At 45.8% G+C, this 144,179-nt stretch overlaps 1 protein-coding gene across 1 annotated transcript; it reads right to left on the minus strand.

Moving 5' to 3' along the window:
- Positions 1-17,242: 17,242 nt before the first annotated feature.
- LOC126234911 (basic proline-rich protein-like) lies at positions 17,243-88,891 on the minus strand. Its single transcript, XM_049943651.1, has 7 exons — positions 88,760-88,891; positions 73,498-73,785; positions 56,990-57,056; positions 53,901-54,210; positions 35,458-35,868; positions 28,285-28,554; positions 17,243-17,354 (listed from the first exon to the last, which is right to left on the minus strand). Exons 1-7 carry the CDS (start codon positions 88,889-88,891, stop codon positions 17,243-17,245), a joined length of 1,590 nt encoding a protein of 529 aa, XP_049799608.1.
- Between the last annotated feature and the right edge of the window lie 55,288 nt (positions 88,892-144,179).

Raw genomic sequence — 144,179 nt, forward strand, 5'->3', positions numbered from 1 at the left:
GAAGAATGTGATAAAGTTTTTTGTACTCACATTACGCATGTGATCACTTCAGTGTAATTAAATATGTGAATAAATAATCTATCTAGGAAAGATCTGAGAGTACTAAAAACGTGTAGTGTCTGGGAAAACAAAACCTAGCAATAGGGACAGCCAAGGGTTTTTACACTCAGTTTTACCTGATAAACATTTAGCCCTCTTATCTGTTGACATTTGTGGCCCTTTGTCTAGGGCAAGAGGTGGATGGAAACATAGGTTTTCTGGAAATGCCCACAAAATATGTTAATTTACATCCAGACAAATCTGTCCCAAGCAAATCCATTATTAACCAAATGATGATCATATTCCACATGTGGGTAAGACAGGCAATATTAGCTGGTAATGCACCCAGATTTACATGCTACAGCTGGAGAAATGCTTTGAACAAAGCCAGTATTAGATATCGTTCTCACACTATCATCCAGAAGAAAAGCCAACTAAATGCATTTTTTGTATATTGTATCATTTCAAAAAGTCTTACGGCTCCAATAAACAAACTCTGGCGATTAACTATTTAGGCGAATTTGAGCAAACAGTTGATAACTTGCCCCACACTTCAACTGACTTCAAACCAGTGGAACTTGTATTCAAGAAAACGGAAAGAAGAAAGAAATGAATGATTGGAAAGGCTACCAAACACCACAAATGATGAGATACAGTGGGAAAGAGGAAGAGTAATGACAAGAACAGGAAGAGAATACAGAATATACAAATTGGAGAAATGGTGCTATTGTGTACACACCCATGATCATCATTACATACAAAGAACAATTGGCAGCAGTTGTACATCGGTCCCTTTGAAATTCTACAAATACAGCATCTGGAGTCATATTTTGTGGGGTATCCTGCAACACACAGGGTGAGAGGGTTGCACCCTCACCAGGATATCAAGTAGTATTATTCTTAATGTTCAGACAATTGTGTATCAGCCTGTGCTGAGAGTGAGAGTGAGAGAGAGAGAGAGAGAGAGAATTCGTAAGGGACCAAACTGTTGAGGTCATCGGTCCCTAGACTTACACACTACTTAAACTAAGTTAACGCTAACGACAGTACTCACATCCATGCCTGAGGGAGGAATCGAACCTCTGGCGTGAGGGAGCACACGATTAGTGACATGGCGCCTCTAACCGCGCGGCCACACTGTGCGGCTCTTATTGGAAATATGTGGCTTGTCTTAAGCTTTCAATTTACTCTTCGTGAAAATATGAATGTTAGATATAATCAAACAATGTAAAATCCATGATGGAATGTAACAATATTATGAAAAACTACTCACCATATAGGGGAGATGCTGAGTCGCAGATAGGCACAAAAAAAAAGACAGTCTCAAATAAAGCTTTTGGCCATTAAGGCCTTTTGTCAACAAGGTGGCGGACAGTGAAAGGCTGCAGGTTAGACGGAGGGCAAGGGAGAGGTGTGGGGGGGGGGGGGGGGAATTGTAAAAGGAGAGAAGTAAAACGACTGGGTGTGATGCTGGAATGACAGCTGTGTAGTGCTGGAATGGGAACACGGAAGGGGCTGGATGGGTGAGCATAGTGACTAACGAAGGTTGAGGCGAGAATGGTTATGGGAATGTAGAATGTATTGCAGGGAAAGTTCCCACTTGTACAGTTCAGGAAAGCTGGTCTCGGTGGGAAGGATGCATATGGCAAAGGCTGTGAATCAGTCATTGAAGTGAAGGATGTCATTCTTGGCAGGGTGTTCAGCAACTGGGTGGTCCACTTGTTTCTTGGCCACAGTTTGTCAGTGGCGATTCATGCAGACAGACTGCTTGTTGGTTACCATACCTACATAGAATGCAGCACAGTGGTCGCAGCACAGTGGTCGCAGCACAGTGGTCGCAGCTCACCTTGTAGATCACATGATTGGTTTCACAGGTAGCCCTGCCTTTGATGGGATAGGTGATGTTTGTGACTGTACTGGAGTGGGTGGTGGTGGGAGGATGTATGGGACAGGTCTTGCATTTAAGTCTATTACAAGGGTAGAGCCATGAGGTAAGAGGTTGTCAAACATGGCTAAATCAGTACCTCCATCCATATCAAACCTACTAACCTCCAGCAATACTTCCACTTCGACAGCTGTTGCCTGTTATATACCAAGAAGTCCCTTCCGTGCAGCCTAGCCACCCATGTTCGTCGTATGTGCCGTGACGAGTGGTCCCTCTCGAAATATACTGAAAAACAAATCTCCCATGCCACATCTTTCCAGTCTCCCACCACCTCTGCGAGTCCCTCCATCCGGCCACAGAGAAGCATTCCCCTCTTAACTCAGTACCACGCAGGACTAGAGCAACTGAATTACGTTCTCCGACAGTTTCTACTACCTCTTGTCGTGCTCTGAGGTGAGAAATGTCCTGTGGACTATCCTTCCCACTCCTCCCACAGTGGTATGCTGCCATCCACCGAACTTACACAATATACTAGTCCATCCTTACACAACCCCTGCTCCCAACCACTTACCTCATGGCTCATACCGCGAAATAGACTTAGATGCAAGACCTGTCCCATACATCCTCCCACCACCACCTACTCCAGTCCAGTCACAAACATCACCTATCCCATCAAAGGCAGGGCTACCTGTGAAACCAGTCATGTGACCTACAAGCTGAGCTGAAACCAGTCCCATATATCGCCACTGAAACAGTGGCCAAGAAACAAGTGGATCACCCGGCTGCTGAACACGCTGTCAAACATGACATCCTCCACTTCAATAACTGCTTCACAGCCTGTGCCATATGGATCCTTCCCACCAAGACCAACTTTTCTGAACAGCGCAGGTGGGAACATTCCCTGCAATACATACTACGTTCTCGTAAATCTGGTCTCAACCTTCGTTAGTCACTGTCCTCACCCATCCAGCCCCTTCCATGTTCCCATTCCAGCACTACACAGCTGTCATTCCAGCATGACACCCAGTGTTTGTACTTTTTCTGTTTTTCCGTTACTCCCCCCCCCCCCCCCACCCACCTTCCCACCGTCCACCATCTAACCTGCAGCATTTGACTGTCTGCCACTGCTCCCCACCCTAGTCTCGTCCATTCATCCACTCAGAAGCCACTCCCATCATGCATTGGTGCGAGTGCGTGCGTGCGTGCGTGCGTGCGTGCGTGAGCGCTTTGTTATTTATACTGTTAATGAGAAATATATCCATTCTAAAGGTGTTTGTGGTTTCTTCTTATAAATGTGCTACTACTTTTTCTTACACAGTTTATATTCAGTTGATTTATGTCTATGTGCTGATTCGTTGAAATAATGATTTTCAGTTATCTAGTGTCATACAGAAATATTTCATACTAATGTATCTACAAAGCTATTATTTGTATCTATTATACGGTGTAATATTAAGCAGTTTCACAGTAAAAGGTTTTTTTACACGACAATCACCGTTGAACTGAAATGAGTTACTAATTCTCAATTGAGACTACTCTATGTATGATATGCAGTATCTGACTAATATGCAGTTGATGACAGCATTTAGCATATTCTCATCTGGACTGTATTTTGCGCTATATATATATATATATATATATATATATATATATATATATATATATATACCATACGTTTACCGGAAGCTGTAAAACACTGGTACTGGCACTGCGTTCTGGTATCATCTTGTTTTCTGTACAAGAAATTTATGTTCTCAGGGTAGCTGTCCCATCAACTATGTGTAATGACAAACGCAACTTCTGTCCATGAATCTGTGATAACGTTATGTTATGTGTGTTTAATACTATGGTGAATTTCATTATCCATGAACAAGTTATTCGTTCTTAAAGAGAGATCACACAACTATCAGCCTATTCATTTATAAATATTCACACTCGGTGGTTAAGAAGGGTGTGTCATGTTTCCAGTGACAACTAAAGACAGGTTATCTACAGTTCACAGTGATGAATAACTAGAATGTTAGTGTTCAATAGTTACCCAAGTTGAATTCAGAAATATGGATATTTGTAACTACTGCTTCTGAATCTTTAAATTCAGACCAGATACAGGTTCGACAACATGATGTGCTAACCCTATTCTTCTGCAGGAAAATTGCCAGTAAACCGTAGTTATAAATCTGTGCTTTCTTTCATGTTCACAAATCCTTGATGCAATCCTATCTCAGGATCAGCCCCATTCCTCTCCTACCCCTCCATCCACACCTGTGTGACCGATCTGGTTACAAAAAAATATTTGTGTAAACCATGTATGAAATTGTATTATGAAGTGAAAAAATTTTTCATATCTATGTGTGTTAATGAAATGACGATCTGATGTTCTGTTCAATATGTCTCATTGAAATAGTACTGTTTTGGGTAAACATGGATGTCATCTGTTTAAATATCCGCATCAAGGCCTTTATAAATTACTTAATGGAAAACATGGTTGAAAGGTTTTGATCTGGGTTTTCGTGTTTTCTTAGAGCCTTCGCGCATGTTGGAAAGCTACGAGTATATGCGATTATTAGACCATTGCAGTGTTAGTCTCTTTAAAGCTATTTGTAACCATTGTTTCCAACACTGCTCACAAGTGCTGGCCACTCTAACTACCCATTAGGCTGCAGTTATCTTAATCAGCGCACTACAGTCCTACTCAGTAAACAAAACACTTTTGAGCACAACAGTCTTCCAAAATTACCATACGTTAAAAGAAAAGGTGAATCACATTTTCAATTGTTTAAAGGACTTTTTCAAAGGTATTATGAAAAGTTTTCACTGAACGCCTCACCAAGCTAGAGGCTGTGGCTGTATCACTTCACATTGGAAAGTGACTTAAGATTATGCAACTACTGTAACTTTACTTTGATTGGAACACAACTAGTACCGACTCTTGTACTTGACAACAGTTTTGTTAAATAAGTGTTCTATTCTTTGCTGCCATTACTGCTTCATTAATTAAAGGTCATATATACTACCCAACTGACGTCTGTTATTTCAGTTTCTTCTATGTGTACTACTGTCTTGAGTGTATCTGTATTTCAAGGTATAAAACATTTTGTATCCAAAGTCTCTATGTTGAGTACTGCCAAAGAATTCTTGGACATTCAGTTCTGGTCGTTTCCCAGCAAATCTGCCATCATAGTCAATTTATCAGTATAAATATTAACCCATTCTTGTCTACATTAAAATCAAGGTATCCAGCAAGGACATCCGTCGTCCACTGATTACAGGAATTCCACTTGTACAGGCTGAGGATTCTACGTGCGAAAATAAACCAAGATCATGTTTCCAGCTGACCAAAGGGAACTTCAGTTACCAGTTCACTGACTTAGTAATTCTCTAGAATATTTTGAGCGAATAATACATACATCTAATTAAGGCATTTTAATAATGCTTTCATCAGTTAAAATAAAATCGCATGCCACTTATATACTTTAAGCTATTTCTTCATACCACCATAGCACAGGGTTCTGGAAGCGGTCACCTAAAGAATGGGTCATCATTCCTTCTGCAGTTCGAATAAAAACTGTCAACAGCGTATCTTGTCCAATTCCTTCGAAGTGCTCTTGACTGGCTTCAAGAGGAAAAGCATTGGAGGTGGACTTTTTTTCTTCAAAGCTATCATGTGGTGCCTTGGTTGGTGGTTGACGGTCTGACAAAGTTATATCGACGTGGTCGCCCTGGACACACACACACACTGGATGAAAGGCGAGATACTTGCGCTGCAGGCTGTAGTGCCTATGGTTGAGTGTGTTCAATGGGTTGTACTAAAATTAATTGCTGTATTACCTGACCCCTGCTAGATGTATTTTTGCTGCCGCCCAAAAGATGGTGGACACTGAAGTCCCCCAGTATGAGGCAGGGTGGACGCAGCTGTTCCATCAGCAATACCAACTCTTTATAGATTACAGACCTGTGCGTGTAAGTAGTACATACTGTTACTGTAACTGATAAATGTGCACGAACAGACAAAGCTAAGAGCATATTAGCATGCAGAGACTTACAAATTCTCCATGTCTGATAACGCCATTTTGAGTGTAGATGGTTCGGTTTCTGAGATTTTTCACTTCTCAAGTGGCACGCCAACTGAAGAGAAATTAGCCATTGACAAAGTCTGGCTAATTAGCAATTGTAGCCTTCACAGTTCAATCGTCATCGCAGGTGGGGGCTGCAAGGTAAACTGGAGCAGCAGGATTCGGTTACACCTTCAGTTTATCCTTATCCTTGTGGGGTGTTTCATGTATGGACATCCTCCACAGAATAGAAGCGTTGCTAGAGAAGGACAAGGCAATACATCGATGGGGTGTTTACAACTAGTTCTATGGTATTGGGGGTCGAGAGAGTTGGTGTCCTGTCCCTGACTGAAAAATTGTAATTGACATTTGGCCAACGCCAGGACTGGCTGAGACCTTGATATCGTGCTAGATGTGGGCTTTGTGCTCTTCGTAAATTGAATCATACTTCCTCATAACACCTTGATATAACAATGTCAAGTGTTTAATGAGCCTGTATATTCTTTTCCCGCTTGAAAAATGAACATATCAGGGAACGAGGGAGGTAGTGTTCTCAGCAGTTTACACGTGCAGAGGGTTGTTCGCAAATCCATACTCGTGCATCATCCTTCTGTACATCACACAAGTAGCCTCGTTACTACAGCAGGATGTATCCAAAGTCACTGGAAGGCGAGACTGAACCCTGTTCATTTTATTATGGGAACTAATATCAGCTAGCTTTTCACAGGCTTTTAGGCTTGTTTATTAACATTTAAAGCTTTGATCAATAGGTCTATCTCTTGTTCTCAATTGCAGCAACTTCTGCGAACCTATCCTCAATACTTTCAAAAATAGAGATTTCATTTTTGCTAAAGCTTCTCCATCAGCTCTGCAGCATACCAAAAAGTGGGCAGGCCATGTCCTTGCCCGACCCATCCCATGACAAGACATAAGATGGGAAGTGATTTAAGTTTTCTGCATACAAATGTTTTGTAACTACTGAGGCGCCCATGTTGGCATGACCACCAGTGTGATTGACAATTTTAAGTGAGGTGCACTCAACATCATGGTCACCACCACCCTGACGAAAAGTCAGCATACCAATCTCACAGATGGGGACGAAGGTAGTCACCCCATGTACTTCAGTTTATAATGCATTAAAGTCTGCCTCCTCGCCTATTTAGGGATGAGGCCTGACTGTTCACAAAATGTCACCACTCTTAACACTGGAATCAGAGGATGGTGGGCAGATCTCCATCGAGACAGAGCCACCCTGATTTCAGAATGAAAGACACCTTTCTGTGCTGAAAGCGGCATACCATAAACCTCACAGTGTGGTGGATCTCCATGAGAAAAAGAAGCCATGTGTTAAAGGGCTGTATCCGATGCACAGCCAGGCAAGCAGAACCTCAGGCTGCTTTGAGGCTGACATTAAGTTCGTCATGCCTGTGTGGTCATCTGTTAGAAAATGAGATGACAATGTGCAACGGGATGGGACATTGACAGACAACACCATCACAACATGCTCCCTTGGCAACTTTATCAGCCATGTTTCCCTGTATCCTGATGTGGCCAGGTACCCAGCAAAAAGATCATGTCCTTGCCATGGCGTTGGAGCCGTTGTAAGGAGTCACTGATAAGCTAAATCCACTGGTCTGCTGGATACATTTGATGAAGTGCTTGTAGTGCACTAAATGGGTCGGTACAGACAAGAAACCTTGTACAGTAATGTCTGAATCATCCAGTGCCATCAGGGAAAACAGCGTAATAACTCAGGACATTCTCTTGCTGGGGTCCATTTATATGACCAATGTTGCAAACATGGCACTTAAAGAAGAAAAAGTTGTAAAAATGCCACCTGGAGTACAAGTTCTCATACTGCGTCCAGCTAAAAGTCACTGTGTCTCTGAAGACACCAAGGTGTCAACGGATTCCATTCCTGACTGTATTCAGAGGTCTGTTAGATCCAGATTCTTGAGACATTCAGCATCACATATTCCAAATGGCTTGGTTGAGTGGAGCCAATTCCTGAACAGCCATTCAAAGTTGTGTTAGTCCACTGTACCAAATGCCAAGAACTGAGGTGCCAGTGAGGTTTTCAGTGGCTGTCGAGCCAAGAGATTATGTCGCTGAACCTAGAGTGGTGGTTCACCAGCCTCTGCACACAGACCCTGAACTGGGCTGGTCCGAAAGGCTCCAGTCGATATCTGAATGCCCTCATGGCGGACAGCATCCAACATCTTGAGGTAGGACCTAGGGGCCGATGCACAGACCACGCTGCCATACTCTAAATATGAGCAAACAAATGTCCTATTAAATTGCAGGAGGCAAGACCTGCCAGCTTCCCACACTTTTTTACTAAGGCATTTCAAAATATTCAATGACTGGAAGCCCTTTGTTCATAGGAATTTCAGGTGTGGGAGCCAAGTTAATTTCGAGTCAAATAAACCCAAAAGCCCAGTTCACCGAAAATGTAAAATATTCACCCCCCCCATTGTTAGACTTGTTGGTTAAAACTTCGATTAGCGCAATTAAAACTGACATGTAGTCTTCTCTGGTGACCACCAAAAACCAGTTATCCTGGCCCAGGTTTCCAGCCACCTACAGGCCAATTGTAGCTGCCTTGTCATTGCAAGATTGGAGGAAGAGTAAGATTGCAGAGACATTCACAAAGAGAGAGTATTTGTCAGGGCTCCTGACTGATGATGAAATGCCTTGACAACAATGCCAGCCAATGGGACACTGAGTACACTGCCTTCGAGGACCCATTTTCTCGAAAACATAGCTGTCAGACAAAGCATTACCAATGCAGTATCGAAAGTGCAAGTCCTCGAGGAAGGATTAGATTGGATAAGAAGTGGCAGATGTCCACGTAGACCGCATGCATGAAGCTGGCGAAGGATGATCTACCTCCAAGGAGTGTTACGGTTTTTTGGAGGTCAAAAATCAAAACCAAATGGTTTTTGGTGTAAGGACTCCCATATCGCTGACTCCAGTATAATTAAGCTGTGAAGGGTGTACCAGTAGCGCCTGAAACCTCACTGGGAGCGGCTCAGGTAACCTTGGGATTTTAGCAGCCATACAAAGTAACAGTTGACCATGAGTTCAAGATTCTTATAAAACTGGTAGGGCCTACACTCTACAGGGGTGCTACGGTCTTCCCTTGGTTTCCATAAAGGAATTATTGCCTCCTTCCAAGATGATGGGTAATGTCCATCAAACGATACCTGATTGAAACAAGAGGAACTGTCTTTAGCTTCAGGGCGCAGATGGAGCATGGCATAATGAATCTCAACAGGTCCTGGAGCAGTGTCTTTGGCTGCGGACAGAGGTGATCCCCGTTCCCACATGACGAATGGAAGGTTGCAGGCTTCCTCATTACGCAAGAAGAAATGGAGCTTCCTCATGTCTGCAACCTTTCAGAGCACCCTAAAACGCAGGACTTGTCTGGATGACGCAGTGACTAAAGTGTTCAGCTAAAACCTGACCCATGTCTTTAGGTGCGTCCACACAAACTCCATTTCTCGTCAAGGCTGTATGTAAGGGGATGTGTACTGCCCTTGCCTGAAATGCACGTTATTGATTCGCAAACTTCTACATTGGAAGTGGACTGATCAATGAAAGTTTTTAATTCCTTCCAGGAATCACTCTTCCTTTCTTTTATCACTCACATCACACGTGCTCTTACAGATCTAAAGACATGAAGGTTTTCTGTAGTTGGATAGTATTTGAAGTTCCGCAGAGCTGGTCATCTGGCCATGATTGCCAATCGACAGTAGTCATTCCACCAAGGTACAGGCCATCGTCTGAGTTAATTGCTGGACTGGGGGAGGGGGGTGGGAGGGGTTGGACTGAGGCAGCCTGTTCGATCTCACAATGATCTGGTGCACCGTCTCCTGCGCAGAATCCTTTTGTTAAAAAAATAGACTCGACTCTACTGCAACCAATTTGCCCTTTCAACCATCCATCTTCGTGGTCTGTCAGCCACCGTCCTAGTCAGCAGACTAATCTACACTGGGAAGGACTCCCTAGAATGTAAATTTGTATAGTCATTTCCCATTGAACGAGTCTGCAGTAGCAGGGGAGCAAAAACAAAGGTCAATGGCTGAAAAGGGGCCTGCAGCTGTGGAAAAGTGTGTCTTATGACCTACATTCAGAAAGCTCGATCATCCAACACCTGGAGCAAGTGGTAGACGAGCCTCACAGCTCATTGTGTGCACTGAAGTTCCCCACGAGGAGGAATGGGCGTGCTCGCAAGAGTTCTTTTAGTCCATCTGCATACAGAGGATCATGAGGTGGAAGATACAAAAGATTAAAGGGACCAAACTGCAAAGGTCATCGGTCCCTTGTTTCATAAAAACAGAGCATATTGAAACTATCCACCAGTCAGGCGAAGCACTAAAATAAAAATTCCGGGGGAAGAAAAGCCCCAAGGCCAATGGTAAGACAACATGGAAAACCGAGCACAGCAACAAAAACAACATATAAAAAGAAAGGCAGAAGGAATTTTAACTGTACAGCAGAGGACTGTGGCTGGCTGAACACGAAAATAATAGGATGAGCCAGCCACTCTGCAACACGTTAAAACCTCCAGCCTAAAATATTAGGGTGGAGTCGAATTACAACACAAAACTAAGTAAAATATACAACACAAAACTAAGTAAAATATACAGCACAAAACAGGGTGACGCAATAAAATTAGAGGGACCTATAAAAGCCGCTTGCTCGAATAAAACTTAAAACACGATCTGCCATAGAGACACTGTCACCTAAAAGATGATAAATCACCCAGGAGATTAAAAGTTCGCCTGAGGGCGGTTAAAAGAGGACATTCCAACAATATATGGGCCACCGTCATGTTTGCACCACAGCAACAATGAGGGGGTCCTCTCGACGCAGCAGATGACCATGCGTCAGCCAAGAGTGACCAATGCGGAGCCTACACAGAACAACAGAATCCCTACGAGAGGCCCGCATGGAGGAACCCCGCATGGAGTGAGCCCTAGAAACTTAGTTGTTTCCACGAATGGGAGAACAACGGGACCGAGATGTAAGGATGGTGGAAGGGATGCTTTATATCGCCAAAAGTTGATACAAACCGTCTTCTCTTCAGAGACCCAGAAGCCATTTGCCACGCTCCATGAGTATGGGCTGTCTAGACAACACTGAAGGCAGCGCTCCAGGAGGCATGTTCTCTGGGCACTGCAGTAGATCGCAAAGTCATCGACAAAGAGCCTGAGACATTAGGGGGAATGCAATCCATAATTGGATTGATCGCGATGGCAAAAAGGGCTACGCTCAAGACTGAGCCCTGAGGCACTCCGTTCTCCTGGAGGAAGACTGACAATACGGAACCCACACGTACCCTAAACTTTCGATCTGTTAAAAGGAATCAATAAAAAGGGGAAGGCGACCGCGTAGACCCCACCTGTGCATAGTGCGGAGGATACCTCCTCTCCAACAGGTATCATAAGCCTTCTCCAAATCTAAGAACACGGCTACCGTTTGGCGCTTTCGCAAAAAGTTTTTCATGATGAATGTCGACAAGGTCACAAGGTGGTCAACAGCGGAGCGGCGGCGACGAAAGCCGCATTGAACATTGGTAAGTAGCTGTCGAGATTCAAGAATCCAGACTAACCGAGCGTTAACCATGCGCTCCATCACCTTACAGACACAGCTTTTAAGAGAAATGGGGCGGTAACTAGAAGGAAGGTGTCTATCCTTCCCAGGTTTGGGTATAGGAACAACGACTGCGTCACGCCAACGCATGGGCACCTGACCTTCGGTCCAGACGCGATTGTAGGTACGAAGAAGGAAGCTTTTGCCCGCCGGAGTAAGGTGTGCCAGCATCTGAACGTGAATGGCATCTGGCCCCGGAGCAGAGGACCGGGACAATGCAAGCGCACGTTCGAGTTCCCGCATAGTAAAGGGGGCATTATAAGTTTCCAGATTCAGCGAGTGGAAGGAAGGTCGCCGAGCCCCTTCTGCCTCTTTCCTGGGAATGAAGGCAGGGTGGTAATGGGCGGAGCTTGAAACCTCCGCGAACAAGCGGCCGAAGGCGTTGGAGACAGCCACAGGATCAACAAGGACCTCATTACCTGAGGTCAGGCCAGGTACCGAGGAGTGGGCCTTAATGCCAGACAGCCGGCGCAGGCCACCCCAAACGACAGAAGAGGGAGTAAAACTGTTAAAGGAGCTGGTGAAAGACGCCCAACAAGCTTTTTTGCTGTCTTTGATGACTCTACAGCATTGCGCTCGGAGTCGTTTGTATCCAATACAATTCGCCAACGTAGGATGGCGGCGAAAGGTGCGTAAGGCACGTCGTCGAGCACGGATAGCGACTCTACAAGCCTCATTCCACCAGGGGACGGAAACGCAACGTTAAGAAGAGGTAGTACGAGGAATGGAACATTCGGTAGCACTGATAACAGCCGTGAGGTATTCGACCTGACTGTCACAACTGAGAAAATCGTGGTCCGGAAAGGTCGCCAGGGAGGAGTAAGTATGTTCCAGCTCGAAGGACGTGGGGATGGAGTGTGGTGCAAGAGACGAACGACACGGGAAGTGGTCGCTCGAATAGGTGTCAGAAAGGACATACCACTCGAACCGACAGGCAAGAGTGGTAGAACAGATCGAAAGGTCCAAGTGGGAGTAGGTATGAGTAGAGTCCGAGAGGAAATTCGGGGCGCCAGTATTGAGGCAGACAAGATTGAGATGGTTGAAGACATCCGCCAAGAGGGAGCCTCTTTGACAGGATGCAGGAGAGCCCCAAAGGGGATGACAGGCATTGAAGTCGCCGAATAATAAAAACGGCGGAGGAAGCTGAACAATCAGGTGCATCATGTCAGCCCGACTAACTGCGGATGATGATGGAGTGTAGACGGTACAAACTGAAAAGGTAAAGGCAGAAAGAGTAATACGGGCAGCTATTGCTTGGAGTGGGGTGGTCGATGGGATGGGATGGTAATAGACATCGTCCCGAACGAGCAACATGACCCCACCATGAGCTGGAATACCGTCCACAGGGGTGAGGTCATACCACTCCGAGGTATAGTGGGTAAAGGCAATACCGTCAGTTGGGCGCAAGTTGGTTTCCTGGAGACCAAGGACGAGCGGACAGTGCAGGCGGAGGAGCAGTTGTAATGCCTCCCAATTAGATCGCATACCTCTTATGTTCCAATGTAACAAGGGCATCACTAGTCAGAAAAAAGGGGGTAACGAGACGGGGGAAGAGCTGGCCACCTCGACGGCCGCGGAGGGCCAGGTTTCGAGGGAACAACGCTACAACCGGCGGGAGGCGGATCCTGTTCCATCGAGTCATCGCCAGCTGCGGCCGCTGTCCCAGGTTGCGTAGAGGGGCAGCATCATTTGCCGACGAGGGGCCAGCTGACCGCCTGGCAGCACAGCGTCCCGGTGAAACTGAGGACGGCCGGGAGCAGCGACTCACGGATGGAGCGTCAGACGAAACGCGCTGGGGTGGGGAGGGGGATAGAGACTACTTCTTGAAGGCCTTCTTGGAAGTCCGAGGAGGCACAGGGATGGTGGGCTGGACCTGAAGGAGGTCCTCACGCGTGGGGTCCGTTTTGGAACGCCGGATCTCGGAAGCCGGGGTCCGGAACGTTTCCCCGATGGACGCCTGAGAAGAGGATCGCTTCTCAGGTGGCGGGGGGCTAGGAGAAAGAAGGGTGGCCCCTGGGACAGAGTGGGCGGGGGCTGTGGGGGAGGAGGATTTGGAAGGGAGGGATTTGGGAGGCAGAGGCATAGACCCCGGATGGGGGGAGGAGGTGGAGGGAGGACTGGATAGGGGTGAGGATACCGCGGAAGGAGTGGACACGACTGAGGCAAAGTTGTCAACATCACAGAATGGAGGCGGTCATACTTCTTCCTGGCCTCAGAATAAGAGAGGCGATCCCAAGTTTTTAATTCTTGAATCTTCTTCTCCATGTGATACATGGGGCAGTCTAAAGATCTAGGCGAGTGGATGCCAGGACAATTGACGCACTGAGTTGGTGGGGTGCATGTATGTTCCTCACGAAGAGGACGTCCACAATCGCCACGAAGGAGCTCAGCCTCACACCGTGACGACATGTGCCCAAAGCGCAAACACCGAAAGCAGCGCATAGGAGGTGGGACGTAAGGCCGCACATCGCACCGGTAGCACATCACCTTTACCTTCTCCGGGAGAACGTCTCCCTCGAAGGCGAGGATAAAGGCCCCGGTGTCGATGCGACGGTCTTTGGGACCGCGCTGGACTCTCCAGACGAAATGCACGCCTCGGCGCTCCAGGTTCGCCCTGAGCTCCTCATCAGATTGCAGCAGGAGGTCCCGATGAAAAATAACCCCCTGCGTCCTATTCAGTGCCAGATGCGGGACAATGGACACTGGGATGTCCCCTAGTCGGTCGCATGCCTGGAGCGCCGCCGACTGTGTGGCGGATGTGGTCTTTATAAGAACGGACCCCGAACGCATTTTACTGAGAGCCTCCATTTCCCCGAAGATGTCCTCAATGTGCTGAACAAAGAACATGGGATTGGAGGTGGCGAACGTCCCCCCATCAGTCCGAGAACAGACCAAATAGCAGGGGAAGTACTTGGCCCCAAGCCGGCGGGTCTGTCCTTCCTCCCAGGGAGTGGCCAAGGGCAGGAGAACCAGAACCAGAGACAGTACCTTTCTTTTTAAAAGACTCGGCCGCAGAGCGACCTGATACATATTGACGTTTCATCTGCGAAACGTCCGCCCCGATACCACCCACTCTGACCAGGGGCTCTCCCCACGGGCGCCACCCAGCCTCAGGAAGGGCCACCTGGCAGGATGACCGTTGCCGGGAGTCCTGATGCCCCAAGGAGACGGGCATCTACTCCTTGGCCGACGTGGGGAGGGTGCAGCTCAGGTATCGGCAGTACGATCCCTGTGTTAGGGGGCTACTATCTAGAGGGTACATGACGACCCCACCACAACGGGCTGGCTACCGTGCTGGATTTCGGGTGCCATGGAAAGTTCACCATGATCGTAGGTGCAGATGGGGACGCACTATGCGCGTAACTTATACAACCCATCAGGCGTTTAGGCCCAATTTGAGGAATAGTGGGTATGGTTACAACGCCGTTACAATGCTGAGTGCCAAGGTCTTAGTGCACGGAGGACCAGTGATACACCACGTAAGGCGTCTTCCCCAAAAGGCTCTTACTTCTGTAGAATTTTGAAAACTGGAGGTCAAATCCCAAGGGGGACCATCACATGAAAGGCCGAAACGGTTGAAACTCCGTTTAGTCGCCTCTTACGACAGGCAGGAATACCTCAGGCCTATTCGTACCCCGGACCCGCAGGGGGATCGGCAAGTTCGTTTCCCGCTATCCCAACGTCTCTCGGGGTCCATATGAACACCACCGAACGATCACGCTGTTCAAGAGCGTGAATGGACCCCTGGATGGCACTAACAATGGGATGGCGTGGGTAGCACTGGTCAAGAGCCTGCAGTCTACTGAGCGAGTCACTGCAAATGACGAAGGAAGATACAAGCAACGCATTGATGTGAAACGGCGCTAGAACTCTTACAGCAGCTGCTTGCATGGTCGTGGTAAGAGGGATAGGAGAGGAATGGTATCTATCTATCATGAAAACAGCCACTCTGCCATTACCTCTGTCTCCAGTAATATGGTCCTTCCCGTAGGGGTGGTAACCCCTTAATGCAGATGTGTCAGCGACTAAGATGCGTTTCTTGCAAGCAAATGTGGAATGGTTTCTCCTGGACCAGGAACTAATTCTGCCAAATATGATCGATATTCATTTAACCCTACAACATTGAAGTCCCTATGGGAACCATTGATTAGTGATGGTTAGTCTTTTCTTTCTCCCTTGGGGGCGTTGAATTAAACAGGTGGACAGAGGGAACGTTAGCATATGCCCAGCTCTCTGGTTCCTCCAATTGGAAATCCATATCGTGAAGTACACATGGGGGGGGGAGGGGGGAGGGGGGAGGCGGGGACGGGGGGAGGCGGGGACGGGGGGAGGCGGGAGGCGGGGGGAGGCGGGAGGCGGGGACGGGGGGAGGCGGGAGGCGGGGACGGGGGGAGGCGGGAGGCGGGGACGGGGGGAGGGGGGAGGCGGGGACGGGGGAGGGGGAGGGGGGAGGCGGGGACGGGGGAGGGGGAGGGGGGAGGCGGGGACGGGGGAGGGGGAGGGGGGAGGCGGGGACGGGGGAGGGGGAGGGGGGAGGCGGGACGGGGGAGGGGGAGGGGGGAGGCGGGGACGGGGGAGGGGGAGGGGGGAGGCGGGGACGGGGGAGGGGGAGGGGGGAGGCGGGGACGGGGGAGGGGGAGGGGGGAGGCGGGGACGGGGGAGGGGGAGGGGGGAGGCGGGGACGGGGGAGGGGGAGGGGGGAGGCGGGGACGGGGGAGGGGGAGGGGGGAGGCGGGGACGGGGGAGGGGGAGGGGGGAGGCGGGGACGGGGGAGGGGGAGGGGGGAGGCGGGGACGGGGGAGGGGGAGGGGGGAGGCGGGGACGGGGGAGGGGGAGGGGGGAGGCGGGGACGGGGGAGGGGGAGGGGGGAGGCGGGGACGGGGGAGGGGGAGGGGGGAGGCGGGGACGGGGGAGGGGGAGGGGGGAGGCGGGGACGGGGGAGGGGGAGGGGGAGGCGGGGACGGGGGAGGGGGAGGGGGGAGGCGGGGACGGGGGAGGGGGAGGGGGGAGGCGGGGACGGGGGAGGGGGAGGGGGGAGGCGGGGACGGGGGAGGGGGAGGGGGGAGGCGGGGACGGGGGAGGGGGAGGGGGGAGGCGGGGACGGGGGAGGGGGAGGGGGGAGGCGGGGACGGGGGGAGGGGGGGACGGGGGGAGGCGGGGACGGGGGGAGGGGGGAGGCGGGGACGGGGGGAGGGGGGAGGCGGGGACGGGGGGAGGGGGGAGGCGGGGACGGGGGGAGGGGGGAGGCGGGGACGGGGGGAGGGGGGAGGCGGGGACGGGGGGAGGGGGGAGGCGGGGACGGGGGGAGGGGGGAGGCGGGGACGGGGACGGGGGGAGGGGGGAGGCGGGGACGGGGGGAGGGGGGAGGCGGGGACGGGGGGAGGGGGGAGGCGGGGACGGGGGGAGGGGGGAGGCGGGGACGGGGGGAGGGGGGGAGGGGGGAGGCGGGGAGGGGGGAGGCGGGGAGGGGGGAGGCGGGGAGGGGGGAGGCGGGGAGGGGGGAGGCGGGGAGGGGGGAGGCGGGGGGGGGAGGCGGGGAGGCTCGCCACTCTGAAGGTTTAACTGCCACTTTCTTCTACTTTGAACTACATTTTCAAGGACGTTTTCCTTACTTGTGGAGAGGAGCTGGTTGCTTGGGTTTTGAGGATGGCTTAGCAGGCTTCTGATGGTGGGCAGTGATATCTGACCGAGCCCAATCGCCGATCGCTTCCAATTCATATCTGATTCAAGTGAAGAGTTTTCTTCACATGTACACAAACAAGTGCATGTGCTCTCATTTGGATCTGTGGTCTGAGTTCTGAGTTTGTATGGAGGCATCTCACTTTGCGATTGGCTTCTTAAGAGCCTATGCAAAAGTATCAACTACTGGAGGTTGCATGACAAGCTTTTTCAGCTTCACCATAGTTTGTCTCTTGACTTACGACTTCTCAATTTTTTTCTTTCATCGTTTAAACCTCACTTTCTGCTCCATACTGTGCGATCCCTGGGGCGGTGTATCCATTTCGAATGAAGTCTAAAAGAATTTGCTAAGTAGTGAGCTGAACTTCCACAATTTCCACACAGCATATTACACTACTGGCCATTAAATGGCTACACCACGAAGATGACGTGCTACAGACGCGAAATTTAACAGACAGGAAGAAGATGCTGTGATATGCAAATGATTAGCTTTTCAGAGCATTCACACGAGGTTGGTGACTGGAGACACCTACAACGTGCTGACATGAGGAAAGTTTCCAACCGATTTCTCATACACAAACAGCAGTTGACCGGCGTTGCCTGGTGAAACGTTGTTGTGATGCCTCGTGCAAGGAGGAGAAATGCGTACCATCACGTTTCAGACTTTGATAGAGGTCGGATTGTAGCCTATCGTGATTGCGGTTTATCGTATCGCGACATTGCTGCTCGCGTTGGTCGAGATCCAATGACTTAGCAGAATATGGAATCGGTGGGTTCAGGAGGGTAATACGGAACGCCGTTCTGGATCCCAACGGCCTCTTATCACTAGCAGTCGAGATGGAAGGCATCTTATCCGCATGGCTGTAACTGACCGTGTAGCCACGTCTCGATCCCTGAGGTAACAGATGGGGACGTTTGCAAGACAACAACCATCTGCTCGAACAGTTCGACGTCGTTTGCATCAGCATGGACTATCAGCTTGGAGGCCATGACCGCGGTTACCATTGACCCTGCATCACAGACAGGAGCGCTTGCGATGGTGTACTCAACGACGAACCTGGGTGCACGAATGGCAAAACGTCATTTTTTCGGTTGAATCCAGGTTCTGTTTACAGCATCATGGTCGCATACGTGTTTGGCGACATCGCTGTGAACGCACATTGGAAGCGTGTATTCGTCATCGCTATACTGGCGTATCACCCGGCCTGATGGTATTGGGTGCCATTGGTTATACGTCTGTCACCTCTTGTTCGCGTTGACGGCACTTTGAACAGTGGACGTTACATTTCTGATGTGTTACGACCTGTGGCTCTACCCTACATCTACATCCATACTCTACAATCCACCATACTGTGCGTGGCGGAAGGTACCTCGTACCACAACTAGCATCTCTCCCTGTTCCACTCCCAAACAGATCGAGAGGAAAATGACTGCCTATATGCCTCTGTACGAGCCCTAATCTCTTATCTTTGTGGTCTTTCCGCGAAATGTAAGTTGGTGGCAGTAAAAATTGTACTGCATTCAGCCTCAAATGCTGGTTCTCTAAATTTCCTCAGTAGCAATTCACGAAAAGAACGCCTTTCCTCTAGAGAATCCCACCAGAGTTCCTGAAGCATTTCCATAACACTCACGTTATGATCAAACCTACCACTAACAAATCTAGCAGCCCGCCTCTGAATTGCTTCTATGTCCTCCCGCAATCCCACCTGATAGGGATCCCAAACGCTCGAGCAGTACTCAAGAATAGGTCGTATTAGTGTTTTATAAGCGGTCTCCTTTACAGATGAACCACATCTTCCCAAAATGCTACCAATGAACCGAAGACGACTATCCGCCTTCCCCACAACTGCAATTACATGCTTGTCCCACCTCCAATCGCTCTGCAATGTTACGCACAAATATTTAATCGACGTGACTGTGTCAAGCGCTGCACTACTAACAGAGTATTCAAACATTACAGGATTCTTTTTCCTATTCATCTGCATTAATTTACATTGATCTATATTTAGCGCTAGCTGCCATTCTTTACACCAATCACAAATCCTGTCCAAATCATATTGTATCCTCCTACAGTCACTCAACGACTACACCTTCCCGTACACCACAGCATCATCAGCAAACAGCCGCACATTGCTATCCATCGTATCCAGAAGATCATTTATGTAGATAGAAAACAACAGCGGACTTCTCTGGGGCACTCCAGTTGATACCCTCACCTCCGATGAACATTCACCATCGAGAACAACGTACTGGGTTCTATTACTTATGAAAACTTAGAGCCACTAACATACTTGGGAACCAACCCCGTATGCTCGTACCTTAGTTTGGAGTCTGCCGTGGGGCACCGAGTCAAACGCTTTCCGGAAGTCAAGAAATATGGCATCCGTCTGATACCTTTCATCCATGGTTCGCAAGATATCATGTGAAAAAAGGGGCGAGTTGCGTTTCGCAGGAGCGATGCTTTCTAAGGGCGTGCTGATGCATGGACAGCAACTTCTCTGTCTCAAGGAAATTCATTATATTCGAACTAAGAATATGTTAGAGAATCCTGCAGCAAGCCGATGTTAAGGTTATTGGTCTGTAATTTTGACAATCCGTCCTACCCTTCATATGTACAGGCGTCACCTGCGATTTTTTCCCTGTCACTTGGGACTTTACGTTGGGAAAGAGATTCGCGATAAATGCAAGCTAAGTAAGGAGCCAATGCAGTAGAGTATACTCTGTAAAACCGAATTGGAATCCTATCAGGACCTGGCGATTTATTTAGTTTTAACCCATTCAGCTGCTTCACAACCCCCAGGGATGTCTATCACTATATCCTCCATACGGGAATCTGTACGAGACTCAAACGGCGGTATGTTTGTACGATCCTCCTGATTGGAAGATTTCTCAAATGCTAAATTTAAAATTTCAGCTTTCGTTTTGCTGTCTTCCGTTGCCAGGCCAGACTGATCAGTGAGTGAGTGAATGGAAGCCTTCAACCCGCTTGCCGATTTTATGTAAGACCAGAATTTCCTTGAGTTTTCAGCAACATCTTTTGCTAAGGTATGACGGTGGTAGTGGTTGAATGCTTCGCGCATCGCTCTTTTTACAGCAGCACGAATCTCTAACTTTTGACTGTACTCTCTCCCGATATTTCTTGTACCGCGAGTGCAACTGCCTTTGCTTCCTGAGCATTCTCCGAATTGGGCTGTTAAACCACGGTGGGCCTTTTCCTTCATTTCTTTTCCTTTATTCGATCCCTGCGAAACCCTACATTTCACCAGGATAACGCACGACCGCATGTTGAAGGTCCTGTATGGGTCTTCATGGATAAAGAAAATGTTAGACTGCTGCCCTGGCCAGCACATTTTCCAGATCTCTCACCAACTGAAAACGTCTGGTCAATGGTGGCCAAGCAACTAGCTCGTCACAATACGCCAGTCACTACTCTTGATGAACCGTGGTATCGTGTTGAAGCTGCGTGGGCAGCTGTACGTGTACACGCCATCCAAGCTCTGACTCAATGCCCAGACGTTATCACGGCCGTTATTACGGCCAGATGTTGTTCTGGGTACCAATTTCCTATGGATCTATGCACCCAACTGCGTGAAAATTTAACTATGTCAATTCTAATATTATATTTGTCCAATTAATAGCCGTTTATCGTCTGCATTTCTTCTTGGTGTAGCAAGTGGTATGGCCAAATCTGACATTTAGATCATCTCATTAGGTTAGGAACGAATGGGTGAACCTTGATATGGACATAGCCTGAAAGGATTTGTTCAGGTAGTTCCGGAGTACTAAGCATTAGAACGAATGTTGCATATTTTTCCAATGTGCCATTGACTACTATTGGACACTGAAGAGCCAAAGAACCTCGTACACCCGCCTAGTATTCTGTAGGACACCTGCGAGCATGCAGAAGTGCCGCAACACGACGTGGTATGGACTACTGTCTGAAGTAGTGCTGGAGGTAACTGACACTTTGAATCCTGCAGGGCTCTCCATAAACCCGTAACAGTACGAGAGGCTGGAGATCTCTTCGTACCAGCACGTTGGAAGCCATCCCAAATATGCTCAATAATTTTCACATCTGGCGAGTTTGGTGGCCAGCGGAAGTTTTTAAACATCAAGTGTTCCTGGAGCCACTTTGTAGCATTTCTGGACGCGTGGGTTATCACGAATAAAGCCAGTCCATCGGAATGCACAATGGACACGAATGGATGTAGGTGATCGGAAAGGATACTTACATGTCACCTGACACTCTTATTGTACATATCAGGGGGTCCCATATCCAGCTGCACAGTCTCCACACTGTTATAGAGCCTTCACCAGCTTGAACAGTCCCCTGCTGACATGCAGGGTCTATGGTTTTCTCCATACCCACACATGTCCATCTGCTCGATACAATTTAAAACGAGGCTCATCCAATCAGGCAACTTGTTTCCAGTCAACACCAGTCCAATGTGTGTTGACAGGCCCAGGCGAGGCATATAGCTGTCTTCCACCGGATGGGAGGACATAAAAATCTAGACTTTGCGAAAGGCACAACGTAATTAAATCTGAAGACAACGCGGCGATTAGTGTTACATAGGCATCAAATCAGTAAACATGACGCATCACAATAAATCGGGGAAATTTGACCGGGAGTTTTGTGTATCGCTTTTTCAATTTGAAGGAGTTAATCCCAATGGAGGAGCAAAGATACGATCTTTTAAAATAGTGTAACAAATTTTTATGGAGGAAGATTATTGGATCAAGGCTGTCGTTGTCCCGACGGTCGTCAGTCGTCTGCTAATCTGGTTTGGACAGTTTTTGACTCCATTTGAGTGACAGGTGTACTAATGTCATTTATTCAACCTAGGTAGTTATGACCCAACTTCAGCTACAGTTCATGAAGGTGAAGGAATATACAGAGTTTAAACGGGAAGCAGGGTGAGTATCATCAAAACTGCTATCTGAAGTACCTTTACTTCTCAGGTCATTCTACTGGGATAACTTACAAGGAATACGATTACGGATATTACCACTGAGTTTAGTGAAGAAAAATTTGTAGCGTTTATTCACCACAGACAAGTTGTCAATTACACTTTAAGTACAAAAATTGGTTATTTTTAAACAGCTCTGCAAAGGATTAAAGCACTAAAAATTATCGATTTAGTTTTATCTCCCTTCGTGCTCTTGGTACAGACTTATTGAAAACAACATTTCTGCAATTTTATAGAATGTGACAAATGGGCTCAACATTAATTTACTTTCATCTGTGGTAATGATCGTCAATAATATTTGCCAAAAGCTTCGTTACCTTACTGAAAAATTTAGAGTAAAGTTTAATGAGATTTTAAAAATTGATGGTTTGCATCTAATAACTAGTGTGCAGCGTTCACTTGCGGCCCCTCTTCGACATCTGTCCATAGTTGCCGGCTGTGCTCTTCCGCTTGGAAGCCCGCCTCTGCTGCGGCCCTGGCGAGTCCTGCCCCAGTGGCCCCGTTCCTCTGCCCCTGCCCCTGCCCCTGCCCCCGGCTCCTGCTCCACGCTGTCCTCCGTCAGCGCTGCCCCGCCCTGTGCTGTCTGCTGCCCTACCAGCTGCGCACTCTCTCCTCCAGCTTTCTGCTGCTGCTGTGGCTTCTGCTGCTGCTGTGGCTTCTGCTGCAGCCCGCCGAACGCCGAGGAGGCCACCGCGGTTAGAGGCCCGAGTGTCCAAGCAGGGGGGCCCCACCTCTTGACCCCGGCCCTGTCCTGTACCCTCACCTGGCTCTTCACACACTGGATGCTCTGACACTTTCTGCTGCTCTTCAGGTGGCTCTTCTGGGATGCTGTACAAAGAGCAACGATACGAATCAGTATTTGGAACACTTCGTTACTTTGGACATGTAGCTACTGGTGAGATTTTCGCTCCTGTATGAAACCGATCTGAATTTAGTACCTTATGTTACAGAAACTGTCTGCTGAGGTGGTTTTGGCTTAATGACATTTTAATATTTTTGTGGGATCTGAAATTTAAAAACCTCTCACACCGGCCTGATTTAGCTTTACTGATCAGGATAGTAAAACATGCGTGTATTAAGGGAATTTTCATTCACAAAGCAGGCTTAACTCATTCACACAGTTCAATACTGTTCTGTCCTGATTAAATTGAGCCTAACTTGAATTCCATAAGGCAGTGAAGCAATTTCGAAGTCTCGGTGCGACGAAAATCGTCAGTCGATCTCCAGAAAATATTTGTAATAGTTATTAACTTTCGGTGACCGCATGGGGAAGACGGGAGATCTGCTGGTAAGACCGTGTTAGCCCATTTATTGAAAGTAATAAACTGGATATCTTGAGCGTACAAAACGGCAGTTTCGTCCAGTGTGAATCAGAAGTTCCCACTGATCCCGTGCAACACAGCGTAGTAAGCAGACACTGTCAATAATAATCAGTTAAATAATACGCCAACACTTTAGATTGGTTCATGTATTAAATTCCTTCTCATACAGAATCTCATCAAGATGGCGACTAGCTCAGCAGTACATATACATCTTCGTTCTTTCACGGCTAATCGGCAAGATCTGAATCATTCTTTTCATAAGCGAAAACAGAAGCTATTCCATGGAGTAAATGCACGCTCCAAGGAATAATAGGGCTTGAAACTACTTTGCATTGATAATCGTATATTAAAGTTTAGGTATCGGTAAGATAAGAAGAGAGATTTCGAGATATGTACTGAGTTATATAATTTATAAAATTTCTGAAAATATCGGGGAGAGACCACTGCAAGAGACATTACAACATCCGGCCTACTACCAAGAGAGACACAGCTTTCTAGACAATGACAACGTTTAACATTTCTGGCTCAACCTTTACTTGGAGGGGTGTCCACAGGCAAGGTAGGTGTGGCATGAGTAGAGGGTTGGTCTGGGTACAGAAAATTTGCCCCAGTGAACTCACTCCTGTTGAGAACTAGCTGTAAGAGCTGGATCCAAATTTAGTTGTTTGGAAATTTGGAAAATGACCTGAAGAAACTGAGGTAGAAAGTATGCAGAGTATTTGAGAAGAGTTCTAAAAGAAATTGTAGTGGAAAAACTTTGTAGGTCGGAATTTAAACTACAAAAATGATGAACATTTTAAAATCTTTGTTTCTTTAATGCACCTCTTTGAAAACTTACTAGAATTGTACAGTCACAGCAGTTTATGACATACGATATAGAAGTTTTCTGAAGTGAGTGAACGTTTTATGTCATCTCTTAGATCATTCAAAATTTTTCTGTAACAACTGGAGCACGCATTGACACCTTCCTATAGTTTCAAAAATGAGTAAAAATGGACGTACAGATATGTATATTTCGCAAATGGATTTCCGTTTGGCACAACGTCTATACAGAACAGTATTTCTCTATTTCAAGAGGGAAATTCTTCGTGTTTCGATATGCTCCTTCCAGACCATTTCGTTATGTAGTGCTGACAGCTATTTCAAAGCTAGTAGTTACAATAAACGTGTTGACCTATTTTTAAGCTCTAGTTCTTTTTTCTTATATTTTTAACTGTTCCTGTGGCTTTATTTACAATGTTAACTCCGTATTTGCTAGCTACAATTGTATACATCTATTTTTACTGTCTTACATGGAACAAATGCTTTTCCTCAACAAAAACAGTATGTAGAAGTTCATAATGCGTAACTTTTTCATAGTCAAGAGCGCTGCCATTGTTATCCATCTGACATGCGAAATGTGCAGCAGTTTGTCTCAACACACGGAAGCGTAGTTAGTTATATTCCTCCGTGATGGAACAGAATACGCTAAGCACTAGACATGCGGTGCAACGGAATTATGTTTAAAATTAGCTGGCCTGATAAACGAGGTTTTTCTGCAGAGCGTCGGCCATGGAAGGAAGACCATGAGAAACACTGAAAAGGACAGGCTGATATAACATGTGCTAATACATCAGATAACGTTCAGGGTACCAGAAAATGGCCGTACATGGCGAAAGCTTGAGAGGAAGGCAGTGATTCGAAAACATGCAGCACGTAACTGAGAATGTAGGATGCATGTGCTATACCGAGAAGTGGCTGGCGGGACAGGAATTTGGAGCAAGCTGCATCGAAATGGTCAGAAGACGGGTGACTTAGTGGAATGTTATTTCACGTGGTATTTGATACTTTTATTACAATGAATGTTTCAAAATTGCTGTAGTCTATAAAAAGGAACCATTCGAACGAAGTTTAATTTGCGAACAGGTACAAATCTGTATAAAATTTGCATACATGTTGAAAATGTCTTCCTCTAGAAAGTACCAACGACTGACACTGTTTAATACCACCTCATTCTTTGAAATATGCCATTGAGGACAGTGCTTACGTACAGCAACACCTAGCGGCCGTACACTCAGATCTCAGGCCGAGAGTATCAAAGTTTTATGACGACGAAACAAGCTAAAAGTTTTTCTTAAGAGAGGTTAAGCGACAGATGGGGAGTACGAAAAACATTATGGTGTTAACTTCGAAGTGGAACAGAACATTCTTCAGTGCTGGCAGCCTACCCCGAGTGGCTGCGATTTCAAACCCCCTGAGACCACACGCGGACGAGTGCTCACGTCTACCTTCGTCTGCATCTAAATGGTTACTCTGCAGTTCATACTGAAGTGCCTGGCATAGGGTTCATCGAACCCTTTTCATGCTACTACCCTACCATTCCACCCTCGAATGGCGCGTGCGAAAAAAGAACACAATCTTTCCGTTCGCGCTCTCATTTCTCAAGTTTATTATGATCATATCTCCCTACGTAGGTGGGTGTATTTTCGCATTCATAGGAAAACGTTGGTGATTGGAATGTCGTAAATAGGTCTCGCCGCGAAGTGAACCGCCTTTGTTTCAGTGACTGCTACCCAAACTCATTTCGTATCACAGACACACTCGCCCCTATTGCGCGATAACACTAAACAAGCTGCCCTACTTTGCACTTTTTCGATGTCCTCCGTCAATCCTACCTGGTAAGGATCCCATACCGCGCAGAAATATTCCAGCAGAGGAAGTGTAATGTAGGCTGTCTCTTTAGTGGGTTTGTCGCATCTGCCAAGTGTTCTGTCAACAATGCGCAGTCTGTTTCGCCTTAGCCACAATATTATCCATGTTGTCTTTCCAATGTAAGTTAAGTGATTTTAAACATACTCCTGCTGCACCACATCTCCAATGCTGATTCTACCTCCAGTCCGCGTTGTCAGGCGTGATATTTGCCTAAGTGTGGTGTCGCTAAATAGCACGTTAGGCCCAAGCCGAGTTTGTCTAGCGTACCAGGACGGTTGGAAGCACGAGTCAGATAGATGCTTCTCTAACTTCTGAGTTTACGACCGACTCATCGTTGTCTAACAGTTTATAAGCAAACTTAGTTTCACCTTACGTAACATTTCTGCAGTACAATTTAATGAAAGCAACTTTTGTCCCGTCAGGTCGAGCAGTTCTTGGCCCAAAACAGTGTCATCTTCCATCCTGTGTTTGTACCTTTTCTTGTGCTCCACGAGCAATGTATCGTTTACATTTACACTGAAGAGCCAAGGACACTAACACCTGCCTAATACCGGGTACGGCCCTCGAGAGCACGCAGAAGTGCCGCAGCACGACGTAGCAATGACTACTAATGCCAGTAGTAGTTCTGGATGGAACTGACACCATGAATCCCGCAGGGCTGTCCGTAAATACGTGATAGTACAAGGAGGTGGTGATCTGTTGTGAACAGCAGGTTCGAAGGCATCCCTGATATGCACAATGTATGTCTGGGGAGTGTTGGCCAGAGGAAATGTTCAGACTCTGGACTGTGTTCCTCGAGCCGCTCTTCATCGATTTTAGACTTGTGGGGTGTCGCAGTGACCTACTGGAATTGCTCAAGTGCGTCAAAATGCACAATGGACATGAATGGATGCAGAGGATCACACAGGATGCTTACATACAGGTCACCCGTCAGTCGTATCTAGGCGTATCAGGGGTCCCGTATCTAACTGCCGAGGCCCCACACTATTACACAGCCTCAACCAGCGTGAACAGTCCCCTGCTAACATGCACGGTCCACGCAGTGATGAGGTTCTGTCTATCCCCTTATACATCCATCTGCTCGATACAATTTGAAACGAGACTACTCCGACTAGGCAGCATGTTTCCAGTCAACAACCCCATGTCGGCATTGTCGGGCCCAGGCGAGGCGTAAAGCTTCGTGTCGTGCAGTCTCCAAGGGTACACGAGTGGGCCTTCCGCTCCGACAGTCCATAACGATGTTTCGTTTAATGGCTAGCACGCTGACACTTTATGGCCCAGCATTTAAATCTGCAGCAGTTTGCGGAATGGTTACACTTCCGACACTAATAATTTTCTTCAGTCGTTGTTGGTCCCGTTATTCCAGGATCTTTTCCCGGCCGCAGCGATGTCCGGATCTGATGTTTTACCGGATTCCTGATATTCACGGTACAGTCGTGAAACCGTAGTACGGGAAAATCCACACTTCATTGGTACCTCAGATCCTTTGTCCCATAGTTCGTGAGCCGACTAACACCACGCTCGAGCTCTATAAAATGTTGATAACCTGCAATTTTAGCATCAGTAGCATATGTAAAAACTGTGCCTGACACTAGTTGTCTCATTTAAGTGCTACCGACCGCAGCACCGTAATCTGCCTGTTTACATATCTATTTGAATACGCATTCCTATACCAGTTTCTTTGGCACTTCAGCGTAGTACGTTCTTTTAAGATGTTCAGACACCCATGTCCCTTTGAGAAGTAAATAACGAACAACTTAGGGCTTTGTGTGTAACAGGGATTCTATACGATCTAATGCATTCTGGAAATCTAGCTTCCTCGTAGGTATCAGAAACAGACCCCTTTCGAAATGTACTCGTGCAAGACGACTCATGTGTGAAATTCTTGTTCAGTATAAAAGGTGTCCTGAATGGTCCCATGTGATTAAATAGCTGCAAAGCCGTTAGTACATTTGAGTAGAATTATCAGGAAAACTCTGCTCACTTACCCTCTGAATGCCGATGCCTCGCCGACGGATGACCGGAAGACGCCTGTCGCGGAGCACGTGAACAGGCCCTCAAGGTCAGGCCCCGGGAACAGGCCGGCTTCCTTCTCCGCCTCCTCCTCCAGCACGCTTCTCCCCTCATTGGCCTCTTGAGGGACCACAGGTTCTGGTGGCACGTCCTGCAAACTCCGGCCCTCAGCTCTGGAGGGGCTGGAGGCGGCGCTGGAGGATGGCCTGGAACCAGGCACGCTGCCCTCCCGAGAGCAGGGGGCGCTGTGCAGGAAGGACTAGGCTGTACTGACTGCTGACCACTTTGCTGTTACTATATCCTACCATCTCTTACCAAGTCATCCCCAACACCTGCTTACTATCTTCGTATCTAATCGACAGTGAAAGTTTTAGATTTCCCTTACCCGACGTAGTCATTAGAGGCATTTAAGTCATTTCCGACAAGATCATTCTAGCTGGTAACTGAAATTTATGGGATGCCGAAGTTCAGATACTATAGCACGGCTGTAATACAGGGATTACCTCGTAGTTGCCAGCTACATATCTGTTTAATGGGATCAATTACTGGAGAGCAATTCCAACTAATGTACACACAGTGGACAGATCCTACTGCTTTGGCAGATGGCGGCTCAATTTCAGTCAAACAAGAAATTGAGAGGGACCTTTGGAACGAGTCCGATACAATCACTGAACCATTTAGCAATACAGACTCGCTGCCAGCAGTTCACAGAGCTGTGCACAAACTCACGTGGGTAATATTGTGAGGTACTCGGGGTGACAGGAATACTTCCACTGTACGCCCTGTATTGTGCAGTATGAAACAACCTTACGTCTCTTCATCTAGTTAGCATTTCTGCGGGAAAACTCTTGCGGTTTATTATTCACATTTATCAGAAGAATAGTTCGGCTGAGACTGGTAATATACTGTGCCAACGATCTGACCGTTTTCACAACTCCAGTGCAGTGTCATAAATACACTGCCTTTACTTCTGTAAGCTTCAGTTTTGCTGCTTTACACATCTCTGCCTAGCTGTTGCAACGATTTTATCACATTCGTTTCCGACACCAGTCCTAACTTGCCCAATGCAGCTAAAACATATGCCAAATATTAAGGCCCATGGAACAGGCCCAGGTGTCACCATACGGAGTCTTCCACTATTGGTGGCGGTTCTGCATCCTAAGGGTATTGTGGCCTCCCGCGGTACAGCCACTACTGCAAGGTTGCCTGCATGGTAGGCGTAAACAGTATGACAACGCAGATCCGGTGAGGCTCACGGAAAGCGCCAAAACCAGGGGATGCCGCAAGACCACATGTCAATGTGACTGCACTATTTTACAGCAGCAGGCACATGCTGTGGAGTGTGACAGTACCACCCCACCCGCTGGGTTCTTGGGGGGGGGGGGGGGGGCTACAACGCAACAGTGTCCAGTGTCAAGTTATCTACGAGCTGCACGCGTTACTGGGCGCTCTACTGTGGTCTACAACTGCTGGGTACCTGATGGATGCTTAGAATATGGGACGACCATAATTCGTTTAGGACTTTATAACTAATTATTTGCCAACTTTGATGTTTTGCACTTTTATTTACTATACTGTTAATAAATTTGATGAATCAGTTGTTCCACTTCACAGTTTTTATACCCTGCGTCAGACAAACTTTGGTGTAATGTAACACGGCGACGCCCGTCAGAGCAGGTTCCCGCTCCATGCCAACCACACGTGTACCTCTAACACTTCGCATGTAACTGTCACACAGCACATTTCACATTGTGTATCACCACAACTCAGGCAATCCACACATGCACAGGGTGACAGGACATTTGCAAAAGAGCACATGTAATGAATTCATCTATAGCTCCATCTACATGAGCTTTCTGCAGTTCATACTTGAATGCTTGGCCGTAGGCCTCCAAGTTATTTCTCTACGGTTCCACTCATGAACAGCGCCTGGCAGAAACTAACATCTTTCCACGCGAGCTATGATTTATTTTATTACGATGGTCATTTCTCCCAATGTAGGGAGCGTAAATAAAAGGCTTTCGGATTCAAAGGCGAAGATTTGTAATTAATATAGAGAAAATTCCTCACTGTAACAACGCTTTTGTTTTAATGGTTGTCACCCTAAATCGCATAAATGACACCATCCTCTTTCGCGCTAGTAGGAATCCAGCTGCCCGTGTAAGAACTTTTTCGGTAGCCTCCGTCAATCTATTTGGCTAGTATCCCATAACGCACAGCAGTAACCTCGTAGAATGGAGACAAGCGTAGTGGAGGCAGTCTTAGTACAATCGCTTCTAAGCGTTCTGCCAGTAAAACTCAGTCTTTTGATAACTTCCCCAGGACATTTCTATGTTTTCATTCTAAATTACGTTATCTGTAATTTAAGTTCCAGCGTATTCGAGTTCACACCCTTTCAATTTGTTTCGTTTCTCTCGTGACCGAAATCTGATGGATTCCTGTTATTACTTCGGATAACCTCAATTATTTACATTCAACTGCCATTTACAGTACTATACATTTTTGCAATTTTTTCAATTGCATCGTAATTAATAGATGGTAAATGACAGCACCTATGACACTAATAGGGCTGTTAAACTTCCTCGTTTATCCTTTCTATAAATTACAGCGGCCGGCCCGTAACACTTTTCTGGGCAACACCAGATGTCACTTCTGTTCTACTCGTTGAATTTATCGATTGCTACGGACTGACCTACCTCATAGGGTATCACTTATTCAGTCGCAGAAATGAGGTTTTACTCTGAAGACGAACTACATAATTAGAAACCTCTTGCGACGAAAGGTGTCCAAGGTCTTCCGGAGATCTGGAAAACCTATTTGACATCTTTGTCGATAGCATGCATTACTTTGTGAGAATGCATATCTAGTTGGTTTCTCACGAACGCTATTTTCTGAATCCCTGCTGACTGTCAGTACATCTTTCTCTTCAAAGTAATTGATTATATTTGAACACCGTGTCTGTTCCTAAACCATACTGCCAATCGACGTTAGTGATGTGCGGGTGGAATTCAGCGCATTACTCCCGTTTCCTTTCTTTAGTACTGGTGTGACCTGTGACATTTTTCGTCAAGCGAGCATACTCTGGTATGCTATCAGGTCTGGTCGACTCGCCTTTGTCGAATGATCGAAGTTGCTTCGCTACACTGGTAGTATTTAATTCACTCATGCTTGCTTTTCTTGATTCGAATTATGAAGTATTTACTTTATCGACTTCGGTGAAGTAGTTTCTAAAAATTATGTTTAGTCTCTCCGCCTTCGTAGCAATGTCGTCGCTATGACAATTCCTGCCGCACAGTTTTTATTGTATTTACCGCTGGTATACTTTACACACGACCCAAAGTTTGTGCATTCTTTTAAATCTGGCATGCTTTTTGTATCATGGATGATCAGTTCTCTTAAGTTATCTGGTTGAATTTGAGCTAGATCTGGTCGACGTTACGTTAATATCGCCAGCTTGTAAAGAGGAGACTTACGAAGGCGTCAAGGAACCATTCTTTAAAGAAGCATATATTTTGAATTTCTTCTTGATGAATGTGTCGCTCCCACAACCATGTGGTCGCTAATCGCAGTTTTTGTCATGATGCCCTATTTCGTCAGGGTTCTTTGTTACCAAGAGCTGCTGTATGTTTTAACATTTTACAACATCGAGTGGGCTCGGGAACTAATAGATGGTTGGCTGGTGGTTGCGGTTAAAGGGATCAAACTGGCCATCTATGGACAAGGAGAAAATTTGCACCTTGCTCTCTAAGTTGGAGGATAGCTCATCGTCAGACTAAGGAGGAGGTCTCGATGGGAAGTACTTGGAACCATATTTAGACGATTATGGGAAGTGAGTCACCAGATCATCCAGTTTATGACAAGCAAGCAACGCCCATGACTGGGTGGGGGGGATGCTGTTTTAATTTGAAGTGAGCCAGTCGTTTTGAAGCTGTCAACATTTCCCCAACTTGTCCTTCATCCTCTACAAAGAGTCAAGGCTCTATGGCCAAAAAACATTCTTCCTCTGTCCTTTAATACAGGAATTGGGACGTACGCCGGTACTTGTTTGTTACCATTATGTTCCTGACACGATGAAGTCAGGGAAGGAAACATTTTGAGGTTGTACCTCTGCAGTGAACTACTTTCCTTCTGAAGAAACTATTGAAGCCATACGACCACCAGCAGGAGTGAGCTTCGTATGCAAGCCATGTGGCAGGGAAATTGCTCCGAACAAAAGGGCTCAGACGAGTACTATGTTGGCATCATGCTAGAGTTTATAAACAGTACACTGAGTATAGCGTAAGAAGTGTCACTGGAGGTTTCTCTTATACCACGATCTCTGTCATTTATTGATAACCACAACATGTTGCCAAAATTTTACTTATTTGTTCTGAAGACTGCATTCCAGATCCTTCAATTTTTTCTCTTTAGACTGGACACTGGTAATCTTAGGTTACATGTGCCTTGTATGACATGGTAGTTACCAATATTTACATAGCCGCTCTGATTTATCACATTGGCTGATTTACATTTTACATACTACTGTGTGACGTTTTATTTGCTAATTAGTAATGTGTGAATAGTATGCATTGTTGATTCATCTGATGTACTGTTTTTTTTTTAAGTTTTTTGTTATGGTTTTAGGACGCAAAACTGCTACGGTCATTAGCGCTCGGTCTGTGACTTAGGAAAAGCTAAAAAACGAAAATGGAACCCAAAATTGGGGAAACCAAAACCAGAAGGAAAGCTTAAAAAACCACTATAGAAGGGGTTGTTTGTCCCTAAAAAGCTTCAAATGACTGACGTCATCTCACTGGCACTAATGAACCCGAGAACGCGATCGGCTGTTCGCGTGTCATCTGCTAAAATGGAAGATGTATCAGGCGACAGCTGTAGACGGGCGCGTAACAGTAAAATAGGGGCACTCAAAAGGTGTCTCACCGCCCACGGTTGAGAGCAGTGGGGACAGAGTGGGGGAGGACCGCCGCTTAAAAGATGTCCATGGCTAAAAAGACAGTGCCCTATCCGGATTCTAGTTAAAATTACCTCCTCCCGACGACTAGTTCGGGAGGAAGAGGTCTAAGCACAGGGAAGAGCTTTCATGTCCCGCAATTTATTGCGAAGTGTCGACCAATGCGCGTGCCATAAAAGAGCAACACGACGACATAACACACTCCGTAGATCGGCGAAGGGAATCGTGCGAATAGCTGCCCGTAGAAGAGAGACTGCAGCCTTGGCCGCTATATCGACCGCCTCATTTCCACAGATACCAACGTGTCCTGGGATCCAGAGGAACGACACAGACGCCCCCCAAGTGGACGAAGTGGAGGCAGTCCTGAATCCGGTGGACCAGAGGGTGGACAGGGTAGAGAGCTTTGAGCCTGAGGAGATAGCTGAGAGAATCTGAACAGATAACATACTGTATCCGCTGATGGCGACGGATGTATTGGACAGCCTGGAGAACAGCGTAAAGCTCCGCAGTATAAACCGAACACTGGTCGGGAAGCCGAAATAGATTTGGGGTGTCGCCAACAATATAGGCACTCCCAACACCTAACGATGTTTTTGAGCCGTCCGTGTAAATGTGGCATCCTTAATTTGTGCGCAGAGAGCAGCAAATGCCCGACGATAAACAAGTGAAGGGGTACCATCGTTGGGAAACTGACGAAGGTCACGGAGCAGACAGGTCCGGGGCCAGAGCCAAGGCGGTGCTGTACCCCAAGTTCAAGTTGTCAATGTTTTTTTTAGTACTGACTGGTTTTCAAGTACACAAGCGGAGTTATATTTCATTATTTTCGTCTGTGTTTACTACAAATCTTTTGGGTTCTTGTGTCTTAGTCTCCCAGAGATCTGTGTAAAAATGGAAAATGGTAAGGAATGAAACTGACAAGGTAACCTCTCCATCGCACCCCCCTCAGATTTAGTTGTAAGTTGGCACAGTGGATAGGCTTGAAAAACTGAACACATATCAATCGAGAAAACAGGAAGAAGTTTTGTTGAACTATGAAAAAATTAAGCAAAATACACAAAGTGAGTAATCCATGTGAAAGATAGGCAACATCAAGGACTATGAGCTTCGGAGAGCCGTGGTCCCGTGGTTAGCGTGAGCAGCTGCGGAACGAGAGGTCCTTGTTTCAAGTCTTCCCTCGAATGTAAAGTTTAGTTTATTTTCAGACAATTATCCAAGTTCATGCACTCTCACACAATCAACTTGGCTCTCCAAAATTCCAGGCCATGTTAATGTTTGCTTGGACATATGCAGGATTTGACTGTCTACACACGGAAATATCTGAAAACGTAAAAAACTTATGTTTTGACAGAGCACAAGGAAAACTGTGCTACTGTTAAACTGTTGCATTCGTTTGTTGCAGTTTATGTGACAATCTCTTACGTTTTCAACACTTTCTTGGGAGTGATTATCACATCCACAAGAAAACCTAAATCGGACAAGGTAGAAGAATCTTTTTACCCATTCGCCAAGTGTACAAGTTAGGTAGGTCGACAACATATTCATGTCATGTGACGCACATGCCGTCACCAGTGGCGTATAGACTATATCAGACGTGTTCTGTGGAGGAATCGGTTGACCGATGACCTTGCGATCAAATGTTTTCGGTTCCCATTGGAGAGGCACGTCCTTTCGTCCATTAATCGCACGGTTTTGCGGTGCGGTCACAAAACAGACACTAAACTTATTACAATGAACAAAGACGTCAATGAACGAACGGGCAGATAACTTTGCGAAAATAAAGAAAGTAAACTTTTCCCTCGAGGGAAGGCTTGAACCAAGGACGTCTCGTACCGAAGCTGCTCACGCTAAGCACGGGACCACGGCGCTCCTGAGCTCACATAAACCTTGATGTTGCTTATCTTTAGCATGGATTACTCAGTTTGTATATTTTGCTTATTTTTTTCATAGTTCCACCCAACTACTTCCTGTTTTCTCGATTGACCTGTTCAGTTTTTTAAGGCCTATCCACTATGCCAACTTATAACTAAATCTGAGGTGGGTGCGATGGGGAGGTTCCCTTGTGAGTATGTACAGCCGATGGCTGCAACTGTTCCTTCCATCAGGTATTTGACAGCGATTGCGCCGCTGTCTCCCCCTCCCCGTGCCCGTGCTCGGGCTCGCCGGCCGCTAGTCAGACCGTGTCGCCCCCTGGACCCACCTGGCTGACCAGATCTCGTCGCTGGTGCCGGGAGAGAATATCTCGCGCATCACGTCGCTCAATGTTGGCGACGGCGGCTGCGACGTCGGCTTCACGGGCGACGTCGGCGGCTGCGCTGGCGACTTCGGTGGTGAAGGCGGAGGCGACGTCTGCAGCGGTGCTTGCGACGTCTGCGGTTCTTGCGACGTCTGCGGCTTGGGCACAGCGAGCTTGAGCTGCTTTAAGCGCCCCCTGACGTCGCGCGTGTCTCCCGAGGACTCCTCGTGCAGAGACAGGTCGCGCGAGCTGCCGTCGTCTGAGCCCTCCTGGCCCTCGCTGGCCGGGCTGGAGGAGCTCTCCGGGGTGGACAGCTGCCGCCGCAGCAGACGCTTCTTCACTGCGTCCTGCAAGCGGCTCTCCAGGGTGAACGCCCTGTGAAACAGACCAGCCTCCTCACTGACTAATTGTATGTATGACCAGGAAACACAGGATGGTCAGATTCTGTCTGAGAAGCAAGTGTGTTGCAGGGTAGGTCGTGCTGAGAGCTGAAGAAAGAATTTCCATACGTTGCGTCATTTTGAAGTTAACTAGCATGTAGGTTACCCAGTGAGGCAACTGCGTGCACTAATTGAAGTGCCCTGCCTATGAAATTAGTGTCAGCTCTCATAGCAACGATTATGGCTTAAACTGTTCAGTCTTTGGCTTGGGTTTTCTCGTTACTGCCCCATATCCAGTTCTTCCGTCACTTTTTCCGATTCGGGGAACGGAATAACGAACACGTTTCAGTACACCAGCTGTGACGTGCCCCTCTAATTTGCGCGCACATTGGCCTCAGCGCCAAATTTCACTGCTAGTTAACTGGAATGGTAGAACAAATTTGTCTTTATGTCTGAGCACCCGAAAGGATCTTACGAACGTTTTGAACTGTTTCTGACCATCCTCCACATGACTAACGTTGTGGTAAGGTCTTTAATATTTTTCTCGGAAACTATAAAATAAAAATTAAAACTATAAATTTCTAGTTTTAATGAAAGCTGTCACAGTTCTGTATGTGTAAACTGGCTTATCCTGAATGTGTTTATTAGTCTAACAGTTTTGACAATGTAACTGGGAAGTTTAACGTTTACTACAAATGCTTGCTAGAAGCTAACTCCATCTAAACATTTCCTTGTAATTCAAAGCTACACATATTTTACGCCTTATTCGTTGCAGCAAGCGTTACCGAAATGATATCTTGAATTGCTAACAACTTTTCGTTTTTAAGCACAAACACGTGAAACATCTCTTATTCCACTTTATACAAATCCGTTTCCAGTAGTCGTGGACGGCTGAATTTCAACTGACCAGAAATATACTTTGTCTATCTGAACATCTTCACACTTTACACCTTATAGCCGGCCGCGGTGGCCGTGCGGTTCTGGCGCTGCAGTCCGGAACCGCGGGACTGCTACGGTCGCAGGTTCGAATCCTGCCTCGGGCATGGATGTCTGTGATGTCCTTAGGTTAGTTAGGTTTAAGTAGTTCTAAGTTCTAGGGGACTTATGACCTAAGATGAGTCCCATAGTGCTCAGAGCCATTTGAACCATTTTTTTACACCTTATAGCTTAAAGTGTTCACTGTCATATGCTGCGTTCATTATAGCTGATGGACACAACTTTACTCCAACCCAACTCCATTGAAATTTTCGAAGAGTTGTGCGTGACGGTCTTTTAAATGTCAAATTATCTTTCTTTCAAACTCTGCCTTAAATATAAGCAGGGTCCTATTAAATGTCTAGGCAGAGTTTTCAGTGAGATGAATTTCATACCCTGCCTGATTTTTGGCATTCGACACATTGTTTACACTTCCCGTAAAATGTCCGGTTTCGGTTTCTCGGTAACAGAGTGGAACACAAAATGATTAAAGAAAAATATTTTGTGCGTAGCACACCACAAAAATTGTTCTCAATGTTTGTTATGTCAAATCTCGATGTAGCTTTCTTACATAAAGTCCAAAAATTTTCTGGGCGTCTGAGAACCCCAACTACCTCTGTCATTGTGGCACACTAACTACAGAAGCAGCATGAACCTTCAGTTTGCACACTGAATGTAATTTTTGAAGTTAATGCTGCCTTTTTAATGGGAAACTGCGGACTTTACGGGAAGTCCTGAATATGTTCTCTCTGTTACACTGCTGACAATGAACCTTCCATAAAACATGCTCTGACGTCGGTGGAAATCCTTGCACACACCTGCAGGTGGTGTGTACGTGCGTTATTACAGCTGCAATTCTGTGACAGGCAGGGCTCCCACCACAATGCACTGTTTACTCGTGTTTACCAGCTGAGGTATGGTGTACACAAGGAAAAGAATACCTGCAGATGCTGACTAATCACTGTAAGAGTGAGACCTGCTCCTTTTTCATGGGGGAAAGGGGGCGGGTATCCATTTGGCCAGTTGCTCGAATCTTGCAATACCCAGATCTGGAGCATGCAGATGACCCTGGTCCAGTGTTTTACTGCATGCGAATGTGACGGCAGGCGCGCACTTAGTCAAGGTTCCAGTCCACCCCATCTGACTACCAAGATAGTATCATCCTATTGTGCAGCACAAACCCTGCCATGGACTACTGAGTAATTTAGCACTTTCTTGTTTTGGTATTTTGGGCGCAAAACTGCTACGGTCATTAGCGCCCGGTCTGTGACTTAGGAAAAGGTAAAAAACGAAAATGGAAACCAGCAGCAATGGGAACGAAACAAAAAATTGGAAAAACTAAAAGCAGATGGAAAGCTTAAAAAACCACTACAGAAAGGGGTTGGTTGTCCCCAAAAAGAGCTTCAAATGACTGACATCTCACTGGCACAAACTCAAGAACGCGATCGGCTGAGCGCGTGTCATCTGCTGAAATGGACGATATTTCAGGCGACAGCTGTAGACGGGCGCATAACAGAGTAAAATAGGGGCACTCAAGTAAAAGGTGTCTTACCGTCCACAGCTGAGAGCAGTGGGGACAAAGTGGGGGAGGATCGCCGCTTAAAAGATGTCCATGGCTAAAAAGACAGTGCCCTATCCGGAGTCTAGTTAAAATTACCTCCTCCCGACGACTAGTTCGGGAGGAAGAGTTCTAAGCACAGGGAATAGCTTTCACGTCCCGAAATTTATTATGGGAAAGTGTCGACCAATGTGCGTGCCATAAAAGAACAACACGACGACAAAACACTCCGTAGATCGGCAAAGGGAATCGTGCGAATAGCTGCCCGTAAAAGACTGCAGCCTTGGCTGCTATATCGGCCGCCTCATTTCCACAGATACCAACGTGTCCTGGGATCCAGAGGAACGTCACCGAGACGACCCCCCAAGTGGACAAAGTGGAGGCAGTCCTGAATCCGATGGACCAGGGTAGAGAGCTTAGAGACTGAGGAGAGTGCTGAGAGATCTAAACAGATAACATACTGTATCCGCTGATGGCGACGGATGTATTGGACAGCCTGGAGAACAGCGTAAAGCTCCGCAGTATAAACCGAACACTGGTCGGGAAGCCGAAATAGATTTGGGTGTGGCCAACAATATAGGCACTCCCTACACCTAACGATGTTTTTGAGCCGTCAGTGTAAATAAATGTGGCTTCCTTCATGTGTGCACAAAGCAGGAAATGCCCGACGATAGACAAGTGAAGAGGTACCATCCTTGGGAAACTGACAAGGGTGACGGAGCAGACAGGTCCGGGGACGGAGCCAAGACGGTGCTGTACCCCAAGTTGTCAAGAAAGGTTTAGGAAAGCGGAGGGAAAGAGAATGGAGCAGTTGACGGATGCGGACTCCCGGTGGTAGTAGGGAGGAAGGGCGGCCTGCATACCCTAAATCCAAGAAGGCGTCGAAAAAAATGTCATGGGCCGGATTACCAGGCATGGAAGACAGATGGCTAGCGTAACGACTTAGGACAGCTCGCCGAATGGACAGCGGAGGTTCAGCAGTCTCAGCATAAAGGCTTTCCACAGGGCTGGTGTAAAAAGCTCTGGACACTAAACGTAATCCACGGTGGTGGACAGAGTCGAGACGCCGAAGAATAGACGGCCGAGCAGAGGAGTAAACTATGCTTCCATAGTCCAATTTCGAGCGCACTACGGCGCGATAGAGGCGTAGAAGGACCACTAGGTCCGCTCCCCAGGAGGTACCATTCAGGACACGCAGGGTGTTGAGGGATCGCAGACAGCGAGCCGAAAGATAGGAAACGTGGGAGGACCAGCACAGTTTTCTGTCAAACATAAGACCCAAGATTTTAGCGACGTCCGAAAACGGAAGGTTGACAGGTCCTAGATGTAAGGAAGGTGGAAGAAACTCTTTACGTCGCCAAAAATTAACACAGACGGTCTTACTGGGAGAAAAACGGAAGCCGGTTTCGATGCTCCAAGAGTGGAGGCGATCGAGACAGCCTTGAAGACGTTCAAGAAGGCTGGTCCATTGAGAGCTGTAGTAGACCGCAAAATCGTCCACAAAGAGGGAGCCCGAGACATCAGGAAGGACACAATCCATAATTGGATTTATGGCAATGGCAAGCAGTACAACACTTAGCACGGAGCCCTGGGGTACCCCGTTTTCTTGGGAGAAAGTACGGGAGAATAGTGTTCACCCGTACTCTAAATGTGCGCTCTGCCATAAATTCGCGAAGAAAAAGGGGCAGCCGACCTCGAAAGCCCCAAGAGAACAGTGTACGGGGGATGCCTGTCCTCAAACAGGTATCGTATGCTCTCTCCAGATCAAAAAATATTGCTACTGTTTGGCGTTTCCGGAGAAAATTGTTCATGATATAAGTGGAGAGAGCAACAAGATGGTCAACTGCAGAACGATGCTTTCGGAAACCGCATTGGGCAGATGTTAGACTGCGGGACTCTAGCCACCAAGCTAAACAGCAATTCACCATACGCTCCAAAACCTTACGTACTCTTGAGAGAAATGGGGCGATAGCTAGAGGGGAGATGTTTGTCCTTTCCAGGTTTCGGAACAGGAACGACGATAGCTTCCCGCCATCGTCTGGGAAAAGTACTGTCGGTCCAAATTCGATTATAAAAGCGGAGGAGGTAACGCAGACTATGGGTTGCTAAATGCAGCAACATTTGGACGTGGATACCATCCGGTCCTGGTGCAGAGGAGCGAGAAGAAGAGAGTGCATGTTGGAGTTCCCGCATGGAGAAAACAGTATTGTAGCTTTCGTGGTTTTGAGTGGAGAAAGCAGGAGGTCGCACTTCCGCTGCACGTTTCTTCGGGAGAAACGCTGGCGGGTAATTTGAAGAGCTCGAAATCTCAGCAAAGTGTTGACCCAATGAGTTAGAAATTGCGACGGGGTCCACTAATGTATCATGCGCGACAGTGAGCCCAGAGACCGGGGAGAAACTAGGCGCGCCTGAGAACCGTCGAAGCCGACTCCAAACTTCCGAGGAGGGAGTGAAGGTGTTAAATAAGCTAGTAAAGAAGTCCCAGCTTGCCTTCTTGCTATCGCGGATGATGCGACGGCATCGCGCACTGAACTGCTTATAGCGGATACAGTTGGCCAAAGTAGGATGGTGGCGGAAAACGCGAAGAGCACGTCGCCGCTCACGTATTGCGTCACGGCATGCCTCGTTCCACCAAGGAACTGGGGGTCGCCTGGGAAATTCGGCGGTGCGAGGTATTTAACGTTCTGCAGCTATAAGAATAACGTCTGTAATATGAGTGACCTCATCGTCGATGCTAGGAAAGTGACGGTCATCGAATGTCGCTAGAGACGAAAAAAGTGTCCAATCGGCTTGGGCAAACTTCCAGCGTCTCAGGCGCATATATGGCAGTTGTTGCTGCAAGCGAAGGACACATGGAAAGTGATCACTCGAGTGTGTGTCAGCAAGGGCGAACCATTCGAAGCGCCGAGCTAGCTGAACAGTACCGACCGAAAGGTCCAAATGAGAAATTTGTCGTGGAGGCAGACAAAAATGTAGGGTCCCCAGTGTTGAGACAAACAAGATCCGCTTGGTGGAAGACTTCTAGCAATAGTGAGCCACGCAGACAAGCTGTGGAGATCCCCAAAGTGGGTGGTGGGCATTGAAGTCCCCAACCAGCAAATAGGGGGGTGGAAGCTGACCAAGAAGATGAAGGAGATCAGCTCGTGCCATTGGTGTGGACAATGGAATGTATTCAGTACGAAGAGAGTATCTAGAAAGGGAAAGACTGGCAGCTACTGCTTGGAAGGAAGTGTTTAAGGGGATTGGCTGATAATGGAGAGTATTATGGAGAAGAATCACCAGTCCATGAGCTGGAGTGCCTTCAGAGGGGAGATCAAATCGGTCTGACTGAAAATGGGGGAAGACAAAGCGGTCGTGGGGACGCAGCTTTGCTTCCTGAAGACAAAAGATGACCGACGAATAGGAACGTAAGAGGATCGTCAATTCATCCCGATTGGCTCGAATTCCGCGGATATTCTAATGGATAATGGACATAAGGTGGACAGAAAATGGAAGAATAACCAAGGTTGCCGTCAACTCAACGACTGCTCAGAGATTGCGACCGACAGCGTGGAACGGCACTCAGCCGAAGGCAGAAGATCCTGATCCATAGGTTGTTCAGGAGCAGCTCCTGCCACCAGCGATCGGCCGGTTGATCGGCCGCCAGCAGTGCGCCTCGGCGACACAGAAGACGACCGAGGGCGGTTACAGCCAGGTGGTGCTGTAGATGAGACACGCTGTGGCGGAGAAGGAGAGCAACTGGGTTTATTAGCCTTCTTGGAAACATGATGTTTAGATGAAGGAGGAACAGATGGTTGTGAAGTTGGGGTACATAAAAAATCTTCGAGTATGCTCTTTTTTGGAAGTCCAGGTGCCTGACTTTTGGGATCGAGATTTAGCAGAACCCGATGAAGGGTGAGCCATACATGGAGCAGGCGAAAGTGGGGAGGTTGAACGGGCGATCATTGCGCTGGCCAATCTGACGATCGTGTCACTAAAGGTGAGATCACAAGTCTGCGTGGCCGCATCCTTTGTTGGCCGAGGAGAGGCAAGGACAGTGCTGTATTTTCCTGTCTGAGGCACAGTGGGCTTTCGGCTGGCGAATAATTTTCGAGCAGCAAAGGTCGACACCTGTTCCTTCACTCTGATTTCCTGAATGAGCTTTTCGTCTTTAAAAATGGGGCACTATCTAGAGGAAGCAGCGTGGTCACCCATACAGTTGATGCAACGAGGGGATGGAGGTGGACAAGCACCCTCATGGGCATCCTTGCTACATGTAACATTTGGCCGGATTGGAACAGGACTGGCTGGTGTGATTGAATCGCTGGCACCGATAGCAACGCGTAGGGTTTGGGACGTAAGGGCGAACGGAAATTCTCATAGCCCGCTTTGATTTTCAGTGAGTTGAACTTTGTCAAATGTCAAGAAGACAGTACGGGTTGGAATGATGTTCTTGTCAACTCGTTTCATGACTATGAACAGCTGTTACGCCCTGGTCAGACAGTGTTGAATTTCCTCGGACAATCCGTCGAGGGAGCGAGTATAAACGACTCCACGTGAGGAATTTAAAGTGCGGTGCGCTTCCACCCAGAGAGGGAAGGTGTGGAGCAGTGAAGTATGCAGCAATTTTTGTGCCTGGAGGGCACTGACTGTTTCTAACAACAAGATCCCATTCTGTCATCTGGAACAAGACTTTACAGGACCTGCAATTGCGTCGACACCTTTCTGAATAATGAAAGGGTTGACCGTGGAGAAGTCGTGACCTTCGTCAGACCGAGAAACAACAAGGAACTGTGGTAACGATGGAAGAACTGTCTGTGGCTGAGACTCATTTAACTTACACGTGTGAGCAGACAGTAGAAGATGAGGAAACATTGCAGAAGAATCCCCCGTGATTACCGGCGTCTCCGATTGCGCGCTCCTCCCTTGTGGGGGCCCTCTCTGAGGGCACTCCCGCCTTAGGTGATTGTTCACACCTCAGGTCACACCTCCCGACAAACGGACAGAGGGACCAATCGGCACTTTCGGAAGGTATCAGCTCGGGTAATCACCCCTCCCTGGGCCTGGCCGTTACCAGGGGGTACGTACGTGTCCTACCCGTCTACCCAGGGCGGAGAATTACGCGTTACCCTGTCACCAGCACACACAAAAATGCGTGGGTCGGCCTTCAGACACGCACAGGGAGGAAGAAAGGGAAAGGGAAAGGGAAAAACAAAGAAAGAGAAAGGAAAGAGGAGAGGTCTCAAACGCCACAGCGGAGAAAATGGTAAAGAGAAGAGGTAAGGAAAAGAGGACAAAGGAAGGCTGAAGACGGATAAACAGAGAAGGCGAAGAATGCGGTACATTTACGAGCGTCCGTCTCTGGACGTAGGCACAAACCGTACTCCCAGAGGGGGAGAAAGGGAAGGAAAGACCCAGAGGTGAGGGGAGGAGGGGCGAAGATGGGGGAGAGGGAAGGATGCGGAAAAGGAAGGTATGCAGCCCGGAAAGGATGGAGGGCCACATTAGCTCGGGGTCCCGTGCTCGCTACGCACGTATCCACAAAGGAGTTGTGGACCCCCTGGGGGGCAGAAGAGGGACGTGTCCCATACTGGCGATCAAGGCAATCATCGAAGGAGGAGGCATAGAATGGGTGGCCATGCATTGCAGAACTGGCATGCATACCTGCTGAAGAGAATGTCACGGCGGTAGGGCTGGTAGTGCAGTAGCTTCAGCTTAAGGACACTCAATTGGGCTAGTTTAAGAAGAACCAGCAGCCAAATGGATGCCACGAAGGTGGAGAGAGTTGTGACTGTATGAAAGGGATTGACATGTAGACGCATAAAGCACCCACAGTAGAGTTTCGAATGGACAAGGGACGGGTATGAATGGAGAAGGGTGGTTCTATCGACACTCTGAAGTACCATTGAGGACACAGACATTGAGGAACTGCGTACAGTGAGCTGCCAGGTAAGACACATGGGAGGACCAAGAGCTTCCTATCGTGCTTGGGAGCCGGGAATTTCGTAGCTTTACATAAAGGAACAGCAATAGGGCCAAGATGTAAAGATGGTGAGAAACCATTTGCATCGCCAGAAACTCAGACGGTTTTGGCAGTGGAAAAAACTAAAGCCATTGTCGATACTCCAGGAGCAATGACTATCAAGACGGCGTTCAGTGAGACAGCTACGTAAGGAACTGCAATGGACTGCAAAATCCTTAACAAAAAGGGAGCTGAAAATGCCTGGTGGGAGACGTGCCATTATATGGTTAATGGCGATAGCAATGACGACCTCGCTCAGGACAGAACGTTGAGGCACACCGTTTTCCTGGGTAAATGCAGAACCCATACGCACCTTAACTGTCTTAGAAATTCCTGAAGGAAATAGGGCAGGCAGCCAAAGAAGCCCCACGTGTAAAGAGTACATAGGATACTAGTTCTCCATAAGGTGTCTTAGGCGTCCCTTCTCCAAATCTAAAAACACGTTTTTGATGTCTGCAGAAAACCGTTCATGACATTGGTGGACAAAGTAACGAGATGGTCAACTGCAAAACGCTGCGCTCGAAACCAAAGACTGTGCATTTGGTTGGAAATTGCGAGACACGAGGCACCATACCAGCCAGGCATGAATCATACATTTTATCACCTTGCAAACGCAACTGGTATGAGATGGGGTTGTAGCTAGAAGTAAGGTTTGTGTCCTTACCAGGCTTACGTACAGTATGACGGTGGCTTCAAGCCAAAGTCCGGGATATGTGCCCTCTGCCCAGATGCGGCTGTCAGTGTTAAGCTGAAATTTTTTGCCCACAAGAGAAAGGTGCTGCAACATCTGAATGTGGACAGCATCTGACCCTGGGGCAGAGGACCAGGATGAACTGCATGATCTAGCTCCCTCACAGTAAATGCAGCACTGTAGCACTCACGATTCTGGCAAGACAAGGGTATCGTCCGACATGCCTCAGCTCGTTTCCGATAGAGGAAGGCAGGTTGATAGTAGGAAGAGCTCTGAACTGCCGCAAAATGGCGGCCTAAGGTGTTTGACATTACCAAAGGGTCCACAATAACATCGTCTCCTACTGTCAGGCTGGAAATTGGGAAATGGATCTTGGTCCCGGAGAGCCGTCGGAGGTTGGCCCACACGACAGAGGAAGGGGTGGAACTGCTAAAAGAGCTTGTTAATGAAATCCAGCTAGCTCTTGCTATCCCGAAGAATGAGACGACACTGCACGTATCTGGTTATAATGAAAGCAGTTTGACACCTTAGGATTCTCTGCGCGAATTGCGTCGCGGCACGCCTCCGTCCACTAAGGGACTGGAACACGTGGTACAGAGGAAGTACGACGAATGGAACGTTCTGCAGCAGTAAGGATAACGTTTGTGAGATATTCCACCTGGTCATCACAACTGACGAAATCTTGTTTTGCGAAGGTCGCCAGGGAGGATTAAAGCTACCAATCAGTCTAAGCAAGCTTGAGGTGGCATGCCTTTACGATGCATGCAGTGACTTGCCCCTCTCATATTTCTATCTTACTCTGATTAATTCGATATTCCTCTAACTGCATGTGGTGAAAAGTTTCTATTCCTTCACACGCGGACTTCCCACACGGCGTATCTCGTCACCCGGGTGGTCTGGTGACAGGCGGGTTCTGCTGATCTTGAAATGGTTATGCCGACGGGTGAGGGAGTCTAGTAGATGCTGTCCAGACGCCGACATTATCATAAGAGCGGAGGGGACACTCCCACATGGGCCTGAAGGAGCGGTTGGGGCTAGAGACTCCGCTACTTCGTAGAAACTTAGTGTAAACACTTTCTGACGGGCTACCAGCGAGGCGTGGGAACCAGGCAGTCTTGGCGGGCAAATTCCCGCGTTTTCTGCCAAATCATAACTGTGATTGGCTTGCTCAGGGGATAGGTCCGTGATGTAGCAAAATCTGCGCAGAAATTGGCGCTAAGTATCTCCATTGATGGAATTGTTGTGCTTCGGCGATAGAGTAATTTTCCGCCAGTTTTCGAGTTGCTGATTGGCACGTTTTAACCACGGCCACTGTCGTGGAGGCGGTAATATTCTATTTGGCTTTTACAGGTGTTCTTGATAGAGTCGGCTCTCCTCTCGGTCAGAGTAGGTTACAAGACTGAGCTCACGCTGCCCTGGACAGCCTGCCTTCAGTTGGCTGTCTAATATACTTTCATTTAATTGTAACCACCTTACGAAGTTGCTGAAGTTTCGACTTCAACCTAACTTTCCAAATGCAGTTTGCAATTTGGTGTTCTGCGAACAAGCGGCGTATGTTGTCCGTCTTTAGCAGTTTTGGCTAGTGTTGACTGTATCTGAGTTACTGTGTGCCTTCGCTTGTTAAAATGAATCACTGTTCCGTCAGTGTGTGGCGAGCCTTCTTTGCCTCCCTCAGAGGCACATGTGAATTGCTAGGAAGTCACTAGTCTTGAACAACCAGACCAGGATAATTTGTTTCGGGCTATACTCGCGAAATTATCACCACGACGGGATGTCCAAGCAACCAGCCATTGCCTCCGGTACGCCAGATCGTGTCTTGCAGTTAAGACAAATTGGTAACTTATGTCCGCAGTGTAGGCATATTAGGGAATTATGCTATGTGATAATCAGAGCTCAGCAGAATGCACCTGTTACCGTCTTTTCTATCGTGGTTCTGTCTTGGGTGTTCATTGAGTTCTCACTACTGTAGCAGCAATTAATGTTGGGTTGGTTGGGTGTTTCTCTTAAGATTTGAGTTGCAAGGAATTGACTCCACGTACCACTTGGTCATAAATGTCAAGCTAGTTTATGAACAACTTCACCTTCACAGCATTTATTTAAGCATCCAATTTGAAGTATTGTAAATGTTTCATGTGGTTTTATTTTGAGTTTAGCCATAATTGTTATTTTGTAAGGAACTTTCATTCTGTAAATCGGCAGAGCAACCCTTTCATCTCACTACGTTAATGAAACTTTCCTTTATCATATTAATTTCTATCAATTATTGCAGGTGACGAGCTCTTCTCTACTCCACTTGTAGGGTCGCTTACAGTCAGTTCGGTTTTCTTATTAATCCATGTGCAACAGCAAAAGTCGGAGTTAGAAAGGGGGGGCTTAGAACATTCCCATATGAAGGTTCTAGAAGAATTTAGTGTTAAATACACTGCTAGCCGTGGCACCTCGCAAGCTGCGAATTGGTCATGCATGTGGAAGGGGTAGGAATCAGCAGACAGTGAGCACATTTGAAGTGGTCACTCGAGTAGTCAGAAAGAATGGACTACTCAAGACGAGGGGCAAGCTGGGCAGTTCAGAAGGATAGGTCCAAATGTGAATTGGTGTGCAATGAGCCAGAAAGGAAAGTGGGTGCACTGGTGTTAAGGCAGAAGAGGTGGTTTGACTATGGTCATCTTATGTGAGCAGTGTGACGCCCCAATGAGATGGAATGCTTCAGAGGGAAGGTCAAAAATAACTGGGAAGAAATGTGGAAGCTCAATGCGGTCGTGAGGCTGCAATTTCGTTTTCTAAAGTCTGAGTACAAGGAGACATGCTAAAAGCAGCTGTGGGAACTAAGGCTGCTAACATACCATTGGAGGAGAGTCATGATGCAGAAATGTAGGAGCATCACGTTGCCAGCTGTCGAGTGACAGAATGAAGAGCCGCTACTATAGGGCACCCAAGCAGGTGGATCCTGCTCCATGAGGTCAACAAAGCATCGGCTTATATGTGTGTCTGGAGACCAACACTGAAATATGGTTGGTGGTGCGCACCAGTGACATGGAGGCAGGCCAGGCTAAGGTATCACAATGGAACTCCGTGAAAGACGATCTTCCAGTAGGCGAAGAGAAAGACTGACTGCCTTTGGTGGACTTCTTTGAACCTTTCCGGTCAGAGGAAGACTCAGGTGTTGACTGGCTGGAAGGAGGTAGGAAGTCTTCACGGGAGTACTCTTGTCCTTACTGGCCCACCAGTTGTGCACCTGGTGGCTTCGCCCATTGAGGCGAGAGTTTGATGGTTTGTAGTACAGCCGTACGAGGAGACGGCGATGCTACAGTGACACTGGCTGATTTCACTACCTCAGAGCTGAGGTAAGGTCACGTGTGTGGCCATGTCCTTCATGGAGTGCAGGCTAAGAACGGAACTATAGGTACCAGACGGTACAAAACAGGGTTAGCGACTAGCCAGTAACTTGCGAGCAACTGGATAAGGCACCTTTTCCTTTGCCCAGATCTTTTACAGCCCACTCATCAAGATACAATGGACACTCCAGAGGAGGCGGAATGGCCGACACTGCCGTTTATACAGCGGGGAGGACGATGTGGACAATCGCAGTCTTGCACGTCCCTACCACGGATGACAATTTGGCTGGTTATCGACAAGAAATTCGTGTGTGGTTGGAACGATGACACCAGTAGCAGCGAATTGGGTACGGAATGTACGGTCGGACTGAATTTCGCAGTCTGCTTTGATGTAAGCACCACTATCGAAGGTGAGGAAAAAGTGTGGGCATACACTAAGAAATCTGCCTTTTTGACTGCACGATGGACAGCAATGACACCCTGATGAGAGAGCTAGTGTCAGGCCGCCGAGCAGCCTAGTGTAATAACACCAATGGAAGAATTCAGAGTTGTATGGGCCATGACACGAACAAGGTAGCCGTGGAGTAGCGAGGTGGCAAGCAGTTCTGCTTGAGAATCAGAAGTAATCTCCAAACGCAAAGTGCCATTCCCTAAACGAGAGCACAATTTCACACGGCTGCTTGCATCAACACCTTTCTGAATAAAACGTATTTACTGCGACAAAGGACTGACCACCTTCAGTACGCGATAACTGTAGTGCAGCAGGAAGGGTGTGAATCCTTACCCTCATTACGTTTACGTTTCGCAGATGATTGTGAAGTTGACATTGTGAAAGAATGCCACAGGTATACCAGCGTCTCTGATGGCATGCTCCTTCGAACTGGTGGCCCCCTTTAGAACCTGGCGCAGCTACCCTAGGTGATTGTTTACACCTCAGGTCACACCTCGCTATCACCTTACAGACGGACCAATCGGCAGTTTGGGAAGGTTGCAGCTCAGGCAATCACCCCTCGTTGAGCCTGGTCTGTACCAGGGTGTGTGCGAACCCTACCTGTCGACCCGTGGCTGAGGCGTTACCCAATCCCCTGGTACGCATCGGATGCGTGGGGTGGCCTTCAGGAGCGTACAGGGAGTAAGAAGAAACCTAACCTCGAACGGCGAAACGGAGGAACGAAAGGAGAAGGGAAACAAGGAAAGGAAAAGGGAGAGAGAAACGAAGGTGAGACTGCTCTTACGTCACAGACAACACAGGACGTTCCCAACAGCTCAGACATGTTCCCAAGGGAGTCGCAAAAGAGTAGCAAGAGAATAGACACAGCACGGAAGGGAAAAATGTTGCTAAGACTGGCGCCCTGTGGTAGCCAAGCACGAACAGTGACTGACGAGCTCCCTGGGGTGTGTGTTGATGTGTGACATTCCTACTAATTCAGTTGGAAGAAGTCCTTCGATTAGTATCACCAATGAATTTATGTGAAAATTAGCCAGGGCATGGTGAGAGTAACATTTCATCTACATAGATAGCAGCAGCTGTTCTTAAAATTTTTTATTATTCTCTCACCCAAGTTTTTACTACTGTAAGTAATTAAATATTTGTCTGCAAAAGTAGTGTTCACGACGGTCAATCTGATACCCAAGTCAACTTCCCACCCATCGTTTGGCTCAAAATTTGGTTAAGAACCCGTTCTGTAATTTAAATTTCAGTGGAAAAGCGCCATTTAACATTTGACCGAGGTGTTGTGAGTATTAAACATACTACAAAATACGTTTCCTTTTCGTGGTGCGTTCATAAGCAACGTTTCTGTATCTTTAACCGATTATGAAATATGACTAATTTGAAGACATTTCTGATGCACACGGTAGAAATTCAGTGCGCAGAACCCTTCTGCCACAAACACTCAAAAATGTTGACTAGGATGTGCTCTTACCTTAAATAGAATTTCGTTATACTGGCTGGATTTCATACCTAGTAATGTATGATATAAATTTAACTGACGCGAAGGCTATGAACTGCGTTTTTACCTCAGCAAACGCAACTTCGAGCGGTGATTTATTTAGTTTCGTGCAGAACTGATATGTCGAGTAATGGAAAGAAATTCAGTCCTGTATCGAGTGAAGGTATCAAGCTGCAGGACGGGATTGAATCAAGTTGCCACCAATAGTTTTGAGAAAACGGGCAGCATGTATTTCATAGCAGGTGGTGCGTCCACTGCAGCGCTTCGCTTAGAAGACTTAACTGTTGCTGTGAAAGGCAAGTTTAAATTCGAACGTCGCCACTTACAGCGGACGGTAAGCAGCGCTGCTGACGCCGCCAACCTGGGACACTTCCCGAGCTGTACCTGTGGTCGTGTTGTCACGTGAAGCTGCCGCACGCGAACTGTTTGTCGCTCATGTATAACCCAAGCTTGGCAGGACAGTTATCGGACATTAATCTGTTGGTAATGATGTGAACGAGCACAAGGGGGTTGGGGGGCGCGTTTGTGGGAATCGTGGACGATTTTTCTGTTAAATCCCGACGAGGGCAGATTTTCAGTTCCATTCTCGCGGGGGGAGGGAGGGAGAAATGGAACCTCTACCCAGCAAGGTAAGAATGAACGTCAGCAGTGGCCAATGCACACTATGCCACTTTAACGTTGCTGGCTAGGTCTCAAGCATGGAGGGTGGATACGATCTACTGCAAGTGTTTCCAGTACACATTCTCTTTATGATTCATAATCAGTTATCTGCTATATTAGCAGGTCCTTTGCCTCTCCATTTTCTGCGATCCATTGTTTCCTTCTTAAGGCTGCTGTATGTTGTACCGTCCATCATGTCATCCAGTATCTGGAATCTCTTCCTTCCTCGCTTCCTTTTCCCTTCTACATAACCTAAAACTATCAGTCTGTCATTCTTTCTTAATATATGCCCATTCCAATTTCTTTTTCTTCTCTTTATTACATCTAGTAACTTTTCTCTCCCACTCTTCTCAGTACCTCTTCATTTTTTTCTCTGTCCATCCAACTTATTCTTTCCATCTTCCGCCATGTCCAGATCTCAAAAGCCTACAGCCTCTGTCTTTTTTCCTCTAGTCCATGTTTCAGCGCCATATAGAAGAACACTGCATACGAGACATTCTATGAGTCTCTTCCTGAGTTCTCTGTCCAGACCGCTGCAGAAAATTCTCCTTTTCTAATAAAACGCCTCTTTTGCCATTGCTATCCTTGTTTTAATTTCTGTGGTGCACTTCCAGTCGGTGTCTATCCTGCTTCCAAGATACTTGAAATTTTGCATCTGCTCTAGTATTTCTCCATTCAGCATAATTTTTATTTCCTTATTTCCTCCTAGTGCCAATACTTTTGTTTTATTTGTGTTAATTTTCATTCCAAATTTTTTGTTAGTTTCAATGGTGTCCACGAAATCCTGTAATTCTTTTTCACCTGTGGCTAGGAGGACCGTGTCATTAACAAATCTTGAACACCCTACTCTCCTTCCTCCAATTTCTGCTCTTTTGTCATCTAATGAGCATTGGTCAATCATTTTCCAAGTAGAGGTTGAAAAGAGTAGGTGATGAACAGCATCTTTGTCTTACTCTTTTCCTAGTCTGATCCAGTTTGTACTTTCTCCTCTCACTTTAACTGAAAATTTTTGATTATGATATAATGAGTAAGTCTTCTGGTTTTCCAGTCCACTCTTTTCCCTCATAGTCGCCAGCTTGTCCCAAACCACATCGTCAAACTCCTTTTCTAGATCGATGAAGCACATATATAGGTCTTTTCCTTTTTCAATAAACCTTTCTCCCAAGATTCGTAGGGGCTGTATTGCATATCTGGTGCCCGTATTCCGTCTAAAGCCAAACTGCTCCTCGCCAAGATTCTCCTCCATTACTTTTTCAAGTCTCAATTATTCTTAATATCACTTTGGCTGCATGTTAAATGAGGCTGATTGTCCTGTGCTCGCTGCATTTCTTGGTTCCTTGTTTTTTCGATAATTGAATCTTTACTGTTGTCAGAAAGTCCTCAGGCCATTCGCCACTCATTTTATTACATAACCTCAATATATCTCTTATTCCATCGTGGTTCAAGCATTTTAGTATATCTTCCGGTATTGTATCTTTACCTACCGCTTTGCCATTTTTCATTGCAGCTATTGCAGACTTTGCTTCTTCCATTATGATTGTTGATCCTTTCTCGTCATTTACATTGTTGTGATTCAAGTTCCAGTGTTTCTGGTTTGCTATTTGTGTCACGAGGGGTCAAATTTCTCACCACTGCGTTTGTACACCTTAAAGCACAAATTTTCCAAATCGTAAGGCCTGTGACTTTTTGCAAGAATTCCCGCACCTATGCTGCACCGGACTTCATTATAGTTCAGAAATCTACGTCTTCCTTCAAGTGTGTTCAGATATGTAGATTGCTTTCAGAAATAGACGATGCAACGGGCTTTAATGTAGATGAATCTGAAATTGTATTTAGCCGTGAGCCAGCTTCGTAATATAATTATCGAACTAAAGCCATCTTTTTTGGCACATTGATTGGGTGATATTTAAGACCTCGTAATGCTACTGACTTACGTCAGTGTCATGAAGAGAACACTGCATGAACAAGGAACCAAGCGAATTCCCTAAGAGCGGCAGACGAAAGCATTAGTTCTGGCTGAAAACTAGCGAGATCAGGACGACCGAAAGCTAAGGAGGAGGAAAACAAAGAAGAAATGTTATTCTTCAGTTTCTCCCGACGTATTTGTGGCTCCAACAGTCCACGGGTATACTGCCGGTTCACAGTGTCCAACGGGCACAATATTTCGGCGATCAGACATGTCGCCATCGTCAGGTGCGCTGACGAACTGAGCTCATGAAGGCGGGCGGCCGATTCCGACGCCCACGTTTTCGCGACCGCCGGTGCGCAGGCGCGGACGGCGAAGAGAGCGGTCCGTGGGGGTGGGGGGGAGCGAGGGGATTTAAAACGGCCGCCTGCCCCTCGGGAGTTCAGTTCGTCAGCGCACCTGACGATGGCGACATGTCTGATCGTTGAAATATTGTGCCTGTTGGACACAATGAACCGGCAGTATACTCGTGGACTGTTCGGAAAAAAGAAATGGATTGAGAAGATTGGTAAGTCACCTACGTACACACATTCCGAACACTGTATCGGGGGAGTGCCTTTTCCATTGCGTGAGGAGATGGCTGTTTAAAGGAAAACGTTGCCAAGCTCTCCAAAAAGCGCAAGGTTTATGCTAATGCTGATCAAATGACATTTTTACAAGCAAGTTTTCCATCGTCGTTCGTTTTTGTTATGTAGAAGTAACGTTCCCAGTGACAGATCTATTGCACGACACCATATCATTCTGAAGGAACGTTTACTAATTAATAATAGTGAAGTACAGCCTATGTGTGGCATGGCTGATTAGACATGCGTCCTTATCTTACTATCTATGGCTACAACGTACATACAGTGAGTACAGAACGCAGACCCAGACGCTGCCTTGCTGTTACCTCTTGGAGCCATCCGGCAGGGTTTGTTGGCTCTCCCCCTCCTCCTGCTGCTGGCTGGAAGTGCTCACGACATCTGCTTGCTCCAGGGAGCGCTCCGGCGATGCAGACTTCTTTCGTGGGGGCTCCTCCCGCCCTTCCGGAGAAGGTTCATCCGGCAGCGGTTGTTGGCCCCCCTCCTCCTGCTGGCTGGAGGTGCTCGCGCCCTCTGCCTGCTCCAGGAAGCGCTCCGGTGACGAAGATTTCTTTCGTGGGGGCTCCTGTTCTTTTGGAAAAGCATCCGGCGAGATCCCTCGCTCCAGCCCACCGGTGCCTGGAACAAGGTTCCCAGGTGAGTAATTTTGGTTGCCTGGTATGGAGTGGAAGGGACTAAATTGCAATGTCATCAGTCCCTTCATCCGTCAAGTGGCAAATGTGGAAGTCGTCAAACGAAGGAGGCGAAAAGCAGACCCTGGAAATCCTAAGAATAACTGTCGCAATGAAGGCAGAGAACGGAAGTGACTCTCCCATTAGGAGTCAACTGGGTAAGGCTGTTTTAACGAAGGTATGTGCTGACAGGTGTGAATGCTATGCAGTCATCTGTTGTGTTAATACCCAAACTTGCAAAACAAATACTGACGAATTTACAAAGGAATGGTAAAAGAAACCGACCTTAAGTAAGATCGGTTTGAGCTCTTGGGAAAAGAGGGGCACGTGAGGCAGTATAGAGGTTAGAGCTGTTTAGGAAATAGGTTGAAGTAAGACATCTACGTTTGTCGCAAGAGGAATCTTTTGACAATGTCAGTGGAATACGCTGTTTGAATACTAAACGTGGCAGGCAAAGGCAGGCAAAGGCAGGCAAAGGCAGGCAAAGGCAGGCAAAGGCAGGCAAAGGCAGGCAAAGGCAGGCAAAGGCAGGCAAAGGCAGGCAAAGGCAGGCAAAGGCAGGCAAAGGCAGGCAAAGGCAGGCAAAGGCAGGCAAAGGCAGGCAAAGGCAGGCAAAGGCAGGCAAAGGCAGGCAAAGGCAGGCAAAGGCAGGCAAAGGCAGGCAAAGGCAGGCAAAGGCAGGCAAAGGCAGGCAAAGGCAGGCAAAGGCAGGCAAAGGCAGGCAAAGGCAAAGGCAGGCAAAGGCAGGCAAAGGCAGGCAAAGGCAGGCAGTGTACAACTTTTATAGAAACCAGACCTTAGATTCATATAACTAAGGACATGATAGGGAAGCAGTGAGAAATGATTGTAGTATACCCCAATCTTGTTAAGGTTGTGCCTTGTGTAAGCAGTAAAGGAAGCCAAAAATGTTTGCAGAGGAAATTTAACCTCTGAGACAAGAGAAAGATGATGAGGCTTGCTGATAGTATTTGAATTGTCAGGTGGCAAAGGACTGAACAGCAGTGAGTTAAGTATGTGTTGTAGCACTGTTCCAGGTTTCCAATACCCTTGTCAAAGGAGTCACCCACCTCATTTCCGCCAATTTCCTACTCAGTTCTGCCGCTCGCTGTATGTACCAAAATGCTGCCGTCATACCCAACATTTCATCTTCGTTGCGCCTGCAGTATGAAGCCTACAGTTATGATACACGACACTGTCGGCTCCAGGAAATGAGGCCAAACACCCAGCAGGTTTTCATGCTTGGTGGAAAACACTTTCTAGGCATCCTCGTGTTCACTGTGCACTCCGAACCAGAATGTGTGACATGACGCAATAGACATGTGTACTAGCGAGCGCTGCTTCTATACTACTCTCCACACGATTTTCACTGTGGCCTTAATTTCACATCCGATGGGTGGTTAAGGAAGCCCTTTTAGATCTATGCAACACAGAGCGAGTTATTTGTCTAAGTGTTCTCAAATGCTTCTGCCGTAGAAATCAACCTAATCAGCGGCCCGTGTTACACGAGCCGCTTTCTCGTGGAAATAGACTAGTCAAAGTGCATACGCCTCCCGTGCACGCATGTACATCAACCAACCGCTACACGAGAATGTGTATGAAGTTTATGCTCTGAACCGTGCCTAGTACGGAGTTCTGAATTTCGAGGTATGCTGCACATTACGCTCGCGCAGAAACAAGCGGATATGGCAACCTCTCCTCACATTTGAAGCGAACCAGTTGTGGCCGAGTTCACCCGTGTCGTACAAACAGGTTTTGTTCTTTCCCACCTTCTTGGTACGTGATGTTTTCTTACTTTTTCGGGATATTGGTAAGTTACACAAGGTCCTGGCACTTGTTTCTACTGGTGTTCTATAGTACTGAGGAAAAGCCTACATTTTACATAAATGACAAAGGTAAACATGTCTTATTAAAAATCATTTCAACAGTGCAAAAAGTCAGAAATATTTGAGAACTAAGATTACTTTCTGGGTTACTTGGCACCTCCTATAAGCAAAGAAACAGGATACAAAAGAAACGAAAAGGCACTTTCCTGCGTTCTAGAAATGTGTGTTTTCAAGTACATATTTTTTCTGTCAAATGTGTGTTTTAAGTTTCGATGACTTTTCTTCCATTTCTCAGTCTTCAATTTCTCAGGCCGGTAATTAATATATTAGATCACTTGACAAGAACGTCCGCTTTGGATTTTGGTTTTGTCATTAACTGCGTATTAACATTGCTTATACCTACGTTTAGATACTATATTTCGTCTTTCCTAAAAAAAAGTGTTCCTCATAACCTCAGCCGGTCGTAGTGGCCGAGCGGTTCTAGGCGCTTGTCTGGAACCGCGCGACCGCTACGGTTGCAAGTTCGAAGCCTGCCTCGGGCATGGATGTGTTTGATGTCCTTAGGTTAGTTAGGTTTAAGTAGTTCTAAGTTTTAAGGGACTGATGACCTCAGATGTTAAGTCCCATAGCGCTGAGAGCCATTTGAACCATAACCTCAGTTTCGCATTTCAGGTTCCATACTGCACAGCAAAAAACTTTCACGTGACACTCAATTTTGGCAGTGAACTGTAAAGCAGAATCACCGCTAAACCGACCAGTCCCTGTGCAGAACTAAATGCCAGCTGCACTGTCGAAGACTTGCCTCGAGCAGTCACGTGAGACGAGACAGTCGATCGTGTACAAGAGGAGAGCTTATGCCTGCACTCTGTACCACTGTCAGGTCAGCTTCACGCAGACACTTACCAGCCGTCTCCAGCGTTGGAGACTCAGCAGCTGCAGCAGGCAGCCTCTCCAGCTCCGCGCCGCTTTCCTAGGGCAAAGAAAAAATCAGTTGTTAAAGAGAATGGCCAAGTCCAGACCCCACATCCAGCCCTGCTAGCTGGAAAAAGGGCTAAGACAGTTAACAAAGCAAAGTGTGCTAGTTTTCTCTCAAGACAAAAGTGGAAAGCCTTAAAATGTAATGGATGTCTGACTCCCATTAACAAAAACAGGAGAAAAATAGGTAAAGCAACAGATGGGGACAGGGCTTTGAATGTGATTTGATGGGGAGGGGGAGTAGAAGTCTTGCCCCACAGCAGACACACCCCTGCTCCAATGTAGTCAAGGCGGGAAAAGCATCCACTATTCACCAGAGTTTCCTCTGAAACAAAGTAGGGTGTGGAGAGACAGACCGCATCCAAAAGGAACTGAAAAACACTAAGACAGGGAAAACCATTACCAAAAACTGCGAGCTCACAACCAAAGCTTCGTAAGATATTGTGTTGTGTTGGCAGAAGAGCCAACACCGTGTTACTGGAGGGGGCCGAAATGCACGCGTTTTAGCTCTCGCAGGCTGGCGTGAGGAGGGAAGGACTACTGCCGTGAGGTCTGGAACTTGACAAGGAATTAGAATTCAGAAAGCGGACGTAATTAGTTTGATACCTAACTTTAATCCATTAATGATGAACGTCGCTCTTTACGGTACATAATTCACAATATTATCTGTTCACAATACATAGTAACTAAATATGGCGCCTTGCTAGGTCGTAGCAAATGACGTAGCTGAAGGCTATGCTAAACTGTCGTCTCTGCAAATGAGAGCGTCTGTAGGCAGTGAACCATCGCTAGCAAAGTCGGCTGTATAACTGGGGCGAGTGCTAGGGAGTCTAGACTAGACCTGCCGTGTGTCCGTGCTCAGTCTGCTATCACATAGTGGCGACACGCGGGTCCGACGTATACTAGCGGACCGCGGCCGATTTAAAGGCTACCACCTAGCTAGTGTGGTGTCTGACGGGGACACCATATACTGTGCCTCATCTAAAAAGCGGATAAAAATAGCTCGGGATTATAGAATTTTACCAATAGCTCGTGTTATTACAATTTGCAAAGTGCAGCTTAAGTTAATTATTAATTAACTGATAGTCTTGCTTCTATCAAACGGTATGTTACAAGTATGTATAAAATTTTATCATCGATGTATCGTTGGAAACTGCTTTTACCGTCGTTGCTTTAAATCGCCATGGAGACAGTAGTAAAGGTTTGGTGGATCAAGTTAACGATAAATGCGTGCCCGTATGTAAGGACGTGTTTAAGTGAGGTGTAAGCAACGGAATAATTTTTCTATTTAAATTTCTGCTCACTGACCCGTTTTTTTTTCATAAAAGTGATCTTATTTCGAAGTATATTGCTGTACTTTCCAAGCAGTAATATGAACTAGGTTTGTGGTTTGTTGAATGTAATTCGTACCACTATTTTTGACATCCAAATGCAATAAGTTTACACTGATCATAAGCTGGTTCGAAATAGTGTTGATCTTTCCGAACTGACGACCCTTTGAAATTCATAACTTTAAAATTACAGCTCAGCTTTTGCATATATCCAGTTTATTTCACAGCTCTACCCTTGTGCGCTTTGACGACACTGGAAATGCCTCGTCTATTTCATTAAACATGTTGACGGTCGTTTTCAACCCAACCAGTAACGTTCGACAAGTAAATGCAAGGCCAGTTATTGCCAGTCGAAAATAGAGAAATTCTTGCTGTTGCGTTCCCCTCGCTTGGTAACAGCAAGAATAGTTACACCAACACCGCTACAAACTCATGTGGCATGTGATCCAAAAATCTGATGATATCATCGCCTCTGCAGAGCACTGTGGACTAACCTCGCTGAACACGAGCTGTTCACTGGCCTGGTGTTACATGCCACCGAGCATAGGAAAGTCGTTCTCATTCCACTGCTTCATTAGCTCAATGCTAAAAGAATGCAAATACATTCCTTCGTCCTCTGCCGAAGTAAGAATTTGGTGGATATAGGACAGCCATTTTGTCCTTAGTGAACTGCAGTATGTTCTGTATCAAAGAAGAACGGCGGAATAGTCACTTTGGAAAGAATACGTCATCTATAAATTATTTTTGTTTTTAAGTTTCCTAATTACTATGTTTTCCTTTCGTTCAAGCATTTGTGAATGCATGCGAGAAGCTCACGGTCTGGTCCTTTGCGACTGTCATGCACATTTCACCAACATGTGTGTTAATCAGTACTACATCGTTGTTTACTTCTTGTAGGATCATTATTTTCTCGAAAAAATGCTTATTTTTATAGAGAAAGTCTGTTCGATCAGACTTTCGCTACGTTTGACGACTAGAAAATGTCTCATTCAGAGGCGTTATCTCACAAGGGAACCTCCCCATCGCACCCCCCCCCCCCTCAGATTTAGTTGTAAGTTGGCACAGTGGATAGGCCTTGAAAAACTGAACACAGATCAATCGAGAAAACAGGAAGAAGTTGTGTGGAACTATGAAAAAAATAAGCAAAATATACAAACTTAGTAGTCCATGCGCAAGATAGGCAACATCAAGGTTTATGTGAGCTCAGGAGCGCCGTGGTCCCGTGGTTAGCGTGAGCAGCTGCGTATCGAGGGGTCCTTGGTTCAAGTCCAGCCGCGAATGAAAATGTTAATTTTTTATTTTCAGACAATTATCAAAGTTCAGGCACCCACACAACTTCGATCTCCAAAATTCCAGTACATCTTCAGATTTGCTTGGACATATGCAGGATTTGACGGTCTACACAAGGAAAAATTTGAAAACGTTAAAAACATTTGTTTTGACAAAGCACAAGGAAAAATGTGCTACTGTGAAACTGTTTCATTCGTTTGTTGCAGTTTGTGTGACAAACTTCTGTTTTCATCACTTTTTTGTGAGTGATTATCACATCCAGAAGAAAACCCAAATCGGGCAAGGTAGAAGAACTTTTTTCCCATTCGCCAAGTGTACAAGTTAGGTGGGTCGACAATATACTCCTGTCATGTGACGGACATGCCGTCACCAGTGTCATAGAATATATCAGACGTGTTTTCCTGTGGTGGAATCGGTTGACCTATGACTTTGCGATCAAATGTTTTCGGTTCCCAGTGGAGAGGCACGTCCTTTCGTCTACTAATCGCACGGTTTTGCGGTGCGGTCACAAAACAGACACTAAACTTATTGCAATGAACAGAGACGTCAATGAACGAACGGACGGACGGATCATAACTTTGCCAAAGTAAAGAACGGAAACTTCACTCTAGGGAAGACTTGAACCAAGGACTTCTCGATCGGCAGCTGCTCACGCTAACCACGGCGCTCCTAAGCTCACACTATCCTTGATGCTGCCTATCTTGCGCATGGACTACTCAGTTTGTATATTTTTCTTATTTTTTTCATAGTTCCACACAACTCCCTGTTTTCTTGATTGATCTGTGTTCAGTTTTTCAAGGCCTATCCACTGTGCCAACTTATAACTAAATCTCAGGGGGGTGCGATGGGGAGGTTCCCTTGTCAGTACGTCGCGCTAGTGTGTGTTCTTCCACAGGTGCCGCCCTCTGCTGAATGGTGGCGCAGCAGGTCAGAGGCTGCACACGGTCTGCAAAGGTCTACAGCGGGCAGTTCAGAGGCGTGAGAAGATGTCTGAGGAGGAAGCAAATATCCAATTTTTGCAGCAGGTTCTTGACGGTCTTTACTAAACTCTCACTACTTCAGAAACAATGCACGTTCAATTACGGGGTTCATCTGCAAATGAAAACTTTTCTTACAGATATTGGTTTAATTATCAAACTATTTTACATAAGATTTAATACTCCAACTTTTCTACGCAGTCACCGTTCACATTAGCCACTTTTACCGTTTTACCAGCTGTTCTGTGCCTTCCGCATGTTCAGTTACCACCAGGTACTGGATATTTTTAAGAATGATTGGCACTTTAGATTCTGAACAACGTAGTGAATGTAGCGTAAAATCTTTCCAAGAACTTTGGTGAGAAATTCGCGCCCACATAAATTCATGTATTGCCGCAAACATTCCCAAAAAACAAATTTTGGCGACGGGGCGTTAACAGGACGACGGAAACAATACGCCAGTGGCCTGCAGTGGACACTTTGCAAGGGCAGTCTACTGAGGAAAGGACTAGTAACGGCGGCTCTACTCAGTTCAAGCCATGCACCTGCCTCAGTGTTCTTTATTACTTTGGTGATAATTTCAGACTCGTGCCCTCTGGGTTTCCAGGCTCGATGTTCACTTGCCAACATCCAGCTTAACCGTGAGAAACCCCATTCTTGTGTAGGGACAGATGGCACTGCCTACACGTTATTCTTATCCCTCTGTTCCTTAGGGCAGTGACTAGGTGGTGGACCACACGCCACTCATACTTTTGTTCCTCCTGGGAGAAACGTCTAGCCATCGAGACAGAGCCTGATACGAGTACACGACGGAGCAACATGGCCTTGGTGATACATGAACAGCTAGCACTGCGTCCCCAGGCCCAGCGGTCCTAAGGAAGGTACATTCCGAGATTCACAGACACTGACCGCCAACCAGCATTCACCTGAAGTGGTATAGATCTCGACATCTCTATTCTTAAGTAGCTACAACCGCAATGAGGTTACCCTGACACGTATCGTCTTCACCCAGCAAGCCACAGCTCAACTTGGAGGCAGTGTCTTACTAACGCACAGACCACCCTTGTGTTAGGGTGCTGCATCTTATTTTTGCTGACCTGTCTGGGAAATGAACTATCACCTGTCAATGTCATGTTTTTCGTGTCCGTTTAAAGAAGTACTATCCAGAAAGTTGCCGACGAAACGTACTTTTCATCAGACTTTGGGAAGTTGTATGCAAATGCCTTCAACTAAGTGTGTTTTGCTTTAGGGCGCAAAAACTGGGGTCATATACGCCCAAGTCTAAACTATAGAACACGAAGATAAGCGTTGAAAGTCGACTATACGTCAGTCCCAACCAACAGAAGACACCTAAAAACTGTCACCTAGAAAAAGGGTAAAAAGACACCATACGAAACAGAGGACCAAAATTAAATGGCCTTCGTCATATTGCTTTGGCGGACAAAAAGTAAAACTTTCAGGAGTGTGGTACGAGGCAGCAAAGTGAGCCTTTTGTCGAAAAGAAGACCCAGGAAAGGAAAACGTGGGACCACAGGTAATCGTCGAGCATCGAGGTAGAGCTCCAGATCGGGTTTTTTTTTTTGTGGTTTTAGGGCGCAAAACTGCTATGGTCATTAGCGCCCGGTCCGTGACTGAGGAAATAATAAAAACTGAAAATAGAAAACAGCAAAAATGGGAACGAAACTCAAATAATTGGAGACACTAAAAGCAGAAACAAGGCTTAAAAGTCCACTACAGAGAGGGGTTGATGGTCCCCGATAAAACTTCAAATGACTGACGTCATTTCACTGTCACTAATAAACTGGAGAATGCGGTCGGCTGAGCGCGTGTCATCTGCTAAAATCGACGATAGATCAGGCGATAGCTGGAGACGGGAGCTTAACGGATTAAAATAGGGGCATTCAATTAAAAGGTGTCTTACCGTCCACAGCTGAGAGCAGTGGGGACAGAGTGGGGGAGGATCGCCGCTTAAAAGATGTCGATGGCTAAAAAGACAGTGCCCTATCCGGAGTCTAGCTAAAATCACCTCCTCCCGACGACGCGTTCGGGAGGAAGAGGTCCAAGCGCAACGAAGGGCTTTCACTTCCCGCAATTTATTTCGGGGAAGTGTTGACCAATGTTCAAGCCATAAGTGAGCAACTTTGCGACATAAACCGCTCTGTAGATCGGTGAAGGGAAGCGACTGAATAGCTGGCCGAGGAAGAGAGACTGCAGCCTTGGCCGCTATATCGGCCGCCTCATTCCCACAGATACCAGCGTGTCCCGGGAGCCAGAGGAACGCCACCGAGACGCCCCCCCAGGTGGAGCGAGCGCAGACAGTCCTGAATCCGGTGGACCAGAGGGTGCACAGGATAAAGAGCTTTGAGACTGAGGAGAGAGCTGAGAGAATCCGAGCGGATTACGTACTGTATACACTGATGGCGGCGGATGTAGTGGACAGCCTGGAGAACAGCGAAAAGCTCCGCAGTATAAACCGAACACTGGTCGGGAAGCCGAAAGTGATTTGGGGCGTCGCCAACAATATAGGCACTCCCTACACCCAACGATGTTTTCGAGCCGTCGGTGTAAATAAAGGTGGCGTCCGTCATTTGTGCACATAGAGCAGCAAATGCCCGACGATAAACAAGTGAAGGTGTACCTTCCTTGGGAAATTGACAAAGATCACGGAGCAGACAGATCCGGGGACGGAGCCAAGGCGATGCTGTACCCCAAGTTGTCAAGAAGGTTTTAGGAAAGTGGAAGGAAAGACAATGGAGCAGTTGGCGGAAGCGGACTCCCGGGGGTAGTAGGGAGGAGGAGCGGCCTGCATACCCTACATCAAAGGAGGCGTCGAAAAAAGGGTCATGGGCTGGATTAGCAGGCATGGAAGACAGATGGCTAGCATAACGGCTCAGAAGGACCGCTCGCCGATTGGACAGCGGAGGTTCAGCAGTCTCAGCATAAAGGCTTTCCACAGGGCTAGTGTAAAAAGCTCCAGACGCTAAACGTAATCCACGGTGGTGGATAGAGTCGAGACGCCGAAGAATAGACGGCCGAGCAGAGGAGTAGACTATGCTTCCATAGTCCAATTTCGAGCGCACTAAGGCGCGATAGAGGCGGAGAAGGACCACTCGGTCCGCTCCCCAGGAGGTACCATTCAGGACACGGAGGGTGTTGAGCGTTCGCAGACAGCGAGCCGAAAGATAGGAAACGTGGGAGGACCAGCACAGTTTTCTGTCAAACATAAGACCCAAGAATTTAGTGACGTCTGAAAACGGAAGGTTGGCAGGACCTAGATGTAAGGAGGGCGGAAGAAACTCCTTACGTCGCCAAAAATTAATACAAACGGTCTTACTGGGAGAAAAACGGAAGCCGGTTTCGAGGCTCCAAGAGTGGAGGCGATCGAGACATCCTTGAAGACGGCGTTCAAGAAGGCTGGTCCGTTGAGAGCTGTAGTAGATCGCAAAATCGTCCACAAAGAGGGAGCCCGAGACGTCAGGAAGGAGACAATCCATAATTGGATTTATAGCGATGGCAAACAGTACAACACTCAGCACGGAGCCCTGGGGTACCCCGTTTTCTTGAGAGAAAGTACGGGAGAGAGTAGTGTTCACCCGCACCCTAAATGTTCGCTCTGCCATAAATTCGCGAAGAAAAAGGGGCAGCCGGCCTCGAAAGCCCCAAGAGAACAGTGTGCGGAGGATGCCTGTCCTCCAACAGGTATCGTATGCTCTCTCCAGATCAAAAAATATTGCTACCGTTTGGCGTTTCCGGAGAAAATTGTTCATGATATAAGTGGAGAGAGCAACAAGATGGTCAACTGCAGAGCGATGCTTTCGGAATCCGCATTGGGCAGGTGTTAAAAGACTGCGTGATTCCAGCCACCGAGCTAAACGGTAATTCACCATACGCTCCAAAATCTTACAGACACTACTCGTGAGAGAAATGGGGCGATAGCTAGAGGGGAGATGTTTGTCCTTTCCAGGTTTCGGAATGGGAACGACGATAGCTTCCCGCCATCGTCTGGGAAAGGTACTGTCGGTCCAAATTCGATTATAAAGGCGAAGGAGGTAACGCAGACTATGGGTTGATAAATGCAGCAACATTTGGACATGGATACCATCCGATCCAGGGGCGGAGGAGCGAGAAGAAGAGAGGGCATGTTGGAGTTCCCGCATGGAGAAAACAGTATTGTAGCTTTCGCGATTTTGAGAGGAGAAAGCAAGAGGTCGCACTTCCGCTGCACGTTTCTTCGGGAGAAACGCTGGCGGGTAATGTGAAGAGCTCGAAATCTCAGCAAAGTGCTGACCCAATGAGTTAGAAATTGCGACGGGGTCCACTAAGGTATCATGCGCGACAGTGAGCCCAGAGACCGGGGAGAAACTAGGCGCGCCTGAGAACCGTCGAAGCCGACTCCAAACATCCGAGGAGGGAGTGAAGGTGTTAAATGAGCTAATAAAGAATTGCCAGCTTGCCTTCTTGCTATCGCGGATGACACGACGGCATCGCGCACGGAGTTGCTTATAGCGGATACAGTTTGCCAAAGTAGGATGGTGACGGAAAATGCGAAGAGCACGTCGCCGCTCACGGATTGCGTCACGGCATGCCTCGGTCCACCAAGGAACTGGGGGGCGCCGGGGCAATTCGGAGGTGCGTGGTATTGAACGTTCCGCAGCTGTAAGAATAACATCGGTAAAATGTGTGACCTCATCGTCGACGCTGGGAAAGCGACGGTCATCGAATGTCGCTAGAGACGAAAAAAGTGTCCAATCGGCTTGGGCAAACTTCCAGCGTCGCGGGCGCATATATGGCAGTTGAGGCTGCAGCCTAAGGACACATGGAAAGTGGTCATTCGAGTGTGTATCATCAAGGGCGAACCATTCGAAGCGCCGAGCAAGCGGAACAGTACCGATCGCAAGGTCCAAATGAGATAAATTTGTCGTGGAGGCAGACAAAAACGTGGGGATCCCAGTGTTGAGGCAAACTAGATCCGCTTGGTGGAAGACGTCGAGCAATAGGGAGCCACGTGGACAAGGATGTGGAGATCCCCAAAGCGGGTGGTGGGCATTGAAGTCCCCAACCAGCAAATAGGGGGGTGTAAGCTGACCAAGAAGATGAAGGAGATCAGCTCGTGCCATCGGTGTGGATGATGGAATGTATACAGTACAAAGAGAGAACGTGTATCCAGAAAGGGAAAGACGGACGGCGACAGCTTGGAAGGAACTGTCTAAGGGGATTGGATGATAATGGAGAGTATCATGGAGAAGAATCATGAGTCCTCCATGGGCTGGAGTGCCTTCCACAGAGGGGAGGTCATATCGGACGGACTGAAAATGAGGGAGGACAAAGCGGTCATTAGGACGCAGCTTTGTTTCCTGAAGACAGAAGATGACCGGCGAGTAGGATCGTAAGAGGATCGACAATTCATCCCGATTGGCTCGAATGCCGCGGATATTCCAGTGGATAATGGACATAGGGTGAGCAGAAAATGGAGGAATGTGACCAAGGGTGCTGTCAACTCAACGACTGCTCAGAGCTTGCGACCGACAGCATGGAATGGCATTCAGCCGAAGGCAGAAGACCCTGATCCATAGGTTGGTCAGGAGCAGCTCCTGCCACCAGCGATCGGCCGGTTGACCGGCCACCAGCAGTGCGCCTCGGCGACACAGAAGACGGCCGCGGGCGATTTCCGCCAGGTGGCGCTGTGGATGGGACACGCCTTGGCGGAGAAGGAGAGGAACTGGGTTTCTTTGTAGCCTTCTTGGAAGTATGAGGTTTAGAGGAAGGAGGAACCGATGGTGGTGAAGTTGCCGTACGTAAAAACTCTTCACGAGTATGCTCTTTCTTCGAAGACTTGGTGTCTGACTTTTGGGCTCGAGATTTAGCAGAACCCGACGAAGGGTGAGCCAAAGAGTGGGCAGGCGAAAGTGGTGAAGTTGAACGGGCGATCTTTGCGCTGGCCGATCGAACGACCGTGGCACTAAAGGTGAGGTCGCAAGTCTGCGTGGCCGCCTCCTTTGTTGGCCGAGGAGAAGCAAGGACAGTGCTGTATTTGCCTGTCTGAGGCACGGTGGGCTGTCGACTGGCGAATAATTTCCGAGCAGCAAAGGTCGACACCTTTTCCTTCACTCTTATTTCCTGGATGAGCTTTTCGTCCTTAAAAACTGGGCAATCTCTAGAGGAAGCAGCGTGGTCACCCATACAGTTGATGCAGCGAGGGGATGGAGGTGGACAAGCACCCTGATGGGCATCCCTGCCACACGTAACACATTTGGCCGGATTAGAACAGGACTGGCTGGTGTGATTGAATCGCTGGCACCGATAGCAACGCGTAGGGTTTGGGACGTAAGGACGAACGGAAATTATCTCATAGCCTGCTTTGATTTTCGATGGGAGTTGCACTTTGTCAAATGTCAAAAAGACAGTGCGGGTTGGAATGATCTTCGTGTCAACCCTTTTCATAACCCTATGAACAGCCGTTACGCCCTGGTCTGACAGGTAGTGCTGAATTTCTTCGTCAGACAGTCCATCGAGGGAGCGTGTATAAACTACTCCACGCGAGGAATTTAAGGTACGGTGCGGTTCCACCCGGACAGGGAAACTGTGTAGTAGTGAGGTACGCAGCAATTTTTGTGCCTGGAGGGCACTGTGTGTTTCTAACAACAGGGTGCCATTCCCTAATCTGGAACAAGACTTTACAGGACCAGCAATTGCGTCGACACCTTTCTGAATAATGAAAGGGTTGACTGTGGAGAAGTCGTGACCTTCGTCAGACCGAGAAACAACAAGGAACTGTGGCAACGATGGAAGAACTGACTGTGGTTGAGACTCAGTGAACTTACGTTTGTGAGCAGACATAGTGGAAGGTGAGGAAACCATTGCGGAAGAATCCCCCATGATTACCGGCGTCTCCGATGGCGCGCTCCTCCCTTGTGGGGGCCCTCTCTGAGGGCACTCCCGCCTTAGGTGATCGTTCACACCTCAGGTCACACCTCCCGACAAACGGACGGAGGGACCAATCGGCACTTTCGGAAGGTATCAGCTCGGGTAATCACCCCTCCCTGGGCCTGGCCGTTACCAGGGGGTACGTACGTGTCCTACCTGTCTACCCGGGGCGGGGAATTACGCGTTACCCCGTCACCGGCTACGCATGGAAGTGCGTGGGTCGGCCTTCAGACACGCACAGGGAGGAAGAAAGAGAAAGGGAAAGGGAAAGGAAAAAAGAGGTCTCAAACGCCGCAGCGGAGAAAAGGGTAGAGAGAAGGGGTAAGGAAAAGAGAAGGACAAAGGAAGAACGAAGACTGACAAGTAAGGAAGGCGAAAAATGTGGTACATTTACAAGCGTCCATCTCCGGACGTAGGCACAAACCATTCCCCCAGAGGGGGAGAAAAGGAAGGAAAGGGCCAGAGGTGAGGGGGGGGGCGAAGATGGGGGATGGGGAAGGATGCGGAAAGGGAAGGTATGCAGCCCGGAAAGGAAGGAAGGCCACATCAGATCGGGGTTGACCATAGTACAGAGATAGAAGTCGACCACCCGCGATTTTAAAGCAGAAAATTGAAACCATTGTGAGAGGGTCCATGCAGAGGCACGCCGAATAGCACCCTGGAGCTGCCACTCTGTAGAGGCCATCGAAGAGGAACTAACCCAAATGCAGAAAACGTCCACGTACAGAGCAGGCGTGGCCAAATGACCGACAGATGCCACAAGTCCATCTATAGCAATGAGGGAAAGTACACTCAACACGGGAACCTGAGGGATGCCATTCTCCTGGGTCCCTGGAGAACTAAACAATACCAAACCGAACCATGAATGACCAATGGAACAGGAACCGGCGGAAAAAATCTGGAGTGGGCCCCGAAGACCCCACTCATGGAGTGTAGATATGATGGCACCAAACCATGTCACAGACCTTGCGAAGGTCGAAAAAATACTGCAGCCAAATGGCGGCACTGGGAAAAAGCCTGCCGAACTGCGGATAACAAGCAAAGTAAACTATCGGAGACTGTCCCCCTCGGAAGCCACACTGTAAGGAGACAATAGATTCCAAGATTCGAGGACCCAATACAGTCGACAGGCTACCATCCGTTCAAGTAACTCGCAAACAACGTTTGCAAGTTACGCTAGCAGCGCCAACACGTGACGTAGGACATCAATAAAACACATCAAAGAGGGAGAAAACGGCCTATGCAGTATATAGAAGCCAATCGGCACGTTGTAAAGACCAACGAGGTAACCCGTCCATCAGAGAGCAGCAAGGGAGCGAGAGAATCAACGTGAAGTGGTCACCATCGCAAGTCTTCGTGTGGTGACCAGTGTTGGTTGGTTGGTTGGTTTGAGGATTAAAGGGACCAAACTACAAAGGTCATCGGTCCCTTGTTTCATAAACACACAGAGCACAGGGAAACCATCCATAAGCATTCGAAGCAGAAGATAAAAATCCCAGGGGAAGAAAATCCCCAATGTCAATAATAAAGAAACATGGAAAACGGAGCACAGCAACAAAAACAACAGAGAAGAAAGGCAGAAGGAATTAAAACTGCACAGCAGAGGACTGTGGCTGGCTGATCACGAAAATAATAGGATGAGCCAGCCACTCTGCAACACGTTAAAACCACCAGCCTAAAAGATTAGGGTGGAGTCGAATTACAACACAAAACGAAGTAAAAGATACAGTACACAAGAGGGTGACGCAATAAAATTAGAGGGACCTATAAAAGCCACTTGCTCGAATAAAACTGAAAACACGATCTGCCATAGAGACCGTCACCCAAAAGAGATGTTAAATCACCCAGGAGATTAAAAGATCGCCTGATGGCGGTTAAAAGAGGACAGTCCAACAATATATGGGCCACCGTCATATTTGCACCACAGCGACAATGAGGGGGGTCCTCTCGACGCAGCAGATGACCATGCGTCAGCTAAGAGTGGCCAATGCGGAGCCTACTGAGAACAACAGAATCCCTGCGAGAGGCCCGCATGGAGGAACCCCACACAGTCGTTGTCTCCTTGACCTGCTGCAACTTGTTGGGGGCAGACAGAGTGCGCCATTCGTCTGCCCACATCCCAAGGACCCGACGGCGTAACACCGATCGGAGATCAGTTGCCGGGAGGCCGATCTCCAACTGCAGTTTGCGGGTGGCTTCTTTAGCTAGCTTGTCGGCGTGTTCGTTTCCCGCTATCCCAACGTGTCCCAGGGTCCATATGAACACCACTGAACGTCCACGCTGTTCAAGACCATGAACAGACTCCTGGATAGCAACAACAATGGGATGGCGTGGGTAGCACTGGTCAAGAGCCTGTAGACTACTGAGAGAGTCACTGCAAATGACAAATGACTCGCCAGTGCTGGTACGAATATGCTCAAGGGCACGAAAAATGGCTGTTAGCTCTGCGGTGTAAACACTGCAGCCTTCCGGCAAGGAGCGCTGGTCTACATAGTCCGCATGAGCATAAGCGTACCCCACACGGCCATCAACCATCGAGCCATTTGTATAGATAGCCTCCGAGTCGCGGGATGCGTCGAGGAGAGCAAGAAATTGGCGGCGCAAGACTGCAGGAGGAACTGAATCCTTTTGCCATTGTGAGAGCTCCAGCCAAAGCTGCGGCCGACGAATACACCAAGGTGGTGTATGTTGGTGGACCTGAAAAGCAGATGGAAGAGGCAAAGACTCGAGGTCACTAAGGAGTGACCTAACACGGATCCCAATGGTATTGCCCGATCGAGGCTGCCGGTGTGGGATATGGACTGCCGCATCGGCGAAAAGGAGACTGTAGTTAGGGTGACGGGGAGAACAACGGACGTGGGCAGCATAGTTGGCTAACAATTGTTGACGCCGAATACGAAGCGGAGGAACCCCAGCCTCAGCAAGGAGGCTATTAACATGACTGGTGCGTAATGCCCCTGTCGCCTGTCGAACCCCACAGTGGTGAATGGGGTCCAGCAGTTGCAACGCTGAGGGCGACGCTGAGCCATACGCCACACTCCCATAATCAAGCCGGGACAGCACAAGGGCTTTGTAGAGCTGCAGCAGCGTGTTACGATCTGCACCCCAAGTTGTGTTGCTGAGGCAGCGGAGGGCATTCAGATGCTGCCAGCACTGACGCTTGAGCTCACGAATATGTGGAAGCCAAGTAAGCCGGGCATCGAACAGCAATCCCAGAAAACGGTACGTGTCAACAACCCTGAGCATGGCATCCTGAAGATACAGCTCAGGGTGGGGATGGACAGTTCGACGCCGACAAAAGTGCATAACACAAGTCTTCGCAGGGGAAAACTGAAACCCATGGGCTAGGGCCCACGCCTGCGCCTTGCGTATGGCTCCCTGCAACAGACGTTCCGCAACACCAATGGTGGAGGAGCTAAAAAAGATGCAGAAATCGTCAGCATATAACGTGGGTGAGACAGACGACCCTACTGCTGCTGCAAGGCCATTAATGGCCACAAGGAGAAGGGGCACGCTCAATACAGAGCCCTGAGGAACGCCGTTCTCCTGGATATGAAGTGAACTATGGGATGTGCCAATTAAAACGCGGAATGTCGGAATAGATAAAAAATTCGGAATAAAAATGGGGGAGAGCCCCGGAGACCCCACCCGTGCAATGTGGCGAGAATATGGTGCCGCCACGTCGTGTCATATGCTCGGGAGAGATCGAAAAAGACGGAGACGAGGTGTTGGCGCCTGGAAAAAGCAGTGCGGATTGCAGACTCAAGAAAGACCAAAGTATCGGCGGCAGAACGGCCCTGACGGAAGCCGCTCTGGCATGGAGCCAGAAGACCCCGAGACTCGAGCAGCCAACACAGCCGGCGACTCACCATGCGTTCCAATAGCTTGCACAGAGTATTTGTCAAGCTGATGGGCCGATAGCTATCTACATGAAGCGGGTCCTTACCAGGCTTCAGCACCGGAATGACGGTACTCTCCCGCCACTGCGACGGAAAGACGCCATCGCCCCACATGCGGTTGAAGAGGGCAAGAACACACTGCTGACAGTCCGGGGAAAGGTGTTTGAGCATCTGATTGTGGATGCCATCTGGCCCAGAGGCTGTATCGGGGCACTGTGCCAGGGCGCTCTGGAGTTCCCACAAACTAAATGGGGCGTTATACGCCTCAGGGTGGCGAGAAGCAAAGGAAAGCCGTTTGCCTTCCTCCCGGCGTTTGAGCGCGCGAAACGCGGGCGGGTAATTCCCGACGCAGAGGCCCGAACATAGTGCTGAGCGAAATGCTCGGCGATTGCATCGGCATCGGTGGATACCGCCCCGTTGATAAGCCCTGCGACACCTGTAGAGTGCTGCAATCCAAAGATGCGCCGAATCTTCATCCACACCTGGGAGGGTGAAGTACGGGAACCAATGGTGGAAACACACCTCTCCCAGCACTCCTGTTTCCGCCTCTTTATGAGCCGCCGTGCCTGTGCACGGAGACGTTTGAAGACAATGAGGTTCTCCAAAGACGGGTGCCGCTTATGTCGCTGAAGAGCCCGCCGACGTTCTTTAATGGCTTCAGCGACCTCTGGAGACCACCAAGGCACTGACTTTCGCCGGGGCACCCTAATGAACGAGGAATGGTACGTTCCGCAGCGGAAGCAATAGCTGCAGTCAGTGTCTCATCCGCCACATCGATGTTACCATGGGGGAGAGAGTCAACAGCGGCAGCAGAGGAGAACGTTTCCCAGTTTGCCTTGCTAAATGCCCATCTAGGCAAGCGTTCATGGGAGCGACGCTGGGGTAGTGAAAGGAAGATGGGAAAATGGTCACTACCACACAAGTCGTCATGGACTCTCCCGTGGACCGATGGTACAAGCCCTGGGCTGCACAATGACAGATCTTTGGCCGAGAACGTGCCATGCGCCACACTGAAATGCGTGGCGGCGCCAGTGTTTAAGAGGCAGAGGTCGAGTTGGGAGATGAGATTCTCGACATCTCTGCCTCGGCCAGTAATCTTCGATCCACCCCACAGGGGATTGTGGGCGTTAAAATCCCCAGGAGAAGAAAAGGCGTGGGGAGTTGGGCGACAAGTGCAGCCAATTCGGTCAGGGAGACTGTACCACCTGGAGGGAGATAGACACTGCAGACGGTTATGTCCTGGGTAGTCCTTACGCAGACAGCCACAGCTTCCAATGATGTCTGAAGGGGCACAGGAGCACTATATACAGAGGTAAGGACATACACGCAGGCTCCACCCGACACACAATTGTAAGTGCTATGGTTGCAGTAAAAACCCCTGTATCCACGAAGGACAGGGGTCCGCATTGCCGGGAACCAGGTTTCCTGGAGGGCAATGCAGAAAGCAGGTGTCATGCTTAGAAGCTGTCGTAGCTCAGGGAGATGGCTAAAATAACCGCCACAATTCCACTGGAGGATCGTACAAAGCGTGTCCTGGAAGGGCATGAAGGTACTGAAAAAGCAAATTACTTCACAGAGTCACATGCTGCCACCGACTGAGTGACTGACGTCGCAACTGCCATCGTTTCTGAGACGGCGAGATCGAGGTCATCTCGGGACGCAAAGAGCTCGACCTCATCCTCAGAGGCTGAGCTGACAGGAAGCGTTGGCGCGGGAACCACTGGGTCCTTAGGCTTCTTAGAGAGCTTCCTCTTCTCTCTCTTGTCTTTGGGAGGAGGGTTGGCATGCTGGGAGGGCTTTCCTGACGCAGTATCAGGAACAGAGGAAGAGCGTGAAGCCCTTCGACCAGCAGCTGGTGGCTTCTTCAGCCACTGGCTAGTGTCTTGAGAGACACTGGGGAAGTCCTTGGAAGGGACTCCCCCAAGGGATCCCTTCCGAACAAGTGAGGCCGGAGGAGGCTGTTGCCTCCCCGGCTGAGCAGCCGGAGGAGGCTGGTGCCTCTCCGGCTGAGGAGCCGGAGGAGGCTGGTGCCTCTCCGGCTGAGGAGCCGGAAGAGGCTGGTGCCTCTCCGGCTGAGGAGCCGGAAGAGGCTGGTGCCTCTCCGGCTGAGGAGCCGGAAGAGGCTGGTGCCTCTCCGGCTGAGGAGCCGGAAGAGGCTGGTGCCTCTCCGGCTGAGGAGCCGGAAGAGGCTGGTGCCTCTCCGGCTGAGGAGCCGGAAGAGGCTGGTGCCTCTCCGGCTGAGGAGCCGGAAGAGGCTGGTGCCTCTCCGGCTGAGGAGCCGGAAGAGGCTGGTGCCTCTCCGGCTGAGGAGCCGGAAGAGGCTGGTGCCTCTCCGGCTGAGAGGTGGGGATGGATGTCCCCAGCTGTTCGGGGCCCACTGCCCCCAAACCAGGTGTTTTGGGAGCAGTGGAAGAGAGTGTGGCCCCTACCAGCGGTGGGGCAGGCGTAACTTTACTGTTCTGTGGGCCAACTGAGAAGGGAGTCTTTGCAGGAACTGGTGGCGGCAGAGTTGCAGCAGCATAACTCCTCAACGTATATGTGGGGTTGAGCCGGTCTAGCTTCTTCCTTGCCTCTTGGTAAGTTAAACGGTCCAGGGTCTTAATTTCTTGTATCTTCCGCTCTTTGGTAGACTGCACAGTCTGGCGAGCAGGGAGAATGATGCTCCCCACAGTTAACGCAGGTGGGAGGCGGAGCACATGGAGCATTAGGATGTGAAGGTCGTCCACAATCACGACACGTGGGGCTGGCAGTGCATCTGGAGGACATATGTCCGAACTTCCAGCACTGGAAGCATAGGGGGTGGGACATAGGGCTTGACATCGCACCGGTAGATCATGACCTTGACCTTCTCAGGCAAGCAGTCACCCACAAAGGCCAGGATGAAGGCACCGGTAGCGACCCTATTATCCTTGGGCCCCCTAAAGACACGACGGACAAAGTGCACACCCCGTCGTGCCAGGTTCTCCCGTAGCTCGTCATCAGACTGTAGCAGAAGATCTTTATGAAAAATAATCCCCTGGACCAAATTTAAGGACTTATGGGGAGTGACATGAACGGGGATGTCACCGAGCTTCTCACAGGCGAGTAACGCTCGTGACTGCGCAGATGAAACTGCTTGTATCAAAATAGCCCCGCTCCTCATTTTGGAAACAGATGCCACTTCCCCAAACTTATCTTCAAGATGGTTAACAAAGAAGAGAGGCTTAGTCCCCAAAAACGAATCCCCATCGGTTCTGCTGCACACAAGGTATCGCGGTGAATACGGCTCCTGTGTCCGCAGCCCTACGTTCCTCCCATAGCGTGGCTAGGGAAGGGAACGATTTGGGGTTATATGTCACAGCATTAAATTCTGTCTTACCGCGCTTAGAGACGTTGGCGGTCGTGCGACCACCGGATTGAGACTTCACCCGCTTCATTGCGGGGCATCCGCCCCGATGCCACCCACTCCGACCAGGGGCTCTCCCCACGGGTGCCACCCAGCCACAGCAAAGGCCACCTGGCAGGATGGCCGTTGCCGGGACTCTGATGCCCCAGAGAGACGAGCATCGACTCCTTGGCTTATGTGGGGAGGTGTCAGCTCAGGCATCGGCAGTACGATCCCTGTGTTGTCAGGGGGCTACAACCTAGAGGGTACATGACGACCCCACCACAACGGGCTGGCTACTGTGCTGGATTTTGGGTGCCATGGGTAGTCCATAGTGATCGTGGGTGCAGATGGTGACGCACTAAGGGCGTTATGTACACAATCCAGCAGGTGTGTATGCCCAAAATGACGGATGGAGGGTGCAGTGACTACGCCAACACGATCAAGAGTGCCAAGGCCTTAGGGCACAGAGGACTGATGGTGCACCACGTAAGGTGTCCTTCCCCAAAAGGCTCGTACTTCTGTGGAATTTGGAAAAATGGAGGTCAAACCCTAATGGGGACCATCACATTAAGGCCGAAACGTTTGAGACTCCTTTTAGTCTCCTCTTACGACAGGCAGGAATACCGCGGGCCTATTCTAACCCCCGAACCCGCAGGGGGAGGTGACCAGTGTAATGAAGGGAGGGAGAAGAAAGATCAATGGTAGGAAAGGTACCATGAGCAAGACAACTGGGTCGTGGAGCCACCACTAAGAAGGCGCAAGTCATGGTTTACAAAGGACTGATCTATGGGAAGACCTCCAACTAGAGGGAAATCCACTTCCCCATAGGCGATGGTGAGTATTAAAATGGAGGGGATGAAGTTGCTGAAGAAGGGTTGTTAAGGCAACAGGTGGAAGAGTCCTGTCAGGAGGGCGATAAAGACTGCAAACTGTTACCCCAGAGTCCAGGTGGACTGTAACAGCAACCACTTCGAATGTCGTTTGAAGAGTAATCCACGTGCTAGTAACGTCCGTATGGACCAACGTACAAACGTCACCAGAGGGCCGTAGAAGGCCGACCCGATTTCGACAGAAGGCAGGGAACCAACGGAGGGTCAGAGTTTTCAGTAAAATGATATTCCTGTAGAACCACACAAGCTGCAGAGTAAAATGAAGTAAGGGATTTCAGCTCCAGAAGGTTACTGTAATATCCGTTACAATTCCATTGGATAACCACAGAACGATGATTCAAATAGGGGTGGGGGGCAGGGGTGAACAGGCTAAAGTCAGTCATGCCACCACGTCACCATCCGTCACTGACAAGGAGGAGGTGACATCCATGAACAGCAGGTCAGAGTCAGGTTGCTAAGGTGGGGACAGGACCTCTGGCGACAACAGAGGCCCCTTGACCCTCAACTGATGTTCCTTCTTTTCTGTTTGAGATCGAGGAGGTCAGTGCTGCAAAAAGGAGCCAGCCACTTCAAGAGGTGGAACAGAAAGAGCGGACGACCTGGGTCCCACAGACCGTGGTTCTCGTGGTTGTTGGGTGGCAGCAGACCTTTGGCCTGGAAGGTGCCAGGTTCCGAGGAGAGGCTAATGAAGGGGGAGGAAGAGGGTGAAGATTTAACTAAAGCATAGCTAGACATCAATGACAGGATGAAGACAGGCACACTTATGAGCCTAATTGTAGGTTAGACGACCAAGGGACTTATACGCCTTTATCTTTTCCTTCTTATGAACTGGGCAGTTTGGTGGCATGGAGAAGGATCACAGTGACAATTACACACACAAGGGGAAGCACATTAACTCCCCTCATGGAGTGGACATCCCATCACCAGAGATGAGTGAACAGTGGGATTATATGTGACCAAAATGCAAGCACGTCGAACATCTCATAGGTGGTGGGATGTACAGCTTCACGTCACATTGATAAGCCATAATCTGGACCTCAGGGATAGTATCCCCTTCGAAGGCCAGGATGAAGTGACTAGTATCAATGCAGTTGTCCTTGGGGCCCTTCTCAACACGCCAAACAAAATGAAAACCCTGCCCTCCCAGATTGTCCCTTCATTCCTCAGCAGAGGGATGAGGTCCCTGTGAAAAATTACACGTTGAACCATATTCAAAGACTGGTGGGGGTTAATTGACACAGGAATTGTGCCAAGGTGCTCACAGGCACAAAGGGCCACAGACTGGGCAGCTGAAGTAGTTTTGATCAACAATGAACCCGACTGCATCTTGCTTGGAGTCCACTTCGCTAAACTTTTCTTCAATGTGTTCCACAAAAAAATAAAGGTTTGGTATTGGTGAAATTATCTCATCAGTCCTGGTGCAAACCAGATAGCGGGGGAAAGCTTTCACCCCTAGCTTACGAGCCTCACCCTCCTCCCAGGGAGTAGCCAAAGAAGGGAAGGCCAAAGGGGCAGAAGTAGCATGAAAAGAACCATTTCCATTGAAAGAGATGGCCATAGAAGAACGGCCAGAGTTCTGGACCTGTATGCATTTCATTTGCATTGTGTCTGCCCTGATACCACACACTCCAATCAGGGGCTCTCCATGGGTGCCACCCAGTCACATCCAGGGCTGTCGGGCACGGCAGTCATTGCCAGGAGTTCCAATGCTCCAGGATGGCAAGCAACCACTCCTGGGCTTACATGAAGTGGTCACAGCTCAGGCATCAGAAGTGTGACCACTGTGTTTTCGGTGGGCTCAATCAGAAGGGTACATACCAACCCTAACACACAGGCTGGCTACTGTGCTGGCTATATACCCTAGCATCAGACAATGAAGGAAAAGATGGAATTACCAGAGCACATGCTGGAGATACTAGGTAAGGTGCTCTTCCCCAAATGGCTCACACTACGGCATAGAAACTTAGTAATGGAGGTCAAACCCGAGAGTGGGACCAGAGAATGCTAAAAGGGTGAGGTAATTACTCAACATAGCCAATTCACAAAGCCAACATAACCAGAAGGATAGTGGGGCCAACAAACGAGGGCACCAAGGAGAGGAAAGGAGGGAAGGGAAAGGAAAGGAAATGCAGCCCAGGAAAGAAAGATGGCTGCAATAGCTCAGGGCCCCATTATCACTCGTACTCACGAAAGGACCGTGAGCCCCCTGGGGGCACACAGATGGGAGGAAGGGCAATGGCGCATTGGGATTTTTTTTTTTTTTTTTGTGGTTTTCGGGCGCACAACTTCAATGGTCATTAGCGCCCTGACTACTCTAAGAATGCACCGCGAGGCACAAGTTGACAACAACAACTAAAAGGGAAAACACAATAAAAGACAGACTGACAGGCATAGGATTAAAAAACATCAAATGTCCTTAGCGAGGTTTGTCAAATTGATAAAACAAAGAACACGAGCAGCTGCTCGTGGGTCATCCGCTAAAATGGCATCTAAAGTAGTAGGCAGGTTAAGATCGAGGCGCAGTGTTTTAAGATCGGGACAGGACATTAAAATGTGACGAACTGTCAGCAAGTGCCCACATGGGCAGAACGGCGCCGGCGCAGCCGTCAGCAGATGGCGATGGCTGAACCGGCAGTGTCCAATTCTTAACCTTGCTAAAACGACCTCCTCCCGCCGAGAAGGGCGTGAGGAGGACGTCCAAGCCACGGGAAGAGGTTTTAAGGCCCGAAGCTTGTTGTCGGTAAGTGCAGCCCAATCGGCATGCCACAGCGACACAACGCGCCGACAAATGACCCTGCTAAAATCGGACGAAGGGACACAAGAAGCTGTCCGAGGCTGGAGGACCGCAGCCTTGGCCGCGGCATCTGCAGCTTCGTTCCCAGGGATACCGACATGGCCAGGAACCCACATAAAGCTAACCGGCGTACCGACGTCCACCAGCTGCTGAAGAGAGCGTTGGATCCGGTGTACGAAAGGGTGAACCGGGTACGGATCACTGAGGCTCTGGATGGCGCTCAGGGAATCTGAGCAGATGACATAAGCAGAATGTCGGTGGCGGCAGATGTACAGAACAGCCTGGTAGAGGGCAAAGAGCTCAGCTGTGAAGACCGAACAATGGCCATGGAGCCGGTATTGGAAACTTTGTGCCCCGACAATAAAGGAACACCCGACCCCGTCATTGGTCTTAGAGCCATCTGTATAAATGAAAGTCATGTTGTTGAACTTCGAACGAAGTTCCAAAAAACGGGAGTGGTAGACCGAACCGGGGGTGACCTCTTTTGGGAGCGAGCTGAGGTCGAGGTGAACGCGGACCTGAGCCTGGAGCCAAGGTGGCGTGCGGCTCTCGCCCACTCGAAAGGTTGCAGGGAGTGAAAAATGAAGGTGTTGAAGGAGGCGACGAAAGCCAACTCCAGGGGGTAGCAAGGCAGAGACATACAACCCGTATTGAAGGTCAAGAGAGTCGTCAAAAAAGGAACGATAAGAAGGATGGTCGGGCATTGACAGTAGCCGACAGGCATACCGACAAAGCAGTATATCGCGCCGGTAGGTGAGTGGCAATTCGCCAGCGTCAGCATGAAGACTCTCTACGGGACTGGTATAAAATGCTCCGATCGCAAGTCGTAAACCCCGATGTTGTATGGAGTTGAGGCGGCGTAAGATGGATGGCCGTGCAGAGGAGTATACGAAGCTCCCATAATCCAGCTTGGAGCGGACGATCGACCGATATAGACGAAGTAGGACGGTTCGATCCGCTCCCCACGACATACCACTGAGAACACGGAGGACATTTAAAGAACGGGTACAACGGGCGGCCAAATATGACACATGTGGAGACCAGCTAAGTTTCCTGTCAAATGTAAGACCTAAAAATTTTGTTGTCTCCACGATTGGGAGAGCAATGGGACCGAGTCGTAAGGACGGTGGGAGAAACTCTTTGTAGCGCCAGAAGTTAATACAGACCGTCTTCTCGGCAGAAAAACGGAAGCCATTGGCGACACTCCAGGAGTAAAGACGGTCAAGAGAACGCTGAAGACAGCGCTCCAAGACACGTGGACACTGCGCGCTGCAATAGATGGTAAAATCGTCCACGAAAAGGGAGCCTGATACATCAGCTGGGAGGCAATCCATTATTGGATTGATCGCGATGGCGAAGAGAGCGACGCTCAAAACTGAGCCCTGTGGCACCCCATTCTCCTGGCGAAAGGTGTCGGACAGGACAGAACCCACACGTACCCGAAACTGTCGATCCATTAAAAAGGAACGAATAAAAAGAGGGAGGCGACCGCGAAGGCCCCATGTATGCATGGTGCGGAGAATGCCCGCCCTCCAACAGGTGTCGTAAGCCTTCTCCAAATCAAAGAACACAGCCGCGGTCGGGCGCTTCCGCAAGAAGTTATTCATGATGAAGGTCGACAAGGTAACCAGATGGTCAACAGCAGAGCGGCGCCTTCGAAATCCACATTGTACATTGGTAAGTAGGCGTCGAGACTCGAGCAGCCAAACCAATCGAGAGTTAACCATTCGCTCCATCACTTTACAGACACAGCTGGTAAGCGAGATAGGTCGATAACTGGAAGGCAAGTGCTTGTCCTTCCCCGGCTTAGGAATCGGGACAACAATAGACTCGCGCCAGCATGCGGGAACATGTCCCTCAATCCAGATGCGATTGTATGTACGAAGAAGAAAACCTTTACCCGCAGGAGAAAGGTTCTTCAGCATCTGAATATGAATAGAATCAGGCCCTGGAGCGGAGGACCGTGATCGGCCAAGTGCGGTTTCGAGTTCCCGCATGGTGAATGGGGCATTATAACTTTCACAATTCGAGGAGCGGAAGTCACGTGGCCTAGCCTCCTCGGCCTGTTTGCGGGGGAGGAAGGCAGGGTGGTAATGAGCGGAGCTCGAAACCTCGGCGAAAAAGCGGCCGAAGGCATTGGAGACAGCCTCAGGGGCCACAAGGACTTCATTCGCGACCTTCAAGCCAGAAATTGGGGAGTGGACCTTAGTGCCAGATAGCCGGCGCAGGCTACCCCAGACAACAGAAGGAGTAGAACTGTTGAAGGTGCTGGTGAAAGCAGCCCAGCTGGCTTTCTTGCTTTCCTTAATAATACGACGACACTGAGCACGTAATCGTTTATAATTAATACAATTCGCCACTGTAGGGTGGCGTTGAAAGGTGCGTAAAGCACGTCGACGAGCACGTATAGCGTCCCTACATGCTGCAGTCCACCAGGGGACCGGTACGCGACGTGGAGAAGAGGTAGGGTGAGGGATGGAATATTCAGCAGCAGCGAGAAGGACTTCCGTGAGGTGTGCGACCTGACGATCGCAGCTTGTGAAGGTTTGATCCTGAAAGGTCGCCCTGGAAGAGAAGAGCCCCCAGTCTGCCTTGGAGATGGTCCAACGAGAGGAGCACGGAGAGGGAGTATGCTGCAGGAGATGGATAATACACGGGAAGTGGTCGCTCGAATATGTATCAGCAAGGGCATACCACTCAAACCGGCGTGCAAGTTGGGGAGTACATACAGAGAGGTCTAAATGGGAATAGGTATGAGATGTGTCCGAAAGAAAAGTAGGGGCGCCAGTATTGAGGCAGACAAGATTGAGCTGGTTGAAAAGGTCTGCTAACAAGGAGCCCCTCGGGCAGGATGCCGGAGAGCCCCAAAGAGGATGGTGGGCATTGAAGTCTCCAGTTAACAAAAATGGTGCAGGTAGCTGAGCAACAAGTTGCGTCATGTCTGCCCCGGTAACGGCAGATGACGATGGAGCGTAAACGGTACAAAAGGAAAACGTAAAAGTGGGGAGAGTAATGCGGATGGCAACTGCCTGCAGGCCGGTGTGCAACGTGATGGGATCGTAGTAAATATCATCCCGGACCAGCAACATAACCCCTCCATGAGCTGGGATACCTACCACAGGGGGTAGGTCAAAACGCACAGAGGTGTAGTGTGCCAAGGCAATTTGATCGCATGGGCGTAGCTTCGTTTCCTGGAGGGCTACGACGAGCGGACGATGCGAGCGGAGCAGCAACTTCAAGTCCTCTCGGTTGGAGCGAACGCTGCGAATATTCCAGTTAATAAGTGCCATCGGAAGAAAAGGAAGATGAGAGAAAGGGTCACCTCGAAGGCCGCTGAGGGCCTGGCTTCGAGCGAGCACTGCCGCCGCTATCAGTAGGCGGACAGTCATCGTCCATTGGTTCTATAGGTTCATCGGCCATCTTGGGAAGATGGCCGGGAGGGGGAGCTTCCTCCGCCGGTGAACGGCCAGATGTTCGGCTACCAGCGGTGCGGCCAGGCGAAAGGGATGACGGCCTGGGGCGGCAACCGCTGGGTGGCGCAGGAGAAGAAATGCGCCGTGGCGGAGAAGGAGAACTGTGCTTCCTATTAGCCTTCTTGGATGGTCGTTTGGTGGAAGTACCGGACGAAGGCTGGGAGGTCGAGGTACGTAGGAAGTCTGCACGGGACGGTTCCTTCTTGAAGGCCCGTGCATCTGACTTCTGGGTCTTCGTCTTAGCAGAAGCTGATGAAGGGGCTGGTGTCTGTGGGGTGATGGGACGAAGAGGAGACGTCGACCGCGCGATCTTATCACTGGCCGAACGGACGACCGTGGTGCTGAAGGTCAGATCGCAGGTCTGGGTTGCCACCTCCGTGGTAGTCCGAGGAGAGGCGAGGACAGTACTGTATTTCCCCGCTGGGAGCAGCGTGGGCTTCCTACTAGCCAATAGCTTGCGAGCAGCCGAGGTGGACACTTTCTCTTTGACCCGAATTTCCTGGATACAGCGTTCTGCCTTATAGACAGGACAGTCGCGGGAGGATGCAGCATGGTCACCCTGACAGTTCACACAACGAGGAGACGGAGGTGGACAGTCACCCTCATGGGCATCCCTGCCACAAGTGACACATTTAGCCGCATTGGAACAAGACTGTCGAGTGTGATTGAAACGCTGACACTGGTAGCAGCGCGTAGGTGTCGGGACATAGGGGCGAACAGAAATAACCTCGTAGCCCGCCTTGATGCGCGATGGCAGCTTAACACTATCGAAGGTTAAGAAAAGTGTCCGGGTCGGTACAAGGTCATTGTTGACCTTTTTCATGACCCGATGGACAGCCGTCACGCCCTGCTCAGCGAGGAAAGATTGAAGCTCCTCGTCAGTCAATCCGTCGAGAGAGCTACTATAGACTACACCACGAGACGAATTCAAAGTGCGGTGGGCCTCCACCCGGACAGGGAACGTGTACAAGAGTGTGGCCCGAAGCAGTTTTTGTGCCTGAAAGGCACTCTCAGTTTCTAGTAATAAGGTACCGTTACGCAACCTGGTACAAGATTTGACAGATCCGGCTATGGCATCTACGCCCTTCTGGATAACGAAAGGGTTGACAGAGGAAAAATCCTTTCCGTCCTCAGATCGAGAAACTACGAGGAACTGTGGGGCAGGCGGTAGTATTTTTGTCACTGTTGGCTGGTCACGTTTCCGTTTGTGGGTCGAAGTCGAAAGCGATGGAGTAGAATCCATTGCGGAGGAATCCCCCATGATTGCCAGCGTCTCCGATGGCGCGCTCCTTCCTTGTGGGGACCCTCTCAGAGGGCACTCCCGCCTTAGGTGAATGTTTACACCTCAGGTCACACCTCCCGAGAAACAGACGGAGGGACCAATCGGCATGGTCAGAAGGTATCAGCTCAGGCAATCACCCCTCCCCGGGCCTGGCCTTTACCAGGGGGTACAGGCGTGCCTTACATGTCTACCCAGGGCGGGGACTTACGCGTTACCCCGTCACCGGCTACGCGTGCGAACGCGTGGGTCGGCCTTCAGACACGCACAGGGAGGAAGGAAGAAGAGGAAAAGGAGAGAGAGGGAGAAAGAGGACAGACTGTCTCAAACGCCGAGGCGGAGACCAGAGAAGGCAAGGAGAAGAAGGCAATGAGAAAGCAAGGAGAAGGAGGCAAGGAGAAGGCAAGGAGAAGAAGGCAAGGAGAAGTCAAGGGAAAAAGTAAGGAAGACAGTGAAGTGGAGAAGAGCAAAGAAAGGAACCAACAAAAGGAAGGAAGAAAGAAACGAGAAGGAAAAACCAAAAAGACCACGATTATAGGTCGTGAAACCGTCCGTCTCCGGACGCAGGCGCTAACTACCCCCGTGAGGGGGATGGACTCCTTTTAGTCGCCTCTTACGACAGGCAGGAATACCTCGGGCCTATTCTAATCCCCGGACCCGCAGGGGGGGCATTGGGATGTGATGGGTATCCGCAGTCTTGACACGTGACACGAAGTACAATGTCAAGACTTATGGCCGAAGTTCCAGCACTTTAAGGACTGCATCGGGGGAGGGGTATAGGGCTTTACATCACAGTGGTAGACCAGCACCTTGACCTTCTCGAGCAAAGTATCACCCTCAAAAGTGAAGAAGGCTCCAGTGACAACCTCATTATCCCTCTGACTCCAGTTGGCACACCAGACAAAATTTACACCTCGCCGCTCTAAATTGGTGCTCAGCCGACCGGCCAACTGCAAAAGATGGTTCCTGTGAAATATGATACCCTGGATCATATTTAAGCTTTTATGGGGCGTGATGGTTACAGAAACATCCCTAGCTTGTCACATGCGAGTAACGCCCGTGACTGTGCAGAAGATGCCGTTTTGATGAAGACTGACCCAGAGCTCATTTTGGACAAGCCCTCCAACTCTCCAAACTTTCCCTCTAAATAATCAACAAAAAACAGGCTTCATCGTCATTAAATTCCCTATGAGCTCTCGAACATGCAAGGTACTGGGGCAAATAAGATCTGCTGCCATACTTAGCCTGATGGGGAGGGAACGATGTGGGGTCATACTTGTGCATTGAACTGAGCTCGTGTATGCTTAGAGACTGCTGGTGTTTCACCACCAGCAAGAGATGGAATACACTTCATTGCGTGTCATCCACCCTGATGCCACCCACTCCGACCAGGGGCCATCCCCATAGGCGCCACCCAGCCGCAGCAAAGGCCACCTGGCAGGATGGCCATTGCCTCGAGTCCCAATGCCCTATGGGTTGGGCATCTACCCCTTGGCATACGTGGGGAGTTAATGGCGCAGGCATCAGCAGAGTGATCCCTTGGTCAGGGGGCTACACGAACAGGGCACATGGCAGCCCCACCACAAAAGACTGGCTACCATGTTGGGTTATCAGGTGCAAAGTAGTCCATGGTCATTGTCGACACAAAGTGGCACTGCATAGTGCTTGGTGGAAAACTCCTGCAGGAAGGTGTCCTCGCTCAAAAGATGGAGAATGAGTGGGGACTGCAATGTGATGAGAAAGTGGGCTTAAGATCTCAATGCACCATGGACACAATGCACCATATAAGGCACCCTTCCCCAATTGGCTCGCTCTTTGGGAAAATTTTGAAGAAGGGAGGTAGAACCGACAGGGGATCATGATGTAAGGGCGAAACGTGAGAGACGGCTATTAGTCGCCTCTTAAGACAGGCAGGAAAATCTCGGGCCTATTCTAATCCCCAGACCTGCAGGGGTAACTTCGCCATGAAACGATCCTCGGGAAAAATAGCGTTCGTGATTTGAACAATGAAACGTGGCACTAAATGCGTGTTTTCGCATGATGCTTTGCGAGATTTATTCTCTATCAAGTACAAATATTTACATAGGTATTATATACGGCCTTTCGGGAAGTCCGACAAATATGATTGCAGTGAACCATGAAACAAGATCAAGAGGCTGAACAGACGTACAAAAACCACAAAATACATGTGACTATTTCCTCTTGGTATTGAGAAGTACTCATGCTTAATTTGATGCTTTTAGAGAACTTGACTACTCCCGTGTTTCCTTAGTTTTATCTAATGATGGTTTTCCAAGGACATCGATTATGGTTAAAGAAATTAAGAAATGACAGTTCGTCAGTAAGTTGTGTACGAATATGGGCGGGGGGGGGGGGGGGGGGCACACTTTCATCAGAGTAAATTGGAAAGTTTGATTGCCTATTCCAGATGGTCTAGAACTGCAGCTCACGATGCTAATCCTGGTGAACATTTCAAGCTGCTGCCTCACTATCCTCTGTTCACCCACTATCGTTTCCATTTCTTTTCAAGCAGTGCACTAGCCTCCAACATACGCTGTTAACTGTTTGGCATCCATTGCTTAACAATCATAAAATTTTACGATCGTATAATAGATCCAGTGAAAGGTTGATCGAAGGGGGCTTTAATTCTTTGACGAAGCACGCGTTTGTGTCGGCCGAAAGTTAACACATTGCTGAGGTCTCTCAGACGTGCACTTGGGCCTGTATGTGTCTGGCCACGCCAGATGCAATAGCAGGCGTGCTTTCTCAGACCTGGGCACCACGCAGCAGCAGCGAAGACTACACGGCAGCAGTCTAATGCTAAGGTGCGGCCTCTTCGTAGACAGGAGACCCACCTGCGGGCGTACCTTGGATACGCTGGATGTTTCAGCAGCCCATCACCGTGCGACCGGCAGTCGTTATGGATAGGCGGAACTGTTGGAGCCAACACTGTACAACAAACCAACTTTAGCTGGCCTACCATCGCCACAACACAATCTTCACCTCCGGCAGTTCGCGGCCGGTGGAGGACTACATCCTCCTGGTACGCCAACTGTGACGTCGAGCCGTCGTCGTCGTTGGCCGCAGCACCGATCGCTTCCGGAGCGACGAACTTTGCCAGCTCCAACGGTTGCTGCGCTGCGCCTCCCCTCCCAAGTACATGTACGTGTAATCACAACGTTCCCTTACAGCCTTACCCCATTCTCACTATACTGCAACCAGCGGACAATGTTCAGTGGTGGAGAAGCCAGTGCATCAGGTTTGCAGACTGTCCCTGTTAGAGCTGTGTACTGAGCTAGTTATGAAGGAACGCAATGAGGGATTTGGTAAAAATTTTAATGAATGCAGAAGAAACAACATTAAGTTACGTGATAACATGCAATTCGGAGACGATCAGTTTAACCTAGTCGACAGCGTCTTGAGAAGTCCATTAGCATCAACAAAACAAGGGCAACGAAATTTTGTCTAAATAAGATGAAAACAATTAGAATACCAGATGAAGGCAATATGTCACTATTTGATTGCAATGTAGTTGACAGTGCTTGAAGTAGGGAAGGATATAAACTGGAATAACAAAATTTCTTAAATCTTGACATCTAATATAAATTCGTGGAAGTCTTCGGAAAAGAGTCGTTAGGAGGCCGATCCGACGAACTACTACAGAAATATGAGACTAATCTTTTGTAATGTGGTGTAATGGAAGAATACTGAAAAGTAGATAGGAAGCTTAATGAAGTGAACGAAATTAGATCGTTTCGAACCTTTTACTCAACTTGTTGAATAACGTTTTCATTGCAACTGCTGAGGAAATAGCTATGGCACAGGGAATAGATTGATAGCCGGGGACTCAGTTTCGTAATGGGGGCAGTGAGATGGGAGGCAGCCAAGGCTTCATTATAATAAGCCGCTTCGAATGCACGTGGATTGCAGTAGATTCACAGAGACCAGGAGGCTTGCACTCTGCAGGGAAGCATGGTTATCTGAAGACCGTAACAGTGCGTAAGATTGAGGAAATTTCACTAAGATACGTTTTCACAGACGTCCGACGGTCTTCACGCTACAGAAATTCGATGGCCATTTACATAGTCCTAAATTCATACAAGTGAACCGTGCAATCTATTGCAAATTTTCCCACGTGGCACTGGAAGAATACCTAACAGATTGCCGGGAGACATGAACAAGGCTCCAACACGCTTCAGCTGAACGCAGTCCTCGGCCAAGAAGTCAGTTTTCGGGACATTCTCACAGCAAGATGGTTGTTCATTTAGGAGAAGAATGAGTTATTAATGGTGAGGGAACTTGAGTTTACAATTTAAGTCCATATGTCTTACATTTGGACTCGCCAGGAAGCAAGGTAGCAACCTTCGATAGGTAACAGCTATTGCTCGTCAAGTTTTGTCAGTCTGTGCCTCCGTAGCGTAAATCTGAGTAAATAGCGTCTTAACAAGTTACAGCTTCTCCATTACGTGAACGAACGTTTTCTCTTAACGATTGTTTGTTGCTAATGACTACCATTGTAAGAAGGGGAGTTAAATAAGCTCTGGTTGGCCGATGGATATCAAACCATGGCGGCTGCCTTTATTACATCTGAAGTGTTACACCAACGTATCATGGACGTGCTAGAGGAGATGGTCGCCGTTTCATCACACTACTGCAGTCATGCGATTTAAACATGAAAAGTGACAGATGACATCTAAAAGAAGGAACAGATTTGGAATCTGGGAAATTCAGCAGAGTAGACGAGTTATCTTTTGCTTCGTTTTCAATGGAATCCTTTCAGTTTTCGATGAGTGCAAATTTCAGTTTTGCTGCAGGTAACATTCCACACACTACGACATGCAGAAGACAGTTTGCATCAATATTTGATGCTTGAGACTGATTAATCTGACCTAAAAATTCTATTCTGTCACACGCAAAAGAGCTACCTCTGTCCATGTGTGGCGTCCTCTGCGACACTGCTTTTAGTGTCCTCAATGGAAGGATCTCAACTCCTGTTATTCATAACCATTGGCTCTACCATCAAGAACGACAGTCCAAAAAGAACGTTGTTTTTTAATCTATTTCTGTGTCATAAGAAACAAAATCTTATTTTGGAAATACAGAGGCTAAAAATATGACGTTTTAAAAATCTGCAAACGGAAGATAGGAGTTTCGGGAAGGGTGGTCTGTGCAGGAAGACGAGGAGCGTCATTGTGTGGTCTTCTGACCAGCAAACTTTCTGTGACATGTCCGGTCCACGAAGTGATTTATTCGTTGCATTACATTAACAAGTAATAAAATCGTGAACCTTGTGTAAAACTTCGAGAAAAATGGAGAACAGTACATCAAGAAAGCCATCATTAATTTTATGGAGGTTCTGAAGGCCAATGAAGCTGATTAAGAATTGAAACATCCGCACCTTCTGATACTACTGAGGTTACTTTAGATGTTTTCCCTATATGGAGCCGGGGCTAGCTATGTAACTGATACGCTACCTGGTCCCCAGCAGCTGGGTCTCTGCCTTCACGAGCCGGCCCTGGCAGATCTCTGGCCTCAGACTGCTGCTGCTGTTCCTCCTCAGCAGCCGGTGCAGCCTCCTTCCTCACACGGCCCGGTTGTTTTTCCATAGCTGGTGGATTCACACCGTTGTCTGCTGCAAAACAGTAAGCAGGCAGGTCAGCTTGTGGGGTCGTATTAAGTTATACGAATTTGGTACACAAGGCTCGAGGTGAGACGGCGGAAAAGGAGATGGATTGGGGGAGGGGAAGAAGGAAATGGACATGGGCAGGCTACAGGAGGAAGGTCAGAGCGAAGAGCAGATTAGAACATTTAAGTGCTATACGTATTTAACAATTCTGAAACGCTGCTGGGTTCGCTAGCCAATACATAAGAAAAACAATACTGGAAATACAGCTGTGATGTGTTTCGTTACAATAAAGGAACTGTGTGTAAAGCACACTACCAACACGACTCATTGTTGGTCACTTTCTCACAACTTTACATCTATTTTCAACATCGCATCGAGGTGGTACTACAGAATTGCATGACTTTCACAAATTTAAACAGCTCTTATTACATTTCACCGTAATTTAATTGTCTGCTACAGCAGACAATTTGACACAGCACAATGGGCCCAGTTTGATTCCACATTTAATGCGCTGAAGAGCAGTGCTGAGCAGAGGGCACTTCCCGCTGCACCTGTTACCGTAGCTGCTGCCTTTCCCCGTCACGCATTGGGTGCGGGAAGAATGTTTAAACGCCTGTCTGCACTGAAATTAGTCTAACCTTGTCCTCGTGGCCTCTACTGGAGTCTTCTCAAGAGGGTGGTGCTCTATTCCTAGCGTCATTACTAAAGTGTTTCCTGAAGTTGGGAAGTAGTTTTCCTCAGGATTGTCTGTCTACAAGCGTTTGCCAGACCATTTCTTTCAGCATCTGACATTCCCGCTGGAGAAAAACCTGTGACCATTCGTGGACTTTCGTGTGTACTGTGGCCCCTGTTAGTCTTGTCTCATATGCATCCCACACACTTCCGCAATATTCTACGGCGAGTTGCAGCCTCTTGTAAACTGATCGCATTTCCCTAGTGTTCAACCAAAAACAGAAGTCTGACACCTGCTTTATCTACAAGCGAGCTTATGTGATCGTCCCATTTCATATCTGCGCAAACTGTTACAGCTAGGTGTTTGCACGAGTCAGACGATCCCAGTTATCCGACGTCGTAACCATACGATACTTTTAATGTTGTGAAGCGCAAAGGTTTACATTTCCGAATATTAAAATCAAGTTGCCAAACTGTACACCATTTTGGCATTTCCACATCCGACTGAATATTTGTGCGCCTTTTTTCAGACAATACGTCACTGGATTACCACGTCAGCTGCTACAAGTCCGCAAGAGCTATGAGCACTTTTTCAGTGCAAGCGGTTTCGCATTATCGGAGATGCTCGTAGCTCTTCATTCACGCATTTTACAAGCCGTATGTACTAGATTTTTTCTTATGAACGTTCCAACCACATCCCTAAAGACCGTCAATACTTCCGGGGACACACTCTACATTGACAACGCTAGCACTTCACGTATTGCCTGTTTGGAAAGTTCTCTTCCGTTCTCAAAGCTGCTGTTCCTTCTGAGTAACACGATCACAGTAATGAAACATCGTTCATTTAGTTTGTGTTATGGTTTTAGGACGCAAAACTGCTACGGTCAATAGCGCCCAGTCTGTGACGTACGAAAAGGTAAACGAAACTGGAAACCAGCAGCAATGGCAACAAAACTCAAATTGGAAACTAAAAACAGAAGGAAGGCTTTAAAAAATCACTACAGAATGGGGTTTGTTGTCCCCAAAAAGTGCTTCGAATGACTGACGTCATCTCACTGGCACTAAAACTCGAGAAAGCGATCGGCTGAGCGCGTGTCATCTACTAAAATGGTAGATCAGACGACAGCTGTAGACAGGCGCGTAACGGAGTAAAATAGGGGCACTCAAGTAAAAGGTGTCACCGTCCACAGCTGAGAGCAGTGGGGACAGAGTGGAGGAGGATCGCCACTTAAAGGATGTGGATGGCTAAAAAGACAGTGCCCTATCCGGAGTCTAGTTAAAATTACCTCCTCCCAACGACGCGTTCGGGAGGAAGAGGTCCAAGCACAGGGAAGAGCTTTCACGTCCCGCAATTTATTATTGGGAAGTGTCCACCAATGTGCGTGCCATAAAAAAGCAACACGACGACATAAAACACTCCGTAGATCGGCGAAGGGAATCGTGCGAATAGCTGCCCGTAGAAGAGACTGCAGCCTTGGCCGCTATGTCGGCCGCCTCATTTCCACACATACCAACATGTCCTGGGATTCAGAGGAACGCCACAGAGACTCCCAAGTGGAGACAGTCCTGAATCCAGTGGACCAGAGGGTGGACAGGGTAGAGAGCTTGGAGACTGAGGAGAGAGCTGAGAGTGTGAGCAGATAACATACTGTATCCGCTGATGGTGACGGATGTATTGGACAGCCTGGAGAACAGCATAAAGCTCCGCAGTATAAACCGAACACTGGTCGGGAAGCCGAAATCGATTTGGGGTGTCGCCAACAATATAGGCACTCCCTACACCTAACGATGTTTGAGTCATCAGTGTAAATAAATGTGGCATCCATTTGTGCGCATAGAGCAGCAAACGCCCGACGATAAACAAGTGAAGGGGTACCATCCTTGGGAAACTGACAAAGGTAACGGAGCAGGCAGGTCCGGGAACGGAGACAAGACGGTGCTGTACCCTAAGTTGTCAAGAAAGGTTTAGGAAAGCGGGAGGAAAGAGAATGGAGCAGTTGACGGAAGCGGACTCCCGGTGGTAGTAGGGAGGAAGGGCGGCATGCATACCCTAAATCCAAGAAGGCGTCGAAAAAATGTCATGGGCCTGATTAGCAGGCATGGAAGACAGATGGCTAGCATAACGGCTCAGAAGGACCGCTCGCCGATTGGACAGCGGAGGTTCAGCAGTCTCAGCATAAAGGCTTCCCACAGGGCTGGTATAAAAAGCTCTAGACACTAAACGTAATCCACGGTGGTGGATAGAGTCGAGACGCCTTAGAATAGACGGCCGAGCAGAGGAGTAAACTATGCTTCCATAGTCCAATTTCGAGCGCACTAAGGCGCGATAGAGGCGGAGAAGGACCACTCGGTCCGCTCCCCAGGAGGTACCATTCAGGACACGGAGGGTGTTGAGGGATCGCAGACAGCGAGCCGAAAGATAGGCCACGTGGGAGGACCAGCAGTTTTCTGTCATAAGACCCAAGATTTTAGCGACGTCCGAAAACGGAAGGTTGGCTGGTCCTAGATGTAAGGAAGGTGGAAGAAACTCTTTACGACGTCAAAAATTAACACAAACGGTCTTATGGGAGAAAAGCGGAAGCCGGTTTCGATGCTCCAAGAGTGGAGGCGATCGAGACATCCTTGAAGACGTCGTTCAAGAAGGCTGGTCCGTTGAGAGCTGTAGTAGATCGCAAAATCGTCCACGAAGAGGGAGCCCGAGACATCAGGAAGGAGACAACCCACAACGTTCATTTAGTGTAGAACGCTATGTGCCGTTAAAAAACCCGAACGCTTCATTGTGAAACTACACTTACTATTCTAACTTTATTATCTACGGCTCTTCATTTTGTGCGTGATGACAGGAAGTAATTTTGTGCGTGATGACAGGAAGTAATCAAGCCAAGGAGAGATTATAGTCAAGGTTTAACGTATTGTCTACGCGAGATCGTTAGAGACAACAGAAAAGCTGTGTCGGGGGCGGGGGGGGGGGGTCATAAGCGCCCAAGCGATTGAGGGAAAACCTAAATCACTATCGACGGTTGCGGGTTTGAACCGTCGTCCTCCCGAATACGAGTCCAGTGTGCTAGCCACTGCGCCACCTCCCTCGGCAGATTTACTGAAAGCTGTGCACCTAAGGGAGAAATAAAACATACGACGGCGCAAACCGACTAGCGCATGCTATCAAAGTTGAAGGAAATCAGTGTGCAGATAGCATTCATCTGCCTTAACTTTCTGCAGCCGCAAGCCAATGCAGAATTTTATCATTGTTACTGACGCCGCTAGGAAATTCGAAACCGGTGACAACGTGTATTTCCCCGAAGCAGCAAATGAAAACATACGAACACTTTGTGTGGTTCATAGTACACACTCATTCTAATGAGGCGCCGACCTTGTCAGAATCTAATCAGTAGAGCGTTGACATTTCGCCCAATAAACGTTTATAGCCCAGACCGAAATACAACCTTATTCCTCTCCCTCTATCAATTTCGGGTGAACAGTTCGCACACAGCTCGCAATCGTGCCAATCTTAACACTGTATTATACGTACAGGGCCCTTATTTTGGATGTAATTCCAACTTTATACGAAGCATGAGACTTCGTCACCCCACAGTTCAGTCTTAACTGTGTGACGTTCGTGCAGATCCACACCGCATTGCTTGACCTGTCTAGTTCCTTTCAATTGTGTACATAAAGTTAGGTACTACAGAACTGATGACTTCTACTTTCGGGATGTTTATATGAAATTTAGTCTCTGCACAGGTGAAGATGCATTTGGTCTCATAAATATGATATTAGTTGCAGATTTGCCGTAATTTACCATCGTCCAAAATTTATACGTTATAACGTTACGTTATGTTAACTTCATATAGTTCGTTATTTACTAGAAGCGCAAGGAGTTTGATTAGATGCAAAAAGGAGCCAGGACCCAAAGCAGTTTTACCGCATCTGCTTGCGTATCAATTTCCTAACACGCGTGAAACGTGTTGATCCGTTTTACAGCTCGTGGCCACATTTCCATGGGCGTACTTTACATACAGCAGTGATACCATTTTACGCAGACGGTGCCTCGATCTTTGACGACTTTAGTATTCCAAAAAATTATCTGCTCGATCTACAGTAAATTGGATAACAAATTTCGATACTTATGAGAAGTTTCTCCGCAAAGGAGTGTGAAGACGCTGTTTTGTGTGGGTATCAGGATGACCTGTACATACACCCTTAAGCATAGGTTGGATCGTTTACGCGAATGAAAAGAATGTACTAGAAACTTGCAAAGGCAAAGAGTGCGTTGAACGAAACCTTGGAGTTTTGAAATATGTGGCGGCCTTTAAGTATCTCGCAGCGAAAGTGAAGAGCATGGTAGAAGCCGTCAGTTTTAACGAGTGACTCAACAGCCTAACTACTGGACTACAATCACGGGATCTGAAGCCAGAAGGAACGTTTTTTCAGACGATGGTTGAAGCTATTAATGCATTTAAACTAATTCCAAAATTTAAAATATTAGTGGGGAAAAAGGGGGTTTTCAACGGGGACGTAGTGATGCGTTCTACAGTGTATTAAAGAGACCTCTCCAACTTTCAACCAAGTCACAATTCTAACTATCAAGGCTTGTGGGTTACACTATGAACAGTTACGCCAACTTCCATGTTAAACTACAGGCTGCGACGTCACTTTTGGCATCTCGGCAGTGTCACTAACTTTACGTCCTCGCGTCAAAGGTTGTCAGACTTACTACATTAACGAATATTCTGAAATCTAATTTTCAATGAGACCCACTGCGTGCGCGGCCGTAAATTAAAAGTAACGCTGGTTATTGATATTGACTCACTGGAAATGTATTACACGTGAAAACACGACTACGCATCACATCGCGAGCCCGCAACAAACAGTTTTGAACATTCGCTGCGCTCCTCTGTCAACTAGGGCTTGTCTGAAGGCCCATCCATACACACGGAGTTATCGGCCGACCGACCAATTCCGAAGCAGCCCACACGCTTCCCGACCGATCGCACTCCGCGACTACAGCACCGCTCTCATGCTGCGATTTGTTTATCCTTTGTGCGTTGTGTTTACGTTCCAGAGTCCCTTTGCTTATAACGGTATGTTGATAATTTTTACTTACACACCGTCCCTTAGCTTATACACAACAAAAAGCTGGTGTCTGCCTTGGTCGCTTTAGAGGTAACAAGCCCAAAAGAAAAAGGCCGAGAGGAAGGGGTGCGCAAAGAAGTGGTCATTGCAAGGAAAGAAGTCCGTTCACGTTCTATTACTTTAGGAGCTGGAAGACGATTTACGTTAATTACCCAAGATAGAAAGAACCATCCATATCGGAGCCGCTGAAAAACTATCCTTAACGAGAAAGCCTCTTAGCTGCATTACGGTTTCCAGCCACTGGAGAAAGTTAAGAGGACTCCAACTCAAAGCTGTTGTATACCCAAAGGCATGTAAAATGAGTCCTGAAAACTGCAACGTTATTGATAGTTGCCTGAGCAAAACACGGCAAAGCAGAATAAATAAAAGATATTCATTTAAACTATGTACATAGCATAAAGGATGCCCTGTACATTGAAGAAACTCATTTCAAATAAATGCTACAAATTAACGTGGTGCACATCACCTAGTAACAGATACATAAGAAACTAAATATTTAGCAACTATTAGAACTAAAAATCCCACATTTTGCTTTTCGTATGAGAAGACTGATTAAGCTGGACTTTGGCAGTTACAACAATGAAGCAAGTATTTTATGAACTAGGATCCGTTGACAGTGTTCCCCTTTTCGGGATTAACTCCCGACACATATCGGGAAATATATATATATATATCTGACTTGTCTATTTCAGTTTCTACTTTTCAGGTAAGTATCGGCACAAAAGCCTAAAAATTGAACTACAGAAGATCGACGGATTGTTCATAAAATATCTTTTACTCTATGTTCCAAGTAAACCATTACGGAGTCTTAAAAACGAAATGTGCTTCATTTCTTGAATCTATAATCGACATGTCCGAAACACCTCAGATCTTTAAATTTTTTAGGAACTTCGTCTAAGTTTCATCGCCTCGCACCCTGTTATGTTTCTTCGAACAGCATTTAATCACGCGCCGAGTGATGAAAGAACTTTGTCGGGCGGTTGGCACACAGTTTGCAGTCTGTCGTGCCACACAGTTTGTGAGAAGTGGGTGTGGAGGTGCAAGGGCTCTGTTGTCACGTCCTCCCTCCCGCCCGACATCCCAACAAGGGAAGTCGGTCATTCAACAGGCCTACAAGTCCTATTTTTCGGTCAGTGCGCGTGTCAAACATTTCCGTTACGCTCTCCTCTCTTCCTCCCACCCACCATATCGACGGCGGATTTATTGGTCAGCGTCGCATTGCTTCTAATCCATGGGAAAGTAGATAAACTTAGTGCAGAGGTACGATTAAATCAGTTTCTCCATTAGATACCTCTGGTAAGACTGCTGAGAAAGGTTTATCTTGGTCGCCGCTTTGTCGAAAATCGCGATATGAATTTTATACGACAATGAATGGGCTTAAAATACTTTTTTGTTGGAAAAAACTGTCAAAATAATCGTCCCTATCCTTTTGACGCGAAAAAAAAGGTTTTTTGATGTCATTGATACTGCTTGGAAATTACTGGAAACTACAGAGGAACCTGTTCACCTGTGGTGGTTACGTTCATTAATTACGACTGCGTAATACACTCCCTAATAGCGTCTTGTCGGAGGGTGGGCAGGAGGATTGGTGTGGGGTGGCTGCAAGACGCTCTGACGTCTCTCGCGGAACGGACGAACCACATACTGGTTGCCAGTTCGGGACTTACTTGGCCCAACAACTGGACGTGCAAAACGTATTAAACAGAAGGCGGGAAGAACCTAATAACCGCCACAGCACACCTAACGACATCTCCTGTACGTAAATCATGAGGCAGGTTATCAACCGTCGAATAAAATGTGAAGTCTGGTAAAAAACAAAGACTACAGATTCTAAGAACCAACAACTATTTGTCAATAATAAGGAAAGACAATAGAAATTCAGAATCGTGGTTTGACATGGATAAACAGGTTTTTACGACCTCCCTTGGCGAGATTTGGCTACCGTTTCGGTCAAAGTTATCTGGTGGACAACCACTTACATTTTTCGTAGTTTATGTAACGTCAAGGGAAGTGTCCTATTCCTGATATTGTGTTTAGTTGTATTTGGGGAGTTTTGTGATGTGGGTTTTTTCGTCGTTTTGCGTGGTTTTGTATTGGGGTGGGTGCCTAAATTTGTTTAGATTTAGCTTGTCCCCAGCCAAAAACCCCATATTTCCCTCGCTTGTCCCTTTAGTGTCATTAGGCTTTTAATGGAACGTATGTGTTTGTTTTTCGATGTATTTTCGTCCTCATGTTTACGTAACGACTTTATATGCGCCATATTGGAATCGTGGTTTAGACTTCATCCAAAAATCCGAATAGTTGAAGAAATTTTATTAGAGAACGTACTGTCCCCAATCATAGCGGACAACCGAAAACTGTTGACCCTGTTAGTCATATCCATACCTACTAAAGACATAAAAAAAGCAATTTACAAAAATTCACACAAGACGCCACACTCGCAAACTAAACCCAAAACATCACCTAACATCCACCAGACAGCACCATGGATCGCATCAAAACACCTATAAACACGCCACTCTCACAAACTAAATTCCGTGCCGTAGTGACCAAACACCACAACAGCCTCACGTCACGGGTCAAAGTCGACGGGTGGGATCGGACGCTTCAGTATATGCACTAAATCAGACTTGTCCGTTAACTAATGTAAGTCTTCTGAATTCACCTGGAGTTTCAGTTTTTATAACAAACTGCGTTGGATATGGCACAAAGCTCGACGGTCAGGCAACGGTCAGGCTGTTTCTACATCTTTTATTTCATTATGGTCACGGTTGGCTTCAATTCTCAATCAAATTATCAACTCTAACCCGAACGATAGCTCTGGCTACTCTACAGATTGCGTTCCGTCAAAGTCCACGCAATATGAGTGATCTGACATTTAAATCGTCTTGACGGATGAGCTTAACCTCACGTAAACCAAAACGTTTTGGAGTGGTGTTACGAGATCAGGAAGCACCCCCAAGCGAGATTCTCGTCAGTGGAGACTCCCAAACGATTCACAACATTTTTCTGAGCTCTTGCATAGTTCCCGCAAGTACACGAGACGGCGCAGCAAAGTCACGGCAGCAGTGGGCCGCCATGCCCACGTACTCACCGTCACGCGGAGGCTCGAAGTCTGCGACTCACGGAACACCTACGGCTCGGAACACTGGGGCAGGACTAGCACGCCACACAGCCAGAGGACCTCGCTGCGCCGGTGGCCGGCCATAGAGGTCTACAGCCCTCTACCGTGTAATCGTGAATCGCTGCTGACGCGTCACATTTAGTTCTGTAACTTACAAAACAACAGATAAAACGAATATTTATTTAGATGGATAAACGCAAGAAACATAATTCCTTCTAAACAGTTATGAACATAGTTTAACAAGTTATCTTATGGAGAGTCATAGCAACGAGTTACAAATTTTTGAAAATAAAACTTATTTTTTCCATGACGTGACTGATGTATTTAAACCAAATGGGTACAAATCAATTTAAATGAAATTTTTATCAATTTGCGTTAGGGAGTTAGAAATGTTCAAAATTTCGGGGTGAATTGGAAATGCTGTACGTGCAGATGGACTCTCTGATCGTGGAATGTTCATTTAAGTGAGGTGTTCTAACGAATACCTATTTCTCACAATGCACAACTCAATGCTCCTTGTAAACGACCATACAACATGTAAAGTCGCTAATGCCAGAGAGCGACAAGCTTCCTCGATGTGCTGTTTGAAGTCATGTTCAGTTAGGTTGTAGAATGTGTCCCTATTGTGTTGTACGTTTATTTATTTATTCGTCCACAGACCATTTAGTACAAGACTATCAGACAAGTCAGATATTTACAGAAGTAGTTTATACATATATGAAACGTTACCGAAGTAGGATAGGTTTAGGCAAGGACTGGGCAGGAAGTCGGCTATGGCTTAATCCAAGAAGCCATCCCGACATTCATATAAGAAACTTGGGGAAACCATTGAAAACCCAAGTCAGGATAGTCCTACAGGGAATAAACCGTGGACCTCCTGCATACGAGTCCAATGTATTAAGAGTGGAATAGCCACCTCACTCGGTACGTGATTGGGAGGGAAATCACAAATACATAGTCTACAAAAAGTCCAACATGCACAAGAAGTAAATCAATGAACAAGAAATTTTGAAAATAATAACACTACTAAAAAAGTGTAACACTAGAAAGCATTACACAACATAGCTGAAAAGAACACCAAGTACAATAATTAAATTAATTATGTAGGAAAACATGAAACTTTGACATAAAAGACACCTGACAAAGATAAAAACACACCAACACATTACACAGCACTGTGAAACGTATAACGCACGGACACACGAAAATCTACCGACAATACATCGATCAAATTAGGCTGGCTCCAGATTCCTTCTCAGAGAAGGTGGGGCACACTGCATCTGAAGAAGAGGAAACAGAAAAGCAGTAGCAGAGACGGTACATCAGTTAATGGAATCAAAAGCACTCAACAGTGAATGAATGCCTATTAAACCTGAAGACTGACATATCATTTTTACACTTTAGAAACACTTATCATCAAGACATGATTTTAACTCCGCTTTAAAAGCCATTTCCTCTTACAACCTCTTCGTGTGGTGTTTCAGAGCCTCATAAAGAACGTATCACATGTCTCGGTGGGGTTATTCTAGCATTTTCTGTATGGAGGGACCCACAGTTGCGAGTATTATAGCTATGGTCTCGGACCACACATGGTCAAATACCTGTTGTCATAGGTAGGAAAAGTAGGTCTTTTTTTTTTAGGATAAATCCAGACAACAGGTTCCCCTGTCTAAACAGTGTCTCCAGCACTTTAGCAAATACTGAAACAATCATTCACAAGACAGATTTTAACACCCCAAATATCACATATACCAGATGTTACAAAGAAAAACAAACCTTTCCAAAGAGTGAAATGGGGCATTTCACAGACTTAACAATCCTCTATCCAAACATGCAATCAATAAAAAATAAGTGATCCAGAATCCTTAAATTTCTATCATAGATACAAAAAGATCTATAGGAAGGTGCTGACTGCTGCAAAAAAGTCTTTTAATGACAAAATAATATATAATGCAGAGAACAAAAGCGAAGAAGTCTGGGATGTTGTAAAAAAGAAACCTGGTAGAGGCAAACAAATGCAGAATAACATACTGCTAAGTGAGAGAGATAAGGTAATAAATGATCCAAAACACTTAGAAAACTATGTAAATGAGCATTTTTCAAGTATTGCAGAGAAGTTACAGCAAAAATTCCCTCAGACAAATATAGCACCTGTAAATACTATTGCACTAAATACAATGATGTCACTCCCAACCACTGAGACTGAAGTCAATAAAACTGTTCAAAAACTAAAAAATAAGAAGACAGTAGGCTTAGATGAAGAACCAATGTGTGTACTGAAACAATGCATAGTGATTATACAAGGACCCTTAACAAATATAATAAATGAATCCTTCACATCAGGGACATTTCCAGAACAGCTAAAACAGGCAAGAGTTGTACCTTTGCTTAAGAAAGATAATACTGAAGACTTAGAAAATTACCAGCCCATTTGCCTGCTGTCGCCATTGTCAAAAATAATAGAAGCAATTATGAAAGACAGATTAATGAATTACCTGAATAAATACAATATTTTAAGTGAATCACAGTTTGGTTTCCAAAGTGGCAAAAAGACAGAGTCAGCCATAGAAGAATTCACAAAAGTTAACTTGATGCTCTTGATAAAGATGAGTGTGTCACAGGTATATTTTTGGCTCTTTCTAAGGCGTTTCATACTGTCGACCACAAGATTCTATTAAATAATTTAGAAGCATTAGGAATAAGACGGGTAGCCAATGACCGATTTTCATCATACCTAATAGATAGGGTACAAAGAGTAGAGATAACACATACTTCAAATAGATCGAAACATTTAGTAAAACACTTATCAGAACCAAAATACATTAAAATAGAGTTTTCCAAAGTAGCATATTAGGACCAATACTGTTCCTGATATGCATCAATGACTTTCCCAGTAGTGTTATGGTGAAAAATTCCTCTACGCTGGTGACAGCAATTTTATAGTCACTGAGAAAACAAGAGAACTCCTTGCCGAGAAAGCAAATGAAACTCTTAAGGAAATTTATGATTGGTCAATAAGCAATAAAGTGACATTGAACATAAAGAAAACTACTGCCATGAATTTCAGTTTGAAGAGGAAAAATTACAATGTTAAATTAAGTGTAGATGGTACCTCTATAGACTGTATAATAAATGCAAAATTTCTGGGAATGAATATTGATTCTCAGTTGAAGGGTGTGAACACACAAAGAGACTTGCAAACAGAATGTCATTAACATGTTATGCCCTTAGAAACCTATCATCAATGTATAACACGCAGTGTCCTTTAGTTACATGTTATTCATATGTACACTCAGTTCTTAGCTATGGCATTCTTTTTTGGAAAATATGAACACAATTTTCAAACTCCAGAAAAGAGCCATAAGAATAATAAAATACTAGTCGAGCTCATTGTAGAGATCTCTTCATAACACTGGGGATTTTAACTGCTCCAGTGAATACATTTACCACTCAGTTGTACACATCAAAAATAACATTGTAATTAGAGCACAAACAGCTCTGCCCATGACCATGCAACAAGAGATAGACTCAACTTACATTTACCAAGAAAAAATAAATGTAAAAGACGAAACAGCATTTTCTACCAAGGATAAAACTGTACAATAAATTATCAAAAGAGATTAAAAGTTGCAAAAATACGCTTACTTAAAAAGGCAGCTAAAAAGTACCTGTTATGCAATACATTTTATACATTGAAGGATTACTTACCTAAAACGGAGTAGGGGTTTGATAAAAATGTTATACAAATAAATAATAATAATAATAACGATTATAAAAAATCCAACATTCCACATAACACCTTTGCTTTATGTTTTCTTCCTTTTTTTCTTTTCTATAAATACTTACCCCCAAGCTATACACAGCACAATACTAACACCACTTCCTCTTTCTGAGCTCAACATCTCACTCATTATGGAGGGATGCTGACTCAGTTTTTCAGGTTAGAAAATGGGAAGGTGCGGTAAAGAAAATGACCCAGAGATCACCAGTTTGTGTGTGTCCCTCTGTGTGTGTGGGTGTGTGTGTTTGTATCGAGTGAAGTGTTGTGAAACAATGTGTGTATAGTGTGTGCATCACTGATAGTGAGATATGAGTGAACGGTGTGGGATTACATTATTTAATAAGTTATTTGTAAAAAAGTATTTTATACAAGGAGTAAATTAATAATTGTTTCTAACTAGACGTCTGTAAATATTTGTGTATACGAATTAGCTTATTTTAAACAGATCTAAATTTGTAAATACTTGGATATGTCCTATATCCTTGTAAAAAGAGATCTATGAATGAATAAAGTTACCACTACTACTGCTACTACTAAGTCTAGTTCCTGGTATCAACACTTACCTGTATATGTACAAACACAGTACAGAAAGCAAACACATATTTTTTAATGGGAGCTTGCTGTGAGCCCTAACAGAGCTGTGTGACAAGGTTCGAATGACCCTTTCCTGTGACATAAAAATTTGATTTCATCGACTGTCAAATGTGCCGATGAAACCATCCCATAAGCTACAAGATACTGGAAGTAACCAAAATAAGCCATTCTAGCACCAAGTTTTGTCAATCGCACCCTTTCTAACTCATTTCCGCCCAGTACCAGACAGAGATCTTGATTTTAAGTCAACTTTTCAAATTGTATACAGTTTCCAAAATGAGATTTTCACTCTGCAGCGGAGTTTGTGCTGATTTGTATATAGTTTTTTTTTTCACATTAAGGATAGGCCTATTGGAACAGAACCATGAATGTGAGGACTCCAGGGCTCGATCAGTTGAAGGCTCAGGGGGAAAAAAACCAGCGCTAATGAAATACAGAGTGTTCTCAGGAAGAAGGAAGTTCCCAAAATACAGCGAAACGTCACTTTGTTAGGGGAAACAAACAGGTGAGGCAAGTGAAACGGACGCAGTAATTCCACAATAATCACGGATGTCTGGTTGTGATAACACAGTAATAGTACTCACATCACATACATATTCTGAAATTAAACAAACCGCTATAAGCAGGTGGGCAGTTCATATAGCCCATTCATTGGCTAATGTTGTGATTCCAGGTTGCATTCCGCCGTGATAAGTCATTTGATGTAGCTGTATTCAGGTGATATTATCTTAATAGGCTTAGTTTTGAAAGAGCAATTTGCAGGGTACTTTGAATCCAACAGTCTTTTCCATTTCTTGATTAACACTGATCACGGTCTAAGGAGATGGCTTACCTCTGTATGCTTTGTCTGCTTCCCCAGGGGTATGACAGAAATGCTCATTCGAAACAAAAAGTCTAATAAACATGAGCTCTAAAATTACCTTAACAGCTATGAGCACTTCTTCATTTTTGATACTGCTGCTCCGAAACAAATCTTTTCTACTGCAAACTCTTTGCCTTAAAAATTTTGGGGAAAGATGGTATGGATCAAAAGAAGAACAAATTGTCTGGTAAACACGTACTCTAAAAATGCGTAACCTATGGGTTACGGGAACTTTATCACCTTCGCTATGTGAAACTCATCTCTTCTACTGAATAAATGTCCATAGCTCTTCAGGTATGCATTTTTTCTCGTTTTGGTGCACACCGTTTCTTCCCAAAATACTGAGAGCAAAGCGCTTGCAATGAAAAAAAATTTGTTTCACAGTACCAGAGATGAAGTGCTCATAGTGTTAAAGATATGCATTTTAGATTCCATGTTTACTAGACTTTTTTCTTCGAATGATCATTCCTGTCATATCCCTGAATATTGACCGTTCCTCCCGGGAAACCTTGTACAGAGCTCTTCAATGTATCATGCAAGGCATGAGTGGTTAAGTAAAAAAGAAACAACGTCATTTCATTTGAGCCCTTCTACGATGAATGAGTGTGATCAGGGCAACTGTATTTATCAGTGCTGTGAATTTTCTGTATCAAGTCTGTATTTTTCAACAACATATGAAAAAACTCAACACAAGTTTCATCATAATTTATTCTACTTACTAAGATTGCTTTCATGGTTTCTACAGCCAACTGTGTTTAGTCACTTGTCTATATATTGTTCATGTGGGAAAATACCCTTTCAGTAGCATTAGTGCCAGGAAGGCAGAAAAGAAACTCCACTAGCTTGAGTACATTTAAGAATGGCACATGGTTCTGGCTGAAATGAGAAATCATCTCAACCCATCTTTGACCAGGAACAGTGTTGTTAGCAGTCCTTTCAATGATTTTCTCTGTAGTTACAAACTGTTTGGCACTGATATACTCACCATACATTACATTTTCTGCCAACTGAACATAAGGCACAGTTTCGCTAACTAGAGTAGAAGTTCTTTCAATGTCATGCCATACAGGTATTTGATTCAAGGTAACCCAATTGTAGCAGTCCAAGTTCTGGAAACTTTTTTCAGTCCACTTTCTTTAAGTAGGATAGAGCAGTTTCATAGAAAAACAATACAGCACCATGAAAACTCTTTACCTCTGCTGGAAGCAGACCTACCTGTGTTTGAAGAGTTTCAAGAATTGTTTTAAATCTTGAGGGAAGGAACTGGTCTTCAATTTTGGACTGCAACGTGTTTTCAACTTACTAATACGATCAGCCACTTCAAATATAGTGACTGTCTCTCCTTCAACTTTTTTAACTGCTTCATGAAATGATGAAGCCTGACTGTGAACAAAGTATCGCCATACTTCAGACAAAGGGTTTTGAAAGAAGTTTTGAAGTAACAATTGACACTTTTTTTCAGATCGGAAGAATGATTTTAGTGGTTTAAACATGTTGATAACTCGCCCAACAACAGGCAACAGTGCTAACCATCTTGTTTGAGCATAACCCAAAATCATTTCAAAATCTGTTTCAACAAAGCTGCAAATGCCCTTCAGAGTTTCAACTCTCACAGTGTATGATTTGAAATACAGAAATATTTTGGAAACTACCATTTCTATATCTACAGGCAAAATATCAGTAGCTGCTCGAACAGTATTATGCAGTATATGAGCAGCACAACCAACCCCTATCACTCTATGACCGAGTTCCACTTGTAGTTTAGCAAAAACATTATTCTGACCTTTTCTTTCAGCTCCTCCAAAATTGCAATTAGTGTTATCAGCACACAGTCCAACAACTTTTTCTTCTAGACTGTTTTTTCTGAGGCAGTCTGTTAAATAGCCACTCACAATAGTAGATATTTCCCCAGGCAACGATTTTAATTGTAATAATCTTACTTTTACACCAGTTTTGTAATCAAAATATCTGACGAGGATAGGAAAGACCTTAATCTCTTTCTGGTTAGATGCATCAGTGAGAAGTGAAATAAATGTAACTTTTTTTAAATCACGTCGCAACATATCTAATGCATGAGGAGCTAAAACATTCACAATTATTGCCTCTGTTTTTGTACGTGCACAAGCAAATTTAGACTCTAATATCGCTTGAAGAAGCTTCGGTGTACAGTCCATAGATCTGAAACTATGATTGTGCTGAATTGTATGATACGCAAAAACGCCCTCAGTTGCAACTAACCTCTCCTCCTGACCACAAATTTTCTCTGATGTTAAAAATGACTTTAATGTTAAGACAACTTTTATCGTACGAGCTAACAATAGTTGTATCCTAAAAGTCACAAAATTTCAAACAAAATGCATCCAACTTATTTTAAGGGCACTCATTTTATAGGTGAGGGAATATTACTGTTTTGAAGAGTAAGTGATCGTAGATCAATCAACCTTCTAACAAAATACGACCCTTTACAGAGCTTTTATTTCAAGTCTAGGTTCAAATGGGTCTGAGCACTAAGGGACTTAACTGCTAAGGTCATCAGACCCCTAGAACTTAGAACTACTTAAACCTAACTAACCTAAGGACATCACAAACATCCATGCCCGAGGCAGGATTCGAACCTGAGACCATAGCGGTCTCGCGGTTCCAGACTGTAGCGTCTAGAACCGCTCGGCCACCTCCGCCGGCTTCAAGTGTAGGATAGAGTAACTAATTGTATATTTATTCAGTTCTTTGGCACGAGTGAAACTGGTACTGATTCGTATATATGCAGACTGAAGCGACGAATGAAAGTTTGCACTATGGCCAGGATTCGAACCCGGGTCTTCCGCTTACTAGGCAGATATGTAGAAGTGCTGGCCACTACGCCACACTGGCACAGTGGATTTGCACGACTCCACAGACTAGAATAGTTCCTGCAGTTGAGCAAAGGGTGGCGTGGTGAAGAGCACTTTTACGTATCTGCCTAGTACGTGGGAGAACCTGGTTCGAATCCCGGGCTTGGTATACAAGGTGAAGAAACATTCGTGTACTCGGACTTTGTGGCGCGATTCCTCGTGTATTAGCAAAACAAAAGTGTCTGTCACAAAATTTCGTCCGGCGCATATTTCCTGTAATAAATGGACGTTAAACGTTGGAAATCTGGCAACGTTGAAATCTCAGGTAAGGTAACTACCGCTGTCACTAGATATCAATAGTGCTGTATAGTTGGTGAAGCGAATAGCGTATTATGTGAGTGGTGCAGGAGGAGGAGGTTTCGATTCTAGGTCGCGGATTATTTGGTCTTATTTGCTAAAGGTGGTATGCGTGGTACGGTATGTGGCGTCTTCACCGTCACACAGCGATTGCTCTCTGTCTTCTACAAAACATTTGCACTTACGAAGTACGAGCACAGAAATGGAACTACAATCGTTTTCAATTTACCAATGTCATACATAGCAAACAATGGTAGTTACTTTAAGGGGCAAGTTTGGATGTATTCGTTCAATATTTGGCTTCTTGCAACAGGCGAATCCTTTTTTACGTTTATCCCGAATACATTGCGAAAAGGGGCGCAAATGAAACGACGTTATTTCTTTTCTACTTAACCACTTATGCCTTGCATGAGACATTGAAGATCTCTGTACAGGGTTTCCCGGGAGGAACGGTCAATATTCAGGGATATGACAGAAATGATCATTCGAAGCAAAAAAGTCTGGTAAACATGGGATGTAAAATACACATCTTAAACGCTTTGAGCACTTCATCTCGGATACTGTGAAACAAATGTTTTTCATTGCAAGCGCTTTGCTTTCAGTATTTTGGGAAGAAACGTTGTGCACTAAAACAAGAGAAAATGCATACCTGAAGAGCTATGGACATTTATTCAGTAGAAGAGATGAGTTTCACATAGCGAAGGTGATAAAGTTTCCGTAACTCATAGGTTATGCATTTTTAGAGTACGTGTTTACCAGACAATTTGTTCTTCTTTTGATCCATACCATATTTCCCAAATTGTGTAAGACAAAGGGTTTGCAGTAGAAAAGATTTGTTTCGGAGCAGCAGTATCAAAAATGAAGAAGTGCTCATAGCTGTTAAGGTAATTTTAGAGCTCATGTTTATTAGACTTTTTGTTTCAAATGAGCATTGCTGTCATATCCCTGGGGAAGCAGTCAAAGCATACAGAGGTAAGCCATCTCCTTAGACCGTGATCAGCGTTAATCAAGAAATGGAAAAGACTGTTGGATTCAAAGTACCCTGCAAATTGCTGTTTCAAAACTAAGCCTATTAAGATAATATCACCTGAATACAGCTACATCAAATGACTTATCACGGCGGAATGCAACCTGGAATCACAACATTAGCCAATGAATGGGCTATATGAACTGCCAACCTGCTTATAGCGATTTGTTTAATTTCAGAATATGTATGTGATGTGAGTACTATTACTGTGTTATCACAACCAGACGTCCGTGATTATTGTGGAATTACTGCGTCCGTTTCACTTGCCTCACCTGTTTGTTTCCCCTAACAAAGTGACGTTTCGCTGTATTTTGGGAACTTCCTTCTTCCTGAGAACACTCTGTATTTCATTAGCGCTGGTTTTTTTCCCCCTGAGCCTTCAACTGATCGAGCCCTGGAGTCCTCGCATTCATGGTTCTGTTCCAGTAGGCCTATCCTTAATGTGAAAAAAAAAACTATATACAAATCAGCACAAACTCCGCTGCTGAGTGAAAATCTCATTTTGGAAACTGTATACAATTTGGAAAGTTGACTTAAAATCAAGATCTCTGTCTGGTACTGGGCGGAAATGAGTTAGAAAGGGTGCGATTGACAAAACTTGGTGCTAGAATGGCTTATTTTGGTTACTTCCAGTATCTTGTAGCTTATGGGATGGTTTTATCGGCACATTTGACAGTCGATGAAATCAAATTTTTATGTTACAGGAAAGGGCCATTCGAACCTTGTCACACAGCTCTGTTAGGGCTCACAGCAAGCTCCCATTAAAAAATATGTGTTTGCTTTCTGTACTGTGTTTGTACATATACAGGTAAGTGTTGATAACAGGAACTAGACTTAGTAGTAGTAGTAGTAGTAACTTTATTCATCCATAGATCTCTTTTTACAAGGATATAGGACACGTAAAAGTTTTTACAAATTTAGATCAATTTAAAATGAGCTAATTCGTATACACAAATATTTACAGATGTCTAGTTAGAAACAATTATTAATTTACTCCTTGTATAAAATACTTTTTTACAAATAACTTATTAAATAATGTAATCCCACACTGTTCACTCATATCTCACTATCAGTGATGCACACACTATACACACATTGTTTCACACTTCACTCGCTACAAACACACATACATACATACACACACACACACACACACACACACACACACACACACATTGGAAGGACCAGGTGTCGGTTCATTAGCCGCCATTACGAACAATATACGTTCGATAACCGACCACACAAAACAAAAGATTAACGCTGCAACTAGACTGAGTAATCCGACAGTGAGCGCGGACGCTTATAAGCGTCAGCCGCAGCGAAAGCGTTAACGAAATAGTGATTATTAATTAAAAATTAAAAAATCGATAATACATTCGGAGCGGGGTCTCAATGGCGGCGCGGCGCGTCGCCCCTGTACGACGTTGTTGTTCTCCTGCGGCGGAAGCTGGCGGAGGAAGGCCGAGTTCCCTTGTCGCCGGCGGCCGGCACACAGACCGCGCGCCAGTCAGCTGCGGCGCTGCACGCTGCTCATAGTGGCTTTCTGAATAAACGCCTGCATTGCCACCCATGGGGGCTAGACCACATGTTGTTATGGTTGTTTCAGCATGTGTCGATACCTGGTACCTTGTGATCTGTAAATGTAATCATTTCATGTACTCCTTAAGACTATTGCAATAATAAATCCTTAGTGAATTGGAAACCTCTAAAGGTATGTACTAATTTTTTTTCCGGAGTTTCATAACGAAGAGTAAGAAGAACGCTTCTAGTACGACACTAAGGGGATGGAGAACAACATTCAGGGAAGATGGAATGAAAGTATGATGGCCAACCTTTATTGGATGTTGAATAGGGACAGTAGAGATTAAGGTTCTACAAGCAAATAATACGAGAGTTTGGAAATTAAATGTAACAGAATAATCATAAGGTTCTAAAGAGTTTTCGTTACATTTGTAATTAGGTATGTCTAAAAAATAATAATTATAAAATTGTAGACGTTGACTGAACTGTTTTAATGTTCCTCGAGGAACGGGCGTTACTGGGAACTGTGGAAGATGACCTCGGTTTGAGGAACGCCTGCATATACCAAATTCCCTGTGAGTGTGGGAAGACTTATATCGGACAATCAGTACGCACCATCGAAGATCGTTGCCGAGAACATAAAAGGCACACTCGACTGAAATATCCAAATAAGTCGGCGGTAGCAGAGCACTGTTTGTCCGAGAAACACGAGATGGATTATGAGCGTAACAAGATCCTGGCTCAGACCTCTAAATATTGGGACAGCGTTAGAAGGGAGGCTATCGAAATTCGCACCAGGGAAGACCTTATCAACCGAGATTGCGGCTGACGCTTATAAGCGTCCGCGCTCACTGTCGGCATTGAATGTAATTAAGAAGAATCTCAGCAAGAAGTACGAACTGGCGACCAAGGCGCTCGTAGCAAGCACATCGACGCTACGACAGATTCCGACGCCCACGTCTTCGCGACCGCCGGCGCGTGGGCGCGGACGGCGAAGAGAGCGGCCCGCGGGGGGAGGGGATTTAAATCGGCCGCCCGCCCTCAGGAGATGGCGACATGTCTGATCGGCGAAATATTGTGCCCGTTGGACACTATGAACCGGCAGTACACCAGTGGACTGTTACAGTTCTATTTTAATGTTTGTGTTTGACCTACTGAAATCTTTAAAATATGGCATCTTATTTTCTGAAAAATTCTAACACGACTGAACAACACGGCAGTAATTTTCAGAATCAGTATTAGAAATCTGTTCTAGAACACCCAATGTTTAGAAGTCGGCCGACAAAGATTTTAAAAATACAGGCTAGTGTGTGCCGGACGTAATATTTAAACCTGACACGGTTGGTCGGCAGAGCTTAAGAGATATGGACGTACTGAGTCTCAAATAATAATATTGTTCTCTCGAGACAATGTTCAGGTTAGTCATTCGCGACATGTTTACAGCATGCCCTAATACGTTTGTGATCCGAAATTATTTATAAATTACAGCCTTTATTCCTGAATTAAAATCTGGTTGCAAATAAACTTGTAAATCATCATAGAATTAAATCTGTGGATCAAACATATTTACTCATTATAATTGGCCCCTTGGGCAAAAAGAATCGAGAGACAGAATGGAGAGAAGATACGTAAAGTAATGTAGCACTTAGAGCTGGAAAGAGTAGTGAGTAGGGACTAATTAAACTACTAGTCACGAGTAATAGACTCCAACATTTCAGATCCAACAAGGAAATAGGTTCCAGAAAACTTTTTCTTGTGTAATAGACTCTACATGTAACTTGAAGTTCAATGAAACCAACAAAATCGCATTACTGTAGCTATGTTTTAAATGGTTAAGGAAATCATTCTGAATTTTGGTTTGCTTAAGATTTAAGATGTTAAACAATGTGTTTTTGCAATGAATAACGAAACATTTCAGAAGCAGAACGTATTGTAGTTATGGTGATAATTATGAAATGGTTAAATTTATTGTTGGATGCCTGCACTCCAGATGTTTTCTCAGATTCGTCAGTCGTTTTGAAAGGTAATGTTTGACAGAAACGTCACTCTGTCTAATTTTGATGCTTTCATCTCTTATAGAAAAATATTCCCACAAATAATAGATTTTGGTTCAAATGGCTCTGAGCACTATGGGACTTAACTTCTGAGGTCATCAGTCCCCTAGAACTTACTACTTAAACCTAACTAACCTAAGGACATCACACACATCCATGCCCGAGGCAGGATTCGAACCTGCGACCGTAGCAATAGATTTTCAATCGTGGTGCCAACCACATGCAACTACCCACCAAACTGAGAGTAAAATTCCTTTACTTGATTTTCTTAATTATATTTGCATAACACTCCGATTAGAGTAGCCAAGTTTTTTTTTTTCTTAAGATGTTAACTTATTTTGCAAACCTGACACTTCTAAATTTTACAAAGTCGAGATTATTTCAATACTGCTATCTCTAAAGCCTGAATTAATTCATGTATGTCTAAAATTTAGACATATACTAGTAGTCTACAATTACCACTCTTTTGTTTTCAATCCTTGACATGCTGCAGAGACAGGGGTAATACAAAATAAACATGTTTGAATTGGAACGAACCATTGCATTTCATTTTATTGACGTTTCTGCTCGGTTTTCAGCCTTTTTAGCAGAACCTTACCTTCTTCAGCGTCGAGAAAACAGCAAACTACAGTCACTTAAATGAGAAGTTTATTTTTACTATTAATTAAATTTCTAATGTGGACATTGGCAAATGTTTTCTCTTAGCTTGCCTAGAGTTACCCATGATTCCAAAAATCCTTTTTCGAAGCAGCATTACAATGATGTACGGGTACACAAACAGACAGGTCACGTTTTCTCTGACACCCAAAAATCTTCATCCGCTTCTCACTAGAATTCATTTTCAAAAATATGTCCTCTTCTTCCTTGAGTAATGTTCATGTATTAACGTCATTTTTGTCGCTATCAGATACTCTAAAATATAGCGGACAAGCAATACAGTGAAAATAATAATCACCTTTTTCTTTGTTAAGCCAATAATTGTTAACGTTGGTTTTCAATTTTAACTTTTGCTACTTTTTCAGCACCGGCGCTTGAGACGTTTTTCTATCTGACGACGAATTCATCTCCAAAAATTCTTCAAGAACTGCAACATGGACAATAACTGGAACCAAACGTTTTACTCGACTTCTGTCTTGCTACTAAATTCGAATAACTTCAATGCAACGGCTGTGTTGTGCAAGTTTGCCAACGAAGCTCTCATCAGACTAAAATACGAACTTTTAATTTCAGTTTTTTTACAAAGTTACCTTTAAATTTAAACACTTGGATTTATACCCGACTCTATAATATTGAGAGAGATCAAGACACTCTCTCACATATTTTCATATTTAACGCTATTCTTTAATATTGTTGTTACACGCCAGACGTTATTTTCTGTGAGACGACAGAAAGTTATCAACATGAGCAGGCGTTGATGAGCTCATGTAAATTGTTAATGCATGTGGCATTTTTATGGCAGCTCTCCTTCGAACAGTTTAAGAACAAGGAGGCGGTTTTGTTAGTTAACAGAAAATCTTGCAGTGGACATTCGGGGCTTGGAAGCCACTTGCAGCTGTTAGGGAGAGGAATATCTCAGAGCACTTACCGAGGAAAGAATGCTGTTTCCAAGAATTTCTTGCACCAGTGTGCAGACAATGCTTTCAGTCGAACAGGCGAAATAATTGCCTACCTGGATCTACCTGTTAGGCGTTTCTGGTCACGGCAGGTACAGGGTCATCATCATCATCATCATCATCATCATCATCATCATCATCATTAGTGTTCTGCCAAAAGGCAGTTTTTCACATGGTAGTTCTCCAGGCTGTCCGGTCTTCTGCCATCCTCTTCAGGTCCGCGTAGTTTCCTCTTCCCTTTATGTCGTCTATCACCTCGTATCTCCTCCTTCCTCTCAGTCTTCTCCCACAAACTAGTCCTTCTAAAGCATCTGCTATCAAGCACTCCCTCCTCAATGAATGTCCCAACCAGTTCATTTTCCTTTCTCTTATATCCTTCAGTAGACATCTCTCACCAGCCCTTTCCAATACTATTTCATTACTCATTCTTTCCATTCAGCTTATCCTCTCCATTCTCCTCTACATCCACATTTCAAATGCTTCTAACTCTTTTTCATCTTCTCGTTTCAGCGTCCATGTTTCTGTCCCATATAGTGCCCCATTCCAGACAAAACATTTGCCATACCTTTTCCTTAGACCTTTAGCTAATTTGCCACATAAGTCTCCTCTTTCTGCTGAATGCCTCCTGGTAACATCTCAAGTCTTCGGTTATTTTGCTTTCAGGATATTTAAATGCACTTACTTGACTAATGGTAGCTTGTCCTACTTTAATATTGGACAGTCTGCGTCTTGCACTGGTGACCATACTCTTTGTTTTTGCTCTGTTTATTTGCATCCCATATTCCACACAAGCTTCATTCAGATCTTTCAGCATGTTATTCACTGTCCGCTCACTTTCTGCCACTAAATCCATGCCATCAGCCAATCTTATACATTCTATTCTCTTTCGACATATACATATTCCTCTTCCCCCATCTAAGCCTTGCACAATAGTCTCTTCAAGGTATGCGTTAAACAACAGCGGGGAAAGGCAACAACCCTGTCCAACATCTCGTCCAATGCTGCTTCCTTCTGACATTTCATTTCCAATCCTTATCCTGGCTTTCTGGTGTAAAGGCTAGCGGAGTACGTGTGGAGTGCACATGTGGGTTTTTTTAGGTTAGAGAATTCCCTCCCTAGGCACGACAAGACGCCTCCTGAGACGCAGCAAGGTAGGAGTAGGCAAAATGCAACAGGGAATAACAATATTAATGTGCTAATAGTAAACTGCAGGAGCGTCTATAGAAAGGTTCCATAACTGCTCTCATTAATAAACGGTCACAATGCCCATACAGTACTAGGGACAGAAAGTTGGCTGAAACCAGACGTAAACAGTAATGAAATCCTAAACTCAGATTGGAATGTATACCGCAGAGACAGGCTGGACAGTGGAGGGGGAGGCGTGTTTATAGCGATAAGAAGTGCAATAGTATTGAAGGAAATTGACGGAAATCCGAAATGTGAAATAATTTGGGTGAAGGTCATGGTTAAAGCAGGCTCAGACATGGTAACTGGATGTCTCTATAGGCCCCCTGGCTCAGCAGCTGTTGTGGCTGAGCACCTGAAGGATAATTTGGAAAATATTTCGAGTAGATTTCCCCACCATGTTATAGTTCTGGGTGGAGACTTTAATTTGCCGGATATAGACTGGGAGACTCAAACGTTCATAACGGGTGGCAGGGACAAAGAATCCAGTGAAATTTTTTTAAGTGCTTTATCTGAAAACTACCTTGAGCAGTTAAACAGAGAACCGACTCGTGACGATAACACATTAGACCTCCTGGTGACAAACAGACCCGAACTATTTGAAACAGTTAACGCAGAACTGGGAATCAGCGATCATAAAGCGGTTACTGCATCGATGATTTCAGCCGTAAATAGAGATATTAAGAAAGGTAGGAAGATTTTTCTGTTTAGCAAAAGTGACAAAAAGCAGATTACAGACTACCTGAAGGCTCAACACAAAAGTTTTGTCTCAAGCACAGATAGTGTTGAGGATCAGTGGACAAAGTTCAAAACCATCGTACAATATGCGTTAGATGAGTATGTGCCAAGCAAGATCGTAAGAGATGGAAAAGAGCCACCGTGGTACAACAACCGAGTTAGAAAACTGCTGCGGAAGCAAAGGGAACTTCACATCAAACATAAACATAGCCAAATCCTTGCAGACAAACAAATTACGCGAAGCGAAATGTAGTGTGAGGAGGGCTATGCGAGACGCGTTCAGTGGATTCGAAAGTAAAGTTCTATGTACTGACTTGGCAGAAAATCCTAAGAAATTTTGGTCTTACGTCAAAGCTGTAGGTGGATCAAAACAAAATGTCCAGACACTCTGACCAAAATGGTACTGAAACAGAGGATGACAGACTAAAGGCCGAAATACTGAATGTCTTTTTCCAAAGCTGTTTCACAGAGGAAGACTGCACTGTAGTTCCTTCTCTAGATTGTCGAACAGATGACAAAATGGTAGATATCAAAATAGACGACAGAGGGATAGAGAAACAATTAAAATCGCTCAAAAGAGGAAAGGCCACTGGACCTGATGGGATACCAGTTCGATTTTACACAGAGTACGCGAACGAACTTGCCCCCCTTCTTGCAGCGGTGTACCGTAGGTCTCTAGAAGAGCGTAGCGTTCCAAAGGATTGGAAAAGGGCACAGGTCATCCCCGTTTTCAAGAAGGGACGTCGAACAGATGTGCAGAACTACAGACCTATATCTCTAACGCCGATCAGTTGTAGAATTTTGGAACACGTATTATGTTCGAGTATTATGACTTTTCTGGAGATTAGAAATCTACTCTGTAGGAATCAGCATGGGTTTCGAAAAAGACGGTCATGTGAAACCAAGCTCGCGCTATTCGTCCACGAGACTCAGAGGGCCATAGACACGGGTTCCCAGGTAGATGCCGTGTTTATTGACTTCCGCAAGGCGTTCGATACAGTTCCCCACAGTCGCTTAATGAACAAAGTAAGAGCATATGGACTATCAGACCGATTGTGTGATTGGATTGAAGAGGTCCTAGATAACAGAACGCAGCATGTCATTCTCAATGGAGAGAAGTCTTCCGAAGTAAGAGTGATTTCAGGTGTGCCGCAGGGGAGTGTCGTAGGACCGTTGCTATTCACGATATACATAAATGACCTTGTGGATGACATCGGAAGTTCACTGAGGCTTTTTGCGGATGATGCTGTGGTACATCGAGAGGTTGTAACAATGGAAAATTGTACTGAAATGCAGGAGGATCTGCAGCAAATTGACGAATGGTGCAGGAATGGCAATTGAATCTCAATGTAGACAACTGTAATGTGCTGCGAATACATAGAAAGATAGATCCCTTATCATTCAGCTACAAAATAGCAGGTCAGCAACTGGAAGCAGTTAATTCCACAAATTATCTGGGAGTACGCATTAGGAGTGATTTAAAATGGAAAGATCATATAAAGTTGATCGTTGGTAAAGCAGATGCCAGACTGAGATTCATTGGAAGAATCCTAAGGAAATGCAATCCGAAAACAAAGGAAGTAGGTTACAGTACGCTTGTTCGCCCACTGTTTGAATACTGCTCAGCAGTGTGGGATCCGTACCAGATAGGGTTGATTGAAGAGATAGAGAAGATCCAACGGAGAGCAGCGCGCTTCGTTATAGGTTCATTTAGTAATCGCGAAAGCGTTATGGAGATGATAGATAAACTCCAGTGGAAGACTCTGCAGGAGAGACGCTCAGTAGCTCGGTACGGGCTTTTGTTGAAGTTTCGAGATCATACCTTCACCGAGGAGTCAAGCAGTATATTGCTCCCTCCTACGTAGATCTGGCGAAGAGACCATGAGGATAAAATCAGAGAGATTAGAGCCCACACACAAGCATACCGACAATCCTTCTTTCCGCGAACAATACGAGACTGGAATAGAAGGGAGAACCGATAGAGGTACTCAACGTACCCTCCGCCACACACCGTCAGGTGGCTTGCGGAGTATGGATGTAGATGTAAATATAGATTCTGTATTAGTCGTCTCTCTTTCCAATCTACTCCTTTCCTCTTCAAAATATCCATCAGCCTGTTCAACTGAGCTCTGTCAAAAGCCTTTTCTAAATCTATAAAAACAGAAAAGATTTCTTTACCTTTTTCCATATATCTTTCCCCTATAGTTCTTAACAGGACAATAGTATCTCTTGTTCCTTTTCCTCTTCTAAATCCGAACTGCTCCTCTGCAATCCCTCTATCCAGCTTGCCATAAAGTCTTCTATTCAACACTCCCAGCAACACTTCAGCTGCATGAGAGATTAGACTGATGGTCCTATGCTCTTCACATTTTTTAGGGTTTCTCTTTTTGTCTATTGGTATCATAACTGCTGCAAGGAAGTCCTCAGGCTAATTTCCTTTGTCATATAACTCATTAAAGAGGTAGACTATTTCCTTTCTTGCCTTGTTTCCCAGACTCTTCAACAGTTCTGCTGGAAAATCATCAATTTCACATGCCTTCATATTGGTCATCTTCTTCAGCGCTTTTTCTACTTCTGCTTCCAATATGGCGAATCCCTTTCCATCTTCCGGCACATATTGCTCCTCTTCAACCTTAATTTTTTCTTTGTATCATCCCCCTTTTACAGACATTCAATATATTCTTGCCATCTGTTTAAAACCTCCTGTGGTTCTTCTGCTAGAGTACCATCCGCTCTTTCTATTTCTATGTTATTCCTCTTTCTTTTACGTCCAAAAACTATTTCACTAGCTAGTCTACACATCATTTCATATTTTCCTTCTTTCTCCATTTTCTCTGTTTCGTCGCATTTCTGTTTCATCCATTTTTCCCTTGCTTCTTCAGTTCCTCTTCTTAATTCATTATTCAGTTTCCTGTGCCTCTTTTGCCTTCTTCAGTTTCTACATTTTTCCACTTTCTCCGGTCTTCTGTCTTTTTCAACATGTTTTTTGTTATCCATTCTTTCCTGGTACTTTGGAACTCTAATTCCAAGTACTTCTTTGGCAGAGTCCATGAGTTCTTCCCTCATTTTTATCCATTTGTCATTAACACTTTCATCAACACTACCTCTTTCCCATTTTTTCATAAATCCGTTTTCCAAATCTGATGCCTTTCCTACCTCTTTGAGTCTTCCTATGTTTAGTTTTTCTTTTGCGTTACCTATCCAGACTTTTTTCAACTTCATTATTCAAACAGTTCCTAAACCTTTTTTGCATCAGGATGTAGTCCAACTGATATCTTTCCCTATTCAAATTTGATATCCATGCTATAAGCCTATCTCCAAGTACGTTACTACTTCCAAAGATGATGAAACAAAGATGAACATGATGAGAAGGTGAAGATAAATATCTCAACTTCGTAATGTATCGATCACTGGCTTAATGTAAAATTACTTCAGTGACCATTTTTTGACAAATTACATATGTAATTACACAACACAGCAGTTACATTAATATGATTGAACATACCTAGGAATAAAGTTACGCATCAGCGTAGAATTTTATATCTACTGATGAATGGAGGCCCAAAGCTTTACTTCTATATGGGAGTTTTGATACCATCTAAAAGAGACAGAAGTAAAACTTTAGGCCCCAGTCCATCAGTAGATAAAAAGTTCTAGGCTGATGCATAACATTATTCCTAGGTATGTTTAATCATGTTAGTGTAACTGCTGAATTGTGTAATTACATATGTAATTTGTCAAAAAATGGTCACTGAAGTAATTTTACATTAAACCAAGGATCGATACATTAAGAAGTTGAGATATTTATCTTTGCCTTCTCGTCACGTTCATCGTTGCTTAATCATCTCCGGAATCAGTAATGTACTTGAAAATGGACTTATAACCCGAAACCTAGGTTGTGCGGTAACCATAATAAAATTTATGAAACAAGGCTAATAACAGTGTTTATTTAGTTAATTTACAATGTTTCACCAAGAACCCACAGCTGACTCAATGAAAATAATTTTTAATTCCATCTATTAAGCATTGTATTCAACAAGTTAATACAAAACACTGGTCCTACATTTGGAAAGACATTAACGCTGTTTGGGATCAAATATCAGTCACCCAAATGTTTGCTTAACGGGAAATTACAACAATATTAATCCTTGATTTAAAACAAATTGTTTGAAAGTTAAACTGGTCTGACGAAATTATCAAGTTTCAATGCTTGCTTTAAGGAAAGATAATAGAAAGAACTAGTTCTGGTTCTCGAACAAACTGTTCACCGACATCGGTACATGTCTAAACAAACTATTAAACATCAATGCTTGGATTAGAGCAAATTACTAGTAAAGAGGCATCTTAACATGAGGGAAAGCATACACACGTACAACATACCCTGCTTATGAACAAGCCGTCCAGCGCCTGATGGCATGTCCCAACGTCTCCAGAAAATTTGGGATGCCTGCAAGAATCCCCCACTTTTACTAAATCTCCTGAAATGTTTCAGTTTTGCCGATCAGCCCGTAGATGTTGGTATAACAGGCGTACAATATAACTGGCCACGATTTCCCACCCGCGTTTTGTGATAATTAAGGCAGACCGTACTTGAACTGACGTAATGAGCTGCCGCATAGGACTTCTTCCTATCTGTTATGTAGCGATGCTCTTTTAGTTTTAAGTCCCAATGCACAGCCGCAACAACGCCGTCGGATTCTGAAAGTGCAATACTGCCATGTTTTACGTATTGACGCAGGAAGTAGTTCTTTTTGTGCAAATAATTTTTACAAGGGATGCCATTATGGTGCGTTTATCTAAGAAGCACTGTGAAATGAATGAACTTGTTCACACTGACTATAAGCTGTTAACGAGACGAGAGCATGGTGAACAGCATGGCTAGATTGAAAGGCATCCTATCGACGACTGCCGACTATGGCGTACAGTCTGTAACTTGAACATAGTATCGTTATAGTTCGTATAAGATCGTACATCTTCGGTTACGCCAAAGTTATTCATTTACTTATTAATATAAACGTTTCCTGTCATTGTAAAGTTACTGAAAGATAGTATTTATGACCCATAGATTCCTCCTAAGCAAATATTTTTAAAAACAATTATTTGATTCGCGCCAGAATAAATCCACTTTCCCTACGTATCTCTTTGCAGATGTCACGAGCGATTTCCGCATCGGCACCTCATCCCACTGCCTCTGAAAGCGCCGGACGGTCAACCGTTTCTGCTAGCCAGCGTGCGAACCTACTACTCGCTTCTTACTCCTCACGTACCGCACCGCTGATACATTCACTTCACATAAGTGAAATAGCAAAACTGGAAATGAGGTAAAATGCCCTCTTATCTGCAAATAAGGGGTACCTTACACGCGTCATAAATGGGCACCCCAATTGCACGTGCTCCATCTCTCTAGAAAATAGACGCAAACAAATCTTCAAACATACGAATATTTACAACACTACAGGCCCCGTCACAATATCCAGTTACCTTTAACTGACTAAAGAGTGGACAATGCCCGAACCCTGAAAACTTGGTTTAAATTTCGGGTCACAACAAACAGTTAAGCTCGTGCGCATCCAAATGTATTACAAAGCCACACAATAAGCCGACTGGTGGAACCGCCCCCAAAAGTGCAGGGGAAGCGGTAATTATTTCACTGACCAAATGAAGTGCGCTAAGATATTTTACGACAAAGGAGCTACTATAATAAACCATTACGGAACCCCGCAGTTACAGAGATAGCGCCAAACTCTCTCATACAAGAACAACACACTGTAATAACCATTTTCTAACACCAGGGAGATACAGCAACCTTTCGAAAACTTAACAAATCAAAACGTGCTAAGTGAAAGACAGCTGTTAAACACAGATGAATAACCCTCCCATAAATAAATTTGTGCATTATATGGCCAGATAACAAGATCATACAAATGATTAATTTAAACGAAGCAGAAGCTCAGTACTCTTAGTTAACTTAAAGAAGACGGGAAATATTCTAGAGACAGGACACGATTATTCACTGCTAATGAAACTAACAATCACGAATACTGATATTGTCGCAGAAGAAGCTGAGTACCGCCGTGGTGTTGCGGTTATGATAGACTGTTGCATGGAGGGTCGTGAGTTCAACTGTACAATTTTAATTTCTATATTCGGTTCGAGTACATTCTAGAAGTATTCACAAATGTCAAGAATCATTGTACTGGAATGTTCTGTAGCTGTTTATATACTGTATGTGATCAGGCCGGAGGCAGTTCGCTCCGCGCTCTTGTATGTGCAAGTGCTGAATAAAACTTCGTTAAGTGAAGTTACTGTTCGTCATCCATCTACTTACACCTTCTTCTACGTGACAATATAACAGCTGATTAACTGACAAGGCAACACAGTGCAATGGTTCCCTCCAGTACTTTAAAAGATCTCAGTAAATACTTCGTTACCAACATAAAAACCTAAACAGCCTACTTACACAGTGCAACTGTCGCGCGGCACGTATCGAGCCCGCTTTGGTCGTGAGCTAATCTTTGGCGGAGCCGCGGCGCCTGATGAGGGCGGGAAAGTCGCTGGGAAAGTGTATTTAAGACGTGAGTGCGCTTGGGTAGAATGTCTCCCCTCTGATCACCAACCCTGGTGTGCTGCCGCGTTTTTACAAACGTATCCCTCCATCCTTACGCCTACACGCACTCCATATCCCATCTCAACGGAACTTCAACCAACTCCCTCCCCCAGACAATGAGATCCACCCCGACATTTATTCCATCCTACCAACTTTAGATCTTCTCCACCTATCCCAATCAACATCAGGGCTCCTCTCTCCTTTCCCTCGCCATCCTTCCTAATCCCTTTCCTACTGCAACCACTGTCCTACCAGGACGACACACTGCTCCTTACCCTCTGCCTTTCCCACCGACTGTATTTCCCACTATCCAACTCAACTCCTGCCCCTATCTTTCTACCCACATCCCTCAGTCCTATGGAATTTAGGCTCTCCTCTGGCAATACTTCTAACTCTAGTGCACATCTTTCAGATTTTAACTGAATGTACAATGCTTCAGTGCATTTATTAGGAAAATTTTACCCTACTGCGATGTGTTTTTAAAATGTATTTTCGTTTTTTAACAGCCCATCTTTGATTTTTACTTTGAAATAGAAAGCAGTCCCAAATGTTTGCATATTCTCATTATAATTTTTTTAATTTTCTTGGCTGAAGAGTGTAGAATTGTACTGCCCCCCCCCCCAATACAGGACGAGCGGGATGAAATAACACCAAACAAAAAAAAACGGATAGAGGAGTTTTTTCTCCTTGTGAGCGAAGTGTTAACCACGAGGACACCTGTACGCGCCCGGTGTCTGTGGATAAGGTGCCACTCTTATGAAGAAGGTTGCCGCTGGCGGCAATAGTTGGAAGCAGTAGCTGTTGGGCATCGAAGTAGTTACGCAATGTGGCTAGATGTACCGGACCGACCGGGGTGGCGCAGTCGTTAGCACACTTGACTCGCATTCGGACGACGGTTCAACCCTGAATCTGATTTAGGTTTTCCGCGATTTCTCTAAATCGCGTCCTTCGAAAGGGCACGGCCGCTTTCCTTCTCCGTCCTTCCGTAATCCGAGCTTGTGCTCCGTCTCTAATGACCTCGTTGTCGACGGGACGTTAAACACTTACCTCCTCCACCTCAAAAATGGTTCAAATGGCTCTGAGCACTATGGGACTTAACATCTATGGTCATCAGTCCCCTAGATTTAGAACTACTTAAACCTAACTAACCGCAGGACATCACACAACACCCAGTCATCACGAGGCAGACAAAATCCCTGACCCCGCCGGGAATCGAACCCGGGAACCCGGGCGCGGGAAGCGAGAACGCTACCGCACGACCACGCGCTGCGGACTCCTGCACCTCCTGCCTGTACCGTAAGAATTGGATTTATTATTTTGCTTGCGACTAACCACTTCGTTTTCGGCGAGAACTTTTCTATTTTGGTCTGTGATTATGTTGTTTCTTCAATCTGTGAAAGTACTTTTAGAACTAGCTTGTCATTGCCGTATTTCTGTTTAACTGGTAGTTCTGCTGTACCTTATTCTTATTTGTTCGCGATTGTTTGCCTTGAGTAAATTGTGTGGCATGTCATACGGCCGTTTTGACTACCTTCTTTGTGCATCAGTGATCATAGTTAAACAGCGAGTGGTTGTGTACTTGTTTTCACGTTCTTTACTGGTTTTGCACGTGACTCTACTGTACCTTGTGTGGGTATCTCATTTGAAATGTTCGCCCCTGGTGGCTGGGTGGTCAGCGCGACGGAATGTCATACCTAACGGCCCAGGTTCGATTCCCGTCTAGGTCGGAGATTTTCTCCGCTCAGGGACTGCGTGTTGTATTGTCCATATCATCATTTCATCCCCATCGACACGCAAGTCGCCGAAGTGGTGTCAACTCGAAAGACTTGCACCAGGTGAACGGTCTGCCCGACGGGAGGCCCTAGCCACACGGCATTTCCATTTCCATTTGAAGTTGCTTACTGTCAAATATCTTGAGTAAATTGTTTGGCCAGTCAGACGTCAGTTGTAGCTCCTTTATTCCGCTGAGTGGTCGGAGTTGAGCGGCGAGCGGCTGTGTATCCGTTTTCCTCGTTTATTTACTGGCTTTATGTATATGTACTGAACTTGTTTTACTGTACGACCGGCAGGAAGCTAATGTCTGTGTAAGGTTGGGCGTCTTCTGTTTAAACGGCGCGACCGACGCACGTCACTGATTATAAAATTTTGAGTAACTGTGCTAAGTACTGACGGCCACTACGGGATGGGTATTTTATCTTTGAAATTACATTGCTTATCCTGTTGCATATTAGCTGGCCGCTCGAGACTGAGACTTTTTCTACTTAGTATATAGTTTGGGTTGGGTTGTTTGGGGGAAGAGACCAAACAGCGAGGTCATCGGTCTCATCGGATTAGGGAAGGATGGGGAAGGAAGTCGGCCGTGCCGTTTCAGAGGAACCATTCCAGCATTTTCCTGGAGCGATTTAGGGAAATCACGGAAAACCTAAATCAGGATGGCCGGACACGGTATTGAACCGTCGTTCTCCCGAATGCGAGTCCAGTGTGCTAACCACTGCGCCACCTCGCACGGTTTAATGTTTGGTTTCGGCAAATTTGTGTTGTAGCTTGTAAAATGTAAATGTCGTGTGACTAGGACCTCCCGTCGGGTAAATCGTTCGCCGGGTGCAAGTCTTTCGAGTTTACGCCACTACGGGGACTTGCGCGTCGATGATGATGATGATGATTAGGACAACACAACACCCATTTTCTGAGCGGAGAAAATCTCCGACCCAGCAGGGACTCGAACCCGGACCCTTAGGATTGACATTCTGTCGCGCTGACCACTCAGCTACCGGGGGCGGACGTTGTAGTTTGTGATTTACCGTTGTTTAACTTGATTTTGCTTACGTTTCAGTTTTTTCGATTGTATGCGAAATGATCTTACTAATGTTGGAGTCTTGCTGTGGCTCCAAAGCTTGTTACTGGAGGAGGTGAAGTTGCTGGCCGGTGTGACCGAGCGGTTCTAGGCGCATCAGTCTGGAACCGCGCGACCGCTACGGTCGCAGGTTCGAATCCTGCCTCGGGCATGGGTGTGTGTGATGTTCTTAGGTTAGTTAGGTTTAAGAAGTTTTAAGTTATAGGGGAGTGATGACCTCAGATGTTAAGTCCCATAGTGCTCAGAGCCATTTTGAGGTTAAGTGCTGGGCACGAAGTGACTTTGCAAACAACAAGCATTGATACCAGGAAAAATACGGCAAAAGAAGGTATATTTTGCTCTTTATTGAAGTTGCTGAGTGATATAACTTCGTGTTACTCTTGTGATGACTGTTTCGGAACACGTCTTGCTGTATAGAGACTTGTATGTCACTCTGTCTGAATATTGGTTTGCCACTGGAGTGCTTACCTTAAACTAGTACTTATTTTTCGGTACTTTAACGACGCCGTGTTAAACGTGTAGACGTTTGTTTGTTTTTGTTTTGGAACATGGTAGAGTTCAGTTATTAGACTCCTGTTATCGTGCCTTGAAATTTTCTGTGTATGTGCATTGATGTGCAGTTTCTGGTTTGCCTTCTTAAGTTTGTTTTATACACCGTCTTACTGTTAAGTACAAGTCTTGGCGCCTATATTAATTCTTTGAGCATTTTCTTGTGTCTGAAGCCCTGGCTTGTGTGGCGGTTCAAAAGATGCTTTACGGGTATAATCAACAATGGTTTCTTATAAGCACCTTGCTGAATGGAAACTCGACCATGAATTTTGTTAGCCTGTGCTGGTCAGGTAATTACTTTGAAGGTTGTCATTCTGAAATTTTTGTTACGCACTGCGGCGCCAGCGTCAAACATAGGAGGTTGTAATTTACTCTTACTGATTACCAGTTAAGCTTTCACCAACCTGACGTAATTGTCGTCGTACAGTGTGTTGGTTGTACTGAGACCTGTTGCTTTGTATCAGATTAGGAATATTTCGGTCTTGTGTTAGCCGCCCTTCTTCTTTATTGTACTTACTATGGTAATTATTGATTATTGGATTGTGTTATTTGATCATTCTGTCTAAATTTAGAGGGCCGTTAATTATTACAGTGCTGTTCCACCTTTTAAATTTTTCTATTTCAAACAGCTTACTAAAAATATCTTATGCAACGTGGACGCACGGTAAAGTTAAACTGAAATTTATTTAGGTTGACGTTTTTTCTTATTGAGTAAAAATTTGTAATGTGAAATTTGCGGACATCTGGGAAGAATTTTCTTTTTTTCTGAAATTGTTAATAAAATTATTGCTAGCCTTAGACTGTGTTTCTTTTGATACCAGCACCTCACCGCTCCAAACTTAGCTCCCTACCGCCACAGTTCCTTCCTCACTTTCAGGTTACTTCACTTTTTTTGTGATCATATGACGGCACCCTGCAGTCCTGATAGGCTGCTATCGTGCAGTTGTTGAATTTCGGCATTGACGGTAGACATTTCTTCTTCTTACATAAGGCATAACATGATCTTAGGTACAACCAGATGTCATTACTCTTACCCTCTCTATGTGACCCCACTGAGATGCCAATAATTTACATACCCAAGCCGGTAATATATATGTCAGTTTGACGATTGTTTCATAACGGCTTCACGACCTTACAATGCGAAATGCTTTCAACAATTTCCACAACGAAACTCCGTCTCGGAATCTGGCAGAAAACCCAAAGAGACTCTGGTCATATATAAAGCACACCTTCACTGCGCGATAACAACGGTGAAGTCACTGATGAAAGCGGCCGGCCGGAGTGGCCGTGCGGTTCTAGGCGCTACAGTCTGAAGCCGAGCGACCGCTACGGTCGCAGGTTCGAATCCTGCCTCGAGCATGGATGTGTGTGATGTCCTTAGGTTAGTTAGGTTTAATTAGTTCTAAGTTCTAGGCGACTGATGACCTCAGAAGTTGAGTCGCATAGTGCTCAGAGCCATTTGAACCATTTTTTGATGAAAGTGCCACCAAAGCAGAGTTATTAAACACAGTTTTCCGAAACTCCTTCACCAAAGAAGACGAAGTAAATATTCCCGAATTCCCATCAACAACTGCGAAGATGATAAACATAGAAGTAGATATCCCCGGTGTAGCAAAGCAGCTTAAATAACTTAATAAAGGCAAGTCTTCCGGTCCAGATGGTATACCAGTCAGGTTCCTTTCAGAGTATGCTGGTACAATAGCTCCATATTTAGCAATTATTTGCAACCGTTCGCTCACAAAATTTCCTACCTAAAGACAGGAAAGTTGCTTTCTTTATTCAGGGTCAATTTCCACTTCTGGTACCACACATAAAACTTATCTAAATCATTTTGCAATTCATTTTGGTCATCTGATGACTTTACAAGACGGTAAATGACAGCATTATCTGCAAATAATCTAAGAGGGCTACTCAGATTGTCGTTAATATAGATCAGAAACAACAGAGGGCCTGTAACATTTCCTTGGGGAACGTCGGATATTACTTCTGTTTCACTCAATAACTTTCCGTCTATTACTACGAACTGTGACCTTTCTGACAGAAAATCACGAATCCAGTCGCACAACTGAGGCGACATTCCATAGGCACACAGTTTGGGTAGAAGACGCTTGTGAATAACGGTGTCGAAAGCCTTCTGAAAATCTAAACGTATGGAGTCAATTTGACATCCCCTGTCCATGGTAACCATTACTTCACGAGTATAAACAGCTAGTTGTGTTCCGCAAGAACGATACTTTCTGAATCCGTGCTGATGTGTCAAGAAATCGTTTTCTTCGCGGTACTTCATAATGTTCGCATACAAATGGTTCAAATGGCTCTGAGCACTATGGGACTCAACATCTGAGGTCATCAGTCCCCTAGAACTTAGAACTACTTAAACCTAACTAACCTAAGGACATCACACACATCCATGCCCGAGGCAGGATTCGAACCTGCGACCGTAGCGTACTCGCGGTTCCAGACTGAAGCGCCTAGAACCGCTCGGCCACTCCGGCCGGCTGTTCGCATACAGAATATGTTCCAAACCCCTACTGCAAATCGACGTGATATGGGCCTGTAATTCAGCGGATTGCTCCTATTTCCCTTTTTGGGTATTGATGTGACTTAAGCAACTTTCCTGTCTTTAGGTACGAAACTTTGTAAGCGAACGATTGGATATAATTGCTAAATATGGAGCTATTGTACCAACATACTCTGAAAGGAACCTGACTGGTATACCATCTGGACCGGATGCCTTGCCTTTATTAAGTGATTTAAGCTGCTTTGCTACACCGGGGATATCTACTTCTATGTTTATCATTTTCGCAGTTGTTGTTGATTGGAATTCGGGAATATTTACTTCGTCTTCTTTGGTGAAGGAGTTTCGGAAAACCGTGTTTAATAACTCTGCTTTGGTGGCACTTTCATCAGTGGCTTCACCGTTGTTATCGCGCAGTGAAGGTATTGATTGCGTCTTGCCAATGGTGTGCTTTATATATGACCAGAATCTCTTTGCGTTTTCTGCCAGATTCCGAGACAGAGTTTCGTTGTGGAAATTGTTAAAAGCATCTCGCATTAAAGCACGCGCCATACGTCGAACTTTGCAAAACTTTGCCAATCTTGGGGATTTTGCGTTCTTTTAAATTTGGCATGCTTTTTTTGTTGCTTCTGCAACAGCGATCTGTCCAGTTTTGTGTACCATGGGGGATCAGTAGCACCACATACTAATTTATGTGGTGTATATCTTTCAGTTGCCGTCGTTACTATCTCTTTGCAATCATTCCACATCTTTTCTACGCTTACGTGATCAGATCGGAAGGAGTGGAGACTGTCTCTTAAAAAGGCGTCAAGAGCATTTTTATCAGCTTTTTTAAATAGATGTACTTTGCGTTTCTTTTTGATGGTTGTAGATGTTAGGGTATTCAGCCTAGCAGCAACTGCCTTGTGGTCGCTAATCCCTGTATCGGTCATGATACTCCCTATTTGTCCAGGATTATTTGTTGCTAAGAGGTCAAGTATGCTTTCGGAACTATTTACGCTTTGAGTAGGCTCATGAACTAATTGTTCAAAATACTTTTCTGAGAAAGCATTCAGTATAATTTCGGTTGGCATTTTATGCTGCCGCCGGCTTTAAACGTATAATTTTTCCAGCATATCGAGGGTAGATAGAAGTCGCCACCGACTATAATTGTATGAGTGGGGTACCTATTTGAATTCCATCGGGACAGACAAGGAAACCAGCAATTTTGTAGTCTGTGTCATCTAATTCTTCACTGCTTGATTCACCTGGGGTGCTACACGACGTGGATTCATCTTCATGATGACCATCAGTGTCCGAATTTCTGTGCTGTCTTCTTGATCAAACAGAGCTTCATCCTCAAAACATTCAGTAAAAAATGATTTAAAGTTCTGCGCTGACCTCAGATGTTCTAGTGCATTGACAGGTAGCATGGTGTTAAACTGTGTTCTAAGTAAGGAATAATAGTATCTTAAATACTTATTCTGTTTATGGCACAAAATTTATGTTCATCTGAAAGTGGTTTGAGATAGAGAAATACACTTACCTTCGACTGAGCACTGGATTGTAGCTTTTACAGTGCTTCTGATCTCTCAACAAACAGTATAACTGCGCCAAATTGATAACTGTTATCAGTAATCTAGCTGTTTTAACAAGTCGTTCTAATAAAATATAAGTATGGGAAAGGCACCTGGTGCGCTACGGGGTCTAAGAGACCCCTGCCATGCATCATACGAGTAGGACTACAAAATTCATAAAATAATCAACTTGACTTGCAACAAACAATATTCCTTCTGAAGAAAGGCAATTATATATCCAAGGATTATACAAGGCATCAACTGAAATAAGTAAATTTTAAGAAAATCTCTTGAGAGAATGAGAGGTTGCCGGCTCTGAAAGACACCTGTTCGGCATATGTCGATTGGTTTATTGGGGACCCATATGGTACGGTGTCGATGCCTGTACCGTTAGCGTACTTTGGGAGTTGGATGGATGAGGGATTTGCAGGCTGGGTTGAAAGTGGGCAGCTACAGTGTCGTCCTGCGGCAGCTGAGCTGCGTGTGGGTTATGGGGTTCACACGGTGCTACTGTGACTGCGCGTGCGTGACGCACGGGAAGGCGAGCGACGCAGAGCGGCCGGCGCCCTCCGCCGAGTTTCCCCCCACTTCCTGCCCTGATGGACCGCAATTGGCCGCGGAAGCTGCCGCCATTGACCGCGGCCGGCTCACTGCTGCCACCTGGCGCCCAAAACCGCAACTGCATGCGTTGCTGGGCCAGAAACTGCAACAAACGCTGTATGTTCGTGATGGGTTTCCCACATCTCGTTTCCCAAGAACTGGTTTCCCATTACATTAATGCTTCTGATTGCTCATGTACACACTCCACTGTTCGTGCAGTGTAGGATTTCATGAGCTATTGTCTTTCCTGCTGGTGAATCTCCTGGTATGGCCGTGGTCCGTGAAACTGTTTTGTTCCGGATGTTTCGCCCAGAGCTGCATTGGACATCTTCAGAGGTGTTCTTGGTTCGACTCTGAATTGTAGACTGCCAAGCCACACATCGAAAAATGTCATAAATAACGTGAAAAAGAGATGTGGGTGAAGTTTGTGTGTGATTCGCAGAGAAAATCCTTGTCAAAAATAAAACCTAATAATCAAAATGTTGTCTGACAAAGATAAAACTTATCCATCAATTCTGTAGACCTGCTGTCTGTATATTAGTACGTTTCATGGCTGCTTCTTGCATGTTAAAATTGCCCCCATATTTATATGGCTTCTGTACGTAGTCATGCATAATGGTTTGTTATTGTAGACGAATTTTTTGACTGAAGAGTAGGCTCTGCTACAGCTCATTCTCAAAACGACTAAAACTTTGGTGCCCCTTTTGACGTAGGTTCGCATTTCTCTTTGTAGATGCAATGCAGACCTCACAAAGTGTACGTGGAATTCGATAAATCCTGCACGCTAAAAGATGGTGATCTGACTTTATTTGTTGGTTTAAAAATAGACTGATGGTGTGTTCCTGAAAATTTATTGATCTCGTCAGTTATGTTTCTAATAAGAGGGAGAGAAATTGTGTTCTACCGATGTAGTATTTCGTCCTTGTCATTCAGTGTGGTTTTATTTGGTCGCAGAATTCTATTTCCTTCTTTTCCTAAATAGCTGTTTTTCTGGAGAACCTGCTTCAGATATTTTAATTCGTTATATAGGTGTACTGCTGTACTAATTATTACTCCTCTCAAAAAAAAGTTCTACAAAAGTGTTTGTCGACTAGGGAAGGGGGTGAAATCAGTTGTAGCAGAGCGTACTTTTGAGTTAGAAAATGACGAAATGAAGTTTTGCGAAACCAATATTTTTATTTGTGATGACAGACTATTATCCGCAATCCTATAGAGCAACCATCGAGATGCAGGGTGTTCAAAAATTGTCGTTACGAACTTCTAGGACTTGTAGAGAGTGAGTACAAAATACTCTGAATACGAATCCATGCCCGGAAACGTACCGTTTCCGTTCTACGACGGTTTTAGTTCAGCTGTGTAACGCATCCACGTCTACTGAGCGAAAGAGAAAAGTCTCAGAAATTAGAATTGTATTAATACCTTCAGCAGCTAACGGGCGTTGATATATATCAACGGGGACAGGTGAACATGTGTGCCCCGACCGGAACTCGAACCCGGGCTCTCCTGCTTACAGGGCAGACGCTCTATCCGTCTGAGCCACCGAGGGCACAGATGATGGCGCGACTGCAGGGACTATCTCGCACACGCCTCCCGCGAGACCCATATTCTCACCTTATATGTCCACACACTACATTCGTAGTGTACCTACCCAACACACTCATTACTCGTGGAAGACATTCTTACCAAGTCCCGTAAGAGTTCGGGGAATATGTGTGCATCCGCACAGAAGAAGGTCATGGCCGGTATTACCAGAACTATATACTTTATGGTGGATGACTTCTACGACGTCATACGATCACCTGATGTCACTTAACATCTGCCTTGCTGCAATACCTATTCAATACCTCATCGTCTCCGATACAGTGAACAAGGCTCGGTCCACGTTTTCGGAGTACACAGACATGTTCCTTGTACATGGCGAAGCTCGACGTAATGAAAGAGCTGCTATTAGGCTGTATCACGAACGTTTTCCGTAACGTAGCACGCCATCATACAAACATTTTGCTCAAGTTACGCAGGAACTCCGAGAAACACGTACCTTCACCATGACGAGACAGGACTGTGGTTCTCCACGGCAACCCCGCAAGCCCGAAATTTGAAGATACAGAAGAACAGAATTTGAAGATATACTGCATCGCATTGAAGAGAACCTGTCAACGGGTATTCGAACAATTGCACGTGCATTGAGTGTCAGTCACAGTATCGTCTGGGATGCTCTGTGTGAGCAAAAATAACATAGTACCACTTACAAAAAAACGTGGGTGACCGTCACCCTGTTAACACATTAAAAATACCTCCCTAAAATCTTGTTAAAAATGTTGGACAATTCACAAAACTTCAAAACTCTAACCTCATTCGTTTGAACGTTACTTAAAATAGAGGGCACATTTTTCGGCAAGCCGGCCGCGGTCCTCTGGTCGGAAAATAAAACACAGTCCAGTAAAGTGTGGCGAACTGTGTCGCTTCCAGTCACTCGTTTTCCCATCGACACGCTGACTCTGGACCACGCCAGCCGATGTGGCCGAGCGGTTCTAGGCACTTCAGTCCGGAACTGCGCTGCTGCTGCGGTCGCAGGTTCGAATCCTGCCTCGGGCATGGATGTGTGTGATGTCCTTAGGTTAGTTAGGTTTAAGTAGTTCTAAGTCTAGGGGACTGATGACCTCGGGTGTTAAGTCCTATAGTGCTTAGAGCCACTTGAACCATTTTTTGACTCTGGATCTCAGGAACAAGGTGGTAGCATGCACGGGCGTGGCAGACTGAAACACCTGAAGATCACGAAACGCCTTCTTGGCTGCTAGATCCTCCCTTTCGTTACCCCTGTGCCTGGTACCCAGAAGAAAGATACCTCCTTCCCCAGCCGTTGTAGATGGTGGAGGGCGTCCTGGATATTCTGGATGACTTCATCTGCTGGATACAAACGTTGGAGAGCGAAGGGCGCTCAGAGAATATGAACAGATAGGAAATTTAGCACTGGAAGAACGTCTCATATGCTCGAGTGCCCGCAAGATGGCATATAAATCTCCCTCGAAGACAGTAAATTCTAGAGGCAGTTGGACCTTGAGGACACGATTAGGGAAAACGACAGAGCAACCAACGGCGTCCCTCTGCTTAGGCCTATCCGTAAAGACAGCTACATAGTTATGGTACTTATTCTTTCAGTTCCCCTGTATTTTGTTTTCTCTGTGTTTTAATTTCAAATATAGCTACTTTCTCTCTTCGTAATTTGTTTCAGTGCACGTGAGATAGTGACCTTTTGGCCATTTCAAGTGCATGAGTGTGCAACAATTAGAGAGTTTGTCACCACATTCGTTTGTTGAAGGGCGCTGATGACCTCGATGTTGAGTGCCCATAAGATCCAAACACAACAACAACAACAATAACGTACCACTTACAAAGAGTACACGCTATGGGTCCAACCGATTTTCCACATGGCGTTGTCTACCTCGCGTGGTTCCTGTACCTCTGCATCCACATACACTTATTTCCAAGTCGAGTTCTGTTTACAGACGAATGTAAGTTCACAAGAGACTATTCTCAATTCGCGAAACAGCCATGTCTGGGCCGACGGAAACCCTTGTGCCATGCATGTTCAGGGATTTCAGCAGCGGTTTGGCACTAACGTGTGGGCGCGTATTCTGGACGGTCATGTGAGTGGGCCATGCCTCCTTCCACTCAAGCTGACTGGTCCTACATACATGATCTTCCTACAAAACGTACTGGACCAGTTCTTGGAAGATGTTCCACTGAAAGTCCGTCAAGAAATGTAGTTTCAGAACGATGGTGCACCACCTCATTTCTCACGGTCAGTTTGGAGACATCTCAACAGGGATAAGGTGAACGATGGATAGGCCGAGGTGGTCCAACGGCGTGGTCCTCACGCTCGCTGGATTTAAATCCTATGGACTACTTCTTATGGAGTCGAATGGGAAAGTTTAACATACGAGACTTCCGTAGAGACAGAGGAAGATTTGCCCTCAAGAGTTCTGGCCACTGCACTAGAAATTGAAGAGACCCCAGGTGGGATGTAGAGTGTACTAGAACATGCTTAGTAGGTACAATGTCTGTAACAACGTTATGTATATACAGTACGGTGCGTTCTTTTTGGTTTTGGAATAATATACACGTAATGTTTAAGTGTTAACAAGAAAACATGTGCTTCAGTGATAAATGGATGTTTCTTTACGTCCCCTTCCGAGTTGTTACCTATTAACTGTACCGTCTCACACTTCATTCAGTTCATCAAGCAGAAGTGGATTAGACATCTGAATTGAAACAGTTTTAAACCGGAAATGGCACGTTTCCGCACATGGGCCCCTATTCAAAATACACTCCTGGAAATTGAAATAAGAACACCGTGAATTCATTGTCCCAGGAAGGGGAAACTTTATTGACACATTCCTGGGGTCAGATACATCACATGATCACACTGACAGAACCACAGGCACATAGACACAGGCAACAGAGCATGCACAATGTCGGCACTAGTACAGTGTATATCCACCTTTCGCAGCAATGCAGGCTGCTATTCTCCCATGGAGACGATCGTAGAGATGCTGGATGTAGTCCTGTGGAACGGCTTGCCATGCCATTTCCACCTGGCGCCTCAGTTGGACCAGCGTTCGTGCTGGACGTGCAGACCGCGTGAGACGACGCTTCATCCAGTCCCAAACATGCTCAATGGGGGACAGATCCGGAGATCTTGCTGGCCAGGGTAGTTGACTTACACCTTCTAGAGCACGTTGGGTGGCACGGGATACATGCAGACGTGCATTGTCCTGTTGGAACAGCAAGTTCCCTTGCCGGTCTAGGAATGGTAGAACGATGGGTTCGATGACGGTTTGGATGTACCGTGCACTATTCAGTGTCCCCTCGACGATCACCAGTGGTGTACGGCCAGTGTAGGAGATCGCTCCCCACACCATGATGCCGGGTGTTGGCCCTGTGTGCCTCGGTCATATGCAGTCCTGATTGTGGCGCTCACCTGCACGGCGCCCAACACGCATACGACCATCATTGGCACCAAGGCAGAAGCGACTCTCATCGCTGAAGACGACACGTCTCCATTCGTCCCTCCATTCACGCCTGTCGCGACACCACTGGAGGCGGGCTGCACGATGTTGGGGCGTGAGCGGAAGACGGCCTAACGGTGTGCGGGACCGTAGCCCAGCTTCATGGAGACGGTTGCGAATGGTCCTCGCCGATACCCCAGGAGCAACAGTGTCCCTAATTTGCTGGGAAGTGGCGGTGCGGTCCCCTACGGCACTGCGTAGGATCCTACGGTCTTGGCGTGCATCCGTGCGTCGCTGCGGTCCGGTCCCAGGTCGACGGGCACGTGCACCTTCCGCCGACCACTGGCGACAACATCGATGTACTGTGGAGACCTCACGCCCCACGTGTTGAGCAATTCGGCGGTACGTCCACCCGGCCTCCCGCATGCCCACTATACGCCCTCGCTCAAAGTCCGTCAACTGCACATACGGTTCACGTCCACGCTGTCGCGGCATGCTACCAGTGTTAAAGACTGCGATGGAGCTCCGTATGCCAAGGCAAACTGGCTGACACTGACGGCGGCGGTGCACAAATCCTGCGCAGCTAGCGCCATTCGACGGCCAACACCGCGGTTCCTGGTGTGTCCGCTGTGCCGTGCGTGTGATCATTGCTTGTACAGCCCTCTCGCAGTGTCTGGAGCAAGTATGGTGGGTCTGACTCACCGGTGTCAATGTGTTCTTTTTTCCATTTCCAGGAGTGTAGTATGTACTCACTCACTTCAAAAAGTATTAAAAGTTTGTAAAGGGGGTTTCCGAACACCCTGTATGCAAATATGCGGACAATTTTAACAGAAAAAAGAAGCCCGAAACCATGCATGGATGGTAGTTCTACAGAATGAACAAATAAGTTTTAAATTTAGCAGACGACAGTTAGATTGTTAAGTTTTATCTTTAACAAGGATTTCTGTTCCAACTACGTGTACACTTCTGAAAGACCTTGTAAAAATAACTATGGTCCCTGAGGGCGCTGCAGTCGTGGTATATTTTAAACCTTTGGTTCGATGCTATTGTGGTTGTAAGACTTGAAACGTGTATGTATTCGGTAGCAGCGATGGTGAGGCATGATAAAATCTTTGACCAGAGTTCCTAGTCTGCGCTTGACCGCGCGAGAGAGCAGTTCTGTTGCAGTCGAGTTACGAGACAGTGCAGTTGCGAGTTAGCAGTTGCAGAGTAGTAGCGCGTCGGAGATGACGTAGTTGTGGTCTAGTTGCGAGAGAGTTTAGTTGTGTGTGAGGAGTCGGCGGGCGTCGACATCGCACTCTGGTCATGATTCAGGACGAGGTATATTATTTTTAAATAAGGTAATGAAGCAGCATTGCGCTCAGCTAATAATGTAAATTAACTGTAACTAATTTGTGCAAGAATCGCCCCAATAATAATTCTGTTTTCAAAGCAATTTTTTAACAAAGAATCCTTTAATGAGAGAAATATTCCTTTGCTATTCCTTAAAGAAAAGTTTCCCTTAAATTCAAAATTTTTGCAATGAATGTCCGCTAAGCTATGGCGAAAATAAGAGCAGATGCAGTTTTATTAAGGTAAGAATTACAGTTTAATTAATGAACAGGGCCTAAAGATCGACATTTCGGTCTATTTGCATTTTTATTGTCACTGAGATTTCATTATCACTGAATTGACTTTCATTTTTGTGAGGAACTTACACTAGGGTCAGATTGCTAATTTTTATTTAATTGTCATTGTCATTAAATTTCTCTGGGTAAGTTACACTTAGCTCTAGGTCCATTTGCATTTGAGTAATATCTTTTTACATCTCTGCGGGGAGGTTACACTTGGCGACATCCAGTCAAGGATCGTATTTCGTTGAGAATCTTCTGAAACGTAGCCAGATATCTGCTCTTATTTATTTAATATAATTAGGATTTGGCGCAACGCTTTTACTAATTTGTGAATTTCTTTCCTCAGATCATCGCCAATTCTTTGCTCTGTTATATTTGTGTTTGTTGTTTTTGTATTGTGCTTATTTCTCTTTTGAATAATTGTGACTATTGTAAAAATGCCGCGAAAGACTGTGAACAGTGTATCGCGAGGTATTTTGAACGAAATAACCGACTTAAACAACTTCACCGATAGTACTTGTGACACGCAGTATAATTATGACAATCCTGCGTTCACTAACAATCAGTGCGTTCCAACTATTAATAATGATGTAGACCTTAATGAGGAACAAACGAACTTGATTGTGTCTTCTGTTGATTTGACGACAATCGATGACGCGGGGCGCCCTATTGTAATGAGCGCTGCCCAGCTTAACACACCCGGTTTGAAAAATTCAAGTAACGTACAGATAAATTTCTCTAACGAAAATGGACAGTGTACTGAAAGTACGAAGGATACATTTAATTCTGAAATAGCGACGCACAGTGCACATCCGATAAGCAAACCCTTTTGTGAATTACAGAATGACCAAATGGTCACACAAAACGCGACAATTGCAGATACATCATCAAACAGTACAGAAAATAGAGTGGGTAATACTACCTTGGAACAAATTATGGCAATATTGCTACAACAGGGTAAAAAACAAAACGACTTTAGAGAAGATTTCAGACAACTTAGTGAACAGGTCAAACAACAGAACGAAAAACAAGGCAAGCTTAATGAAAAATTAGACAACAATTCCAAACAGCTTAGTGAACAAATTAGAGCCGTTGCCGCGCAGTGTCATGACACTAAGGAACAGTTACGCGAGGAAATTGAGGCTTGTTCAAGAAAAAGTAGGGAAGAAATAAGGTCTGTTGCTCAGGAATTAAGGGAAATGCAAACAGCCACAACAGAAACACTTAGAGCGGAAATCAGTACAGTCGCTAAACAATGCTCTGAAAAAGCTACACAATTACGCGACGAGTTTAAAGCAATGACAGCAGAACTTTCGCACACAATGGATGCAAAGATTGACGCGAAATTCGAACAACAGAACACTCAAATTAACGAACGTCTTAGTCTTCACATACAAAACAGTGATACGCGTTTCCGCAAATTTATTCAGGACCAAAATAAAGTAAAACGTCAAGTAATGGAAACTATCACTGCACAGAGACAAGAAAACAAACGTAAAATATTTGCGAAAGCAAAAACATACGTAGATAACAATATTGCTGCAGTGTCCGATGAAATTAATACCATCAAACAGTCGAACACAGAATTACGTGACGAAATTTGCGATCTTAAATCGAAAACAGACACATACACAACAGATTTTCAGACAGTGACAGACAGGCTCGAACAATTAGAACTAACACAGGATTCCGATTTAATTCAAGCTGATGTTAAAAAACTGAACGAAGCAACACGTAAATTGCAAAAACAGATTAATGCCTCTGATTCTAAAACCGATGATCAGGTAAAAATACTGACTGAAAAATGTGATGAATTGGCCAGTCGTATTGACGTTATTGAAAGTAATAATGACAGAAAATCAGACGATACTTCACCGGTTTCATTTAATCAAACACCTGAATTTCAAAATTTACAGCAGACAATTAATGAGATCGATTCGTCTAATAATACGTTGCGTAGAAAGTTGTCAAGTTTACAACAAGAAGTAGCAGAGATAAAAAATATTTCGGTTAATAACACGTCACAGCAGACGCCACTTTGTGAACATTTGTCAGACTCACGCAGTGCGTATAATTTAGGAAATCTACAGAGAGTACACGACTTTGATTCCGAACAACAACAGTTCAACAGATTCTCTTATAACCATGAACCTGTTCCATCACACAGAGACGATAATTTCGATTACAAACATTTTCTGTCAGTAAGAAAATTTAAAGTGTTTAAAAATGATAGAACACAGATTCACCCACTAGATTGGATTCAGCAATTTAGCCTTGCTTTTCCACCGACTTGGCCCGTAACACACAAACTTGAATTTATTTGCAGCTTTTTGGAAGGCGAACCGGCAACTCGTATGAGGCCGATCGCGAGACAATGTTATTCAGTAGAAGAGTTTCAGAATGCTTTTCTGTCAGCGTATTGGTCGAAGACGACACAGCGCGGAATTAAAGATCAGTTAATTAGTTTACCGAATTATGAGAACACAAATTTTCCCAGTGTCACGCAATTTTTTGAGTACATGGTCCAGCAAAATCAGTATTTAAGTGAACCCTATAGTGAATCTGCACTTATTCAATTATGTATCTCTAAATTACCACGATCATTAAGAGTGTCACTTTTAAAAGGTCAGCAAAAAGAAAACATTTCGGCATTCAGAGATCTGTTACACAGCTCTTGGAAGTACAACAATCTGATTATTCTTTTGTAAACAAAAACTTTTCGTATAATAACCAAGGTCAACAAACTTACAGTAATTGTGATCAGGGACGTAATTTCAATAGAAAAAGTAACAGACGCTTTAGGAACGACAACTACCAGAACTTAAATCACAGACAAAATTCTGATTATCAATATCGTCAAAATTTTCAGCAACAGGAACCACCTTTTAGTAACAATAGACGTTTTCCACCGCAACAGCATGAAAGTCATCCGGTTAGCATACATAACTAACAATGTAATGCACAAGGTCAACCTAACTTTAATGTTTCGCCGCATGCACGTATAGTCCCAGATCCAACAAATAGTAACGCACGGCAGCAAAGGAACAACTACGTACAGAAAACGCAGTATTTCAATTCCTATCGCAATGCACCGTATAGGAATGACTATCACGACAGACGTAAAAAATGATGAGCGCAATTATCAGCGTACATATAATAACAGTCGGTCTTACCAACAGCAAAATTATCCACAAGAACCTATTCTCATGAATGAACCCGACAGTAGGTATCATCCAGAACGTAATTCGTCTGGAAGAAGTAATAGAACAGTTCAAATTGTAGAAATGCCACAACATCCTCCAGAAAATAGTAACACGTCAGATAGAATTTGACTAGATACTGTACAGGTCGCATCTTCCAGTAACACAAGCACTACTTTTGACACGCAAAATGTTGTTCACGAAAATGTTGTTACTTTCGACGACATCCGAGACACTCTTTTACAGGAAAGACCAGTTGTTCAGAAAACCATTTCACATCCTGTCATCGAAATTAAAATTGGTTCATCGAAATTTTCAGCAGTAATCGATTCCGGATCACCTATGTCAGTTATAAATGAGGAGACTTTCAACGAGTGCAACAAAGAGAATACTTATCCCACATTACCATTAGGCAAAACGAAAGTGAAAGGAGCAGTATCGAGTAAAGGAGTAGACGTTAAATTACAGACGCATTTATCTTTTTGTATTGCAGGTCACACATTTCACTCAAATTTTTGGATTGTTCCTTTATTGACAACAGACGTTATTTTAGGTACTAATTTTCTCGTACAACACGACGCAGTGGTTGATTTTCAAAATTCTTATTTAATGTTGAAGGACGAAAATGTACAATTGGCTTTAGAATTTCAGCATTCTTTATCTGCGGAAGAACAAATAATTAACCGCACAGAGGTCATTTCCGCAACACGTAACATAGATTGTAATTCTGCATTGTTCACAGACACGTACGTACATAACTATAACACTCCAGACGAAGCTGACTACGACGTAATGCAGATGATTTCCGATAAAGTTAAACAAAGCAGTGCAAATACAGACGACGAACGCACGCAACTACATAAAATTCTTTTACAGCAAGCTCCAGTTTTTGACAACATTCCTGGTATTATGTCTGGATTTATGTATGAATTTCAAGTCAAACAGCACGACACATTTAAATCTAAGCATTATCCTATTCCGTATATTCATAGAGAACAAGTTAAAAAAGAATTGCAGGATATGCTCGATCAAGGAATTATTGAACCAGCAGTTAGTCCGTACATAAACCCGCTACATATTGTTAAGAAAAAAGATGGCTCACTTCGCCTCGTACTTGATTCACGTCACATTAATGACATTATTATTAATGAAACAGATCGACCACAGACTTTAGAGGAACTTCTACAAAAATTTCATGGTACTGACAAACTGCCTATTGGCTTCTGTCTCGGGTTCTTCGGCCGACGTTCATCTAATGATTTTTCTGACGTTTCGCCAGCACGAGTGGCTGGCGTTGTCAAAGCTTCACCCTCCATTGCCGGTGGTGAACTGGAGCCGAGCTCTATTTTTTTTTTATTAAGGATGGGGCCCCTCCACCGGGCGCAGACTATATGTACCTGGCGCGCCAACGTCCGAGGGCTTCTCCGCGGTCATTTCCGGTGCGGTTCTCCTCTTGCTACCTGCGACGGTCGTTCGCTGCAGTACGGGAAGCCAGGATCCGTTGACCTTAAGGCTTTCCTCTTTCTTGTTCAAACTGTTCGCGTGTTTTTGTATTTCTACAGCTTCTCTGAACAAGCGCGTGTGATAGTGCTTCTCTACAGCCAGAACTTCCGTATCGGCGAATTTTATTACGTGGTCGGTTTCATTCAGTGCGTGTTCTGCCACGGCCGATTTCTCCACCTGCCCCAACCTGCAATGTCGCTTATGCTCCTTGATCCTGGTGTTAAACGTCAGAAAAATCATTAGATGAACGTCGGCCGAAGAACCCGAGACAGAAGCCAATAGGCAGTTTGTCAACAAGTGGCCACGAAAGCCTCAACAATTTCATGGTACTGCTATTTATTCCACATTAGGTTTGAAATCGGGATTTTGGCAAATTCAACTACATCCGAATTGCAGAAAATACACAGCATTTCTCTGTTTTGGTGACTGTTATCAATTTCGCAAATTACCATTTGGTTTAACTATTTCTTCTGCTGCTTTTATTCGCGGTTTGAACACAATACTTCCGACAGAACTTAAAGACAGAATCACGACGTACGTAGACGACATTCTTATCGCAGAAGCTAACTGGACTGAACACAATCTGATTCTTGAACAACTGTTGCAAACGTTTCTTGCACAAGGACTCACAGTTAATCTCAGTAAATCGCACTTTGGCAAAACTTCTATAAAATTTCGTGGACACGTAATTTCAGCAGAAGGCATTGCACCTGATCCGGAAAAACTTCAAGCTCTACGTGACATTACTGTTCCTACAACGAAGAAACAATTACGCAGTTTTTTGGGATTAATTAACTTTTTTCGCAAATTTATTCATCACTCTGCTTTAGATACACCTAGATTATGCCAATTAACAGGTAAAAACACTATTTGGTCATGGGATAAGCAAGCCCATTCTGAATTCGTGAACCTGAAACATGCTTTGTTGAATGCTCCACTCTTATCGCACCCAGACCTTACTAGAAATTTTTCCATTGCCACTGACAGTTCTAACACCGCTTTAGGCGTACACATTTTTCAGGAAATTGAAGAAGATGGCTCTACAGTAATCAAAAACATCGCATTTGCAAGTCGCATTCTGTCGCCTGCTGAACGAAATTATTCCGTTACAGAATTGGAAACATTATGTGTTGTATGGGCTTTTACGAGATTTCGGCACTTTCTTTATGGAAGACATACCACCGTTTACACAGACCACAGAGCGATACAATTTTTACTTTCAGCTAAATTTACTCACGACAGGTTAAGTAGATGGAAACTTTATTTACAGGAATTTAATTTTAGAATAGTTCACATTCCCGGCACACAAAATGTTATAGCAGACGCACTATCGCGTTCTCTCAGCAACAATCAGCAAGACGTAGCAACCAACTTCTGCAAAGCAAATTTCAGTGTCATGTACATTCAGCAAGTTGCATTTGAAAATTTTATTTCATCGTCATTACAGGACATAGCACAAGAGCAACGTAAAGACAATGTGTGGAAAGCAATTAAACACCTTTGGGAAGATAAAAATAATGTTACGATTAGGAACCACTACACTGTACGCAATGACATTCTATTTCGCCGCTCTCATCCAGACAGCAACAATTGATTATTATGCATTCCTGACGAACTAGTTAACAAATTAATCTGGTACACGCATTTAAGCTACGCACATTACGGAGCCAGAAAATGTTTTCTTATACTGAGACAGAACTGTTATTTTGCCAATATGGAAAAACGTATACGACGAGTTTTAGCGTCATGTAAAATTTGCCAGAAAACTAAGTCAGACACCACTTCACATATTCCTCCATTATATCCCATTGTACCTGTTAAATTAAGACATATGGCCGCAGTAGACATTTTTGGTCCAATTCCGAGAACTAACAGAGGTTTTTGCTACATCTTTGTCGCTGTTGAACTCACTTCAAAATTTGTTACTTTCACTCCGTTACGCAAAGCTACTGCTAAAACCGTTTCGAAAGCATTTGTAAAACATTTTCTATTTCATGTAGGACATGTGATAAAAGTAATTTTTGACAATGGATCACAATTTCGTTCTGCTATATGGACACGCATGTTACGAGCTAGAAAAATTTCTCCGATCTATATATCCAAGTACCATGCTTCTTCGAACCCCTGTGAACGATTAATGAAAGAAATTGGTAAACTGTGTACAATATACTGCGACAAAAGACATATTGATTGGGACACACACATATTCTCATTCCAAGATGTAATTAATTCCATACCAAATGAATCCACTATGCTATCTCCGTCTGTTATACTGAAAAACGTTGAACCACCAAACAAAATTAAAGAATTAGTAAACTTTCCTAGATCAGGTCGACTAAGACACCACGAAATAATTGACATTGCGCTGAACAACATCAAACGTGCCGCAGAGCGCCGGAGAAGACAGCAAAAACAGGTTTGTACACGCCGAGACTTTCACACTGGACAGAAGATATTAGTACGTACACACTATTTATCCAGCAAATTAAAAGGTAGGTGCAGAAAATTTGAACTTCTATACGCAGGTCCATATCAGATTCGCAGTATTCCTCATCCCAATGTGGTACACGTCGAAACTTTGAGAACCAGAAAATCGAAAGGCAACCACCATTGGTCAAACATAAAACCCTTTATTGAGTGAACATACTTTACGATTTATCACACTGTAATGCTATTTACTAATTTTTATGATCATTTCTGCAATTATGTTCACGTGACTAATTATTGATGACTATCGTATTTTTTCTTGGCAAGTGCCCGGCAAGGTAAGGTTAGCAGGTCGCTTTACTTGTCGTTACACATCAGACTGTGCACATTTTTCATTTTTTTTTGTGTGTATGATTGTTTTCCTGTTTTGTTTGTATACATTATGAAATAGCTAAGGTATAACACACCAGTTGACTTTGGCATTTTTTGCCCTGTGATATCTCAACTTCGTGACTATTTTACATTTTTCTTTTTTTTCTGCTGCATTGTGATATTCTCTGTACATTTTTGCTTTTGAACACTGTCTATGCTTTTGACATATTACGTTTTCTGTCATGTTATGCTGTATGCTTAATTGTGTCACCATTAACCAGTCATTATTTAGTGGGTATATGATTTAAATGCAAGAGATTAATCTTTGTTCATCAATTTCAGAAAGAAATGATACGTAAAGGAAATAAATTAAATAGAAATGGTAAAGGAAATAAATTAAATAGAAATGGGAATTTCACATACGGAATAAACGAAAGAAGATGCAAAAAGCCTTATGAGGAAGAGTAAATGGATCAGAATTAACAAGCATTAACAAGAATATACTATACACATCGTAGAATAGCAGTCTTAACTATTTTTTTTTCAGAATACAAGGCGATTGATGCAGGCTGTCAGACAGAACTACACATCTTAGTTTTAAGTGATGAAATATGCTAGAGATAAGGAATAGTTGTATAATGAATAATGAAGTGATTTTTTTGCAGATGATAATGAATGCTGATGAAGAGTAATGATGAAGAATATACTAATATGGATAATGAAGTTTTTTCTTTACAGGTGATGATAATAATGAAGTTATGATAAGATGGATAATGAAATTTTTTCTTTACAGATGAGGATAATGTTGAAGTTATGTATTTATGCTATGTAGTTATTTAAGTATTTGTTGCAGTTTGCTTTGACAGCAGGTGTTATATTGCATAGTAGGATGACGAAGGTTTTGGAAAGGACAGCTATGGAACACATTTTTATACACATTTCACTACCTGTTAATTCAAAGTTCACTA

The sequence above is a fragment of the Schistocerca nitens genome, chromosome 2, assembly GCF_023898315.1.
Source record: "Schistocerca nitens isolate TAMUIC-IGC-003100 chromosome 2, iqSchNite1.1, whole genome shotgun sequence".
NCBI lineage: Eukaryota > Metazoa > Arthropoda > Insecta > Orthoptera > Acrididae > Schistocerca > Schistocerca nitens.

What these genes read in the sequence shown, in the direction of transcription:
- LOC126234911 (XM_049943651.1), bottom strand. Translation starts at nt 88,891, where the DNA reads ATGGAAAAACAACCGGGCCGTGTGAGGAAGGAGGCTGCACCGGCTGCT. An exon ending in ACCCAGCTGCTGGGGACCAG is followed by an intron (nt 73,786 to 88,759) that starts GTAGCGTATCAG and finishes CCGGCTCCTCAG; the next exon opens with CCGGAGAGGCACCAGCCTCT. An exon ending in TCCAACGCTGGAGACGGCTG is followed by an intron (nt 54,211 to 56,989) that starts GTAAGTGTCTGC and finishes ACCTTGTTCCAG; the next exon opens with GCACCGGTGGGCTGGAGCGA.